Source organism: Adiantum capillus-veneris, chromosome 10, assembly GCF_014529385.1.
Source record: "Adiantum capillus-veneris isolate H3 chromosome 10, ASM1452938v2, whole genome shotgun sequence".
Classification (NCBI taxonomy): domain Eukaryota; kingdom Viridiplantae; phylum Streptophyta; class Polypodiopsida; order Polypodiales; family Pteridaceae; genus Adiantum; species Adiantum capillus-veneris.
The window spans coordinates 106,790,285-106,934,463 of NC_140940.1; the positions used below are offsets into that span (position 1 = coordinate 106,790,285).

Consider the following 144,179-nt stretch of genomic DNA (forward strand, 5'->3'; position numbering starts at 1 on the left):
TATAGTCTTTTTTTTTTATATAAAAGGTGTGTCAATTTTATGAACACTTGAATGGAGTGCACCCTACTCTAAGGGGACTTCAATGTACTATTGGAGTGCATCCTATTGTAAGGGGACTCTGATGTATTGCTAGAGTGCACCCAAATTTTTGGGGACTCATTTTTTATTTGATTGGGGCCTATGTTGGGTCATATAGTAAAAGAAATTCATTTTTTGTCAATTCATATCGAGGTTGCATTTATTTGGAACTATGAAAGAATTGATGTTTGATGTCAAAATAAAACTTGTAAGTGTGGATCAGAGAATTCATGGACTTTAAATATGTGAGAGGGATCTTTTTCTTGGGCACAAATGTTTGCTTCAAGAATTTTGTCATTACATACTTTATGTGAAAGAGTTTTAGAATCTAAAAGACTTTGAAAACAAAACTATGGAATCTAAGTGCATGTATTCTTGAATGGCTTGAAAGTTGATGTATACATGCATGTCGCCTTGATGAAGATTTAGATCTGACAAGATGGAAAGATATAATTCTTGGACGTTACCTTTGTCAATTTGGTAATAACATATTTAACTTTCTTTTAATATGGGTGGAAAATATATTATTATGTGCATTTGGAAAATATATTATTATTTGCATATTTAACTTTCTTTTAATATGGGTGGAAAATATATTATTATGTGCATTTGGAACCTAATTGCTTGACCTTCAAACCAAGATTCCTATGTTATTTTTTCATATACTTTTTTATACTGAATTAAGATTGTGGATGCAAGGTCCACCACTTGTTCAAGCTAGATCTAAGAAAGTATATATACTGAGTCTTCAAACTAGTAAACCAAGGGGAGAGAGAAGCAGGGTCCATCACTTGTCCAAGCTCATCTCTAGACAACATAGAGAGATGTTATGTCTACTAATTGTCCAATATAGTCATGGAGAAATGATAGAAGGTTGATCCACTTGTCCAACCTATCATCTCTAGTAAAATGGGAGGTTTGGCCTTAAGATTCACCATGTAACCAACATATACTTCATTGTATTATGAAGAGTAGAAAAGAAAAGCTCCACCACTTGTCTAAGGTAGTTCCAAAATCAACATGGAGAGAAGAAAGCTTCACCATTTGTCCAAGATAGGCTCCATTAAAACATGGAAAACCTCATATATGTTGTACATGGAAGCTTTTTTCCAAGGTCCACCACTTGTCCAAGCTAGGATCCATTAAAACATGGATAGAAACAAGGCTCCACAACTCGTCCAACCTTTATAGCTGCAAAGTGTACCGGTTGTCTAAACTAGGCATGGGAAAATAATAGAAGGTCCACCACTTATCCAATATATTATCTCTAATAGCATGGGAGGTTTGGTCTCAAGATTTAGGAATTGGCTGACCTGTATTTCATTGTATTATGATGAATTTGGTTTTAAAGTCAACTACTTATCCAAGCTATAAGTTTATATCTTGAATGGTATTCCTTCCCATCACTTAGAAAACCAATGATATGTTGTACATGGGAGGGTTTGTTACAAGGTCCACCACTTGTCCAAGCTAGTTTCATTGAAACATGGATGAAGACAAGCTCCACCATTTGTTAAAGCTAGACTCCATTGAAATCTAGAAAATCCATTCTATGTTGTACATGGGGTTTTTGTTTTAAGGTCCAACACTTGTCCAAGCTAAGATCCATTGAAACATGGAGGAGAGAAACACTCCACCACTTGTCCAAGCTAGGCAACATTGATAGTAGTTGGTTTATTTTGAAGATCCACCACGTGTCTAAGCTAACTCTATTGAAACATAGAGAGAAGCAAAGGTCCACCAACTGTTCAAGCTAGGCTCCATTGAAACATGGACAGAAGCAAGCTCCACCATTTCTCCAAGATAGACTCCATTGAAACATGGAGAGAATCAAAGGTCCACCATTTCTCCAAGCCAAGATCTAGTTGTCCAACCTATAAGGTTATATCTTAAATGGTAATCTTTCTAATCACTTGGAATACCCATGATATGTTTTACATGGGGGTTTTGTTCCAAGATCACCACTTGTCCAAGCTAACTCTATTGAAACATAGAGAGAAGCAAAGGTCCACCACTTGTCCAAGCTAGTCTCCATTGAAACAAGGAGAGAAGAAAGCTCCATCATTTCTCCAAGATAGGCTAGCATGGATAAGTGCACCTTGAAACCAACCTTCCTATGAGGCAATAGAGCATATGCTACATATTTTATGTATGCCCCATGCCTCAAATTAAGAAGTTATAGATTAGAAGTGGACCTTGCTTAAATGTCACATGCAATAAATTAAGGAAAAATAGCCAAGTGGATTGTATTCCTCAATGGATCCTTGCTTTCACAAGTTGTGAACCTTGAGTCACTTTTACATTAACTTGGACAAGTGGTGGACCTAGAAACCAAGCTCTCCATGTTGAGATAAGTTGTAGGTAGGACATTAGAACATAGACAACGATAATGGATGCAATATACTCCTCTCCTAATAATCCAATTGATTGAAACCATGATATTTTAGTTGTTTTCATTGTGTATTGTATGTGCATAAAGTGGAATGAGACCTTAAGAAAACTCAAATTTTTGACAAAATCTCTATATTTTATACATGATATATTGAAAGTTGTCCAACCTGGGAATTGGGATTTTCCCACTTTACCTAATATGGTCTTAATAGACAAGACTCTCACAACCACATGTTGAAGTTCCACTTTTTCTCCACCGTACTCTTTCCACCAAACTAGTGTGCTCATCATCTTGATAACATCTATATGCCAAGGATCCCCAAATATTCCTTCTCTGCTAGTATATGCCGTCTTCTGTGTGTATGCCACCTGTCCATCCACATTGCCTTATAGTTGAGCACACACTTTCTTGAAATCACTGATCACTTCATTGTTTGAAGATTGCTCGTGCATCTGGAACTTAGGATCTAAGACAAAACCTGCTCCATGTAGAGGAGTATGCAGCTGCTCCCATCGTCTTTTGACAAATTACACCATCATAGCTTTCTCTTTTCTTGCATAAGATGTACAGCCTTTAACTTGCAAGTGGATTCATGTATGTACCAGTAAACCCATCCAAAATAGAGGCTTCTTTGTCTACTAATCGTATCAGATGAGTGAAGGGTTCTATGATAGTGACAATTTTGTCTAGATTTCTCCCAAAAACAGGAGAGTTTACAAGCTGATAGCATTTGGAAGCAGCAGGTTCATACTTGGGATATTTATCAAGCCAAATGTCCCATCTTCTATTTGCCATTGTTTCAACAAGGGTTGCTTAACCTGCTGCATTGTAGAGAGAACGTAATATACTGTGGCAAAACGGGTCACACAAAAAATATGTAATTTTTTTGTTGGGGACTTTGTTCTAAACAAAACATAAGAAAATGAATGCTCTCTTATAAACTTCACCAAGTGGTTTGCATCTAAAAGATTTTGCTTAATAGAAGGAACTTTCCCAAAGTCCTTTAAGAGCAGATTCAAAGTGTGAGCAGCACATGGAACCCATGTTATCTCTGGATACTTTGCTTCAATTGCTTTTCCAGCTGCTTTGTAGCTAGATGCATTATCTGTGAAAATGGCTATTACATTTTTAGGTCCTCTGGATCTTCTGATCAAACGTTCATATACACCAACAAGATATCCACTCGTTTTCTCTTTCAAGGATGTATCAATCGCCTAAAGAAAAATGGAACCTCTTTGACAAATCGACATCACATTAATCAATGGTTTCTTCTGACAATTTGTCCAACCATTAGAGCATACTGTGGCACATAATCAAGAGTTGTACACTTTAAAATATTTTTTGATGTAGTTTTCACTTTATCAAAGTATTTTGTATGCATTTTATTATAATCAGGTACCACAAAACCCTTCTTTGTCGTGCTTATTAAAGCATCTTTGAAGATAGGATTTCGAATGACATCAAAAGGAATTCCACATGCAAAAAATGATTGCGTCCACTTAAGATGAAGTTCAAGCAGCCATTGTTTATTAAATGCCTGATGCAAAGTAGAACCACTTGGTGCAGGTCTGCTCCAGTGCATGCTTCACTTTGGCTTAGGTTAGTAGAGATTCCGGTAGGATTAGAGCTACAATCCCCAACAAAGGATGAATGACACCCTCCTTGACCTGAAGCAAGAGTCGAGGGAGGGTTTTGATCATTCTCCAATGTCACCTCGATGTTCCTAGCCATAGATGGAGCCATCATTTTGGGACCTCCCTTTTTTCTGCCCTCAAGATGTGCTCTCTTTGCCCTGAGAGCCCACTTGGGAAATTTGTCTTCAATACCTCTTGGGGGTATTTTCAAGCTAAAACGTTTCCAGGAATTTTGAACACATGTTCTTTTATCTTGTGAGCATTTTCGCTAAAATTATGGCCGCAGGTCTTACAGCTCAACTTTGATGTAGTCTTTCCACTGACCAATTCATCTACGTAGTTCCATTCATATCCTTTCACCATCTTCTTAAGATCTGTAAACTCAAACATAACTAATTACTAAATACATATCTAAAATAAAACTCTAATACCATTTACATTACTTTATTTGTCAATGTTTTCAACCTCTTTAATTAATAAATATCAAAAATAGATCTTTTTTCAAGTGTGAGATCTCACTTTACACTTGAATCATGATAAATAAATCACTTAATCTATCTCAATAACTTCCAAGTGTGAGTAAACTCTACACATGGCAAGATATTTTTAAAAAACCTATTTAAATTACCTCCAAGTGTGAGTGTAGCTCTACACATGGTAAGCAATCAAAATTCATTATTTCTCTAAATCTCTTCTAGGTGTGAGAATACCTCTACACAAAGAGAGAGATTATTATTTAATCTACTTAAATTGTCTATAGTGTGAGTACTACTCTACACATGACAGACAATCATTAGATAAATCTAACCTAAGTTACTTCCAGGTGTGAACATAGTTCAACACACAACAAGTAACTCTTGACTTTAACTATCTCACTTAAGTTACTTCCAAGTGTGAACATAGTTCAACACAAAGCAAATAACTGCTAAATTTAACTTTATTAAATCGCTTCTAAGTGGAGTTTCCTCTACACAAGGCAAGTAATCATTAACTATTGTACTTAATTTACCTCCCAGTGTAAGATATACTTCACAGAGAGCAGATAAAGACTAAACTCAAAACTCCAAACCCTATAAAACACATTTGTCCAAAGCTCTAAATTTGTATTAAACTTTATATAACAAATTTAAACTTTTTTTTTCTTGATAATGAAACTTAGCTGTACATGAGAAAGGGAAAAGAGAGATAATGGGAATGAGAAAAACAGTCCGTCTTCACGATATATAAAGAGCTATATTTTGATCAAAATATTATTTTGATCGAAATGTTATTTGATCAAAATAATATTTCGATCAAAATGCTATTCGATTGAAATTCCAAGAAATTACACAATACGGTGGTTTTGTTGATGTGGCACCGTATAATACGGCCGAATAAAAATTAATATCGTATAATACGTCCGTTTAAAGCGTATTATATGTACTCCATATAACGTACAATGCAATTTAGTTTGTGCATAGAGAACCGTAAGGTCCACCACTCGTCCAAGATATGCTCCATTCAAGAATAGATAGCCACAAGGTCCACCAATTGTCCAAGTTAGGCTGAGGTTCCAACATAGAGAGCCAAACGGTCCACCATTTGTCCAATGTATGCTCTTTTGAAGCATAGAGATCCATAAGGACCACTATTTGTCCAAGCTATGATCCATTCAAGCATAGAGAGCCACAAGGTCCAATGCTTATCCAAACTATGCTCTATTGAAGCATAGAGACCCATAAGATCCACCACTTGTCGAAGCTACAATTCATTCAAGCACAAATATCCATAAGATCCACCACTTGTCCAAACTAAGCTCCATTCAAGCATAGAGAGCCACAAGGTCCACCACTTGTCCAAGCTAAGCTCCATTGAAGCCTAGAGGGTCATAACATCCACTACTTGTACAAGCTAGGAGCTCCACCAAAAGTATCATGGATTAATTTGTCTCAAGCTCCACCGCATCTCCAACCTAAAGTATCATGGATAATTTGGTCTCAAGCTCCACCACGTATCTAACCTATAGTCCATTGTAATATGTATATTGTGGTTTTAAGCTTCAACTTTTTTAACATTCTTTTGTATGTAATTTTTATATAATTTCTTTATGATTTTGCATTTAACAATTTCATATTTTTCATTTGCAAAATGGACTTTCAATTTGGGGAGGAAGTGCACATGATATTTGACAATGAAATTGTTGGGGTTGGTTGTGTGTGTAGAACCGATTAAGATTCCACTTGGTGATATAAAGATAGGCCAAGGAAATAAATCCATACTAGTGGAGGGATGCTTGGAGAATGTGGTCCTTCCTTTTCCTACAATTTATACGACTTCCCTCCAAGGCTCACTCTGGAGTTCCATTCGGCATACAATGAGCTATAAATATGTGGCTAAAATTATCTAGAAGTTTCTTAGAGATGAAGCAAGTAGAAGGGCTGCTAGTTTCTTTATGATCAAGAGAGAATATTTTGAAAGGATAGAGAGTCCCTTAGAATCTAGAATATTTCACTAAGTAAGGGTATGTTCCCTTGTGGCACATATCCACTTTTACCAACATGAAGGTGCCTTGCCCACATATGTTCTTCCTACTTTCCTAATAAGTGACCTAAACTATGTGTTTTTGGAATAATATAGTAGCATTGTTGAGTCTATGGGAGGATTACTACCTAGGAAATTTTGCTCAAAATTTGGATAGATATGATGTCATCATTGACCCTTGAGAGGACAAGTACTTAGTATTGGATTTGCATTTTAATTAAAGTGAGTTTGTTAGTCCAGTCAAGGCTTTAGAAATGATTTATAATGATGTTGTCAAGTATAAAGAAACACTCTCAAGAAGGAGTTCCAAGCACTAAAAAAACCCATGGTAATCTCACAAACAAAAATAGGTCTTGCCTCCATCGTCCACATTGGGATGTTTAGGAAAACTCCATGAATACCAAGAGATACTAGTTGAATGGACAAAAATTAAAAGGTACTATTCCATCTCTCTCCTTCTCTTTGTACAACATGAGAGAAATAGGGGGAAGAGTCTCTTCATACCTTTCTTATGTGAGTGCTATAGTGGCATATCCTTTGTTCAATATGTCTGCTTCATCTAGAATATGTTGTGAGCAACCTTTTTGTTAAGCCAATTACTTTCAACAATATTGGAGCTGTTTGGAAATAATTTTTGTGATAGCACTTGTTGAAATCAAAAAATAAGAGAATACACAGAGAAAATGAGGAGGTTGTGACGCCTTTGATTTCTTCATCAAGGGGAGTATAAGTGAACTTTCTTGATGGATTGCATGCAGTACATAATACCTTTGGAGAAAACTTCCAACTACTTAATGTCATGCATCCTTCTCTCTCTTTGGCGAACACCTAGCATTGTATGCTTAGTTCTTAGAGCCTTGGCTTGCTTCAAAAGACTTTGATGGTTTCCTTGTTTCTTTGGAGCTCTTTAAACATGTTTTCCTATCTTGATGCAAGCACTGATTTTCATTATAGGCTATGTCCTTCTCAAGTTGTAATACATTGTTTTGCATCTCCAAGTGCTTGGTATCACCATACAAGCCAAATTAACCATCTGCCTTGTAGTTCACAAGTGAAGTGATATCTTTGAATGGTGGAGTTTTGTAAAAGCGTCTTTGGGATACATTTTTCATCCACCTAGAGATCGATTGTCTTCCTACCTTGTAACCTAAACATCTCCTTGGTGGATGCAATAATAAAGTCCCTTCTATTTTTGTAACTAACTATCTCATACTCTTGCGAGAGATCTATGTGGAGATGATACAAGTCGCTTCTATTTTTGTAACTAAGTGGCTCATTCTCTTGCAATAAATCTATGTGGATGTGATAGAAGTCCCTTCATCTCTCTTTATCTCTCATAGATTGGTGTTTTATCCCATGACTTGCTAGAATTCATTGAACTCTTTAAGCATCTACTCCCCCTCTGGATCAGAATTGAGGGTGATCAAATTTAAACCAAACACATTTTCAGCCATAAGCAAAAATCATTTAAAGCATATAAACACTTCAAACTTCACCTTAATTACATACATCCATGCATGCATATAGTAATTATCAAGAGAATTCACAAAAGTACAAATAATTCCCAAAAATTGGAGTTTGTATCAAACCAAACATCACTATGGAAAAGCTATAAAATGAGATTAATATATAGGGTACCATCCTTATAAAAATTTGAATGCTAAATTAAAACCGTCATATACTTGTCTCAATGGCACCTCAAGAGGGGGCAATGAAGCAACGATATCACACTCATGGATATGCAACAAACTAGCAAAACTCAATAGATGACCAAAACGTGCATGACAAAGCTTCGCATAAAAAATAGTCTTTAGATGAGAATCCATGCATGCTAAATCTTCCATACATTTCTTGTAAGCATTGAGTGTATCATCCCAGGAACAAAGTGCCAAATACCATAATAGTATCACCAAAACTAATATCATGCATTGTCATCTATCATCCATAAATCGGAATACAAGCAAAGAAATTGGAATTTCAAATACAAATAAAATGTTATTTTTTATCTCAAGTACATATCCAATAGGTACACAACAAGTATGAAATAAATTCTACCTATAGTAGTAAGCACAATCTATCCAACTCCTTAATTAGATAAGATTCCTTATTGGTACACATACTAGCTGTAACATTTAATGGCCTAAAAACTTGTGTGTAGCGGAAATTAGCATGAACATAGTGGGCATTTCATTAGATAAGATTCCTAATGAGAATTACAAGAGTGCTTGGGTGGAGAGAGCAACAAAAAGCATAACACCTAGTTAGATAGCAAGAACAATACTTTCAAAAGAGAGAGAAATTAAGCTATTGACAACAGTTGAGCACGGGATTTTCATGGAGCCGGTCCCCCCTCCAAAAGGCTTTGTATTATGGTTTCTCCCATCAAGAGAGACATTGTACAATACAATTCTTTGTGTTCCTTCAAGACTAGCTAGTGCAATGAAGATGAAAGCTTCATGCACTAAGCAAAACACTTATCAAACACAACATCAATTATCCCCGGTCTCAGGCCCAAGACCTCACACACCTTCGAAGATGGTGAGAGCTAGCAGGGTATGAGAGTAGATTGAGACGAAGTAGGAGTATTCTTACGAGAAAGATGTACAGCTCCTCACATAATCACTCATATTAGCATAGCTTACCATAGTAATTAGCATGGTAGAGGAGATGAGCATGCATTGAAGCTTGGCTCTTGGTTGGATTTGCATCACAAAGCTAAGAGTTGTTGGTATAGGCCTCCCTTCTCACAAGCTTGGAGTAGGTGGTAAGCTTTCCATTAAAGCTTAAGAAGGAGAGAGAGTCTTCTTTACTTCACACATGAGATTGTGTGAGTGGGTGTGTGATAATGCCTTGCAAAAATCAGCCCCCTCTCTCTCTTGGGCGACCCCTCTTGCTATTTTCTCTTGCTACCCTCTCATTGGACCTCCCTAGGGCTAGCCAATGACAATTAAGCAGCATAAGTGATAGCCTTTTGACATGTGTCCCACTTTCCCCTTTTGTGAGAGCTTTAGGTAATTTAATAATTCAACTTAACTCTCATTGGACCCCTTTGCCTCCTGGCCAATAGGAATCAGGCAAGCCATTGGGCTGTTGAATGCTCATTGGACCCCTTGGGAGACTATCCAATAGTTTTCTAGAGGACTTTATTCTCATTGGTTCTTTTATTAAGTGTTTTTAAATTAATTAAACTAGATTTACTCTAGCCTAATTCTCATTGGTCCACCTCCAAGGCCATCCAATAGGAATTGGGTACACCTTGTGGGCATCTGGCCTAGGGAGCTGACATGTGTCCCTCATTCCCTTTGTGTAAAGGGAGCTTGTGTGTGTGTGTGAGTGTGGATTTCTCTCTCATCCCCTACAAGCAAGGCTCGCCCCCTCCTAAGTAGGGATTTGTAAAGACTTTTTTGACACACACAAAGCATCCAATTCCCCCATCGTTGACCTTTGGACACAACCTTTGAATTTTGGAACCTTAGCATTTTGGAAGTCTTAATGGGCTGAACCTTAGGATCTTTTTAGCCCATTGTTGCACATGGCTCTTTTGCAGATGGCCCCCCCTTTGGATCCCTATTTTCCCTCCTTTGGATCCCTACTATGGCCGGTCTGCTAGCTTAACCAATATTCTAGCTTTTTCTCCCCTGGCACTTCCCCATATTAAATGATCAGTTTAACATGAGAAAATCAGTTAGGAGAATTAGATATTGATTATTATGACATTACCTCTCTCTTGAAATCATAGTCATCCTCGACTATGGTGTAGAGAAGATAAAGCATATTCATGAGTCCTTTTCTTAGCGGGTAGAGGATCCCTATGTTACCCTACGACATCATTCCACAATGGATGACTAGTCCATTTGGTGCTTGAGAGCCTGAGGCTGCCGCAAGCATGTCTGCACATTAGCCCTATCAATCTTCCATAGTAGAGTGACAAGCTCTACTTGGTGTTTGGGAGACGTCGTCTCCACAAACTTGATCTAAACATGCATACTACTTCATTTTTGTGCACAATAAAGAAAAGAGAGTCTTATAAGACAAAAACTTTGTTAAGTTTTAACATTTTGTACATTTGCTTACTTTTGGGAAGCATTGTAAGCATTGACAAGGTTTAGGTTATCCTTTAATTGTATGCCTTGCATCCATCTAGCATCTTCAAAAGGATAATTCTTAAACTTAATAAGATATCGTCGGATAGTCTTACCGCCTCTTAGTACCTTGTCTTCATGTCAGAGAATGGACTCGGATTGCAGCACCTCCTCTTGGTCCTCGATCTCCGGTGGGTCTTCAGTAGTTGGTTCTTGAGGTGGCTCTCCTTTGTAAGGATTTAATAGTCGCACATGGAAAGCATTGTGTATGAGCCAATGATTGGGCAACTTGAGTTGATAGGCCATCTCATTGATTGGCCTAAGAATCTGGAAGGGACCATAGTACCTTTTTGCTAGTTTAGCATGGTACTTTTGGTGTCCCATAGGATTCTTGCCCGTCGTGTGCCTTAATCGAGCCTTGGGAAACTTTAATAAGACCCAATCATTTTCTTTAAAGGCTTGGGCTCTTCAGTGCTTGTCAGCAGCATCCTTTTGCCTTTGCTGTGAGATAGAGATAGCATCCTTAATCTTTTGAAAATATTCTTGTAGGTCTCGGCTATACTCATCTACAGCGAAGATCTTCCCATGTACCTTAAGTAGCAAGGGACTTTTTTATCTTCCCTCAATTACCTTGAAAGGTGCTTTTCCCATGGAAGTATGTACAGTGTTAATGTAAGCATATTCCACTAAGGTTAAGTACTTCTCCCATTGGGATCTTTGATCTACTTTCGTTACATAGGCTTTTAGTAGATCGAGAATTGTTAGGTTAGCTATTTCACTTTGGCCATCCGTTTGTGGATGATAGGCCAAAGAGAAGTTTAGCCTTGTCCCTAAATTCTCAAAGAGACCCTTCCAGAAAATACTGGTCATTCTAGGATCTCTATCCGACACTATGGACATTGGCAAGCCATGGTACTTGAAAATTTGTGAAATGAAGAGGGTTGCCATTTGGTGGGCTTTGATAGTCTTTTTGACAGGTATAAAATGAGCTTGTTTACTAAACCTATCTACTATCGTCCATATTCCCATATTCCCATGGATAGACTTAGGCAATCCAAAGATAAAATCCATGGATATGCTCTCCCATGGTGAATTAGGGATTGGCAAGGGTTGAAGCAATCCAAGTTGCTTCCCTCTATCAAATTTTGTCTTTTGGCATACCACACATTTAGAAACATACTCTTGTATGTTCACTTTCATGGTAGGCCAATATAAATATGTTTCAATTCCCTTTAAGGTAGACTGAATCCCTCTATGCCCCGCATAAGGAGGAGCATGAGATTCATACATTACTTTCTCACGTAGTGAGTTAGTAATGCATAGTCTATTGCCATAGAGAAGATAAACATCTTGGAAAGTAAATGGTTCTTCCATGAGTCTAAGGCATGTAGAACTGCAAGAAGTTCCTTTTCATATATGCCTAGAGCTTGCTCAATAGGGTCGAGCCTTCGACTTTCATAGCCTATGGCGTGCCCTTCTTGGAGCAAAACAGCTCCAAGGCAATCACCACAAGCATCACAATGGACCTCAAATGGTTTTGAGAGATCCGGTAGTGTAAGAACAGGTTGAGAGATAAGCTTTTTGAAAGCATTGTTCTCCTTAGCAGACCATGGGTACGTAACGCTTTTCTTTGTTAGGTCATGCAATGGTCCCGCAATCTGTGAGAACTTTTCTATGAAGCGTCTATAGTATGCACACATACCTATAAAGCTTCTTAGTTCATGAAGATTCTTTGGTTTAGGCCATCCTTTTATTACCTCTAACTTTGATGGATCCATTTGGATGCCATCTTGAGAGATAATGTGACCTAAATACTCAATCTCTTGCAAGAAAATTCACTTTTCTTTCGATTAACATAAAGTTTATTCTCTCTTAAAACTTGAAATATTACATGGAGGTGTTGCTTGTGTTCGTCTAATGAATTAGAGTAGATGATAATATCATCAAAGAACACTCCAGTGAAGGTTCGATGAGGCCTGAACACTTCTCCATCAAGCGGTTGAATGTGGCCGGTGCATTGGTCAAGCCAAAAGGCATGACAATGTATTCGTAAAGACCAAATGTGGTGCGAAATGCGGTCTTTACAATGTCTTGATCAACTATCCTTATTTGATGATAGCCACTTTTTAGGTCAATCCTACTGAAGTAGGTCGATCCTTGTAGCTTATCAAATAGGTCTTCTACCCGTGGAACGGGAAACCTATTCTTGATAGTGATCCTATTTAGTGCTCTATAGTCGACACACATACAATATGTGCCGTCTTTCTTTTGCACTAATAGCACAGGTGAGAAAAATGGAGATGAGCTAGGCCTAACCATGCCCTTCTCAACTAACTCATGCACTTGCCGCATAATCTCCTCTTGTTGAGCTTGAGAAACTCTATAAGGAGGTTTGTTAGGCGGTGAACTTCCTGGAAGAAGTTCAATTGCATGGTCATCATTACCTCGTTTAGGAGGTAACTCACAAGGGATGTCGTCAATAAAGAAATCTTGAAACCCCTTGAGAAAATTGGATAACTCTAATTCCTTTTGGTTGCTTTTATTTTCTTTTGCTAAAGCATTAGGTTCATTTTGAGAATCTTTAACAAAAATCATGTACACGGAAATAGAGCTCTTTATTGACTTGTTGAAAGCTGGTGTATGTACAATGGGGATAGTGTTACCCATTTCCTTAGCATCTGTATACATGTCTTTTTCCCTGAACTTAAAGGAGACTCTCCTTTCAGGGAATTTAACATTGGCAGCCAGGCAATCAAACCATGGTGCCCCTAGGATTACATCCTCATGCTTGAGAGGAGAGATAAAGAAGTGCTCTTTGTCCACATAGCTTTGGACATGAAGCCTCAATTTCCCGATTAAGGGAGTGACTGAAGCTTATTGCCCCTTGAAAGCACTGTCTGCGGGTAGAACATCTCCCATCTCATAGGCTTGTATGCCTAGCTTGGTGGCCAACTCTATAGATATAAAATTGTGAGTAGAATGAGGGTCAAAGAGAATAAAAGCAGCATGTTCTCTTACCTTTCCCCAAGCATGGCATAGAGGAGATCCTTTGTGGTGAATTTGGTGAGTCTCCTCCTCTTGGATTTCAGCCAAGGTAGCTCTAGGAGGATCTTGGCGGTTGTTCTTTTGGGAACAAGCGCGGTACGCATGCCCTTGTTTGCCGCACTTGAAACACCAATTATCCTTGCGATAACACTCAAGCTCTTCAGGAGAGAGTTTGTTTTTACCTTTGTATACTCCCTTCTCTTTAGCTTTGTTGGAGTTTCCCTTAGGAGACTTTTGGACATTGTCCTTCCCCTTAGGCTCGTTGGAACCCTTGTTTTCCGTGGGCTTATTATTTCTTTTAGCCCCCGTTTGGAAATTGATTCGAGAGGCCACCATAGTATGGTGTATTACCGCCTATATGGTACGTGGCCTTTGGGAGTTGACATACTCCGCCATTTCTTCAGTTAAGCTCGCACAAAATTGTTGCTTTTTCTCTCCAAAATCCAACTTTTTGAAGACAGTGGCTTTGAGTTGTAGGTCCCAAAACTTGTCTACATATTTGTGGATGGATTCATAGGGAGAGAGCTTTAAGCTTCGCCATTCGGTGAGTACTTTGTGTTTGGCATCGGTGGCCAAAAACTGCTTCATAATGGAAGCCCTTAAAGCTTTCCATGCTCGCGGAGCTTCACCGTTGGCTTGTAGGCTAGACCACCATTGCCTGGAGGACTTTTGAAAGTGCATAGCTACATGGCGTAGCTTAGAGGACTCCGTGAAGCCCTCATCTCCAAACGCCGCATCAAACTGTTGGACAAAGGCCAAGACTTTGTCCATAGCACCAAAGGTGCCATCATAGGTAAGGAAAGAGATGCTCTTCCCTCCCTCTTTGAACTTCTTCAGCTTGGACGACCTCTTCCATGCGGCATAGGATTTCCTATGGCCTCTTCTTTTTGATGGTTCAAAGGTTGCACCATCACTTTCTTCAGAAGGTGGAGAAGAGGGTGACCTCTTTCTCGCCTTTTTCTTGTCTTGATCTTCGTCGTCTTCACCGTCACTTTCATAAGAGGAAGAGGATGAAGAAGATGGAGAAGAGGGTGTCCTCTTTCTCGCCTTTTTCTTCTCTTGCTTTTTATCATCCCTCTTTGAATTATGGTGTAGAGAAGGGTGCGATGGTCTTCTCCGCTTTGGTGGTGATGGAGAGCGTTTAGCCCGCCGTCTTTGTGGAGCCATCTCCGCCGAGGTGGCGGGAGACTCACTTCTTTCTCGTTTCTTTGGTGGAGGCTCTTGAGTTCTCCTTTGGTAAGGAGATGCATCATCAAGAAGTAAATTCTTGAGCCCTTCGTATGGATTCTCTTCTTCTTCCGAATCGGAGAGAGACCTCTTTTGGAAGTCTCACAAGCAGGCTTCCTAGGTGTTCTCTCGTCATGGTGGTGAGCTTGGAGAATCCCGTGAGCACGGAGCTGCCGTTGCACTTCACTTTGGAGAGATGGATTGCCAATGGCTTGTTGAAGCCTAGAAACAAGATAGTTAACAAGCATCGGACCATCATTAGTAGCTTGCTCATTAGCAAAATCAAAGTTATCAACATTAATTTCACTCTCTTTACTATTGTCAGCCGTTCTAACAACTTTTAGGTGTACTTTGGCACTTCAAGCCCTATTTGCTACTCCTCTTTACCCCTTTAGAAAAATCACTCAAGCTACTGTACCCGTGGCTCAAATACCATTAATTGCAAGGAATAGAAGAGAGGGTCATTCAACACCAAAATAGCACCGGCTCCTGTCAAGCTTCTAACAGCTCAATAGTGGTTAAGCCGTAGGCAAGCCCCGTAGGACTCCACTATTAAGACCATAGCTCTCGACGGTGATGCCCCGTTAACTGCACGAAGGCAGGCACACTACAAGGTTGAAAAATCCCTATTCTACTTACTCACAGGAAATTAATAATACCAACCATTTATAGCTAGCTTGAGGACCTCCCTTCTTGAGCAAGAAAAGAGAAACCTTGTGCTGTGATACCAATGTAACATTTAATGGCCTAAAAACTTGTGTGTAGCAAATTAGCATGAACATAGTGGGCATTTCATTAGAATAGATTCCTAATGAGAATTACAAGAGTGCTTGGGTGGAGAGAGCAACAAAAAGCATAACACCTAGTTAGATAGCATGAACAATACTTTTAAAAGAGAGAGAAATTAAGCTATTGACAACATTTGAGGACTGGATTTTCATGGAGCCGGTCCCCCCTCCAAAAGGCTTTGTATTATGGTTTCTCCCATCAAGGGAGACATTGTACAATACAATTCTTTGTGTTCCTTCAAGACTAGCTAGTGCAATGAAGATGAAAGCTTCATGCACTAAGCAAAACACTTATCAAACACAACATCAATTATCCCCAGTCTCAGGCCCAAGACCTCACACACCTTCAAAGATGGTGAGATCTAGCAGGGTATGAGAGTAGATTGAGAGGAAGTAGGAGTATTCTTACGAGAAAGATGTATAGCTCCTCACATAATCACTCATATTAGCATAGCTTAGCTTAGTAATTAGCATGGTAGAGGAGATGAGCATGCATTGAAGCTTGGCTCTTGGTTGGATTTGCATCACAAAGCTAAGAGTTGTTGGTGTAGGCCTCCCTTCTCACAAGCTTGGAGTAGGTGGTAAGCTTTCCATTAAAGCTTAAGAAGGAGAGAGAGTCTTCTTTACTTCACACATGAGATTGTGTGAGTGTGTGTGTGATAATGCCTTGCAAAAATCAGCCCCCTCTCTCTCTTGGGCAACCCCTCTTGCTATTTGTTCTTGCTACCCTCTCATTGGACCTCCCTAGGGCTAGCCAATGACAATTAAGCAGCATAATTGATAGCCTTTTGACATGTGTCCCCCTTTCCCCTTTTGTGAGAGCTTTAGGTAATTTAATAATTCAACTTAACTCTCATTGGACCCCTTTGCCTCCTGGCCAACAGGAATCATGCAAGCCATTGGGCTGCTGAATGCTCATTGGACCCCTTGGGAGACTGTCCAATAGTCTTCTAGACAGCTTAATTCTTATTGGTTCTTTTATTAAGTGTTTTTTTAATTAATTAAACTATATTTACTCTAGCCTAATTCTCATTGGTCCACCTCCATGGTCATCCAATAGGATTTGAGTACACCTTGTGGGCATCTGGCCTAGGGAGCTGACATGTGTCCCTCATTCCCTTTGTGTAAAGGGAGCTTGTGTGTGTGTGTGTGTGTGTGTGTGTGTGTGTGTGTGTGTGTGTGTGTGTGTGTGTGTGTGTGTGTGTGTGGATTTCTCTCTCATCCCCTACAAGCAAGGCTCGCCCCCTCCTAAGTAGGGATTTGTAAAGACTTTTTTGACACACACAAAGCATCCAATTCCCCCATGGTTGACCTTTGGACACAACCTTTGAATTTTGGAACCTTAGCATTTTGGAAGTCTTAATGGGCTGAACCTTAGGGTCTTTTTAGCCCATTGTTGCACATGGCTCTTTTGCAGATGGCCCCCCCTTTGGATCCCTATTTTCCCTCCTTTGGATCCCTACTGTGGCCGGTCTGCTAGCTTAACCAATATTCTAGTTTTTTCTCCCCTGGCACTTCCCCATATTAAATGATCAGTTTAACATGAGAAAATCATTTAGGAGAATTAGATATTGATTATTATGATAGTAGCATTTTCATCAAGGAGAGTCTCTACAAAAGTGAGCAAATCACTATGAGATGTAATGTACTGTTGGATGGAAAATTTTCAAAGTACCACACATGATCCACAAATTTTTCAATACATGCCGCATGAAAAAATGGTTCATATTGACACTATGCATTAGTAGCCCATTTTGCCAATTATATCAATGAGCGAAAGTGAAGACACTTTTCAAAAACCAAAGAACACCTTGAATTCAACTCAAATACTTAAAGCCCTAGACTGGATTAAGATATTTCATGTGCAGTTTGATCCTTTGAGCTTGCTATGAATGGATGTGTGTTAGCATAACCTGGTGAGAGAAATACAGATTTTTTAATCAATCATGTGAACAAGTTGTTGAACACTTTAGAAAAAAAGTTATACAGCTACTAAGAGGGAAGATGTAGGGATGATATATGTAGTAAAAAATTATCTTTTTTATGTATTTGGTAAACATACCATGTAACATTGGACATATAATTAGATGGTTTATAATTCTTTATAGTGTGACTTTACAATGGTGGTCAAGAAGGAAACAACACATATACAAGTAGAGCACTAGTCCAAAACTATGTCGAAAGAGGCCTAGGCACCTTATGGTGTGGAAGATGACCTCCAAAATGCTTACTTTTTCTTTGTGGAGATGGTACCTAGATGGTCCAATGAGATTGTGACCCTTATGACTATTGACTCAGCTTGAGACAACAATACTTGTGTGTTATGTCCATGTTTGGGAGAGAAAACTATTCCTTATCAACTATGGGCTAGTAGATTGTAGAGAAAGTGTCCTAATGGGATCTTTCAATTATGTACAGACCCAAATGAGCCTCATCTTTCATAAAATTTTCTCAACCATGTCAATGTATATAGGTGCCTCTTTTAATTCTGTACAAAACTACGATTCTCCCACACTATGGTTAGAGTTTACACACTTAGGACTCTCCATGCATTTGAGGTCAATACATAAAGTCATATGATCCAATTCCAAATTCCATTGGCCAAGCATAAAACTTTGTATGCAATCCAAGATGGCTTCTAAAAATCACATATAGTCAATCACACTATCATTCCATACCATTTTTAATGAGTATTGTGATGTCTCATGGTATCATTCCATAAAAATACACCATTCTTAATGAGTATTGTGATGGTATTTTACATATGTTAAAGTGGCCTACCATATTGATCCAAGTCTTTTGTATCACTAGAGATTTGCATGTAGATGTGTACATCTCTAGTCTCCTTGAGACATGTGGCATATCAAACTATTGTATCTCATGGTGCAAAGTTCTTGTGTGGGCATTCATACCACCTAAGACAATAACCTCACACTTGTCCTTGAAGTAAACAATGTCTTCCTCTATATTGATAAAAGGTTGATCTCTATTCAAGCAAGCATAAAAGTTGGAGTCACCGTGAGAAATGTAACAACCTACCATAAAATTGGGTATTGGTTGATGTCATTATTTTCATCCATATGTAGTGCTTATGCTTGTCATCTTTTAGAATAGATACATAATTAGTCAATCCGTTTTTTATCATACATGCCACACATCCTTGTCCTCTTTGTTTCCTTGAATTTTTTTGTGCATATCAAAGAGTGTACATTGTATTTATCCAATCCAAGATTCCATTGGGCATCATGCTCCCTTGTTTGAACAATAGAAATATGATATCCGATTCATTGTTAGCTCATATACACCATTCCCAAATTCATGAATACCCATCATAATTCCAAAAGCACACTTACAACCATGAGTTGGTCTCATATTTCATGCATCCCTACTTGTTGGATGGCCTTGCTTCCTGTGAACTTGTTCAATTCAAAAATGCTACTAGAGCAGAGCCTTCTATTTCCCAAATAAATTATATTTATATATCTAGATGTAGTACTTTCCATTCTCTTCAAGTGAAGCTGGATCTTTGTCCCAATTGGGGTTTTTATGAGGAAGGGTTGGCTAAAATAATAGTTTGTTGTCTACTTGGTAAAAAAACAAGCTTTGCAAGTGTGTATGTGTGTGTGTGCATGTGTGTGTGTGTGTGTGTGTGCGCGCGTGTGTGTGTGTGTGTGTGTGTGTGTGTGTGTGTGTGTGTGTGTGTGTGTGTGTGTGTGTGTGTGTGTGTGTGTGTGTGTGTGTGTGTGGGGGGGGGGGGGGGGGGAGAGAGATAGAGAGAGAGAGAGAGAGAGAGAGAGAGAGAGAGAAGGGGGGAGGGAGAAAGGAAGGAAGATTTATGTGTATTTCATTTTTAGTAGTTGTGTCTTGACACCTATTCCAATTCTACTTGCACTTACCATCTTCATCATTTTCTTAAATCTACAAAAAGATGACTTCTTAATGGGATACCAATTAAAAATACATACATCCCAATTCAAATTTATATAGGGGTTACTTGTGCATATGCTTGAAAGGCCTCATGTCTTCCAAAACGGATAGAGCTCATTGCTATTTAGCTCACCACCATCCTCTCACATGACATCTCCCATCACCATCTATTTCACAAGATTTACTTGCAAGTGCCTTGGTCGTGTTGTTGGAACTTCTAAATAACATGAGAAACAAGCTCACATATTCTTTTAATTGTAGATCTTAGTACCCTTAGAAATCAAATGATTGTGTATACCGCGATGAATGAACAAACAAGACGTGTTGTTGTTTGTCAATACATAGTAAAGAAAGCAAGGGAAATCTTGCAAGAGTATTTGGGCCGCAATGTAATGGAAGCAAGGTAGAGATCCATTTGTATAACATCATACCAACTAACAAAATTCCCAACAATAATTCCCTATCCATGCAATCTTGTTTGGTCTACCACTATGGGCTTTCATGGGACATGTGCCATTATTGAACATTAGATGACCTCCACATGTGAGTGCATCTTCTCCAAGATGTGTGTGCATCCCTACAACCCTAATTCCAATAATTGGTATTAGAGCAAGTCATGTCCTCTTGGTACTATTGTCAGCACCCCTCCACTCATGTTCTCAGAGTTTTTGTGATCTTTGGTGAGTGTCAATAGGTCAACTCAGATGTTGACTCAAATTTTTCATTGGTCTCATTTTGGCTTTTGTTTCCACTATAAGTACTCTGTAATTTTGTGCAAAATTTTTATCAATCCTAATTTTTTGTAGAAAATGTCCTTTATAGTTTTCTTCAAGTTGTGCTATATAGCATTTGTTAGTCCTACTTAGTTTTTCCTCTTCTGAGATAGTTTTCACATCAAGTGCAGTCACACACCATGGTTGACAACAACGTAGGTGTTTTCAAGATGTTTGCTCCTAAGGACAAATTGAATGGGGATAACTACCCAATGTGGACTTACATGATGATGCATGTTATTGTGTCAAAGAGCATCTAGAATGTTGGGTAGGGCATTGATGTACATCCACCTTCTATGGATACAAGCCTTTTTGAGGATGTTGCGGGTTGTAGCATATATATTGTAGTTCTTTTGCCTACGAATGGGAAATCTCGTTGCATAAGAGATGTAGAGGCTTATGCATTGATTTCATTTTCTATAAAAGTGCATTGTTACTCCTCACATTTGCTCAACAAAATTAGAAAAACAAGCTTGGGATACTCTAATTGGTCTTTATGCAAATCGCAATGAGGAAAAAAATCCATTGTTGTGTAAAGAGCTAGAGTAAAAGCTTATGCAAGCGGAAGATGACATGGACACTTTTCTTGTTGGTATAAAGGATATCAATGAGCAACTAATTTTTGTATGTAAAGCTATTTTTTATGACTCACTTGTGCAAGTTGTTCTCGATCTAAAACTAGAAGCTTGTCAAATGTTTGCTAGTACTTGGAGACTTATGACCCAAGGAAACCCTCAAGCTATCAAGTTTGATGCATTATATACATTGCTACTATAGGAGTCACTTTCAAGAAAGAACAAGGCTAAACAATGTCCAATTGAAAAGGCTTTTGTTGTTGCTAAAAGAGTAAGTGGTAACAATAATGCAGCCACTTCTTGATGTTGTTGTATGAGTAACACGATGCTTATGTCTACTGCTTTTGCTGGAAGAATATCCTCTAGAAATTATGGTGAAAAAGGCAAGAAGAAGATGTGTTTTCATTATTGCAATGCTAATGATCACTTAATCAAGCAAATGGCTGAAGCTGAAGTCCAAAGAGACCAAGAAGAAAAAGATTGGATCTACTACCATGGTAGCTATTATAGAATCTTCAGTAAATGGAGATTGTGATGTTGAGTAGATGCAAAACGGGCATTTAGTGCAGATTTCACTTATCATCCTTCTCTCCATGATGCATGTATGTCAATTATTACAAAGTCACATGTTTGGTACTTTGATAGTGGTGCTACAAATTAGCACATTACTTTGCATCATGACTTGTTTACCTCTGTCAAGGCTATCCCTCACAGGAATACGGCCACTTGTGTAAACTATGCCTCTTATCTGGTCAAGGGAGTTGGAAAGATTGTGCTAACTACTACAAGTGGAAATTCTTTTGAACTTTTTGGTGCACTTTATGTACCAAGGCTAAAAAAGAACCTTTTGTCTATGTCTGCACTTGCAAGACTTGGTCTTGTTGTCAAATTTGTGGATGATAGATGTGCAATTCATGATCTTAGTTCTGATGATGACATTGTTGCATCTAGCATTTTGTGCAATGGGATGCATAAGCATACTTTGTATGAAAAGTGTGGGTAGAATTTTTCAAATGTAGTTGAGGATTTAGAGTCTGTTTCAGATGCAAAAATTTGGCATGCACATTTTGGGCATCTAGATTTTACAAGTTTTCCACGTTTGGAGAAATTTTATATGGTTGATTCTTTCTCGCCTCTTGAAGCACACTCAAAGCATGTTTGTGAATACTATATTTTGGGTTAGATGCAATGTTCAAAGTTTCTGAATGATGGTTCAGTAAGGACTACATGCAGGTTACAACTTGTGCATAGTGATGTTTGTGGGCCTATGCAAACTCCATCCCTAGGTAATTACCTATACTTCATGACTTTCATTGATGATTAATCCAAGCATGCATGGGTGCATTTTCTTAAAGCTAAGTTGGAAGTGTTTGTTGAAGGAAAGCATAAGGGTGGAATAAGATACATGAGAGAGAGAGAGAGAGAGAGAGAGAGAGAGAGAGAGAGAGATCATGACACATAGATATGGTGAGGGAGAGCCAACCCTCTTCTTTGTAGTAGCAAATGATAGCACATTAGTTTGTGTGTGGATCATAAATTGGATATCTATACAATTAAAGGTTAGCGCACATATGTTAGTGATGGGCAATGGGCACCCACCAACCTGCATGGTCATCAACCCAACATTCTACCACTTGATGAGCAATCTAGGAGGTTGTTAATCTATACAACCGGTACATATAGTGAAGGATACCACATATTCACTTGATGCCCATCAATTGACAACAATGCTAAAATTAATTGTGAGAGATTCCTAGTGAGTGCATGCACTGCATTCTCTAATATATGTATCTTCACCAAGTCAAGCTTCTTATTTTCTAGGAAATTGCTAGATTGAAGTGATAATGCACATCAATGTATTTTTTCCTTACATGAAATACTGGATTCTTAGTCAAGGCAATAGCACTTTTATTGTCAAAGTGAAGAACTAGTATCTTCTGTTCAAGTCAAGGATCTCCCACTAGATGAGTAAGTTGTATAGCTTCTTTGCATGCTTCACTCAAAGTGACATTCTCTACCTCTATAGTGGAGATTGGCATATAGTCTTGAAGAACAGATCTCTAAGAAATAGCAAAACTAACAAAAGTGTAGATCCAACCTATCATTGATTTATGATTGTCAACACAACTTGCATAATCACTGTCAAAATATCTTCTAATGGATAAATCTCCATGACCATAGCACTGACTATCTATCCATTGTGCCACTCAAGTATCTGAGAATCAATTTGATAGCATCCCAATGCTTCTTTCCATTATTGTACATATACCTATTGACAACCCCCACTGCATATGCAATGTCAGGCCTCATAGCCACCATGGCATATATGAGATTGCCACAAGCTGAACCATAAGGAACCTTAGCCATCACGGTGTTTTCCTCATTAGATTTGGGACAATCGTTCTTGCTAATTTTCAAATAGGTAGGCAATGGAGTATTCAATGACTTTCCCTTCTGTATATTGAAATGCTCAAGAATTTTTTGCACATACTCTTTCTAAGACACGTATCACAATTTTATCTTACGATCTCGAGTAATGCGCATACCTAAAATATGACATCACCCAAATCTTTCATGTCAAACTGACTATGTAGCTTCTACTTTAGGTTAGCAATGTCCTTTTTAGAATGACCATTAGTGAGCATGTCATCCACATAAAAAATAAGCACGATAAGCTATCCATTCCATTGTATTTTCACATAAAGACATGGATCCTCAGTACTGCATGTAAATCATTGGGATCGCATAAAAGTATCAAAGTTATATACCACTACCGCAATGCTTACTTTAGACCATCGGTCTCTTCTTTAGTTTTCATACCAAATGTTCCTTGCGTTTTTGTACAAACCCTTCAGGCTGTTGCATACAAATCTCCTCATCAAGATCACCATGTAAGAAATCCATTATTATATGGGTGAAAGCATGTTAACCTGTCATGCTTTTTCATGTCCCGGACAATGCTAACTAGCACAATTTTGACATATGCTAACTAGTACAATAACTTGAGCTACATCTCCAAGATCTATGACATATGATATATCAATAGAAAGCACTTGAAACAAGGAATCCAAATGTACAACCTCCGACAAATTTTGATATTATTTGTAAAAATCTTACCGGACGCCCAACTTTTTGAAGATGTGCTAACTTGAAGCTGCTAACTAGCACAAAAAGCACGACAGGTTAACATGCTTTCACCCATATCCATTTGAACTAGCTCTAGGTCCTCTATATTAAAGTAATCTAAGCAACAATCTCAATGTTGCCATTTTGACCAGTGGAGAAAAGATTTCCTCAAAATCAATGCCATAATCTTGCTTGAATCTCTTAGCTACTAATTGAGCTTTGTATTTCCCAATATTGGATGCAAACTTCCATTTGGAGAACCATCTACAAGGAAATGCTTTCTTACTTTTTGGAAATGGAATCAAATCCAAGTTTTGTTCTTTGTTATGCTAGATGGCTCACTTTTCATTGCAAGTTCCCACTGATTCTTATCCTTGGCTAGCATGGACTCTTTGTAGCAAGAAGTCTCGCCACTTTCTATTAGCAACACAAAATCCGCAAGGAATCGACTACTCTGGTGGATGCAAGGCTCTCTGAGATCTCCTTAGTTGAACTAGTATTAGCATGCTCATTAGCTATAGCATTCACTTGTGGAACAATAAGCTCTTGAGTTGTTTGTATAGGAGGTGATACATCGAAGAATGTGACCTTTTGGAATTCAACCTCTTTTACTGGATCTCTTTGCATCTTAGTCTCATTGAAGACGATTTGGAATATCACTATTATGGATAATGAATCGACTCTTTGGATCCCATAGAGACAATAACCAACAAAGTGACCATCCAATTCATAGCCAATAAAGATGCATTTCCAAGATTTTGGATCTAGCTTAACATGAAGCTCCTTAGGGACATTTCCATGAGATTCATAGCCAATTCCCTAAGTTTAGCATACACCAAATTATGTCATGATCATAACTCCTCAGGCACACAAAACTACAATTATGCATGTGGTGATCTATTGATAAAACAAACTTCTTATGCAAAGCGCTTATGCCCAAAAACCTTGTGTTAGGCTTGTGTGTGATTGCATACACATGTTCTCTCTTGAATCATCTCATTCATTCTTTCAGCAACACTATTTTGGGATGGGATATAAGGAGCACTGAACTCAAGCCTAGTTCCCCTTCCGTGAACAAACTCTTTGGAGATATATTCTCCACAAGTTTTTGAATGTGAATCCTTTACCTTCTTACTACAATGAGTTCAACACTTGACAAGAATCTTTTAAAGCAAGAGAATGTCTCATCCTTCAACTTTAATGCATAAGGCCAAACTTTGCCTATTGTGTCATCTATGAGCATCACAAAATAAGATCTGCCACCAAGAGATTGAGTTGGCATGGGGCCGCATACATCACGATGTACAAGATCTAAGGGCCATCTCTATTTCTCAAACAAAACATGATGAGAAGCATGTGTTTGCTTCCAATACTGATAGTGATCACATAAAGAAATTTTACAAAAAAATATAAAACTGGCAAATGACCCAAACGGGAAAGCTCTTCCATTCCTTTCTTAGACATATGTCCCAATTGGCTATGCCACAAAGCAACGTTTGGCAACTCAGTTACCAAAAGAACACTATTTTTGTAGACACATAAAGAGGATACAAAGAGCCAACTTTAGAATCAGTTCAACAAAATATGCAAAATAGGCTTGGGATATTCTGGCTGGTCTTTATGCAAGTTGCAATGAGGCTAAAATTGCATTGATGCGTAAAGAGCTAGAATCAAAGATTATACATGAGAAAGATGAGATGAACACTTTCCTTGCTGGTGTCAAGGATATTAATGAGATACTTATTTTTGCAGGCGAAGTCATTTCTGACAATTCCCTTCTGTAGATTGTTCTTGATGCTTTGCCAGATTCTTACCAGACTTTTGCTATTTTGGAGACTTAAGGAAATCCAAAAGTTGTCAAGTTTAATGCATGATGCACATTGCTGTTGCAAGAGTCACTTTTAGAGAAAAACGAGGCTAAACAACGTGCAATTGAACGAGCCTTTATTGTTGCTCAAAGAAAAAATGGTAATAGCAATGTAGCCTTTTCTCACAGTTCTTTTGCGAGTGGTAAATCACCTGTTCCTAATGCTTTTTCTCGCAGAAATTTGTCTGGGAATTCTAATGAAAAGGGAAAAAAGAAGATGTATTTCCATTATTGTAAAGCTAATGATCACTTGATCTAGCAGTGTCCTAAGCTGAGGGCAAAAGAGGCTAAGAAGAAAGAGATTGATTCCACTACAAATGCAGCTATTGTTGAGTCTTCTCTGAAAGGAGATTGTGATGGTGATGTTGATGCAAAATGGGCTTTTAGTGCAGAGTGTACTTATGATCCTTTTGTTTATGATGCATGTATCTCAGTTGTGCTGCAGATGCTCATGTGTGGTACTTTGATAGTGGTGCTACAAAGCACATCACCTCTCATAGTGACTTTTTTACCTCTCTTGAGGATGTCCCTCATGGGAATCAAGTCACTTGTGCCAACCATGCCTCTTATTTGATCAAGGGAGTTGAAAAGATTATGCTTACTATTGCGAATGGGAGTTCTTTCACACTTGTTGATGCATTGTATGTACCTGATATCAAGAAGAACCTTTTGTTTATATCTGCACTTGCTACACTTGGTCTGGTTGTCAAATTTGTGGATGATAGATATATTGTTCATGATCTCAATTTGGTGATGAGATTGTTGTATCAAGCATTTTATGCCATGGGCTATATAGGCTCACTTTGTATGACAAGTGTGGGTATAAATTTTCAAATGCAGTTGTGGATTCTAAAGCCATTTCATATGCAAAAATTTAGCATGCACGGTTTGGGCATCTAAATTTTGCTAGCTTGCTGCATTTGCAGAAATCTAATACGGTTGCTTCTTTGCCTCCTCTTGAAGCACCTATTAAGCATGTTTGTGAAGGCTGTATTTTTGGGTAAGATGCAACGTTTGAAGTTTCCAAAGGATGGTTCAGTTAGGGCTACATGCAAGTTGCAGCTTGTGCATAGTGATGTTTGTGGGCCCATGAAAACTCCGTCTTTGGGCAATTACCTTTACTTTGTGACTTTCATTGATGATTATTCCAGGCATGCATGGGTGTATCTGCTTAAAGCAAAGTCCAAAGTGTTTATGTGCTTCAAACAATTTATGGCTATGGCTGAAAATGTCTCAAAATGTATTATGGGCACCCTCCATTCTGATCGAGGGGGGGGAGTATAAGTCTCATGAATTTAATGCATTTTTCGCTAATTGTGAGATAAAACACCAATGTACAATGTCATATACACCTCAGCAAAATGGTGTTGTTGAAAGGAAGAATAGGTCGCTTACAAAAATGGCAAGATGTATGGTCAAGAGTCAAAACTTGCCACATTCGTTTTGGCTTGAGGCCATCATGTGTGCCACTTATGTACTCAACAGTCTATGACTTCATATGAAGCATGGCATGATAAAAAGGCATTTATTGATCACATGCGCATTTTTGGGTGTTTGACTTATGCTTTGATGCCACAAACGTAGCGTGGAAAATTGGACAATAAGGCTGTCAAGTGCATTTTTGTTGGTTATAGTGTTGAAAGCAAAGGTTACAGGTTGTATCATCCACAAAAAAGCGTATCTTGGTTTCACTGGATGTTGTTGTGGAAGATTCTGTTCAACCCTTGTTGTCATGTACTAGAGACAATAATTTCATAATAACTAATATCTAATTCTCTTAAATGATTTTCTCATGTTAAACTGATCATTTAATATGGGGAAGTGCCAGGGGAGAAAAAGCTAGAATATTGGTTAAGCTGGCAGACCGGCCACAGTAAGGATCCAAAGGAGGGAAAATAGGGATCCAAAGGGGGGGCCATCTGCAAAAGAGCAAGGTGCAACAATGGGCTAAAAAGACCCTAAGGTTCAGCTCATTAAGACTTCCAAAATGCTAAGCCCAAAATTCAAAGGTTGTGTCCAAAGACCAAACACTAGGGAAATTGGATGCTTTGCGTGTGTCCCCAAAAATCTTCATAATCCCTACATAGGAGGGGGCGAGCCTTGCAAGTAGGGATGAGAGATAAACACACACACACACACACAAGCTCCCTTTACACAAAGGGAATAAGGGACACATGTCAGGTCCCTAGCCCAGATGCCCACAAGGTGTACTCAAATCCTATTGGATGACCATGGAGGTGGACCAATGAGAATTAGGCTAGAGTAAATATAGTTTAATTAATTTAAAAAACACTTAATAAAAGAACCAATAAGAATTAAGCTCTCTAGAACACTATTGGACAGTCTCCCAAGGGGTCCAATTAGCATTCAGCAGCCCAATGGCTAGCCTGATACCTATTGGCCAGGAGACAAAGGGATCCAATGAGAGTTTATTTACATTAACCAATTACCTAAAGCTCTCACAAAAGGGAAAAGGGAGACACATGTCAGAAGGCTATCACTTATGCTCTTGAAATTCCATTGGCTGGGCTTGGGGAGGTCCAATAGGGTTGCAGCATGAGCAAATAGCAAGAGGGGTAGAGAGAGAGAGGGGCTGATTTTCTCAAGGCATTATTGCATTACAAACTCACACTAGTCTATGTGTTGAGTAAGAAGACTCTCTCTCTCTTCTCAAGCTTTAATATAAAGCTTATCACCTACTCCAAGCTTGTGAGAAGCTGGGAGGCCTACACCAACAAATCTTGGCTTTGTGATGCAAATACAACCAAGAGCCAAGCTTCAATGCATTCTCATCTCCTCTACCATGCTAATTACTAAGCTAAGCTATGCTAATATGAGTGATTATGTGAGGAGATGTACATCTTTCTTGTAACACTACTCCTTCTTCCTCTCAATCTACTCTCATACCCCGCTAGCTCTCACCATCTTCGAAGGTGTGTGACGTCTTAGGTCTGAGACCGTGAGGGAATTGATGTTGTGTTTGATAAGTGTTGCTTAGTGCGTGAAGTTTCCATCTTCATTGCACTAGCTAGTATTGAAGGAACACAAAGAATTGTATTCTAAAATGTCTCTCTTGATGGAAGAAACCATAATACAAAGCCTTTTGGAGGGGGGACCGGCTCCATGCAAATCCGGTCCTCAACTGTTGTCAATTGCTTAATTTCTCTCTCTTTTGAAGTATTGTTCATGCTATGTAACTAGGTGTTATACTTTTTGTTGCTCTCTCCACCCAAGCACTCTTGTAATTCTCATTAGGAATCTATTCTAATGAAATGCTCACTATGTTCATGCTATTTTTCGCTACACACAAGTTACTAGACCATTAAATGTTACAATAATGTAAGCTCACATGACATTTATGACAGTTTATTGCCTCTTTTCAGTTTCTACTCTTCTATGATTTCTAGATTGGCCAAGTGGTGGATCTAAGATGTATACTCGTGTTCCGCAACTTGTTTTGATTTGATACATAGTATACACAACACCATTTAAAACTTCAATAGAATGACCAAGTTTCTATTTAGGATGCATCTTTCTTTGCAGAAACTATATAGAATGCGAAGATGGTGGATTTAGGATGCATTCTCCTTTTTGGACCATGTTTAGAATGGCCAAGTGTTCAGTCTAGGATGGACCAAACGTTCTTAAATTTATTTAGAAAACCCAAGTGTTAAATATAGGATGAACTTCCCCTTCCAAACTTTGCTTAAGGTAGCCTGGTGCTGAATTGAGAATTCGCTTGCTCTCCTCAAGAACTTATTTAGGTTGGCCAAGTGGTGAATCTAAGATGCACCCACCCTTACAAAACTTACTTAATTTTATCTATTGAATGGCTGGTGTCATGGATATCTAGGACTATGGGTCATGTCCTTGATATGTAAGTGGCATACTTAAATACGTAGGTTATGGTCTCTAACTATTTTTTCTCTTGCAAGATAGACATGGAGAAGCAATTTTTGAGAAGAAGTGAGGATTGTGTGGATATCAATAATTATGCCAAAGTCTTGCTTATTAATATATTATCCTCTAGGAGGCTATTGTGTGACTTTTCATTGTTTTTTGCTTAGATCCAGAGTTTGAGGGTGTGATAGATAAGTAATGCTTCAATCCGACAACGGTTAATGAGAGCCTTCCACATGTATCCACAAAGGCCTTAATTGAAGAATTGAATCCAATTATTGATACTGAAATGCAAATACTTGAGGTCTCTTTGTTGCATCTTTCACCAAAAGAAGCCGTGGATGAAAGCTTTCAATATACAAAGCTATGCAAGAGAGTGGTGTTTATGCAACTACTTTGGTTTCATCAAATCCCAATGAATCCATGTTGACAACAATATTAAACTTGAATGGTCTACTGTTAAAACAAGTCAACAACCATCATCAATTCATGAATCTATTCAATATGATTCACGAAGGCATATTTTGTTAAGGCCATCGTGCATACACTTTTTAAAGACCATATTGAAGAGATGCAATGTTGGGATTTGGTCAACAGCTAGAGAAGCTAATGTTTATCAGATTGAGAATGCTCCAAGCATGTAAACAAGATATTGCCATTTTTTGTAGCTTGGTCTTAAGAATCTTACTATGTTCCTGAAGGCATGAAGTTATTTAGACTAGACAATCCTCAAGTTCTAGCTATGTTTAAGCCATTGGTAAAATTATATGCATGCTTTGAATGTGATCCACACAAATCAATTCTTGTTGATGACTCTCCATACAAAAAGGTTATGTTTCACCTACAAATAATTGCATATTTCCTTCAAATTTTGATGAAGAAAATATGGTTGACAATGTACTCATAGAAGAGTTGGTCCGATACTTGTTGCACTTTGATGAGAGCAAAGATGTGTGTGAGTTTATTGGCTCTAATCATTATGGACATCCCCCAATTTCCAACGACAATGAATACAAAGATGTCATGGACTATTGGAAATGTCAAAACCCAAGCTGTTCTCAAAAGGAGATAACCAAAAATAAGCTACCAATTTTGTAGAAGCTAGCAGACCTTTTTGACAAGCAAGAGGAATCAACTAATCCAAGATGAAAGAGGGAGATTAGAAGAAATCAAATAGTAGAATCTCTCTCTCTCTCTCTCTCTCTCTCTCTCTCTCTCTCTCTCTCTCTCTCTCAGCTAGGTAGAGAGTGAATTGGATGAAGTGCACCTTAATGATGTGTTGTACCTGCAAGGCAATGGTAACACCGCCCACAAATGCCCAATTTGGCGGCCGAGCTAATTTTACATGCCATTTTTGGGCATTTAGAGATTTTGGCTATATCGTTTGCTTCTGATTGTCTGCATTTTGCAACTCTTATAGCAATCAATAAGTGTCGTGCAATCATGAGGGGTAGTCTACAAATGCTGGTGCCAAACGGCTGCCTCTTGCAAGGATCACGGGGTCGTGAATGAGAGAGAGAGAGAGAGAGAGAGAGAGAGAGAGAGAACCTATACATGATAGGCCATTAGCCTTTTACGTAGTAGGTGCAGCCCATTATTAGGATTCGAAGGATGCATGCTGGAACCATTCTGCACCAGCGCGGGCTGGTTCTGACATGTTTCACAAGGGCAAAGATACACGAAGGAGGGTGGCGACAGCCCATGTTGCAAAGCAGAGGATAACTTGAGAGTAGTAATATTGTGTGTTTCTCATTACTGTGCAGCCAAGTATCACGCGATCTCTCATTACTCCAGACTTAAGTATTGAATACTATTGATCATTGATAGTGTTACTCTAGTTTGGCTAATAGCGCGCTCTCTCAGTGCGTGCTGTTCAATGTCGAGGGGTGGTCTACAACTGTTGGCACTAGGCAACTGCCCCCTGCAAGGATCACAAGATCATGAATGAGAGAGAGAGAGAGAGAGAGAGAGAGAGAGAGAGACTATACATGATAGGCCATTAGCCTTTTACGTAGTAGGCGCAGCCCATGATTAGGCTTCGGAGAGGATGCATGCTGGAACTAGTCCACCCCGGTGCAGACTGGTTCTGGCATGTTTCACAAGGGTGAAGACACACGAAGGGGGGTGGATGCTACATACGAGAGCGTGGAGAACCCTACAAAATACCAAAAACAATATACTACAAGCCATAAAATGGACAAATCTCCATACCTGGCGAATCCACGAGCACATAATCGACGATATACGCAAACAGAGAGAGACAGAGAGCGAGAAAGATTGAGAGAGCACGTGCAGGCGCACCTCCTAGAGCGGAGTGCTACACCGGCGCGGCGAGAGAGAAGAGGGGAGAGATGAGAAGAGCAGCACAGACACTGGGTGCAATCTCCCCCCGTGCAAGAGTGACCATTTCCCTCTTGCACGTATTTGTTATATAGATTCCTTGAATGGTCAAATTGGTTACAAACTGGCCGGCCGGTCATAATTGGCCAAAATTCATAAATGAGCACTTGAATAATAAAATGTACATGATATACAAATACATTTGCATAGGCCAAGCTAGGTCTAGTCTTTTCCACCTGTCAACTGCAATAAGTAATGAAATGTCAATTCTATAACATACCTCTCCGTTGGAAAGCAACTGTCCTCAATTGCGAAGATAAAAATCTGCAAACAATACTTGTCGAAAACAATGATTAGTATGTTGTGTCAAAAACATCACATAAAAGAAAAATTTATGAAACGAAACAACATTAGCTTATGCCTGCCGTCATCCACATACTACCTATTCTAGTGTCCCATACCACTAGAATAAGTAGTATATGTCATATCCTGATGAATCAGGATATCATTGGTCACACTCATTAATGTATAAATCAATTCTCATCAATCTCAAGTTCACTTCGATAAATACTGTCGCGACAGAAAACCATCATATACCAATTCCAAATCCAATTCCAAGTATCCTTCATTTTCTATACCCGGGTAACAAAATCATACCAGTTGCAGTGGTGGCCAGGCACTGCAGCATGATTTTGTGATCAGTGTTGCCTCAACCGGCGAATCTACACCAATAAGACGTGCTGCCTAGATCGGCGAATATGCACTAATGCTGCCTATATCGGCGGATCTGCATTTACCATTGTGAATTTGCAATTTGTCAGTGTGCTGCCTAAATCGGCGGATCTGTACAGATAACTGGTGTTGCCTAAATCGGCGGATCTGTACAGATAATTGGTGTTGCCTAAATCGGCAAATCTACACCAAGGTGAATATTTACACACAGCCTAAATCGGTGGATCTGTGTGCATGTGACCAATGGACTAGAAAAGACATAAAAAGACAAAACATTTACTACCTGTGTGACACCACGTTGGAGTATAGTTGATTAGCAGAGTACTTACAAATTTTTGTTCACTAACTCAAAGCACCATAGCTCATATGAGTAGCTGCGTAGCTTAATGTCAGATCCTCTCATGTAGTGCAAGCACAAGCCAGTACTTTAGGGATTCTTGATTTCATATGCCATTAAAAAAATGCAAAGAAGTAAAAGATCTTTTTGCTTTCAAAATTGTCCAATGGTATTATCCCTATTACAAACTGCTTGACTTGGTGTCCTTCAATATATGCACAACCAAAATAAACTTCCAAACAAGTAGAGAAAGTGAGTGTTATTGTAGGAGTATGATAAGGGATGTCAGTGCAGTATAGGCAGACAAGATATGTTGCGTAATTGATGAGATCTTAAGAAATATGATAGCCATAGATAAAGAAAATGTAAGAATGAGTAAAGTAAATCTGATAAATGAAGAAAGTTGTACAAATTTGTAAGTATCACAATACTAATTCGTTTTGTAACATTTTATAGTATGAACTTATGAAGGAGTGTTCCAAAAATTATGTAGTGTAAGTCAACATCAATATGCAGTCATGATGAGTGTGTGTCCAACTAGCAAGCCTTCAAATGCTTTAATTGCAATATTTTACCTAGTTATTCAATCCAATGGCTACAAGCCATCTTCTAGGGAGCTTCCTATACTTTTCTTTGTAATGCATGGTCTCAGTCTCACACCGGCCTAAATCAAAAGAGCCTAAAAAAATGGACTAGTGGTGGTCCTTCGCGATAGTTCTTGAAAAGGTCTAAAGTAGTACCCTTGCTCGAATTGACGAATGAGAAAGTTCCATAAAAGAGATTATTGAGAAAAATAAAGAAAATGTCGGGCTCTTGTAAATCCCATAAATTCCTTAGGTTAATGAACTTGAAAGAGTGGTAAAGCCCAAATTAAGAACTTTTCAAGGAGGTAAGGTTTCCATATTCAAAAGCATATAGTTTAAACACCATGCCAAAGATCTTCTTTATAGTGTTACGATGTTGTAAGGCTTTTGTGTAGTTGGTGTAGCAACTTGTTACGTGGCCAAAGGTGGGTACCTTACCGAATATGTGTTGCTACTAATCTAGAAGGCTATGCATAGTGATGAGTCATACAGTCCTATACCTAGTGAGTATGTCATTCCCTAAGGAGGATTTAGATTGCATTATTTGAGACGCTTTGTAAAGTGTACTATGAAGATTTTGTAAAGAGGAAGAGAGAGATGATATCCTTGTGCCCATTATTACCATCACTGCTATGATTCGCATGTTGTGTGGTGATCTTTGATAGGGCTAAAAAAATACATTCTGTGCTAATCACTTGAAAATAAGTGTAGACTTGAAATTCATGCGGTCTTAGGTCAAATATTCTAAAGCTTTGTTGGTAATTTTACTAAACTTGTGGAAATTTGTGACTGTTCATCAAAGCAATCAAAAGAGGTAATGGGAAATTTATAAGTTCAAGAAATTAAAATACACTAAAGGACATCAAGTCTGGGTACAAAACAAAATCATCATTGTCGTCGTCAATGCTAGCGTTGTTGCAAGAAGTATTGCATCAAGAGCGAAGAAACTATATTACGCGTCTTTAAGAATCCATGGGGTCAAACTCGTATAATCCTCATGGATCGAATACAATATCGAGTACAAAATAAGATGAAGTGTAGTGAAAAATCAAATTAAAAGACTTAAAGTAATATCGTGTGAATGAAATCATCATCATCATCATCATCTCAATGCTCGGGATGGTCGGCAACAGGCACCGTTGTCGTAGGAAGCTGGTCACTGAGGAGCTTTGTCGATGTCCCAATATGCTTTGCAGTCCGGTGATGTCCGAAAAGCTAGTGCATGATTATTGAAGAGCTTCGTCTATGTTCGTTCTTGATTTTGTTAAGGTGAGATCATCGTCATCGATGTCTTCATCATTGTCATTGCCGGAGGATGCCCGACAGTGGGTGTATGTCGTTGAAGAGCTTCATCAAGGGCTGCCTCTGCATGAGCTTCATCAAGGTGCACCGGCCGTTGTAGAGCTTTGTCAATGTCCGCTTCGGTAGGTAGGTGTACAAGAACAGAGTGAAGAAGAAGAATAATAACCAATTGGTGTGGGAAACGATCCCCGGAGATTGTGTGAGGGAAAAGTATCGTCGTGCAGATGCAGCGCCACTAGGAGGAGAAGTGGTTTTTCTGGGTGAGGTGAGTTGTGACTGCTAGGGCGGCTATTGAGCCAAGCCCGCATGCACCAGTTGTGAGACATGTGAGTGTTCCTCGATCTATGGGTAAAAGGAAAACAAATTGACGGCTGGTAGATGACGCCAATTTGGGATCGAATTGCATGGCAGCTGGTGTCCCATGAGTATGAGGATGGCTGAAGTGGTTACGGTTGCGAGACCCCAGGTTGCTGCAGTTTAATGAGAAAAAGAGTGATCGTGCAGCTGGAAACTGTAAGAGGACTGCATGGCGGGTAGAGTGAGTGGGAGGAGAGGTAGAGATAGGTGTTGGCCCCAATAGAAAATGAGCGGGGGGAGAATCTCCCACTTTGCATGCTTATGTGATCCTGTCAGTGAGGGAGGGTTTTATTCATGTGTGCAATCGCCAGTTTGACAACGCGATAGAGTGAATGTTGTTGGAGGCTAAACAGTCGAAAGAGAGAGAAAGAGAAAAATCAAACTCTGCATGCCATGCCAAGGGGGTGATTGACGTGCGTAGATGAGTGCTAGCCGCATGGTGAGTGGGTGGCGAGAAGGTATAGCATAGAGCCAAAAAAATAGTGGCCCTCCACCCAAAACGCGTGGCATGCATAGGTCGAGAACTGGTACATGTTGGTGGGTGAAGGTGAGCAGTGGTCGGCGCAGCACAATAGAAAGAGAGAAAGACAGAGAGTTGCACTACAATTCTGTAGATTACCATGGTTGTGTGTGTAGTGTTGGTTGGAAGGTTACTGCACGACTGGCTAAGAGAGAGAGAGAGAGAGAGAGAGAGAGAGAGAGAGAGAGAGAGAGAGAGAGTCTGACTTTGCATAAAGGTGCTTGGCCAGCGAAACGTCGCGACTGTGAGGGAGTGTTGTCACCATGCATGGGACTAAGGGTGAGCGTATGCAACTAGTAGTCATTGCCACTATGCGTCTGAGCGAAGGTGGGTGGTGCTAGTATGCCGAAACAGGTGGGAGGTTGGTGGGAAAACAGGAGGCGCAAAGTAGGGAAGTAGAAGCAGGAGAGAGACTGTCATGCAGAAGTGAAGTGCCGGCCGCCGCAGGTCATCAATAGCCGGTTGGCAGGCTCAAGCATGAGTTGCATGGTAACTGTAGAGAGAGATTGTCATGCAGAAGTGAAGTGCCGGCCGCCGCAGGTCATCAATAGCCGGTTGGCGGGCTCAAGCATGAGTTGCATGGTAATTGTAGAGAGAGATTAGGTTTGGTCGGCCACAAGTAAGAGAGAGAGGGAGAGAGTCAGGTTGTCTGTGGTGGTGCCGCCATTCGGCCAGAGAAGGACAGAGAAGAGACGTTGCGCGTAGTTTGGCCGCGACTGCTCTCGCGGATGATGCCGCGGTGCTATGGATGCACATTGGGAGGTGTCGGAAGCAGCAGTCAAGCGTCGGCGCACAACACGGGTGTGATCAACAATGTGTCACAGCCCGCCTGTGGATGCCTTGTTCACCCTGGGTTTTTTAAAAAGATAGACAATTTACCTTGAATGTTTTGAGCTGCTAAGGGTAGTTTCCTACAAAGGCAATTCTAGTCGACCTCAAGTCTTGGGATTATTCCTACATCTCCAACAACTTCACCTTATTACTTGAGGATCTCTTAGAAAATCAGACGTCTAACATGATTGCTTTCTCTATACAATCCTGCAATCTTCTCTTAGATGTATATTTAGATGAACAATGGGATAATTTTACAAATGTATCCAACAACAAAAAAAAACACAGTTTCTCATACCCTCGTGCCTAAGAAGCTCCAACTAATTGCTTGCAATCACTAGTTAAATTTTAGTTCAATTGTGAAAATCCATAAACCATTAATAATATTAACACACTTATGATCTTCTAAGATTAAAATTCACCTACGTATAAGACAATTTTGAATAGAAAGCGTTATTTTCAAGGAAAGCATGACTTATCTATGATCGGGGTGATATGCATAGCTAAGATTGCTGCAAACTAGAGACCGTAGCCATAGCTCTGATACCACTGCTACAGACGGGAGCGTGGAGAACCCTGCAAAATATCAAAAACAATATACTACAAGCCATAAAATGGACAAATCTCCATACCTGGCGAATCCACGAGCACATAATCGACGATATACGCAAACAGAGAGAGACAGAGAGCGAGAAAAATTGAGAGAGCACGTGCAGGCGCACCTCCTAGAGCGGAGTGCTACGCCGGCGCGGCAAGAGAGAAGAGGGGAGAGATGAGAAGAGCAACGCAGACACTGGGTGCAATCTCCCCCCGTGCAAGGGTGACCATTTCCCTCTTGCACGTATTTGTTATATAGATTTCTTGAATGGTCAAATTGGTTACAAACTGGCCGGCCGGTCATAATTGGCCAAAAGTCATAAATGAGCACTTGAATAATAAAATGTACATGATATACAAATACATTTGCATAGGCCAAGCTAGGTCTAGTCTTTTCCACCTGTCAGCTGCAATAAGTAATGAAATGTCAATTCTATAACAGTGGCCACAGTCAAGTATTGATCACTAATATTTTGACTCCCATCTACCTTGCTCTCTTTGACCCTCTGCCCCAAAATTCATGAGGTATATGATTTTTTTGTGTCCAAACTTCTTTGCTGGTGATGGGCGTGATGATGAAGCTGGTCACCCTAACTCCATGGAAGTAGCTCTCCTTCACAATGTAGCATCCCAGTCATGTGTAGCTCAAGCTTTAGCTCCCTCTCCCCATCTCCAGCTACCCAATACATTTTTCTTCCACCCTAGTCACTAGCATTGTCTTCTTCGCCCAATGACTACATGGGCAGCGGTTTTCTACTAGACATGTAGCTGTCTAAAAAAACCTCACTTTTGGGGCTCAAGCTTTGGATAATGATTGATATCTGCATTGGAGTGTTCATTGTGCTCATGTGCTCATCTCTGTCACTATGGCTCAACTCCAAAAGCAAACCTAGGAAATTTAAAAAAAAACTATATGTCTTGATTCCTATTGTAGGAATACTATCCTTCGTCAAATTAACGGCCTCAGCCATCCCTCCGACGGTGCACTGGTTCATGTCGACAATTTTGACACAAAAAAAGTAGTGGTTCGTGTTAGTCACATTATTCAAAAGGATGTGGAAGATTGGATACTAGAGCAAACCATGCACTTAGTTGGGCTTCAGAGTCTCATTTCTTTGTTAGCTTATTAGTAGAAAGGTAGCAGGACTGCTATGATGGCTTATCTAAACCATCATAGAAAAATCCAGCGAGAAAGTATGAGAGCTCATATACAGGCCATGCTCGTTCAAGATTCAGTTGGTCTCTCCCAATGTCTCACTCTCACATAGAAGAAAAATACACATACACATTAGACACTCTCTCTCTCTCTCTCTCTCTCTCTCTCTCTCTCTCTCTCTCTCTCTCTCTCTCTCTCTATGTGTGTGTGTGTGTGTGGTGTGTGTGTGTGTGTCTGTGCATGCGTGTGTGCGTGCATACGTACGTGTGTGTGTGTGTGTGTGTGTGTGCCTGCATGTACGACATGTACATTAAAGTTGCAATTTGCAAGCCTAGAAATAGTTAAAGAAAGTTGTTTGCTCGTCGAGGCTCCCTCGACATTGACTGTTGTCGCCATCACAAGAAAAATCTCTTGGCCTACATGTTGCAACAAAAAATAACATTCCCATTAGCCTCATAAGAAGGTCCTTCATGTCAACCCCTAAAGACTTTGCACTTCTATAAGGTTCTAACATGCAATAATTTTTGTTGGTCGGTATGGACGTTTTTTCCCCATTTAATGCAAGGAAATAATTTTAAGAGTATCCAAGCTTTGGTTGATGAGGAAAGGAATTTCAAATGAGAGGGCGGGAGACCTTAGCTATCTATGGTAGCACTATTCCATTGGGCCAAAGACTCAAGGTGCATTTGGACACACCTAACCATGTGAGGTCCTATCACTTTGTTAGGAGAGCATGTAAAGCTTTGGCACAGATAAAATATGCTATTGATCATGAGGCTTCTTAGTTCTACAAGGTTGTTCTATCTCTTTCTCCATTATAGAGCAATGTTTGTTCCAAGATCTCACCAAAGGATCTCCAAGTCAACATCCATTACTAAACAAGTGTAGTTGATATCATTAGATGCCTACCATTGCATACCAATGTTACCATCGCGCTTAGTCAATCTCAAAAAGTAAAGCATGTCCATGAGCTTCCATTACAATATGATGGATATATTTCTTTTGAGATTCCACTTCTATATCAGTCTAGGCTGGGTCCAAAGAAGCCAAACCTGAAGATTTCCTGGGCAAGACCATTTGAGGTAGACTGGGTCTTCTCCAATGGTATAGTCAGACTGAAAGATTTATCTGGATTATTGTTGCCAGGAGTATATAATGGTGCAAAGATCAAGCTTTATTATTCAGAGGCTAGAGAGAATGGGCAAGAACAAGGTACTAAGGAACTGGGAACTGATGAGCAAGAGATACCAGAATCAGATATTTTTGGGCTTTTTCATGTGCAACCAGTTCCAATTTCAGAACCAGTACCAGTGGAACCACATTAGACTGATCTTAACATCAGTACCAGTATGATCAAGCCAGACTGAAAACCAGTCCAGTATCAGTGGGAACACACTTTTTGATTTTTAAGCGCCCAACGATCAGATGGCAAGCCAGTAGTAATCATTTTAAGGATGGGTCGCAGTCTTGTCCAATGCATGTCTGCCACGATAGCAACGACGCACACAAGTCTAGGAACGGCGAGTGGTGGAGCTTTTATGGCGCGAACACGTATAACAGTCAGGAGAGTTGGCATTTTTCCTCACAAATCCCCTGCGCAACGCTTTCCTCCTGTTAATCATTCGCCATCACCGAGCTCCGATGTTTCTTCGCTACAGCCACAGACCTGGACCTCTGAAGAGACAGTTGATTGTTAGCTAGCCTTGCCAGCGACACCAGGGTACGGCTTTGACACATCAAGTAAGTCTTCTTCTCCTTCGCCTGTTTCATCGTCTTCACAGTGTATGGGTCAGTGTATGGGTAGAAGGAAACGCTCAGACAAGATGCAGAGTCTCTTGAGGAAACCCAAGCCATAGTTGCTACTGCAAAGGCAAGCCTTCCCATCATACCGTACAGTAAAATTCAGCGTTATGTATTCACCGACCAAGCAATGACTCTGCTACAACTATGGGATCTCAGAGTTGTGTTGCAAGCTACAAGAATTGCTTTTGACGCAGACATCATAAAGCAAGTTCTTAATTCTTTCGATGTTGAAGATGGTAGTGCCATGGTGAATGGTAGAAAGTTGTCGGTTACATCAGAGAAAATAGCTTTTGCATTCCGGATGCCCAATGAGCCCAAACCATCTGTGGCAACGCCACAGCAGATATGTATAGCCCTTAAGGAGGATGAAGCGGCTAAGCGTAAGCGCAAGGCAAGTGGTCAAGGTGTTCCAGTAGCAGGACTGGAAGCTTCCACTACTTACAGGTTTGTGGCTGAAGCAGTAAGCCTTAAGAACAATCCAACGTATGTATCTGAGAAACTTTTTGCTATGCTCTTGGCCAAGATATTGGATCCAAAGTTTCCTATTGACCTTTGTCAAATCCTGTCACACAATGTGCTCCAGCAAACTGCCAAGCTAAGATCCCATAATGTTTTTAAAGCATGGTATGTTTGGCAATTCTGTATTGGGCCACTGCTGCAGATCCTCATGAGCAGGTAAAAAAGGTTTGGAGTGAGAAGTCAGTTTATGAGCCCAAGAACATTGAGCTATCCTCACATGATGAAGCAGCGGACAGTCAGATACTTCGATAGATCTGAAAAGGAAAGCCACTGAAGAATAGGCTAGCAGTTCGAAGAACCAAAAACTACACTGACGAAGAGCAGTGCGTTTTTGAGGCAGATAGAAAGCCAGGTCAAGACTGTAAATACTGAGAAAGCTATAGTGAGCCAAACAGAGAAGCAACCTTCTCAGAAGACTGTGCCTAGCCGGTCAGTAGGACAAAGTGCAGTTGCTACTGGTTCTAGAAAAGATCAGGCCAAGGCAGTAACTTTTGAGAAAGTGGAAGAGCAGTTGGTGGATAAAGGCAAAGGCCCAGTTTCTTCAACTTTGCCAGGTGGAGTCTCTATTCCAAATATTGAACACATTCTGCACCTGGTGAAAAAGGACAAGTTGCAGCAAATGCAGACCCATCCACTAAAAGGGCATCTTCTGCTACGAAAAGCTGATTATGCAACTTTACCTTACATGGCTCCAATAAAAATATATGAGCCTACTGATTCTAATCCAGCTAGAGTAAAGGACCAATGCTCAGTCCTCATACAGTCTTCTTGGAATACTATTGTCAGTTGTATGGGACAACTGGTGGAGGCTGCTGGGTCAGAAGATGAAGTGAAAAAGGTTCAAGCTGACTTGAAGGAGGCTGAAGATCAGATTTAGAAACTCTAGAAAGCACGAGAAGAGCAGAATATACAACATAAGGTACTGGAAGCTCATTCAGAGAGGGTTAATGAGCTATTAAACAAGAAGCTAGCTAAGGCTTAATCTGAGATAATGATCATAAAGAATCAAAGGAATGAAGCACTGAGAGCTGCAGAACGGGCTGAAACAATGCTCAAAATGAAGCGGGTGGAATTCAACTCCCTGTTGATTTGCCATACAGATCTGAAGGCTTCTCTTACTGAAAGATACATTTATAACAGTTTGGCTGAAATTCTAAATCCAGCCGGCAATGTTGTTTTTTATTTAGAAAATTTGAAGTTTTTGATGGAAAGTATGCAGAGTGATTTGCAGGACAAAGTGACCGAGTAATACTGCTCTGATGAATCAAGCCATATTGGATTATATTGAGCAACAGACTTCCCCGGATGATGTAGAAGAGGACACGGAAGATGAAGACAAGGATGACGGAGTTGATAAGGAGGAGGATGACCAAGAAGAAGGGCATACAAATGATGATGATGATGATGCCCCACCACCATCTCCACCTCCAGGACCTGGTACTGGTGGTACAGGGCCAAGTGAAGGAGGCCAGTCACAGCCAGACCAGCCAGGCTAGAATGAGGGCCAGCAAGAAGGCCAGAATGAAGGGCACCAGTCGGGTAATCAGCAGTCTGAAGAACAGCAACCCAATCACACTGGGAATCAGCCAGCTGATCAGTCCCAGCTCAGTAGGGAGGCTAAAGGGAAAATGAAAGTGCAGGATGAGGGATCAGTTGCTGATCATCAGCATTCCTTGTAACTTATTACCCTGAACAGGCAATTGAGACATCAACAGGCCTTCATAACCAGACAGTATCTGGAGGATGATGATCTCCTGTCTGATTTGGAACGGTTTTAGAGGCTGTATGTTGGAGCCAGGGAAATGGTGGAGCATTGGAAATCAGCGGCTTTCGATGATCAAGAGGCTTGCCGTTTGCCTGCGCATCCCAGCACAGTCCAGCTGTTGGAAAGATTTCCTGAATGGATACTCACTGCTGAAGAGAGAGTGACCAACACACACTTGCAAAGACAGTCTACTGCAGATTGTCGCTCTCTTGCCCTAGAATTATGACTTCTGCTGGGAAACAAACCAACTTACAGATGTATGAAGGATGTTAGGGAACAGTTAAAGGAGGTTTTGGTGCAGATGCAAACTGCCAGAGGAGTTTTGGATCAGAGAGTCAGAGCCATTCTTGAGGATCAGACAACCACTAGCAAAGGACCTCAGACTAGAATGCCAGTCGGGGCACAGGCAACTGCTCTCCGAAAATTGTTCCAGCTAGTGAGAATCACCAGAAAGATGATGCAGCAAGAGAACCAGGCTTTTCTCAATTTTTTAGAATTTGTGCATGATTCTCCAGTTCTCTTGTATGCCTTTCCAGCAAGAGAGATGGAGCTACCAAGATTCTTTCCAGCATTGTATCCTCAACATCCAGAAGCAGTTGATCGCCTTACATACTTCAAGATCATTGATGAGCTTCAAGATTGGTATGAGCGATCGACTGTGGAATGGAAGACTTGGCAAACGCTGTTCAATGATGCTCTCCAACTCAATGATATTCAGGCACTGAAAGAGGAGATGCATAGGATCCGGATGTGTATGGGTCAATGGAAGATTCAGATCAGAGGCCTGACCAAGACTAATCAGCTGCTGCAACTTACTGTCGAATCTTCTAAATTGCCTGAAAAGGATATTGCAGCTAAGGCGGGCCTGGCACCACAGTATAGGGAGATGGTTGAGATTCTTTTCGAAGCTTGAGTCAAAACTAATCAGCCTCTTCCAGAAGGATGGATCCATATTGCTTCGCATTGTCATAAGCTGGCCAGAACCAGGATTACCAAGGGCAGGCGTACACTCTATGATCCTGACACCAAAACCTATCATTACCTCACGCCTTATGAAGTAGAGATGACCACAGAATGGCCGGATTAGCTTGAGCAAGAGGCCATTTACCGACTGATTCAGAAGAAGAATGCTAGTACTGGGACTTCTCAGGCACCCTCCAGGTCAAAGAGCAAATGGAAGATGGTCCAATGGAAGGATACTGGGTAGTTCCATCTCAGAATTCATAGGCGATTTTTCTTCCTCAGCTAGAAGGTAGAGATGAGAGCTCTACCTTGGCCTTTTCAGCTGCCTCTTGCAATCTTTGTATGGCCACTCTGTCAGTGGTCAAGCCCGATTCCCAACAAGCTTTGTAGCTCATGTAGACTCCTTGGATTAGGCCATGCTTTTATTACCTCCAGCTTTGATGGATCCATACGGATACCATCTTAAGAGATAATATGACCTAAGTATTGAATCTCTTGAAGGAAAAATTCCCTCTTCTTTTGTTTGATAATGTCATAAAATCTAATATCTAACCAACCCAAATGATTTTCTCATATTAAATTGATCACTTAATGTGGGAGAGTAAACGGGAACAAGTGTTAAGATATAGATATGCGCTTATAGATCTATCTCAACACGGGGCCAATGGTAAAGGGGCCCAAATGAGAGATGGTCTATCAAAGAGCAAGGCTAACCAATGGAGCATAAAGACCTTAGGGTTAGCTTCATTGAAGACCTCCAATAATGTGTGTAAAAGTCCTTTGACCTTAGGTAAGCTAGGGCTGAGCTTGAGGTGGGAACCCGGCCCAAGCTCGAGGTGCTTGTCCTGCTTGAGGTGCTTGTCATGCTTGAGGTGCTTGTCCTGCTTGAGGTGCTTGTCATGCTTGAGGTGCTTGATTAAGGTGCTTGAGGTGCTTGACTTACTCCATGCTTGAGGTGCTTGACTTGCCGCTTGATTAAGGTGCTTGAGGTGCCTTGACATGCTTGCCTGAGATGCTTGTGGGAATACCCCCTAGTTCAAGTGCTTTGCCATGCTTGGTGAGTAAGGTGCTTGAACACCTAAAGTCAAAATCATCCCTACAAGAGGGGGGGCGAGCCCTTTCCCTAGGGATTAGATAGAGAACACACACTCACGCACACAAGGGAAGCCCCAACTTGAAGAGGTAGTAAGGACACATGTCAGGTCCCTACCCATGTTACCTTCATGTGTTGCTTGAAGCCTATTGGCTAAGCTTCAAAGGGGTCCAATGATAAATTACTTGAATTATCTAATCGTTTTTGGCATTTATCAAGTCCTCTCTCTCAAAGGGGAAAGGGGGACACTTGTCCCAAGCCTACACCTAATGCTAGTAATGGCCCAAGCTTGTGATTGGCTAGACTTGGCAAGAGCCAATGAGCTTCAATTATGAGCTAGAAGGGGGGGTCGACCTAGCAAGGAGGGGGCTTGCTTGAGGGGTATACTCACCCACACACACTCACAAGCACTCTCATTGTGTACTATGCAAAGTGCAAGAGCTCCCTCTCCTTCTCCAAGCAAGTAGAGGTTGAGAGCCTACACCAACACTCTTGGCTATGGAGTGCAAATCCAACCAAGATCCATGCTTCAATGCTTAAGCTTGCCATCTCCTTCTTCTTCATTACTATGCTATTATGTATGCTAGCACAAGAGTTATGATAAGTGAGGAATTAGTTCTTTCTCCTATGAAATGTTTCTTCTTCCTCTTCCCTATCCTCATTCCTTGCTAGCTCTCTCCACCTTCGAAGGTGTTTGAGGTCTTGGGACTGAGGCTTGGTATAGTTAAAGCTTTCTTCAAGTTTATGCTATGTTTGTGATGCATGAAGCTTTCCATCTTCATTGCATCACCTAGGTCACAAGGAACACAAAGATTGTATTGTAACAAGTCTCTCTCTTAATGGGAGAAATCATAATACAAATGCCTATTGGAGGGGGGACCGGCTCCACATAAATTCGGTCCTCAACTGTTGTCATGTTCTCTAAATTATCTCTCTTGCAGAAGTATTGTTCATGCCAAGTTAACTAATTGCTATGATTATGTTGCCATCTTCAAATATGTTCACCCGTTATGCTCACAAAGTTATTTCTCAAAAGTACTCTCATTAATTTCTGCTACTCTCAAGTTAAATAGGCCAATTCCATTACATTGGTATCAGAGAATTTTGTTTCTCTTTTCTTGCTTAAGAAGAGAGGTCCTTAAGTAGCCTATAAATGGTTGATGTTGTTAATTATAATAGGGTAAGTGGAACTGGGATCTATTATCGGTTTTGTTGAGCCCACTATGTGGGGGATGGTGCACACCTCGGGAGCTTTGGACTTAATAATGGAGTCTTTCTAGACTTGCCTACGTCTTTACCATTATTGAGCCATAGGAAGTCCGAAAGGAGCTAACCCTTGGCAGCTCTGCTATGTTAGACCTACTCCTCTACTCTCTATAATTAACCACTTTGAGCCGTGGGTGTAGATACTTAAGAGCCAATTTTCAAAGGCTAAGAGGAGTGGCAACTAACGTTTTGAATTGCCAAAGCATACACTAAGTACATACATAAAATTTTGTTAACATGGCTGACAATAATCAAGAGAGTAGAATGAACATTGATAGCTTTGATTTTGCACATGAAGGTGCTAATGATGATGCTCCCATGTTTGTGAATTATCTCGTCACTAGGTTGCAGCAAGCTATGGTCAACCCTGCTTTGCAAGCCGAAGTTACTCAACAACTTCGTGCTTATGGAATTTCCCTTCCTCTCCAAGAGGAGAGAGAGCTTAGGAGGCCTCTTGAAGAGACCCCCAAAAGAAGACTCTCTCCCATTCGAGAGGAGGAATCCAAAGAGAAAGAAAGCAATGAAAGTCTAAGTTCTTCTAAAGATGTGGCTCCACGAAGACGGCGGTCTAGACGATCGCCTACTCCTTCCAAGAGGAAAAGAGCAACCCATAGTCCTCCTCCTCATCACTCTGAAAAAGCAAGAGAGGAAACAAAGGAAGAAAAGGGCTAGGAAGAGGTCACCCTCTTCTCCTTCTTCTTCACCTTCCTTCTCTTCCGATGAAAGTTATGGCTATTCTCCTAGAGAATACAAGAGGGGAGGACATCGCAAATCATTTCCTGCATGGCGAAGGTCACAAAAGTTAAAGAAGTTCAAGGAGGGAGGAAAGAGTATCTCTTTTCTCACCTACGATGGCACCTTTGGTGCTACCGACAAAGTGTTGGCCTTCATCCAGCAATTTGATGCGGCCTTTGGGGACGAGGGCTTCACAGAGTCCTCCAAGCTACGCCATGTAGCTATGCACTTCCAAAAATCAGCTCGTCAATGGTGGGCTAGCCTTCGTGGCAATGGAGAAGCCCCAAAGACATGGAAAACTCTACGAGTTTCCATCATGAAGCAATTTCTTCCAAGCGATACTAAAGATAAAGTTCTTACCGAATGGCACATCTTGAAGCTTCTGTCTCATGAGTCTATCAACAAGTATGTAGACAAGTTTTGGGATTTACATCTCAAAGCTACTGTCTTTCAAAAGCCGTGACCTACAAGAATCTTTTCAAAAGATTAGGGAGGCTATATCCATCTCTCAACAAAGGCAAAAAGCTGCTGCTGATAAGCACAGGAGAGCCTTAATGTTCAAAGAAAATGATTGGGTCTTACTCAAGTTTCCTAAGGCTCGATTAAGGCAAACAACGGGCAAAAATCCTACGGGCCATCAAAAGTATTATGCTAAACTAGCAAAAAGATACTATGGTCCTTTCCAAATCTTGAAACCCATCAATGAGACGGCTTATCAACTCAAGTTGCCCAACCATTGGCTTATACACAATGCCTTTCATGTAAGCCTACTTAAGCCCTACAAAGGAGAGCCACCAACTGAACCAATTATTGAAGACCCTCCTAAAGTTGAAGACCAAGAAGAGGTGCTACAACCCGAAGCTGTCCTTCGGCATGAAGACAAGGTACTACGACATGGTAAGATTATCCGACGGTATCTTATTAAGTTCAAAAATTATCCTTTTGAAGATGCTAGATGGATGCAAGGAGTACAGCTTAAGGATAGTATGAACCTTGTCAATGCTTACAATGCTACATTAGAGTAAGCAAATATAAAAATTTCTTTTAAATGACTCATGTTTTTGTCTTATAAGACTAGTCCTCTTCTTACTTGTGCACAAATTTAACTAGTATGCATGCTTAGAATCATGTTTGTGATGACGACGTCTCTCAAACACCAAGTAGAATTTGTCACTCTACTTTGGGAGAATGAAATGGACTAAAGAGCAGACATGCTTGCGGCAGCTATGTCTCCCAAGCACCAAATGGATTAGTCATCCATCTTGGAAAGATGTCGTAGGGTAAAAAGGGATCCTCTACCCGCTAAGTAAGATTGACTAATGACTAAGGCTTTATCTCTTCTACCTCATAGTCGAGGACGACTATGATTTCAAGAGAGAGGTAATGTCATAAAATCTAATATCTAACCAACCCAAATGATTTTCTCATATTAAATTGATCACTTAATGTGGGAGAGTAAACGGGAACAAGTGTTAAGATATAGATATGTGCTTATAGATCTATCTCAACACGGGGCCAATGGTAAAGGGGCCCAAATGGGAGATGGTCTATCAAAGAGCAAGGCTAAACAATGGAGCATAAAGACCTTAGGGTTAGCTTCATTGAAGACCTCCAATAATGTGTGTAAAAGTCCTTTGACCTTAGGTAAGCTAGGGCTGAGCTTGAGGTGGGAACCCGGCCCAAGCTCGAGGTGCTTGTCCCGCTTAAGGTGCTTATCGTGCTTGAGGTGCTTGTCCTGCTTGAGATGCTTGATTAAGGTGCTTGAGGTGCTTGACTTACTCCATGCTTGAGGTGCTTGACTTGCCGCTTGATTAAGGTGATTGAGGTGCCTTGACATGCTTGCCTGAGATGCTTGTGGGAATACCCCCTAGTTCAAGTGCTTTGTCATGCTTGGTGAGTAAGGTGCTTGAACACCTAAAGTCAAAAGCATCCCTACAAGAGGGGGGGGCGAGCCCTTTTCCTAGGGATTAGATAGAGAACACACACTCACACACACAAGGGAAGCCCCAGCTTGAAGAGGCAGCAAGGACACATGTCAGGTCCCTACCCATGTTACCTTCATGTGTTGCTTGAAGCCTATTGGATAAGCTTCAAAGGGGTCCAATGATAAATTACTTGAATTATCTAATCGTTTTTGGCATTTATCAAGTCCTCTCTCTCAAAGGGGAAAGGGGGACACTTGTCCCAAGCCTACACCTAATGCTAGTAATGGCCCAAGATTGTGATTGGCTAGGCTTGGCAAGAGCCAATGAGCTTCAATTATGAACTAGAAGGGGGGGTCGACCTAGCAAGGAGGGGGCTTGCTTGAGGGGTATACTCACCCACACACACTCACAAGCACTCTCATTGTGTACTATGCAAAGTGCAAGAGCTCCCTCTCCTTCTCCAAGCAAGTAGAGGTTGAGAGCCTACACCAACACTCTTGGCTATGGAGTGCAAATTCAACCAAGATCCATGCTTCAATGCTTAAGCTTGCCATCTCCTTCTTCTTCATTACTATGCTATTATGTATGCTAGCACAAGAGTTATGATAAGTGAGGAATTAGTTCTTTCTCCTATGAAATGTTTCTTCTTCCTCTTCCCTATCCTCATTCCTTGCTAGCTCTCTCCACCTTCGAAGGTGTTTGAGGTCTTGGGACTGAGGCTTGGTATAGTTAAAGCTTTCTTCAAGTTTATGCTATGTTTGTGATGCATGAAGCTTTCCATCTTCATTGCATCACCTAGGTCACAAGGAACACAAAGACTGTATTGTAACAAGTCTCTCTCTTAATGGGAGAAATCATAATACAAATGCCTATTGGAGGGGGGACCGGCTCCACATAAATCCGGTCCTCAACTATTGTCATGTTCTCTAAATTCTCTCTCTTACAAAAGTATTGTTCATGCCAAGTTAACTAATTGCTATGATTATGTTGCCATCTTCAAATATGTTCACCCGTTATGCTCACAAAGTTATTTCTCAAAAGTACTTTCATTAATTTCCGCTACTCTCAAGTTAAATAGGCCAATTCCATTACAGATAAAAAGCTTGTTATCCCTCAAAGCTTGAAAAATTACCTGGAGATGTTGCTTGTGCTCCTCCAAGGACTTGGAGTATATGATGATATCACCAAAGAACATTCGAGTGAACTTGCGGTAGGGTCTAAAGATTTTCTCCATCAATTGATTGAATGTGGCCGGTACATTAGTCAAGTCAAAAGGCATGACTAGATATTTATAAAGACCAAACGTTGTACGGAACGCGGTCTTTAGAATATCTTCATTCACTATCCTTATTTGATGACAACCACTTTTAAGGTCAATCATTGAAGTAGGTCGAACCTTATAGCTTATCAGACAGATTTTCTATGAGCGGTACGTGATATATGTTTTTAATAGTGATATGGTTTAGTGCTCGATAGTCCACACACATGCGGTATGTACCATCTTTTTTTTGCAATAAAAGGATTGGAGAACAAAAGGGAGAAGAGCTAGGCCTCACCATACCTTTGTCTACCAATTATTGTACTTGCCTCATGATTTTCTCTTGTTGAGCTTGGGAATCTCGATAAGGAGGCTTGCTAGGCGGTGAGCTTCCTGGTAGGAGCTCAATTCGACGGTCATCATTCCCTCATTTTGGAGGTAAGTCCAAAGGGATATCATTAAAAAAAAAACTTGGAATCCATTTAGAAAATTAGACAATTATAATTCTTCTTGATTCCTAACACTTTGCTTTGTTAAAACATTAGCATCATTTAGAGACTCTTTGACAAAAATCATGTATATAGAAACTGAGCTTTTCATTGACTTGTCAGGTGAATTTACAAGTGGTATAGTATGACCACACTCACTAGCATCTATATACATGCTCTTTTCCATGTAGGTGAAGTATATTCTCCTTTCAGGGAACTTCATGCTGGCAGCCATGCGGTTGAACCATGGTGCCCCTATGATAACATCCTCATGTTGGAGAGGAGAGATGAAAAAGTCCTTTTTGTTGACGTAGCTTTGGAAATGAAGCCTCAACTTCCCAATCAAGGGAGTAACGGAGCGCTAGATTAATTTGTGCTTTGGTCCCCTCAAAAACCTTAGTCACTACTCTTCTTTACCTTTGAAAATTAGTTCTCAAGCTCGATAGTCCAGACACATGCGGTATGTACCATCTTTCTTTTGCACTAAAAGGACTGGAGAAAAAAAGGGAGACGATCTAGGCCTCACCATCCCTTTGTCTACCAATTCTTGTACTTGCCTCATGATCTCCTATTGCTGAGCTTGGGAAACTCGATAAGGAGGCTTGTTAGGCGGTCAACTTCTTGGTAGGAGCTCAATTCGATGGTCATCATCCCCTCACTTTGGAGGTAAGTCCATAGGAATATCATCAATAAAAACATATTGGAATCCATTTAGAAAATTAGACAACTCTTCTTGATTCCTACCATTTTCATTTGATAAAACATTAGGACCTTTTATGCATCGTTTGACAAAAATCATATACGCAAAACTGAGATTTTCATTGATTTGTCAAAAGCAGGAGAATTTACAAGGGGTATGGTACGACCAGGCTCATTAGCATCTATGTACATGTCCTTTTCCTTGTACTTGAAATACAACCTTCTTTCAGGGAACTTTACATTAACAGCCATACAATCAAACCATGGTGCCCCTAGGATGACATCTTCATGCTTGAAAGGAGCGATGAAGAAATCTTCTTTGTCAACATAGCCTTGGATATGAAACCTCAATTTCCCAATCAAGGGAGTAATTGCGGCTTCCGGCCCTTGAAGGCTCCATCGGCTACAACAACATCTCCCATCTCAAGGGCTTGAATGCCTAACTTGGTGGCCAACTCCACGGTTATGAAATTGTGAGTAGAGCCAGGGTCAAACAGGATGAAGGCATCATGCTCCCTTATCTTTCCCCAAGCATAGGAGAGAGGTGATCCTTTGCAATGAGCATCCTCTTTTGGAGCTTCAATCGTGGAAGCTCTAGGAGTCTTATTGCGGGCATTTCTTTTGGGGCAAGAACGATAACCATGTCCTTACTCCCCACACTTAAAGAATTTGTGGTCCTTACAAAAAAGCTTCTAGCTCTTCAGGAGATAATTTATTTTTACCTTTGTAAACTCCCTTCTCCTTGGACTGATTGTTGTTGTTATTGTTATTGGAATTGCCTTGGGAAGAGTTTTGGGCATTGTTGTTCCCTCTTGATTCATTTTTTTCTTTGTTTTCCATGGGCTTGACATTTCTTTTAGCCCCTTATTGGAAATTGATGCACAAAGCAACCATAGTGTGGTGAATTACTTCGATGATAGAACCAAGCCGTTGGGAGTTGACATACTCGGCCATTTCTTCGGGTAATCTTGCACAGAATTGTCGCTTTTTCTCGACAAAGTCTTTTTTTTTGAAAGACAGTAGCCTTGAGATGTAAATCCCAAAACTTGTCCACATAATTGTGGATAGACCCATTGGAGAGCAGCTTCAAACTCCACCATTTGGTAAGCACTTTTTCCTTTGCATCGCTTACAAGGAATTGCTTCATGATGGAAACTCGTAGAGTTTTCCATGTCTTTGGGGCTTTGCCATTGCCACGAAGGCTAGACCACCATTGACAAGCAGATTACTGAAAGTGCATAGCTACATGGCATAGATTGGAGAACTCTGTAAAGCCCTCATCTCCAAAGGCCATGTCGAATTGTTGGATGAAGGCCAATACTTTGTCAGTAGCACCAAAGGTGCCATCATAGGTAAGAAAAGAGATACTCTTTCCTCCCTTTTTGAATTTCTTGAGCTTTTGAGACCTCTCCAAGCAGGGTAGGATTTGCAATGTTCTCTCCTCTTGTATTCTCTAGGAGAATAGCTGTTGCTTTTGTCGGAAGAGGAGGAAGGTGAAGAAGAAGGAGAAGAGGGTGACCTCTTTCTTGCCTTTTTCTTCCTTTTTTTCCTCTCTTCCCTGGGACTATGGGTTGGCCGTTTCCTCTTGGGAGGAGTTGACGATCATCTAGACCACCGTCTTCACGAGCCACATCTTCATAGGAACTTAGTGACTCATTTCTTTCTCGTTCTTTGGATTCTTCCTCTCTTATGGGAGAGAGTCTTGTTCTGGGAGTCTCATGAAGAGGCTCCTAAGCTCTCTCTCCTCTTGGAGAGGAAGGGAAATCCCATAAGCACGAAGTTGTTGAGTAACTTCGGCTTGCAAAGTAGGGTTGCCCATAGCTTGTTGCAACCTAGTAACAAGATAATTAACAAACATGGGGACATCATCATTAAAACCTTCATGTGCAAAATCAAAGTTGTCAATATTCATTCTACTCTCTTGATTATTGTCAGCCATGCTAATTAAACTTATGTATAAATTACTTTGTGCTTTGGTATCCTTAAAAACCTTCATCACTACTCTTCTTTAACTTTAAAAAATAGTTCTCAAGCAGCCACACCCGTGGTTTAGAGATTGTTGATTGCAAAGACTGGTGGAGAGGGTCTAACATTTCTCGGTTGATCATGGTTCCTGTTGAGCTTTTTAGTAGCTCAATAATGGTTAAGCCAAAGGCAAGCCCCAAGAGACTCCATTATTAAGACTATAGTTCCCAACGGTGTACCTCAAACTAAGTCCTTTTCAACCAAGATAATAGATCCCTGTCCCACTTACCGTATTGCAATTAACAGGTCCAATCTTTCATGGACAACTTAAGGACGTCTCTTCTTAAGCAAGAAAAGAGAAACCAATAGCTCTGTACCAATGTAATGGAAATGGCCTATGAACCTTGAGAATAGCAGAATTAAGAGAACTAGAATGAGGTTTTTATGAAACTACTTTGAGAACATAGAGGGTGAACTTAATTAGCGGTAGCAACATAACCATTATACTTAATTAGCTTGGAATGAACAATACTTTTGCAACAGAGAGAATTAGAGAACTTGACAACGATTGAGGACCAGATTTATGTGGAGCCGGTCCCCCCTCCAATAGGCTTTTTTATTATAGATTCTCCCATAAAGAGAGACTTGATACAATACAATCTTTGGTTTCCTTGAGACCTAGGTGATGCAATGAAGATGGAAAACTTCATGCATCACAATAACATAACCTTTGTAAAAGCAATAACCATCCCCGGCCTTAGTCCCAAGGCCTCAAAAACCTTCGAAGGTGGAGAGAGCTAGCGGGGAATGAGGGTAGGGAAGAGGAAGAAGAAACATTCATATGAGAAAGAAATAGTTCCTAAGCTATCATCACTCTTCTTGCTTAGCATAGCATAATAGCATACTAATGAAGATGGAGAAGATGACAAGCTTAAGCTTTGAAGCATGGCTCTTGGTTGGATTTGCATTCCATAGCCGAGAGTGTTGGTGTAGGCTCTCAACTTCTCAACAAGCTTAGAGAAGGAAATGGAGTTCTTGCACTTGGCACTTCACTCAATGAGAGTGTGTGTGTGGGGGGGCGGGGGGGGGGGAGAGAGTATACCCCTCAAGCAAGCCCTCTACTTGCATGGTCGACCCCCTCTTCTAGCTCATGCTTGTGGCTCATTGGCTCTCTCAAGCCTAGCCAATCACAAGCCTTGGTCACAACTAGCAATAGAGGTAGCCTTTGGACAAGTGTCCTCCTTTTTCCTTTGAGAGAGAGGAATTTATAAATGCTTAAACAATTAAGTTAATTAGCTAAATTATCATTGGACCCCTCTAGGGATCAACCAATAGGCTTTAGGCACACTATGAGGGCAACATAGCTAGGGGCTTGACATGTGTCCCATTTGCCTCTTTGAGCAAGGGGTGTCCTTTGGGTGAAGAAGGAGCCATTCAACACCCCCCCTTACTCTTGGGGCTTGCCCCCGCCTTTGTAGGCATATGCTTGACTTCTTGGAACACTTAATCCCCTCTAGCACCTTAGTCATGAAGCACCTTAAGCACCTTAGTCATTAAGCACCTTAGTCAGCAAGCACGACAAGCACCTCAAGCTTGGGTCGGGTTCCCACCTCAAGCAGAACCCTAGCTTGCCTAAGGTCCTAGGTCTAAGGACTTTATAACACTAACCTTTGGAGGTCTTTAATGAATGTAACCGTAAGGTCTTTAAACTCCATTAGCTAACATTGCTCTTTGACAAACCATCTCTCATTTGGACCCATTGACTTTGGCCCCGTGCTGAGATAGATCCATAAGCACATGTCTATATTCTAACTCTTGTTCCTGTTTATTCTCCCACATTAAATGATCAGTTTAATACGAGAAAATCATTTGGGTTAGTTAGATATTAGATTTTATGACAGGAAATGGCTTTAGGATTGACCTATGCTGATAATTTTCCCCTTCATCAAATAGTACGTGAGAAAAATCACTCAGAAAAGAGGTATCAAGCACTAAAATGAGGTAAAAGAATTTGAGAGGTTTCACGATGGTCCAATGTGACTTAGAGGGAATATTGCATGTCTTAGAGGCTAAACAAAAGCCTGCATGGCTCAAAGTCAATGGGCCCATGGCTCATAGTTGGAAGGCACATGACCTCTGAAAGGACCTACATTCCTCCCTCCTAATAGAGAGAGTGATGGTTATGCCCCTCCAAGGTAAATAGACGTAAGTATGAAGGGCCTTGTTAGAGAACAATGCATAGGGTTATCTTACCACATATCAAATAGCACAGGACGTTGTCTAAAAACCCTTCACAACTATATGCATTTCCAAACGGTTAAAGAAAATCCTTTGTGGGAAATGAAGTTTAGCTTATTCGTGCAATGCAATGGGAGTCGGCATGCGATGCTCACCACTGGACACTGCATACTCTCGACCTCGGGCAGCCTGCACAACACACAAGAAGCATCGTTGCTATTCAGCTTCACACGGTGTCCCTACTCATATTCACCATGTTGTGTGCACTGTCATTTAGCTTCAAATGGAAGCCCCCCCCCCCCCCCTCTCTCTCAGTCTTCGTTGCTATTCACTGCTTTGTTCGCTGGTTCATTGCTCTTTCCCCGTCACAATGTTCATTGTGAACAATGTCATCCTCCACCTTCACTTGCCGATAACATATGTGTCGATTTCAATTTAATCAAAGGACCAACTATAGATTTTGTCTCCTACGTGCGCACGCACCTGAAGAGGGAAATTAAGACAACGAGGTCTGTCATTTCTTATGCCAATCACCATGTAACTGGGAATAGCCGGTGCAAATGCCAATTCTAAAATGAGGGGGTTGGTTGAGCACCCCAAAGAAAAAGTAGTGGTAACCGCTTTTCTCCAAGTTGTAAAATTTGACAACATTGCACGCACCTGAAGAGGGAAATAAAGACAACGAGGTCTATCATTTCTTATGCCAATCACCATGTAACTGGAGTAGCTGGTGCAAATGCCAATTCTAAAATGTGGGGGGTGGTCGAGCCCAAGTTGTAAATTTTGACAAGATTGCCAACACCCATAGTGCATATGAAGGGCCCTCCTATTGTGCCTTTAAGGGGCTTAAGGGGGAGCTCTCTTAGCTGGGCAGCCTGGTAAATTTTAAAGGCTGTTCTGTCCTGAGCCTTGTAAATTTTAAAGTGCTGTGAACACGTGTAGGAGGAAGTGCTTCTAGGCCTCTCGCATGCTCCCCCTTTCTTCCATTTGCTCCTGAAGAGAGCCATGGCAGATGACGGCCCCGCAAAGGAAAGCAGAGGTTTCATCCTCAAGTGGATAAACGAGCATCGGCTAGGCGCTGTTGGTAGGTCGTTGCATTCTTCATATCATGAGTATGAACTTCGTAGTGGGAGGCAGGGGTGACATGTTGCTATGCTGCGGTTATATGCTGAAATACAAATCAGCGCACATGCAAAGTAGATTTTGTGAGTGCACAAAAGCACTGCTCTTTTTGGGTTCATTTTTCAATATATAATATGAGAGAGAGAGAGAGAGAGAGAGAGAGAGAGAGAGAGAGAGAGAGATGTGCGCAAACAACCTTGACAACAAGGACAAGGTGGGCCAAATGGAATGAAGCAAACAACTTGCGGGCATCGATAAGCCACATATTCATCAAAGCACAAGCTATACCAATAACATGTTGGATGCAAGAGAGGCCATAAAATGGTTATAGACTTCAGAAACATGGTAAAGTATGTGGGACCAAAAGCCTTGTTGGAGGTATCACCATCTTAACTGGGTTCAGGCGAGGGTGCCAGCATGGTACTTTGCTTTCTAGTGTGTCCACTTCCCCTTTTCCCAAGAGATTCCGGCACACTCGCTTTCTAGTGCATCCACGCCTGGCAAAGGTCTTTACAAAACTGTAGCACTCAGCGAGTCAGTGGGATAACAGTGAAAAGGGAGCTGCTTTTGAAGGAGGGGAGTGAGGGTGGAGGTCGCCCATTTCTTGGTGGGTCTATGAATAGCATATCCACTCATTCACTCCCCCTCTTCCCAAGAGATGGCGGTGGAGGTCCTTATAAAACTGCCAACACCCAACGAACCGGTGAAATAACAGAGAAAAGGAGCTGTTTTTGAGGGAGGGGGTGGGGATGGAGGTGGCTCATTTTCTTGATGGGTGTGGGATAAGCATTTCCTTTGAGTACAATGGATAAATGCTACCACTTGTTCACATCCGTGCAACTTAGGCTTCCTCTGCCTTGGGTGACCGAGCCTTACCTTCTATAAGTTTCTTCCTTTCTCGGTACGACTACAGTCCTACCTTGCTCTTGGTATCGGATCCTCTTGCGACCACCCTCACACGATTCATGATTTAATGACTTCATTGGAGCCTAGTTGTTTGCTCTGTAAGGTGGATGGTTATAGGCTGGCGATGGGCTAGCTTAAAGATTACCTTAAGGCTTCTTGCATCAGTATGCCTCATATTAGGATTGGGGACATCTCCCTAATGGGAAGAAGTTGTCAATCTCTCAAAGCTTAGCTAGAGACATTGGACTGGACAGATGAGATCCTATCATACAATCCTTTGAATTGGAGTAGAGTTTTTTGCTATCTTTATAGATAGGATGTGGATTTATTTGGCTTCGGCAAGGGTCTTGTAGTTACAGTGAGGTTTGTCTCCTCCTAGAGTTTTGGCAACATCTTTTAGAGATCGGGAGGAGTCTTGGAGTGCTTTTAGGTGCGGGTAAGGCCTTGTTCGATGGAGGCGACTCGTGAGACCTCCACCATGAGAGTTATCCTTCACCCCTCTCTCATAAGGGTTCTCATTAGTATATCTCTCTCCCAACTATATAGGAGGTAAGACTTTGCAGAGGTTGTTCTTTGTCACAAACGGGAGTGCACACGATTAATCAACAAGCTGAAAATAAATAATCTTTCAACTAAAAAGAGTTGAAGGAGAAGGTAGACACAGTATTTGGGACCAGAAGATGGGCTGGATCCCCCCCTTAAAGAGAATCTTTATCAGGGAGAATCTTTTTACAAGCACAAGAAGTGGAGTGACCCCTCCGTTCTAGATCTTTCGACTCGATGGTCAATTTCCTTCCCGTGCAGGAATTTCGCGAGAGATGAGCTCTCAATTCTTTTTCTGCTTGTTCCTAGAGCGTGTAGCGCTACAAACTATTCTCGATTCCGTCCCCGGAATCTCTGAGCATAGGTAGAGGCCTCCATGCTCCTTCTCTGTGATGGAGTACCTGCAAATACACAAACACGAGACCGATTTGTATGGCGAATTCACAATTGATAGCTGTCGCTCCTTGCACAGAAAAAACGACCTCCGTGCTGCGTAGCCCCGCGGTCACTTGCGTCTCCTTCCTAAGGATAGCGTTGGCAAAATCTCTCCTAGAGAGTGGGGCAAGTGTTGCTTTTATAGGCTATGAGGACCGACAGGAATAGCCGGTCCTGAACCCGGCCAAGGATTGGGGGGGGGGGGGGGGGGGGGAGAGAGAGAGAGAGAGAGAGAGAGAGAGAGAGAGAGAGAGAGAGAGAGAGAGAGGGTTGGCGGCCAAGAATTAGAGAGAGGAGAGAGAGTGGAGATTGGCGTTGGCAGCTAGAGAGAGGAGAGAGAGTTTGCGTTGGCTATTTTTTTTTCAGCCGAATAGGGTGTTCACTGGTGTTTGTTTTTATGAACTCCTACTTCAGTTTAAGTGGACTGCCCACTTATTAAGTGGTCGGCCGGTCACTTTTAAAAAAAAGTATGAACCTGGACAAAACGCAATAAAACTGAGTGAGTTGAAAATTGATGCTATGCAATCACATTCCAAGCGTCCTTGGGTGCAGTTCTCAGCGGGAAAGCATCTGCTTTTTCCGGTATAGGCTCTGAGGACCGGCAGAAATAGCCGGTCCTAGCCTAGCCAAGGACAGGGGAGAGAGAGAGAGAGAGAGAGAGAGAGAGAGAGAGAGAGAGAGAGAGAGAGAGAGTGAGTGAGTTGGCGGCCAACAATTAGAGAGAGGAGAGAGAGTGGAGATTGGCGTTGGCAACTAGAGAGAGGAGAGAGAGTTTGCGTTGGCTGTTTTTTTTCAGCCGAATAGGATATTCGCTAGTGTTTGTTTTTATGAACTCCTGCCTTAGTTTAAGTGGGCTGCCCACTTATTAAGTGGGCGGCCGGTCACTTTTAAAAAAAAGTATGAACCTCGACAAAACTCAATAAAACTGAGTGAGTTGAAAATTGTTGCTATGCAATCACATTCCAAGCGTCCTTGGGTGCAGTTCTTAGCAAGAAAGCATTTGCTTTTCTAGGAAAACACTTAAAAATTATTCCGCTTTTTAGAAAAAGCTTCTCAAAACCCATCTTTATTCTTGTGCGTGCGTCTTTATGCGTATTCCTTTTTCCAGTTTGGGTTTCCTGCCAGACCAACGGAATATTCCCTTTCCGATGCTCCCGTCATGCCATCACGTGACGCATCAGGAATATCCGTTTCCTGGCCTTTCCTACCGAATGAACGGTACAACCCATCAGCCATCATATGACGCATCAGAGTTGGCCGTTCCTTATGGCTTTTAATAATTCCCGTAAATCTACAGTTCCTAACATTTCGGTTCAAGTGCACACATTTAACTATCCTAATTTCAATAAAAAGAAATTACTCAAAAAAATAAGAAAATAGTCCAATTAGCAACATTCTTTATCAGGCTTCTTGGTCATTGCTTTTGCTTGCGGGAGGCTATGTCATATGGCAGGTGGATGCACATGCAGAGGAGCACATGAACAGAGAAAGCAGGGAGAGAGAAGAGTCTCCACAAGAGTCTTTAGGTACGCGAACTTTTAGAAGGATTAGAAATTAGAAAAGATGAAGAAAGAGCTAGAAGAAGAGAGGTAAAGGAAAGAAGATGAGAATGATTGAAGGAATCAGAGACGCCCTAGCTCTTAGCAATAATAGTACCTCCCCTACCTCCTTCAAGGCTTGGTGGCATACCCCTTGTTTGTACCCCTATCAATAGTCCTAAGAGAGATTAGATTCCTTTTGCTGTGCTTATGGCACAATATTCCTCTTGCTTTCCTCTTGCTTTCCTCTTGTACTTATGGCACATAATTAGGAGGTGAATTTGGGCTTATCCTGGATTCATCTAGGTATATATGTTAGATTATATATGTTAGGAGATTTGAGAGGCTAAAATACAAGAACTAGCTTTGTTTTGTGCCCTTGAGGTGTTTAATTAATAGAATATGTGTTAGGTGCAGCGGAATGAATGTTTGCGCTTTGCTCAAGATGAGTGCTCCGAACTGTGCTCAAGGTTCCTTATGTTCTTATGGAAGGGAGAGCCTTCCGTTCTTAATGAGAGAATGCTATGATCACAAACAAAGTGAATGTACACTGTGCGTGCAAGTGTATGAGACTGAGAGATAGAGAGAGAAGAGAGATACGACACCAGAGACGTTGTAAAACCCTCCTCCGAAGGTCCCACTCTCATCGGCGAGAGTGGTCTACTTATGATTGCACAAATTGGTACAAACGGTATGCATGAGATTGATGCAAGTCTAGGCTATGTCGGCGATGACGATGACGATGACCTAAGGGCTGAAATCTGCGACCTTCTAACTGCTGTCCAAAAACGCTATGGGCTGAAATCTGCGACTGAGTAACAATGCTGTTTTTGGGGCTGTTTTCGGTGGTTCCTTAATGCTGAAAATCTGCAGTTTAATGGCTGAAAACTGAGGTCCTTCTGGAGCTGAATCTGCTACCTTTAGGGGCTGGTCTTGATGGCCCTTTATGGCTGCAATCATTGCATGTACAGAGTCTGTAAAGCTGAGGCTGAAATCCAAAAACGCTATGGGATTTGATGACCAAAAATGCTAGCAAAGCTGGTGTTTGCAAACGCTAGGTGAGGGGTACTGTTGGTGATGAGAGGATTGCTGAAAACGCCAAGGTGTAGGGGATGCTGTGCAAAAACGCTAGGTGATGCTGGATCTGCAAAACGCTAGGGCTGGTGCTTGCAGAAATCGCCAAGGCTTGGGATCTTGCTTGGAGGGAAGTATCGCCAAGGTTCTTGTGAGAAGTTGCTTGCTGAGCTTGGCTCATGTTGCCTCTTCTGTCATTGAGTGCTAACTTGGGTTTGCTTATATATTTTCTTACCCAAATTGCCCCACGTACTTTTGTTGGAAAGTCACTTAAATTAATAAGTGAAATGTCAAAAATAGGGAAAATAGGCTAAAATCACTGGAAAATTCCTCTGACTGATTATGATGGATTCTGATGGGAATGCTTATGATCATGCTCTGTGCAACCAGAGGATATGCATCTACACTAAGTGACTGGGCATGCACGGTCTACGAATAGACTCACAAAAGTGCCAGATCACTGCTAAATCTAGACTGACTGAACCCTGATCATGCTGTAGCTTGTCCACGGAGACATAGGGTTGGATGTGTCACGTGACAATATGAGAGAGAGAGAGAGAGAGAGAGAGAGAGAGAGAGAGAGAGAGAGAGAGAGAGAGAGAGAGAGAGTTTGTTTTACAGCAGCAGATTCGTGACTTATGGTCCACAGGTGCTTCTTATTGTGGTCCCCCTGGAGAGTTCCTTGCTCATTGCATTACTCAGTCTAGTATTTACTGCCGTGATCAGACTGCTATTATTCATCGTCAGTTGAGAGTACGCGAGTCTGATCTTCACATTCCTCTTGGTTCCACTCAGCGCTTGCTTGAGGAGTGGCCCAGGATGCTTATCTCGTTGCTAGACAGACAGAGCTCACAGAGGAGATTCGTCGCATACAGGAGGCTAGGTCTGAGTTCACTCATCATGCTTCAGTATCTCATTGGATAGCTAAAGCTGATCGAATGAATAAAGACTTCTTCGCTGCGCATAAAGGGCGCCCTCCTGGCACCACCCTTCGGACTTTGTGCGATGCTCAGGGGACACTACATATGCATCCTAATGTTATTCTTGATATGTCTGCCGATTATTTTGAGACATTGTTCACTGCTGATGTATGCACTACTGAGGTTTACTTGCCCGTGAACAGATCTAGCATCACACCCGACATCGTTGTACAGACACTATGGCAGAGATCTTGTTGGCACCATTCACACTTGCAGAGCTCCATGTTGCTATCGAGAGTCTTGATCCATCCTCCTGTCCAGGAGAGGATGGCCTCACTAGAGCTTTCTTTTTGACTTATTGGGATGTATTGCATATACCACTGCTTCGCGGTTGTCAGGACATCTTTGCATCAGGATATATGCATCCGGATCTTTGTTCAGGTCTCATATCTCTTATTCCGAAAGGGGGTGACACCACTCAGCTCCGCCAGTGGAGACCTATTACCCTACTCCCTTCGGTCTATAAGATATTAGCGTTACTGATCAGCCATCGCTTGTGACCGTTCTTATCAGATATTATTCATACTTCTCAGATAGGCTTTGTCATGGATCGATGCATACTGGATAATATCTTCACTTTTTATGAGGCAGTAGAGTGGGCCAGATCATCTTCTGAACCTCTCGCTTTTTTCATCCTTGACTTCGAGAAAGCATACGATCGTGTTGCGTGGGACTTTCTCGAAGGATCATTAGCCAGGATGGGTTTCCCTTCGAGATGGATCTTAGGCATTTCCGCTCTCTTCAGGACTGCAAGCAGTGCTATTACTATTGGTGGCCGTGTCAGTCGCAGTTTTGAGCTTTCTCGATCTGTCCGTCAGGGATGTCCTTTAGCAGCATATCTGTATCTGTTTGTATGAGAGACTATGTTCGACTTTCTTCGTGCTCAGAGTCATGCATTTCGTGGCTTGACCATGCCAGTACCTTCAGCTCCGGACCTTATCGATCAGGAGTTTGCTGATGACACTATGCTGATGTTGCGCTATTTTCTAGCTGCTCTTGATGCCATGCGGGAGGCCCTCGAGGTTTTTTGCATTGCCAGTGGTGCACGCATCAACTGGCATAAATCCTATGGGTTACTGGTTGGCAGTGATGACATACCTACTTGGGGGGTAGCTGATGGTTTCACATGGCTGAAGCCTGGTCAGACATGCAGATATCTGGGCTTTCAGATTGGATTTGACGTTTCCTCACAGCAGCAGTTTGCACCTGTACTGCAGTCTATTCGCAGGAAGCTATGTCATTGGTCTTCACGTCATCTGTCGTTGGCTGGCCGTGCATTGGTCGCCAACCAGATCAATCTAGCTACAGTATGGTATACGGCCTCTTGTTGGATGCTACATTCAGGTGTGATAGCTCAGCTCCGCCGACTAGTGCGGAACTTTTTATGGAGTGGTACAGATGGGACTACTGATACTCGTGCTTGAGTTCGCTGGTCCACGATTATTCGTCTTAGGTCAGAGGGAGGCCTTGGCATTATTGATCCAGAATTACAGAGCCGCGCCCTTCTTACCAAGCTTATTGTTCGGGGTCTTTTTCCCGGCCAAGAACCTTGGAAGATGCTTCTTCAGGCCGCTCTTTGCACCGCGACTCCACGCCTCGGCACTAGAGATGGTCATACTTGGCATATAGGGTATCGTTTTCTCTTTATGGATGCTCCCTTGTTCACCAGCACTCTCTCACCCTTCATCCGATCGCTCCTTCAGATTTGGGTTTCCATGCGACGGGCTATCATACGCTTACCTCCCTCATGTCGTGAGGAGATTGAGCGCCAGCCTCTCATTTGGAATGATGCAGTTCTTGATTCTTCGGTTAATCCACCTCGTCAGCTTGGAGAGAGGACTCACATTGATTGGGCTGCTTGGGACACTAGCCCTGCTGCCTCTACGCGGTTGTTTCATGAGATGTTGTCAGGAGTTTTTTGGAGCAAGGAATTGTGCATATGTACATATACATGCATTGGTCATCAAATAAAGGATTGCCCATTTTCCAGAGCCAGGTGGTTACGTGGGGCCCACATGTGTACAGGTAGGACAGGGTGTACATAGTGCAGCGATTTTCACTATTATCAGTACTAATGTGTTTTTTCTACAATAAAGTGAAGTTGGTAGCGCGTAAAACTTCTCGAGGAAGCTATCCGCGGGCCGACGACGTGAGGTCAACAGGTGCGTCAGATGGCATCTAGTGGCGTCAGGAGGGCGAACGAGGTCAATATTTGCACGCGGATGAGGACGGACACAACGTGGGTGTTTTCTGGTGAGAGTTATGCAGAAAGGTCATCATTAGGACCACTTTTTGGGGCCACTTCACGTGGTGGCGAGATGCATTATTGGAAAAAAGCTGAGTGCCAGGTGTGCGAATGATGCAAAAAGGTGACAACTATGCACTGCGAGGTCAGTTTTTGGCCTGTTCGGGGTCCGTTTGAGGTCATCTAAAAGGCCAAGGGTGCCCAACTAATAAGCTAAGTGTGGGAACTGAAAAAAAACAGAGAGAAGACTAGAAAAAACGTGGAGAAGAGAGGAGGAACAGCCGCAGGTGTGTTTTTGCCCATTTTGGAGCCTGTTTTGGCCGTAAACTGCTCTTCCGAGGTCGGATTTGAGCACTTTGACATTGTAGACTGGGGTTTTGGGCCGTTCCGGACGCGATGGCGCTGTCCATTTTGCCAAATTCCTCACTCTTTTCCTGCTGTTTTTCTGTGTAAGTTTCTCCTATGAGCGAAGTTTCTTCTCCAATTTGTGATTGTATCTGGTATCTTTTATCCATATTGTGTGAGCTGTTTGCCCCATTGGTGTTGGCCCAAGCTCACTTGTATCTAAACATCAGAAGTTCTCCTTTTTTGAGCTGAGTTTTTGTGTGTGTGTGTGTGTGTCTGTGTGGAGTGGGCAAGTGGATAGTCTCTCTCCTCTCACTCCAGAGGTGTGTTCCCTGTCTCGGCCAGGTGTGTTGTGTAAGCCGAGTGGTGCCCCATAGTGTGTGTGTATCTTCCCAAGAGTGTGTGTCGGGTCGTTATAGAGGCGCTGTGTGTGTTTTCATCCCGCTCACATTCTTTTGGCGCCCCCACGGAGGATCTTCTTCGAGTACCTTTTGCTTCGAGCTCCAAGCTTCGAGATTCGGGATTACAGGTTGCAGATTACAGGTTACAGGTTATAGGTTACAGGTACAGGTGATTCACACAGGTACAGGTAGCTGGAGTACAGTGATATTGTAGTAGTGATGTCACTTGCAGTTGTTGTGGGAATGCATCACTTGGCGCCTGTTTGAGCGCATTGTCTGCTGGATTGTACGTTACTTGTGGAAACTGCCATTGTATGCATTTGTGGAGCCATACTTGGTTGTATTTGGCAGTCCCAGCCATTTCTGAGACTTGGTCTGGAAGATAGTCATTTCTGAGACTTGACTATACGAAATTTTCTGAAACTCTGTCGAAATTTTCCCAAGTTATGATGGCTGGTTTTTTGGTATTTTGAGCCATTTATGCTGTTATGTTGCTGAAATTTTGGCAAAATCAGAGGTTGAGTCAGGTGTGCCTTCTTGGGAGCTTCATGGTTGGCTTTAATGGATGATCAAAATGGCCCTCAGTTCACTCCTTTTCATTTAACTCAAAGAATTCAGATTAATGTTCATGTGTCCAGGAAGATCTTTTTCCAGCAGCGCATAGTCTTTATGTTTGGGCCAAGAAGATTGAGAGAGATCCTGGAATGTCCTTTGCCTGTTGTCATTCCGATGATCAACTATGAAAACTCATTTGATGTGCATGTGTTTGTTCTCCTCTAAAGCTGAGCTCCATTGAAGTTTCTGGGGATTGGGTAGTGAAAAGTTTTGGGTTCTTGCACGTGTGTTTGAAGGGTTCTCTAACCATGGCTTTCTCTTATCCGGAGTTTCATGGAAGAAGTGATGAAGATGTGGAGGACTTTCTGGAAAAGATGGAGGTTGCCTGCATTAGCAACCAGATTCATGACCCTACGCAAATGTTACGCCTTCTCCAAATTTGTTTGAAGAGTGATGCACGAGCTTGGTCCAAAGCATTTGAAGAGGAGTTGCGTATGGCTGATCCACCTATAAGATTGAGTTGGGACAATCTAAGGCATGGATTGGAAGTGGAGTTTGTGAAGATAGAAGATCCTGACAAAGTGTGGCAAGAAGTACAGGCTTTGGTACAAAAGGAAGGTGAGCCAGTAGATGTGTACATACGAAAGTTTTCATTGGCATGGGAGCGAATGTGCAAGGCTTTAGCACCACAGGTACCCCGCCTGACATGATGAAGAAGGACAGGTTCTTGGCTGGTCTTTGGGAGAATATACGTTGGAGAGTAGAGCTAAAGAAGCCTAGGACATATGAAGATGCACTAGAGGTAGCAAGGAACAAAGAGTGGAAGCTGAGAAAAATGAGCCAGTTAGGGGTGGAGTCTTTGCCCATGAGGTCTGAATTTCAGCCTATGGACTCTTTACAAGGTCGTATGTCAGGGGTTCATCATGAACCAGTGGTTCCTGTTACTACTCAGGTTATGCCAGCTGTGGTCACTACAGCAGTGCAAGATGATGGCCTAAGGCAAGACATGAGGCAAGTGGTTGATTTGATGAAGAATCTCAGCCTAAACATGCTAGGTCAAGTGGGAAATAATTGAGGTCGAGGGCGTTTGCAAATCATCCAGGAGGTGAAGAAAGACCTAGGAATGGTGCTGGACAAAGTAATAGTAGGTTTTGGAGGCAGACGCCCACATGTTATAATTGTGGAGAGTTGGGTCACATCAGCCCGCAATGTGATAAGCCACCAAGGATGGGGGGAGACATGTATCCATTGCCAAGACAGGTGCTAATTAGGTCGCACGATTATGGCATCGAAATTAAGGGAGACGAAGGAACCAGTGGACTTACCCAGGAGGAAAAGGGAAAGACAAAAGTGCTAAGTGTAGTCCCCTTGGAGAGGCATCAAAGCTAGAGGATACATTAGTGATGCCTATTGGGAGAGGACCACAGAGGATAAGGAAGGAAGAAGTGCCCCAGGTCCTAGTAAGAAGAAAGGAAAGAGCCATGAAGGCGAGGATGTCAAGGCCAAGAGAAAAGGAGAGCTCGTCGAAAGTTTCATGTTTCAGATTTTCCACTAGGGGATGGGCAATTAAGCTATGACTTAAAGGAGGATCTGACGAGCAGGAAGGCAGATGTTACTTTTGGGCAGCTTATAGAGATGGTGCCTAAGCTAAAGCGACAGTGGAAGAGGATGGTTAAACCAATGGAGAAAGAGCCAGAGAGAGGTTCAGTGAAGGTGTTGGCAATGGACGAGCTACCAGACATTTGTCCAATAGTAGATGTGTGGCATAAAAGGAAAAATTTGGGACAAGGTTATGTGGATGGCGGAGCCCAAATATGCGTCATAACACACTCATGCGTTGAGAAGATGGGTCTCACAGTGGCTGGGGTGTCAGGTTTTCGGATCAGATTGGCAAACCATCAAAAAGTAAAATGCTTGGGTGTTGTAAAGAGCTTAGAAGTGGAGGCATATGATGCAAAGGCAGTGGTTGATTTTCATGTGATGCCAGCAGGGTTGGGAGCATATCCTATTATACTGGGAAGACCATGGTTACGTGCAGTGGGAGCTGTTCAAGATTGGCGACATGGTACGATTAGCCTCTATGGAAAGACAGGTACCAAGAAGCTTTATAATATGGACACAAGGAAACGATTAGAGGAGCTTTATGAAGATGAGGATGAGTCTAGTGATGAAGACTCTTCCACGGTGACAGATGAGGACAGTGATAGCACTACCAACAGTGATGAGGATGCTGATGTTGCATTTCTTTTGATGGATAAAGAAATCCAGGAGTGTGGTTTAGTCGCATTTGTGAATGAAGTTGAAGATGAAAGTGAAGGGCCTTATGAAGTGATTGAAGGGCTGATGCAAACCAAGGTTGAGTTGTCAAAAAAGCAGGAATTAATGACGCAAATGATTAGTGGAGACCTCTCAGCTATGGAGAAGGATATATTTTTGCATATGCTGGCTAGTTTTCCTGATTTGTTCATTACTTCATATGAAGAGATCAGAGGGTTCAAGGGCGAAGAGATGCATATAGAGCTGAAAGAAGGTGCTAAGCCAGTGCGGCAAAGGCTAAGAAGGATGGGTCAAGAGCAAATGGAAGCCTTGCGGGTAGAGGTAGACAAGTTATTGAAGGCAGGGTTCATAGTCCCTGTGGAGACCACAGAATGGGTGAGTCCAGTAGTAGTCAGTCGAAAGAAGGATGGGAAGTGGAGGATTTGTGTAGATTTTAAACCCTTAAACGCAACCACTAAGAAGAACCCATATCCTCTTCCATTCATCGATCAGATCTTGGATTCAGTGGCAGGTTATGAGAGGTACAGTGTGTGATGGTTTTTCAGGCTATTTTCAATTGAAGATTGCTCTTAAAGACCGCACAAAGACAACTTTTATTACGCCATGGGGCTGCTATTGCTACACAGTATTGCCATTTGGGTTGTCAAATGGACCTTCCTTTTATCAAGAGAGAGCAAATTGGGTGTTGGAACCATTCATTGGTAGTTGTGTTAAAGCTTTTATGGATGACTTCTGTGTTTATAGCAGTAGGGCTGAACACCATGAGAAGTTGCAGATGGTATTGGCTCGATATGATGAATGTGGAGGACAACTAAATCCAAAGAAATGTCATCTAGCACAGCCAAGGGTGAAGTTATTGGGCCATATAGTGTCAGAAAATGGCATTGAGGCTGATCCAGATAAGGTGAAATCTATTATTCTTCTTCCATCACCTATGAGTACGAAGCAATTGGCAACCTTTATACACAAAGTGAAGTACATGGCACGGTTTATTCCATTGTCTTCGCAGCTTCTTTATCCATTACAGCAAGTGGCAAGGCATGATCCATTGCAATGGGATGACAAGTGTGAAGAAGTGTTTCAAGAGGTAAAAGAGGTGTTAGGGGGTTTGTCAGCCATGCAGGCTCCTGATTGGGAGAAAGTTTTTTATGTAAATCCATCAGTAGGGGATGATGCCATTGGAGCCATGCTATTGCAAAAGGGGAAGGGCAGCCATTATATGAGGCCAGTGTATTGTGCAAGCCGAGTGAAGTTGGTAGCGGAGAGAAAGTTATCGGAAGTAGAGCTAGTGATGGCCAGTGTAATATTTGCTTGTCGACGATTTCGTCATTACTTGCTACCACGGCCTTTTGTTTTCTTGACGAGTTATGCCTTTTTGCCACAGTTAATTAATGGTATTAACATGTCAAATGTGGTGAAGAAATGGGTAATTGAGCTGCAAGAGTTTGAGTTCTCTTTTCTAGTGGAAGATAGTACAAGGGCTACCCTAGCTGATTTGTTTGACCTACAAGGAGAATCCCCTTATTGTTAAGGAAGAGGTGGTGAGAAAGGTAGTTGAAGAAGTGCCACAGATCAACAATGCACATGTGTTGTTCTTTGATGGTTCATACAGAAAGAGCCACGATGCAGCTTCAGGGGGTATAGCACTTTGTGATCCAGAGGGGAAGCTAGTATGCAAGAGAGGTTCAAATTGGATGCGCATAGTAACAATGAGGCTGAATATGCTACATTGGAAGCCGGATTACACATTTGTTTGAAGCATGGGGTTCGAAGGTTGAGCATAAAAGGTGATGCCTTGTTAGTGGTGAAGCAAGTGCTGGGTGTGTGGAAGAGCAAGAACACCTCATTGAAGGAAATGTGCTTTAGAATTAAAGGCCTGTTAAAAAAGTTTGAAGCATGGAGCATCAAACACATTGAACGTGCTCTAAATGGAGAGGCACATGAAGCAGCTCAAGGCATGATTGGGGAGCTATTCGTGTTAAGGACCAATTTACCTCTTTATCATGGTCGGGAAAGTTTGGCTCAAGAAGAGAAGTTTTTGCTAACAGGAATCATTCCAAAGGAGATTCAGAAGTCTAAGAAGTATGGCTTTGTGCGTAGAGCATACAGGTACACATTGATTGGCGATGTCTTATACATGAAAGGAGCTGATCTCGTGTTGAGGCGTGTACCTTGGCGGGAGGAGCTTTACAGAGTGTTGGAAGAGAATCATGAAGGCGCATGTGGTGGCCATTTTGCTCTAAAGATCACCTTGCATAAGATTTTGCAAGAGGGATATGTATGGCCTAGTTTGCACAAGGATGTTCACCATTGGTGTAGGTCTTGCAATAGGTGTCAAGCATTTGGGAGAGAGTGTTGAAGCCAGAGCTACGAAAAAACCATTATGGCGTTTGATGTGTTTGAAAAGTGGGGGATTGATGCAATAGGCCCGTTACCTATCACAAGCAGGGCAAAAAAAGCTATATTTTGACGGCAGTGGACTATCTTTTAGATGGGCAGAGGCTATAGCAGTAAAACAGATCACTGCAAAGGATGTGGCAAAATTTGTGTATGATGAAATATGTTGCAAGTTTGGGGTGCCATTAGAGCTACTTTCAGATAAGGGGCCAGGATTTAGAGCTAAACTGCTAGACTTCTTATGCACAAAGATGAAGATTAGACACCAGCATACCACTCCTTATTACCCACAGTGTAATGGCTTAAATGAAAGATTCAATGGTGAGTTGGTACAGATTCTTTCGAAAGTGACAGAGCACCAAGGAAAGAATTGGGATTTGGAATTGCCTAGTGCATTATGGGATTACCGTACTTCGGTGAAGACAGGTACAGGGTTTACTCCATTTCATTTGGTGTATGGAAAAGAAGCACTATTGCCTGTGGAAGTAGAGTTGCCTGCGATCAAAATGTTGGAGAAGTTGCTTGGGCCGCCTAGTGATGCATTCAAAGAGAGGTCTTTGCAGTTACAAGAGGTCCAGTTGGATAGGATGAGCGCATTGGAGCATTATGGGCAGATGCAGGATAAGGCTTTGGCAAAGATAAATGAAAAGGTCAAAAGTAAGGGTATCAAGAAGCATGACTTGGTTTTGCGCTACAACAGCAAAGGACAACACCTTCCAAAGAAGTTTCAAATTAAGTGGGAAGGCCCTTTCAAGGTAGTGGAGTGTTTCCCGAATGGTACATATCAGTTGGCTAACCTAGATGGGATTTTACATACGTCAAGGGTAAATGGATTGCGTCTTAAGTTGTATCATGCTAGGTTGATGATGGTGGAGCAAGATGAGTTTTCTGAAGAGCGAGTGATGTCTGTGAGGGATGAGGAGACCTGTGATGCGGCGAGTCTCATATCTCTCTTTGCTGCTGCTGATCATGAATGATCTAGTAGGCTAGGGGATGGGCAAATTATGTCAGGAGTTTTTTGGAGCAAGGAATTGCGCATATGTACATATACATGCATGGTGCATCAAATAAAGGATTGCCCATTTTCCAGAGCCAGGTGGTTACGTGGGGCCCACATGTGTACAGGTAGGACAGGGTGTACATAGTGCAGCGATTTTCACTATTATCAGTACTAATGTGTTTTTTCTACAATAAAGTGAAGTTGGTAGCGCGTAAAACTTCTCGAGGAAGCTATCCGCGGGCCGACGACGTGAGGTCAGCAGGTGCGTCAGATGGCATCTAGTGGCGTCAGGAGGGCGAACGAGGTCAATATTTGCACGCGGATGAGGACGGACACAACGTGGGTGTTTTCTGGTGAGAGTTATGCAGAAAGGTCATCATTAGGACCACTTTTTGGGGCCACTTCACGTGGTGGCGAGATGCATTATTGGAAAAAAGCTGAGTGCCAGGTGTGCGAATGATGCAAAAAGGTGTGACAACTATGCACTGCGAGGTCAGTTTTTGGCCTGTTCGGGGCGTTTGAGGTCATCTAAAAGGCCAAGGGTGCCCAACTAATAAAGCTAAGTGTGGGAACTGAAAAAACAGAGAGAAGACTAGAAAAACGTGGAGAAGAGAGGAGGAACAGCCGCAGGTGTGTTTTTGCCCATTTTGGAGCCTTTTTTGGCCGTAAACTGCTCATCCGAGGTCGGATTTGAGCACTTTGACATTGTAGACTGGGGTTTTTGGGCCGTTCCGGACGCGATGGCGCTGTCCATTTTGCCAAATTCCTCACTCTTTTCCTGCTGTTTTTCTGTGTAAGTTTTCCTATGAGCGAAGTTTCTTCTCCAATTTGTGATTGTATCTGGTATTTTTTATCCATATTGTGTGAGCTGTTTGCCCCATTGGTGTTGGCCCAAGCTCACTTGTATCTAAACATCAGAAGTTCTCCTTTTTTGAGCTGAGTTTTTGTGTGTGTGTGTGTGTGTCTGTGTGGAGTGGGCAAGTGGATAGTCTCTCTCCTCTCACTCCAGAGGTGTGTTCCCTGTCTCGGCCAGGTGTGTTGTGTAAGCCGAGTGGTGCCCCATAGTGTGTGTGTATCTTCCCAAGAGTGTGTGTCGGGTCGTTATAGAGGCGTTGTGTGTGTTTTCATCCCGCTCACAACGTATGCTGGATGGATATTTTGTGGCAGAACATTATGACATTGGTCGTGGGGTGACAGACAGACTGCTTGAGATTGACTCCGCCGTTCCTTCACAGTGGGATGCAGTCATGTGAGGCACGATTCAGATGCCTCCACATTGTGGCTGGGAAGGCCTCTTTGCTCAGAGCACTCTCTTATTAGTTCGTTTAGACACCATGCTGTTCACAGTTGATACTGACTACTCTCAGGGGATTAATCCTAGATTGACATATGATAACCACCTCTCCTCCACCTTGTCTACCCGGCGCTCGATGGGAGGCCATACGAGAGTTAGTTGGCAGCGGGAAGCGTCGTTGTGTTGACCCCGTTTCGCTTCCGCTGATGCCGCTCTTTGGAGGCTTGGGTGTGGGAGGGTCGTGCCCTATCTCAGCTTTATTGGGACCCAGGAGAGTGGCATTGGCCTCACTCTAACCCCACCGGTGCACTTGTATCATTCTTGGAGTACACTGTCAGAATTGGAAGATTAGCATTGATGAGACAACACCCAGAGCAGCCCACTCGTATGCGTTTCTGGTTACATTCAGGTCTCTCCCATGTCTATCTACAACAGTTTTGGTCAGCCATATGGGATTTACATGCGGCTCGTCGTATTTCTTTTTTCATGTGGATGATTGCACACGCAGGACTTCCAGTTGGGACTTGGCTAGCTACTATGGGTCATGATCCGTTATGTACTCGCTGTCCTTTGCGACTACTTGAGTCACCTGCACACTGTCTTTGGTCATGCTCAACTTCTCATGTAGTGTGGCTAGCAGTTTGCTTTTTACTCAGCAGAGCGGGTGTTCAACATGGATTTCTCACTTGTGGATCTGTCTCATGGTTGATGCCGATGCCAGGACCGCATCTTTTCTACGAGGGCTCAGACACAGATCCAACTCTTATACTTACCTCGACTGGTTATCGGCGAGGGACTTTGGCTATGTTACCACAGATTGCTTGGCAGGGGGATCCTCAGACACGTGATGAAGTTTTTTCAGTCATCACTAGCATTACACTATGGAATGTTTGGCGAGCTCGTTGTCTTCACATTCTCAGTGCGGCTCCATAGCTCCTTCAGGATACCCTCACTACCATTTGGCTGGACATCATTCACACCCTGATTTGGCAGTGGGATTCTTCCTCAGGTACATCTCGAGCAGCCGAGGCTCGTCGCTTTGCCTTCCTTCGGCGTTGGGCCCGATCCCCACTCTTCTTCACACTTACAGGTAGCCAGATTACATGGAATTATGCCCCCCCTCGGTGGTTTCTCCTCCACTCATCACACAGACCACCATGAGATTGTTCTAGGCGAGTTGTCACTATAGTGGCTCTCACCCATACATTCAGCTTGTACACCCCACGTGATAGGCTATTTTGGCATCCGCTGGGGATTATATTGTACTCAGTAATATACAGCCCTGACTTTTCCCAAAAAAGAAAGAGAGAGAGAGAGAGAGAGAGAGAGAGAGAGAGAGAGAGAGAGAGAGAGAGAGAGAGAGAGAGAGAGAGAGAGAGAGAGAGAGAGAGAGAGAGAGAGAGGGAGGCAAGGCAAGGCAGGTGGGCACTTGGAAGGGCCATGCATGGTAGGTAGCAGTCCATGCAAGTCAATTGGAGTCCATGCATTGCATGTAGCCGTCTATGCAAGTTAATTGGAGTCCATGCAAGTCAACTAGAGTCCATGCATGGCAGGTGGCAATTCACGCGAAGCAACTAGAGTCCTTCCATGGGAGGTTGAAGTTCAAGCATGGCAAGTACCAACCGACCCCAATAAAGGGCAGTCAAGCATGGTATGTATCAAGCAACCCTAGTGAAGGGCAGTTGAAGCATGACAGGTGCATGACACACAAGAGCTGCCATTTTCAGCCGAGGCAACCACACATACAGATGAGGAACCAGCCACTTGTCCAAAACAGTTCATTAGAGGCTTAGACAAAAGGAGAAAGTGCAAACACTCGGCACTTGGGTTTATGTGTAAACTCCTACACACACACACGTCTATTTTAAGGGCTACTTTAGCCAATTGTAAGCTCTTCTTTTGGCACTCTCTCTGTCACAAAGTGATGACGTGGCATGACCAAATGGAAGAGAAATGGTCGAGTGGACAAGAGAAACTAAACTGACCAACTTAAAGAACTTATGGAGCATTGGCCGAGGAGCCAAAACCTTAAAAGAGAGAAGCTTGAACTCTGAGAGAGATTTTCGTAAATGGTGCTGACATGTTGACGTGGTAGGCCGTACGGATTTTCGTAATTTGCACTGTTGTTGATGATGTGGCAGACTGTATGGATTTTCGCGTTTTGCAATGCTGACAGCTTTTGTGTGAGATTTTTGGAGCAAATGCTTGGGGTTTAGCGTTTTTGGGAGAAGTGCTTTTGGGGCTCTTCTTTTAGGCATCCCTTGTAAGTTTAAAAGGACCTCAGGGCCTCACTCTGCAGAGCATTTGGCTAAATTGTTTTTCACAGATATTTCGACTCAGTGTTACGGATGTGGGGAACAAGGTATATGCTTGCCAAGTGCCCCAACAAAGCATCTAATGACCAGGTAGAGGACAAGCGAGAGTTCCAAAGCAGCGTAGGAACGAGCAAAGAAAGACAAGACAAAAGCAGGATTGGTAGCGGATTTTGTGGGGATTGACACGTCACAATTTAATGAAAGTATGGAGCTTTGCAGAGCGTGGGGCAAAGTACGAGATCAAGAAGCCCTCATCTTCATCGACGGAGGAGCCAAGGCCAACTTCATCCTAATTGAATTGGCGACTCGACTTGGAATTACGCCAAAGAAATGGGAATTACGCCAAAAGAAATGGGACTAACGGGCGACGCAATTTTAGCAGCACCAAGACGGGATGTTGCCATTATATCTGTCATAGGCAAACTTTGGTTGCATTGTTGGGGGTATCTAGGGCACAGGGACTTTTACATCATGCCTTTGGAAGGATGTGACGTCCTTTTGGGAATCCCCGGATCCACAAGAATGGCGTTGTGGTTGACTACAGGGTGAGAAAAGCGACATTGAAGAATGAGAAGGGTAGAGATATAGTGCTTGATGTAAAATTAAAGGGCGAGTTTTTCCCACTTGTATCGGCTTCCGCCATTTTGAAATTAATGAAATCCAATCTGTTTGTTTACTCGATCTACTTGCATGAGTTAAATGAGAATAAAACATCAAAGTTGTCCAATGTTGAGAAGGAACGACAAATTTTCTGCAAGCTCAAGCTGATTGCTTCTCTGAAGGCTTATTGGGAGAGTTACCTCCTTAGCGACTTGAATATCACACCATTGATCTGATTTGTAGCAGCACGCCACCGAACCGGCCACCTTACCAAGTTAGCAGAGCCCAAAATGAGAAAATTATGAACCAAGTGAAAGAGCTTCTAGAGAAGGGTCTAATTCAGCCTAGTACATCACCTTACTGATTGTACTTTGCACAAAGATTAATATAAAAATAAATACCGACAGGGGCGCCAATCTTTGGGGCCAATATCTCTTGGCACGGAACTACGCCGGGCCGTGCCGACTTTGTTGTTTTGTGAGTTAATTTGAAGTGAATCTCTGTTGTGTCGTGGCAGAATCGTGACTTGGGGGTGTTCAAGTTTGTTACAACGTACATGTAGGGGATTAGCAATTAGCTAACCCGGTTCCTGTACAGAAGGCTCTTGCCTTGACAAATGCGCATAAAACCCCCAGAACTGTACATGGTCATCTGGGAAGCCCAACTAGTGGGTCATTACCATATGTGCAAAGGGAAGAGAAATGCACGACAACAGATAATCGCGCTACATGAGACAAGGGAGAAGGCAAGCTTTCCATTAAAGCTATGATCACTTGCACCCACTACTCACACAGTGTAGCGCACACAGTGAAAATGAAGCCCCTTCTCAAATTTGGGTGCCCTCTCTTGGATGAGGCTTTTGGAAGGTGTGTTGGCCTGCATGCTACTCCCCTACTGCCTTGTGTCCATTTGACTCCCTTTGGTTTAATTTCCTAGTACCCACCAACTTATAAAGTCTTGCCAGGGGGCCTAAATGACTTTGAACCGAGCCTAGTGTCACAAACTGATGACATGGCAGCTTTGCCCGATGACGTGGACAACTGTACGGACCCGGAAAATGCACTGACATGCTGACATGGTAAGACGTGCAGATTTTTGCGAAATGCGTTGGCAGGTGCTGACGTGGCACAAGGTATGGATTTTTCGCGTTTTTTGCTTGCAGTTTTTAGGACCTAAAGCTTTTGAGTTTGGAGATTTTCATGTATTGCTTTTGAGAGCCCAAGGGGCCTTTAGATATAAACCCAGAGCCACTCTCTTGCTCAGTTTTGCTAATGAGCAACAAAGCAGAGAGGACCCTCAGGCCTCGTAACTTTGCTCAAGCATTAACATAAAATAAATACCTAAAGGGGCGCCAGACCCTGGGGCCAATATCTCTGGTCACGGAACTACAGCGGGCCATGTCGACTCAAGTGAATTGTGATTAAGTTGTGAAGTGTTTTTAAGTGATTCTCTCATGTGTCGTGCCAGATTTTCGACTTGGGGTGCCCGAGTTTGTTACAGTGGTATCAGAGCTCAAGCGATTCCTCTTCTCCTACCCTTGTCCCTCAGGCTTTGGAGGAGATTGCACCTATTCTTGATGATGCTGATGATTGTGGTTCTCATCATAGTGCTGAGGTAGAACCAGATATACCAATAGCTCCTCCCACGGGGAGCAAGTAAGACAAGTTCCTGAAGTGGCTATTGGAGACTTTGCGAGATTCAGTAAATTTAGATTTTCCACCTGATTGGCGTGAAGCCGGTACTACACAACGCTCTCAGGGACTTCGGATTGTTGAGGTGGATGGGACTTTGTTACATGTGAACCATGCTTTGATGTCTACAGTGATCAAGGACAAAGATCTTCTTACAGTTGAGGAAGCACTTTCACAACCAAAGTGGAAGTTGGCTATGCAGAAAGAACTTGATTCCATCAAGAAGAACAACACTCGGGTGTTGGTTCTGCGGCCTGCCAAGCGAAAAGTGATTGGCATCAAATGGGTCTACAAGACCAAGTACAAATCTTATGGTTCTTTGGACAAGCACAAGGCAAGACTAGTTGCCAAAGGCTTTTCTCAAAAACCCGGTGTAGACTATGAGGAGACCTTTGCTCCGACCGCCCGGATGGCGACCATTTGGATTGTTTTGCCCTTGCTACCTTTTTCGGGTGGTCGGTTTTTCAGATGGTTGTTGTTTCGGATTTCCTCAATGGTGATTTAGAGGAGGAGGTGTATGTGGAGCGAGTTTGAGGATCCAGACTTCGCAGACATGGTTAGTAGGTTGCTAAAGGCTCTCTACGGCCTAAAGAAATCCTTCTAGCGTGATACTAGAAGATAGACTAGTGGCCAGTTTTTCAGATTGATGTTGTTTCGGCTTTCCTCAATTGTGATTTAGAGGAGGAGGTGTACATGGAGCGACCTCCAGGGTTTGAGGATCCAGACTTCAGACATGGTTAGTCGGTTGCTAAAGGCTCTCTACGGCCTAAGGCAATCCCCTCGAGCGTGGTACCAGAAGATAGACTCTTTCTTCCTAAGACGCTCCTTTCAATGATCTTCTACTGACCCAGACTTAAACATTTATCGTGAGGGAGGATTGGTGTCACTTGTTATCCTCTATGTGGACGATCTTGTGATTACAGGTACCCATGTTGAGCACATCCGCAATATTATGGAGACCTTGGCTAAGGAGTTTGAGATGATAGATCTTGGCTTGCTTCATCACTTTCTTTGATTGGAGATATGGCAGACAGAGGGGGTATCTTCCTCTCTCAAGAGCGGTATATCCAGGAATTGTTGGAAGCATTTGGTATGACCGAGTGCAAACCTATCTCAATTCCCATGGATCCCAATCAGGAGCTGTCACAGTTTGATCTCCCCATTGTAGCAGACGCTACATAGTATCGGAAGCTGGTTGGTTCCCTCATTTGGGTACTCAACACTCGATTTGATGTCAGTTTCCCAGTGGGACTTCTCAGTTCTTTCACACAGAAGCCCGCCAAGTTACATTTGGAGCAGGCTCTTCGGACCCTGCGATATTTGAAGGCAACCAAGTCCTTAGGCATACACTATGCGGCTGGAGGTATAGACTCCTAGATCATTCTACGAGGATGGAGTGATTCGGATTGGGGTGGAGATCCAGATAGACGACAGTCAACTACAAGTTATACCTTTTCTTTGGATCATGAGCAGTTTCATGGAGCAGCAAGAAACAGCCAACAATTGCCTTGTCATCCACAAAGGCAGAGTACCGTGCTGTTTGTAGTGCTACATGTGAGTCAGTCTGGATACGGAGGTTACTTTTGGAGATAGGCTTTTTGCAACAGACGACCATTATGTACTCAGACAAACATAGTTGTATAGCCATTCCGAGGAACCCGGTGTTCCATGCCCGGACCAAGCATATAAAGATACAATATCATTTTGTTAGTGAGAAAACCTAGGATGGCTCTATGGCGGCTCGATTTGGAATTTTACGCCCGGCAGAATGGGGCCACAGGTGGAGTCAGCTCTAGCAGCACCCGGATGGGATGTTGCCATTACACCCGTCATTGGCAAACTCCGTTTGCATTGTCAGGGGTATTTAGGACACGAGTACTTTTACATCATGCCTTTGGAAGGGTGTGACGTCCTCCTAGGAATCCCTTGGTTCCACAAGAACAATACTGTGGTTGATTATTAGGCCAGGAAAGCTACTTTGAAGAATGAAAAGGGCAGGAAAATTGTACTCAAATGTAAAATTTGAAGGGCGAGTCCGTCCCACTTGTATTGGCTTCGGCCATTTTCAAATTAATGAAATCGAGTCTTTTTGTTTACTCGATCTTCTTGAAAGAAGTGAATGATGAACACCAATCAAACATGTATAAATTGGAAAAGGAATGACAAGACTTTCTACACACACAGACTGACTGTTTTTTTGAGGGCCTACTAGGCAAGTTACCTTCTTCTCATTCGGAAGATCATACGATCCATTTGATTCCAGGAAGTACACCATCGAACCGGCCACCTTATTGTGTTAGCCGAGCCCAAAATGAAGAAATAATGAATCAGGTAAAAGAACTCCTAGAAAAGGGTCTCATACAACCTAGCACTTCACCATTCTGTTCTCCAGTGCTGCTAGTGTTAAAAAAAGATGGATCGTGGAGAATGTGCATTGACTACAGAGCTCTCAATAAAATCACCATCAAGAACAAATTCCCTACCCCTAGGATCGATGATATACTAGACAGACTTCAGGGATCCACTTGTTTCAGTAGAATTGATTTGAAGAGTGGATATCATTTAAATCCGAATTGCTCCCGGGGACGTCTACAAGACAGCTTTTAGGACGACTTTTGGCTTGTACAATATTTTTGGTCTTACAAACGCTCCAGCGACATTCAACTGCATGATGGATAGGATTTTTAAAGAGTACTGATCAATTGTGGGCACTTTCTTTGACGACATTATCGTCTTCTTTAAGAACGAGGCAGAACATCGACAACATTTGCCACAGGTTTTTCAAGCACTACAAGCACATAGGTTGGTTATCAATGCAAAGAAGAGCGAGTTCTTGCCAGAGATACACTTTTTGGGACACATTGTCAAATTGGAAGGTGTAATGATGGACCCGATGAAAATAGAGACTATCCGTGATTGGCCTGGCCTTAAAATGTTCATGAAGTTCGAAGTTTTCTAGGCTTGTGTTCTTATTATCGGCGGTTTATGCGAAAATTTGTAAAAATTGCTTCTCCCTTGCATATCTTGACTTGGAAAGGAGTTCCTTTTACTTGGGGACTGTAACAAACTGTTGACGTGTCAAAGCCCTAAAGAATGGAGCCAACTTGGAGATATTGGCCGAGGGGCCTAAACCCTAAGAAGAACAAGTAACAGAAGAAGAAGTCCTACCAACTTATGGGGACCCCGTCCGATGGGCCCCCAAGTGACATAAAGACTAAAATAAAGCAGGACCCGCAATTGACGACGTGGCAATTTCTGAAAATTGCGCTGGCTGATGACGTGGGAGGCTGTACGGATTTCCGTGATTTACGCTGGCAGCTTTTTGGCTTTGCTTTTGGACTAGATGCTTTTGAGTTTGAAGGCTTTTTACTGTAAACTGCTTTTGGGGCCTAGGGCCTTTAAATATGAGGTTAGGGCTCATTCTCTAACATGCTTCTTGGAGAAGGTGTAGAGTCTGGAGTACTGGCTTGTACTTTGATGATGCAATATAAAGAAATATCGAAAGGGGCGCCAAGGTTTGTGGCCAATACTCTCTGGGGTGGAATTTCGCCACTCCGTGTCACGTGTCGTCTCTCTCTTTCAGTTCAGTTGTTTTTGAAGCGCTAAAAGTCTGTTCAGTCTGTTCTTTTCTATTGGCATGTGGTGCTTGTCTTGTGACAATGGTATCAGAGCATCAGGCGTGTGCTTTTCTGAAAGCATACTGGTCCCACAAAAGAGCAGACAGAGCAAACCAGAGACTTCTCGAATTTATTCGAGCTATCTTCGCCCTCCAACCCGGACTTATTAGCCACTCCCACCCGATGCGTGCTCCCGTCTTCACCGCTCATGTCTTACAGGGCATAAGCCATTAAGATCACTTGCAAGAGAAGGATCCATATTTGTTTCAAGTCACTGTTTTTCTTAGAAGCAGTGCCATGCAGGTGTTGATGTCTATAGCTACCAAGCCGCACGCTTCCAAGGACTTGGCAAGCTTTCAAGAAAATTTTTGCCCGGAGTTATATGATTTTTGACATCTTCCTTCGGAGTGCAACTTCTGGCAGAGTAGGGTATCCTGAAATGCTTGCCATGGAAACCCTAGCAGATTATAACTTGAAGTTTCTCGACATCTCCCAGTAGATGTCTCTTCACGAGCAGATGACCTTGGAGATCGAGTGCGATTGCTATCTTGGAACTACCATCGCCGCCAATGAAAACACTGTTTGTCCAAGAGTTGATGGACCACGCTGTGCTTGGCTACAACCCATTTTTTGATGCAGGTTTCAGGATGGAAAGGCAGTCGACTTTTCGAGCTCGGCTGATGTCGAGATTGCTTTTTAAGTTTGAGTTTTGTTTGAACTTGTTTTGTGATCCTGTTTGGAATGTGTTTGAAATGGATGGTATTCGTTTTGAACCTGTCTTGGTGCCGATTTGAAATGTTTGATTGTGGTTTTAATACTGGTTTCATTGATTGGTGATTTTACTCCCGGGTGGAGAAGTTAGAAATACTGTTTTGGTATTGTTTGAACCTCCGAACGATCAAGGCCGATGCCTAGGGAGCGTTTGGTTGCATGCTTGGAAAATAATTGTTGTTGTGACTCTTGGCTTGGACCTGGATGGTTATGCGGGAGGAGTATTAAGAAGTCTGAGCAGTGGTTACTCTCAGCACCTCCAAACGACGTAGGCTGCGGTTTGGGGGGACGTGTGGTTGTAAAAGGCCTCTATATCTCCCGGCCCGGACCTTTTTAGGTTATGCGGGAGGAATGATGAGGGAGTCGTTGAATATCTCCCGGCCCGGACCTTGTTAGGTTATGCGGGAGGAGTGTTCATCGTCGGCTTTACGTTTCTATGTCTTGTAACATGCATATGTGAGCATTTGTGTTGCATTGTGATGTGCCAACCACTGAATATTCTTGTTTGGATGAGATTGCCTGGGTATGTAATTTTAGTGCATCAAGACACCCGTGGAAGATCAGTACGGTCTGGGTGTGATGGCTAATTTTACTACGCTGGAATATCAAGAGTTCCGATTTGGACGAAAGGAGAAGCTAACTCCTTGATCAAAAGAGTTGAAAGGAGAAGCTAACTCCTTCATCAAAAGAGCGGAAAGGAGAAGCTAACTCCTTAACACAAAAAGAGCAAACTGATTGTCCCTCGGAATGTCCCTATGAATTTTTTTTGAGCTAACTTGAGTTGTTTTGTAGATATGCTGTAATCGAGGACGATTACTCCCTTTCTAGAAGGGGAGATGAAACAAACTGTTGACATGTCAAAGCCCTAAAGAATGGAGCCAACTTGCAGATGTTGGCCGAGGGGCCTAAACCCTAAGAAGAACAAGTAACAGAAGAAGAAGTCCTACCAACTTATGGGGACCCTGTCCGATGGGGCCACAAGTGACATAAAGATTAAACTAAAGCAGAACTTGCAATTGACGACGTGGCAATTTTTGAAAATTGCGTTGGTTGATGACGTGGCAGGTTGTATGGATTTCGGTGATTTACACTGACAGCTTTTGAAAGCGCGAAGCAGAGGGTATTGGTAGGTGCGCGTCGCGATGTAGTGCAGGATTGGGGCAAGAAGCAGGAGGCGGAGTGCAGCAGAGAGGAAGCGCTAGGGATTGAAGCAGGGAGAGAGAGGGAGCTCACGTTTTTGGGGAAAACTCAATAAGCGAGTTTTTGGTTTTCCCACTTCTATTATAAGTGACTTAAAAAAAATGTGTGCAGGTTCACACATTGAACCTGGACAAAGTATAAAAATGTACAAAACGGGGTTATTTAGGCCTTTAACCCAAGAACCTCCCACTTAAAGGCATAAATGACGCCTTTAAGTTAACCAACTCCCACCAGCTGTATGCAATGCTCATGTTGAGCCTTAGCAAGACTCTTGGTGAGAACATCTGCAGGGTTATCCTGTGTATGGATCTTAGTCAAGGTGACTAGACCATCCTAAAATACTTGACGTATGAAGTGGTACCGCACATCTATGTGTTTGGTACGCGCATGAAACATGGCATTTTTGGCTAAATAGACAGCACTCTGGCTATCACAACCCACACAGGTGTATGAGCAGGCATGCCAAGTTCTTTTGCAAGTTTGCCCAACCAAATGGCCTCCTTTGAAGCCTCTGTGGCTGAAATATATTTAGCCTCACTAGTACTGAATGCCACAATTTTTTGCAACCTAGAACACCAAGAGACTGCACCACCGGCAATGGCAAATACATATCCAGTGGTAGATTTCCTGGTATCCATGTCACCTACCGTCTCTGCATCACAATATCCTTGCAACTTTAAGTCACTTTTTCCATAACAAATACACTTTGATTGTGTACCTTTCAAATATCTCAAAATGCATTTGACAGCTTCCCAATGCGCTTTGCGAGGATTCGACATGTATCGACTAACAACTCCCACTGCATAAGCAATGTCGGGACGAGTGGCAACCAACAACAATTTCAGCTCTCTATCTCTTTTAATACGCATGCCCAAAATATGCTCTACATCACCCAAATCCTTCATAGCAAATGCTGAATTTAGCTTACGTTTCAGAGCATCAAGACTAGTCTTATGTTTCCCGGCAAGCAGCATGTCATCAACATAGAGAACAAGTATGATGGGACTACCATCTTCATCCCTTTTAGTATACAAACAATGATTTGCATGGCTGCGTTTAAAGCCTTGAGACAACATAAAAGTGTCAAACTTCTTATACCACTGGCGTGATGATTGTCTCAAACCATACACAGCCCTTTTCAGTTTGCATACAAGGAACTACAAAACCTTCAGGTTGTTCATGTATATGTCCTCTTCAATGTCACCATGCAAAAACACTGTCTTTACATCCATTTGATTCAATTCCAAATCAAGCACCGCAATAAGAGAAAAAGGACACGTAAAGTTGTAAGCTTTACAACAGGAGAAAAGATTTCTTGAAAATCAATTCCTTCTTTGTGTGCATATCCTTTTGCAACCAATCTTGCCTTGTACTTGGGTTTTCCATCCACAATCTTAATCTTGTATACCCATTTGTTAGGAAGAACCTTTCTCCCTTTAGGCAATGGCACAAGATCCCAAGTATCATTTGCATACAAGGATTTCATTTCCTCTTGCATTGCAAGCTCCCACTTACTGCTTGACTCACATGTCTTAGCCTCTTTATAAATGAGAGGCTCCCTTTCATCTGTCAGCATAATATAATGCAAAGAGGGATCATATCTACTCACATTCCGCCTTGGACGAGTAGAACGCCTCACCCAATGATCCACATTATCTGGAAATGGGTCTACATCAGGTGGAACAATGATATCATCAACAAAGGGCTGCTGTACATCATTTTCAGACCTGTTTTCAGCATTGTTATGTGGTTGCACATGCCCTTCAGGAGCCTCATTTTGCTGTCCAACATCATTTGGCTCAAACACCACTTGTTCATCAACATTTTTAGCCATATATGGTGCATCCCGAGGGTCAAAATTAGGCCTAATAGGTGGCTGTACATGCTGAAATTTGACCTTCTGAGGCACAATTGTTTTTAAGTAGCCTTGCCTCATTAAAAACAACACCCCGACTGCGTACAATCTTTTTGAGTTGAGGTAACCAAATTCTGTAGCCCATTTCACCTTCTTCACCATATCCCATGAAGAGGCCTTTAATGGACTTAGCATCCAACTTACTCCTCAACTCAGGTCTTACATGCACAAACGCTTCGCAACCAAAGACGCTTAAGTGATCATATGAAGCAGGTTTACCAGACCAAACCTCTTCAAGGATGTCACCTTTCAAAGACATGTGAGGGGATCGATTATATATATGCATTGCGGTTTTTATAGCTTCTCCCCAAAATCCATGAGGAAGATTAGCTGTGGACAGCCTGCATCTCACCCTCTCACATAAAGTCCTATTGTATCTTTCAGCCACACCATTAGAAGAGGGGCTGTATGAACAATAAGATCCCTCTTAATGCCCAAAATTTCACAAAATTTGTTAAATTCACCATTTGTGAACTCACCCCCATTATCCGTACGCAAGCATTTTAGCTTTTTACCTGTCTCGGTGGTCACAAATGCATGAAATTTCTTAAACGCAGCAAAGGCTTCATCCTTAGATTTGAGAAAATGAACCCAGATTTTTCTAGAATGATTATCAACGAAAGAGACAAAATAATGTGCACCCCCCATAGATTTAGTGGGCATGCTACAAACATCAGAATGTACAAGATCAAGCACATTAGATTTGCGAGAGACACGGGAGTAATAAGAACTTTTCACTTGCTCGCCATATTGACATTCATTACAAAAATCAAGCTTTGTGCCTTTAGCATCAAGCTTGTTTAAATTACAAAGCTTAGTAAGGCCTTTTTGGCTCACATGGCCAAGCCTCTTATGCCACAACTCCATATGTGAGTTAATTTCAACCAAAGCAATAAATTTGCCCAACAAGGCCTTTCCATGCAAGCAGTAAAGTGTCCCTTTCTTTGTACCTTTTACAATCAGCCTTGAGCCTTTTGTCATCTTCCATGATCCTCTCTCAAACAAAATGCTGTAACCATGCATATCCATCTGACCAACAGAAAGCAGACTCTTCTTGATTCCTGGCACATATCTAACATCATGCAACACAAGCTCATTTGTGCCATCTATAGAAAGATGCACAGTGCCAATATCCTCAATGGAACATGCATGATTGTTTCCAAGGTAAACATGGCCATGGCTGCCTGCAACAAAAGTAGAAAAGCATTCCTTGATAGGAGTCACATGAAATGAAGCATCGGAATCAACTATCCAAGTCTGTATAATGCATCATTAACAGTCAATAAAGCATCAATTAGATCACTCTTGGTAATCTATATATCCTGTGTATGAACATTGAGAGAGGCATCAGACTTATGAGCATCATTAGCTGACAAAGTGGCACATAAGATGTCTTCAACATCTGACAGCTCCTCAATAACAACACTAGAGACCACATTGGCCTTCTCTTTGTCCTTTGGACTGTCTTGTGCATCTGTCTTGATCTCCTTCTTCTCTTTCTTTTTGTCTCCACCGTTCTTCTTCCTTTCCAATTATGCCTTATAGTACCTGCAGTCGGGTTTCTGAGTCCTGTAACTGAGATAGAGTGCCTGTAACAATGACAAATGCTGTGCAGCGCTCTTGGACTCATCTAACTGCATGCCAACAAGTTTCCGCATCAAATGCACCTGATTAACTGGGGTCGTATTCTCATACGTTACCTTCAATTTCAAACGCATTGACAAGACCCTTGAGATCTACCAAGATCTCGTCAGAGACGGCCATTTTAATGTAGGTAATGGCCTTCTTGTTCAATGTAAGCCATGTTGCATCTGACATATCTTCTGGCTTCTCTGCTTCAAATGCCTTGCCACAATCTTTAAGAAAGAGGATTCCTTGAATCCTATCCTTCCAAAGATCAAAACCTGTTCCCTCAAACCGCTTGATCTCGAAAGATTCTTAATGTTAGAGGAAGTCGATGCCATAGTTGCACAAACAAGAGGGCTTAAATGCTGAAATTTTTGGGCAAAATGCACCAAAAACAGAATATAACCTCACCACAATGTGCACAACAGCTCCAAAGTGTCACAAAAGCAATTTGAGCCAAAAATATGCAAGTTTAGCAATTTCTGAATTTTTTGTGCAGAAAATTCAGCAAGAAAATTCAACAAATGTTGTTGTTTTTAACCTCAAAGAGTGTACATAATGCAAAAACACAGCCTTTGGGAGCATGTATGGACAAAAGTCCCAATTTTTAGCATAAAAGTGCAGAAAATTGACTCGAAAAGGGCATTTTGCATCCAAAACTTGCTTAATGCTCGAGAATTACAGCATTTAATACTTTCCCCAATCCAAATACATCAAATGTACATTTGCATAAACCTGCGTAAATCTGTAATTTGCTGTAAAAACCTGTTTTAGAACCTTTTTTTCAGCAAATTTGGTTGATTTAGGATAGTAGGGACCAAGTACAAGTGTTCCCACAACTTAATACATCATGAGAGAACCTATACTTTGCTGTAATAACCTGTTTTTGACGTGTTTTCGATCTAAAAATAGCCTGTTTTGGCACTCTAGGTATCCCCGGTGACCCCGGAAGCAAGGGGGTTCGCGATAGAAGTGGAGATTGTTGCAAGAAAACACCTTTTGCTTGCTGTCCAGCCACCTGTGTAGGTCCTTGTGAAACCTTAAGGCTCTAATACCAGTTGAAAGCGCGAAGCAGAGGGTACCGGTAGGTGCGCGTCGCGATGTAGTGCAGGGTTGGGGCAAGAAGCAGGAGGCGGAGCGCAGCAGAGAGGAAGCGCTAGGGATTGGAGCAGGGAGAGAGAGAGAGCTCACGTTTTTGGGGAAAATTCAATAAGTGAGTTTTGGGTTTTCCCACTTTTATTATAAGTGACTTTAAAAAAATGTTTCCAGGTTCAATGTGAACCGGGACAAAGTATAAAAATGTACAAAACGGGGTTATTTAGGCCTTTAACCCAACAGCTTTTTGGCTTTGCTTTTGGACCAGATGCTTTTGAGTTTGAAGGCTTTTTACTGTAAACTGCTCTTGGGGCCTAGGGCCTTTAAATATGAGGTTAGGGCTCATTCTTTGGCATGCTTCCTGGAAAAGGTGCAGAGTCTGGAGTACCGGCTTGTACTTTGAAGATGCAATATAAAGAAATACCGAAAGGGGCGCCAAGGTTTGTGCCAATACTCTATAGAGTGGAATTTCGCCACTCCGTGTTGCGTGTTGTCTCTTTTTTTCAGTTCAGTTGTTTTTGAAGCGCTAAAAGTCCGTTCAGTCTGTTCTTTTCTATTGGCACATGGTGCTCGTCTTGTGACAGGGACCAAAAGAAATTGCGGCCTTTCAGACTCTTAAAGAAAAACTAACAACAGGACCAATGTTGGCCTTGCCAGACTTGCAAAAATCATTTGAAGTTTACTGTGATGCTTGTGGTCGCAGTTTGGGCGCAGTTTTGATGCAGGAAGGCCATGTCATTGCTTACGAGAGTAGGATGTTTTCACATCGAGAGATGGTAGCACAGATCTGAGAAAGAGCTATTGGCAGTTATCCATGCTCTTACGCAGTGGCGACACTATTTACTTGGAGCTGATTTCACAGTCTTTACGGATCATTAGAGTTTACACTACTTCTTGTCACAGAAGAAGCTTTCGGAAAAACAGATGCTGTGGGCTAACATCTTGTCACAATTTCACTTCCAGATCGTCTATGTTGAGGGATAGAAGAACTTAGTGGCAGATGCATTGTCTCGGAAGCCGTTTTTTCTGGCTATTTTTGCGATACATCACCGAAGCTTCGAGGATATGGTCGACCAGCATGCCACAGATCTTGATTTTGTTGACATTTTTACATGGATGCAGAGTGGGGAGATAGTTTTAGGCTATTCCATACGAGACGGCTATTTGCTGCGGAAAACGATGTTGTGTTACACAGCCTTTGAGAGAAAAGGTTTTGACAGAGTGCCATTGTCCACCTTTTACGGGCCACCGTGGCATAGATACCACCTTGAAGGGTGTTGAGCGTTACTTCTATTGGTCGAGGCTCAAAAAGGATGTGGATGACTTTGTTCGCAGTTGTTTAGTATGCCAAAAGGTCAAGCTTGACAGGCATAAGGCACGATGACTTCTATAGCCTTTACCCATTCCCTCCCGCTCTGGGAAAGTATTGCTATGGATTTCATTTTTGATGGGCACGATGACATTTGGAGAGTTATTGACAGATTTAGCAAGCAAGCTCACTTTATTCTGGTAAAGAAGACAGTCAAGCCTGATCATTATCCATGATTCATGAGTTTGTTTTGGAGGGCAATCTGGGAGAACATTTGCACGCGGTTGCAATTCTCATCCTCATTCCACCCATAGACAGATGGACAATTTGAGATAGCCAATTCAGTGGTTTTGGATTTATTGAAGTCTTACATTTCGGATCAGAAAACTCAATGGGAAAGTACTTGCCTTTGATGGAATTTGCCTACAATAACACGGTTCGCTCTTCGACGGGGAAGGTGCCATTTGAGGTAATTGAAGGTGCTAAGAAGGTCCCTCCATTTCTAAGCACCAAGGACCAGATTTTTGAAGCAGATCAATACACGAGGGATTTGGACATTGCTTTTGCCAAGGTTCGTGAGGCTCTAGAGAAGTCTCAAGCACGGCATAAGAAAGCAACAGATAAACATCGATGCGACTTGAAGTTGAAGGAGGATGACTAGGCGCCCTTACGTTTTGAGAGGACACGCCTAAGGAAACGGAAGGGAAAGGAGCGGTTGTTTCCAAAGCTCAACATGAGGTATTATGGCCCTTTCCAGATCCAAGAAAAGATAAATGATTTATCCTTCAGACTCAAGTTGCTAGACACTTGGAAGATTCACAATGCTTTTCATGTGAGTCTCTTGAAACCTTTTAAGGCTGAGTTGCCAGTTGACAGGGAGCCTGATGAGCAACCTGCAGTGGAAGAGAATGAGGAGATACTTGTTCCAGAACAATTACTGACTCGTAAAGAAAGGAAAGTGAAAGGTAAAATGATTCAGCGGTTCTTAGTGAAATTCAAGAACTATCCGGCATTGGATACAAAGTGGATGGAGGAGGACCTGGCAAATACTTCTCAAATATTGGAACTTTACCTTGAGTCTTTCGGCTTAACTGCGTCTATTTCGAAAGATCCCGCAGATGAGCAGGGTTGAATCTGGTGCAGACGGGACTGCACGAGAGGGGAGTCACAGATTACCTAGACTGAATAAAGTCACTGATTTTTTTTCCGAGAAAGAGATCCTTCTATTAGTTAATGAAAACTGCCCATAGGGCTACATCCACCTCTGCAAGAGAGGGCTACAACAAGCATGATGGGGAGACTCTCCCAATGAAAAAACAGCATATATACAATGAGGCTAAATCAAGAGATGGGAGGAGGGAAGAGCCACACAGGTGGACAGTAGTGCCATCTGAGCACCCCCTGGACTATGGTGTAGAAAGGCCCAAGGCGCCAGAGTCGAAGGAAAGCCTCGCGGCGCTCCCTCATGCGGTCGGAGCTACCCTGTAGTCCCTCAAGCTCTCCTCTGAGAGTACAGATCAGCTCTAGCCAAAAGTCACGAACAGTCTCTGCTAGTGGCACAGGGCGAGCCTCAAAGATGCGGAAACAGCGGGCCCGCCAGATGAACCAAAGTGTCAGGCCACTGATGAGCTCCTAGCACTCCTCTCTCTCACTGCACCACTCCTGTGGAGTAAGCTCTGTAGCAGGCTGGAGTGTAGGTCGCCCCCCCTGCATCACTATCATCCTGCTGGTGGAAGATAGCTCAAACTGAAATGCCGGGCCGGTGAATAAAGTCACTGATTTTCCTTTGGATTTTAGGGATACTGTTGTGTTGATAGTATTTTGCTGTATGACTTTACGAATAAGGAAATTGGACATTGATTGATGGTACTCTCTCATGTGATTTTGTTTGAGTGCAAAATGACTGCAACATTTCTGTCTTGAGATTCTATAGACATGATCGCAATAAGAATTAGTTAATCTGACATCAGTGACGTCCGATGTGGATCTAAATGCGATTGCTAAATACGTTGCTAGGAATCATGATCTAAGATTTGGATGGAATTTTATGAGATTTGATCTAATAAATATGATCTGAATGTGCACTAATTGAGTCGTCTTTGTGCAAGTGCTAGATTTGTGTTGTCTAGTGCGTCGGTACTTAGAGTCGGTGTCTATTGAACTGGTTTATAGCCTCTGTTTGTTTTTGCACGCGTAATCGAGGGCAATTACAATTCTTTCAAGAGGGGGGTATGTCACAAACTGATGACGTGGCATGCCAAATGGATCCGACCCAAGGTTATACGTTGTTCCAACTTATAGGGGCGAGCGTTTGATAGGGCCCTAGGGACATTAAGAATTAAAAAGGCTGAACTGGTGGCAGGTTGTATGGATCGCTGTGAATTGTGCTGACAGGCTGTGCGTTCAGTGCTGACGTGGCAGCGTACGGATTTTCGTAAATTGCATTGGCTGCCAGATTTTGGGGGAGATTGCTTTTGAGTTTGAAAGTTTTTTATGTAACTGCTTTTCCTTGGCCAATGGCCTTCAAATAAGACCCGTGGGCTACTCTCTGGCACAGTGTGTTGACGAGCCTTTGAGTAGAGAGGACCCGCGGGCAATTGTACTCTGCTCAAGCATTAATATAAAAAGAAATACCGAAAGGGGCATCAGTCTTTGGGGCCAATCTCTCTAGGCATGGAACTATGCTGGGCCGTGTCGACTCAATTGAAATGTAATTTAAGTGTGAAGTATTTCGAAGTAATTTTCTCTCATGTGTCATGCCAGATTCTCGACTTGGGGTGCCTAAGTTTGTTACAGTTGACCACCCACTGCCTATGCATTTAGGCTTGTGTCACACTGGGACGGGGGAGGGATGGCCGTGCTGATTTGACGCGCTCTCATTGGTGCTCCAAAAAGTGAAAGATGACCGCTGGGGTTTGTCAGAGGGGCGGCCTTCCCACCTCGGCCAACTTTCAGCATGGGAGGCCATCTGCCAAAAGCTATGGTGCTAGCGCACAGGATTGGGTTTGAACTCTGACGAGCAGCGAGGAAACTGGTTGTCACCAGTGTGTGACTACTATCTATCCTTTTTGTTGATTCCTTTCTTATTATTTATTTACTTTCACTTTTTGGAAACACCCCTCGGGAAATCTAACTGCCCTGCATTGCATAGCTAGTGTGGAACTGTCCAGGCCTGAGGGCAAGAGAGCACTAAGGTTGGACAAGGACTATGGTTAGCCAAAGTGGGGTCATTGACTAGCCAAAGCGAATCCTTTGCTACAGAGGCTACATTTCAGTTCTGGATGTGGCCACAGTGTACAAAGAGGGTCGGATGACCTAGAAAGATACAATGGCAGTATCTCCTAAAATTTAGGGAACTGCTATTTTGGGACCCGAAAATGTGTTTGCGTCATTACCTCCGGAATGACAAGCGGAACATTTTCTTACTCTGCCGTGAAGTCATCTGGGCAACCGGTTGGGAGATTTTTAGGCGGCAACCCCGAAACGAGAAAATGCTTCTAAATGTGCCAAGTGGCACCTTCTGGTGCACTTTCCTCATGCAAGAGAAGGGGGCACTGAATTTGAAGAGCAAAGAGGCTCATTTTCAGTTTCCGTCACAGGTTAAGAGCTATGGAGTGCTTGCTTTCCCTCCTATGTACAGTGTGGTGCCAGGAGTGATGCTTTGCACGCTACGCACTGCCCTCTCTCTCCTCTATCGTAGTATGTTATGCCCCTCTAGTGGGCTTTTCATTTGACCAATGTACAGTTGTGTGGGTTCATGCGCGATTGCCGAGGCAAGAGCCTCTTGCACAGGTACTGGATTAGCTAGCGGCTAATCCTCTGCAGGTACAGGTGAATTCTGAGAGGTTTTACGCCAGAAATCTCGTCCGATTCAAAGGGCAAGTAGCCCTACAGGTGCGGGAGCTGGAGGACTTGCTACGGATGCGACCGGCACGCGAAACGGAGCCCGAAACAGTAAATTACAGCCTGCTGTGTATTTTTGCAGGTTTAGGGTTTTGGCCCTAAACGGTCCCTAATACCCCCAGGAGGTTCGGGGACGCGAGGGGACAGCTGTACAGGTGATCTGGCACATTTTCGGGGCTGAAAACAGAGAATTCAGCGTGCTGCAGATTCTCGCCAGGTTTTGCAAAGTGCCCGTATGCGTCGGGAAAGTCAGTCAATGCGTGGGAATACTGACTGTGAAGTGTCCTAGTATAGTTATGCTGCCGAAATCAGACCGGAACAGTGGAAATTCAGCCGAGTTTGTGCGGGGCAGCTTGTAGGGAGCGCTCCCACAACGTTTATTCCCTCTTTTGAACAATAAAGAAATACTGAAAGGGGCGCCTAAGTTAGGGGCCAATCTGGTGTCGGTCTACGCATACAGGTGCAATCTAGCAGCCTGTATCCCTCTCCCCTTTGTTGTGTCTTGAAAGTACAGGTTAAGTGGACGACAAATGAAATGGGTGAAAGCTAAATCAAGGTTTAAAGTAAAGTCTACCGCCCTTTTTGGAATGAACAGGCCGGTTTCATGGTTCTATCGACGGGATTAAATCGCTTTTTCCCATAGAAGTGAGCCTTGGTTAGTTTGGGCTTGAAGACACAGGGGATCATAGACCAGACATAGGGAATTGCAATTATGGCTGACAGACCAGATGATGTGACTGAAGAGGTTTCCTCTTCACAAGGTCAACAGACACATGAAGTGGGTGAATCCTCAAGACCACCACAGACGGATGATGATATATTCAGGACCCAGTTGGCTACTGCTGTGGCTATGTTCACACAAGTAATGCAGAACCCGAGGTTTTTAGCCTTTTTGCAACCTCCTGATCCGTCTCAGCAAGTTGGGTCACTGGATCATATTCAAAAGCCTGTTAAGGCTCGAGCACAGGTGATTCATACTGCACAGTCAATGGAAACACCTGTACTCTTGACGGAGAACATGCAGTCTCCACAACCTGTGCCTAAGGTGCAAGAACAGGTGGCTGAGATTCCAGTCTTTCAAGCTGTACCAGTTCAGCCCGCCACCTTTCAGCAGCCTATAGTTGGTTCTAATGGGCAGGGAAGCAACCTACAGGCTATGCAACAGGTCTTCCCACCACCTTCAGTACATCCTGGCTATTTTGGAGGTGGATCGGTATTCCAGAGCATGGCTGGTCATGCACCTGGAAATCAGTTTTACACGCCAGGAACAGTGTTCGGGGGTGCTCAAACGATGATGCCTAACCCCATGTATGGTGTCACGGGCATGCTACCAGGGTTTCAGAGCACTCAGGGCCAATTTGGGATGCCACAGGCAAATTTTGGTATGGCTGGAATTACAAATCAGCAGCCAAATATGGCATTTCCAGGTCAACTTAATTGCGGTCAGGGAACACAAATGAACCCTAACAGTGTTCCCATGTTTGAGTCACTTCCATATGACAATTTAACGCCACTGGAGAGGCCAACTCCGTACAAAGAAGGTGGCAAAGGTGTGACATTCACGACCTTTACAGGGTTTGATGACAGGAAGAAGGCTCTCTCATTCCTCCAGCAGTTTGACAAGGCCTATGCAGGGGGAAACTTTACAGAGGCTTCAAAGGTCCGCAAGGCAGCCACTTTCTTGATAGGGAATGCGGGACAATGGTGGACAACTTTATTGCTTCAAGGGCAAGCTCTGTCCACATGGATTTACTTCAAGCAGATTTTTGGAGCAGCATGGTTATCTGATGATTTTGAAGCAGATGTCATGACAGAATGGCACCAGCTTAATGCTGCCACTTGCAGAAATCTGGATGATTACAATCGGAAGTTTTGGAAAGCTCTACTTCCAGTAACTTCCTATAGGTTTGTGCCATTGACAGAACAGATTGAAAAATACTGTTGTGGCCTACCCAAAGGATTGAGAAAATACTGCACGAAGACCAAAGTCACTACTTTGACGCAGCTCATCGAGGTAGCAAACACTGGCAATGGTTTGCTCAAGGGAGAAGATTGTGAATTCAATACTGGCGTCAAGGAAGGATTAGCCAAGAAAAATTCAGCGAAGAAGTATGTTTCCAAGGAGGTTCCTAGAGTGACTCAAGAGCCAGCCAACGCAGGGAAAGGCAAAGCTTCGACTGAATCAGAAAAGGGACCAACGAAGAAATGGAAAAGACGTTTTCCTCGCAAGTCGGAAGAGCAAAAGAAGGTCCTGAGGACAGAGAACAAATGCTTTATATGTGAGCAGCCTGGCCACATTGCTTACAATTGTCCTACAAAGAAAAGGCCAGCTGATTCTGAAGACAAGGAAGACAAGAAAGGAAAGAAGCCCATGGCTGGTCTAGTGCCAGATATGGTGGGCGACAAGCCAAATTCAGATGCAAGTGAGCTTTGCAGAGCATGGGGAAAGGTCAGGGATCAAACAGTGCTTATCTTCTTTGATCTAGGTGCCAAAGCCAACTTCATTTCCCCAGAATTGGCTTCAAAGTTGGGAATCAGACCTGAAGAGATGGGGTATACAGCAGAGGCAGGTTTGGCATGTCCTGGCCATAAGAGGCTGTGACACCCATCATTGGAAAGTTGCGCCTACATATCCAGTCCTATGTAGATGCTGAAGAATTTTACATCATGCCACTGGACGGATGTGATGTGTTGTTAGGTATTCCTTGGTTATTTCGTGTACAGGGAATCATGGATGCCTACAATAAAAAGATCACTGTACAGAGCAGGGGAAAGACTCACATTCTGGATGTAAAGCTTAAAGGGGAGTCTATTCCCACTGTATCAGCTTCTGCTATTACTTCTGTAATGAAAAAGCATCTTTCTGCGTACTTGGTTTTTGCACGAGAAGTGTCAGATTGTGATGAATCAAATTTATCTATGCTAGATAAAGAAAGGTCAATGTTTTTACAACAGTATAGTGACTGTTTTTCCGATTCATTACCGTCTCAATTACCGCCAGAGAGACCCGAGGACCATGCGATAGATTTGGTGCCAGGCAGTAGCCCACCAAATAAGCCTCCGTACAGGGTTAGTGCGGCTCAACAGAAAGAGATAATGGGCCAAGTACAGGAGCTGTTAGAAAAGGGGCTGATTCAGCCTAGTTCATCTCCATTCTGTTCTCTAGTGTTGTTGGTGCAAAAAAAGGATGGCTCATGGCGTATGTGCATAGACTACCGTGCACTGAACAAGAATACCATCAAGAATAGGTTCCCTATAGCTAGAATTGATGATATTATGGACAAATTAGAAGGAGCAGCTATGTTTAGCAGGATAGATCTTAAGAGTGGGTACCATCAGATCCGCATTAGATCAGAGGATGTGCACAAGACTGCTTTTAGAACAACGTTTGGCCTTTACGAATTTTTAGTGATGCCCTTTGGTCTCACAAATGCTCCTGCTACGTTCAATAGGTAAATGGACAGAATTTTCCGTCGACACCAGCAGTTTGTTGGTACATTCTTTGATGACATGATAGTCTACTCAAAGAATGAAGAGGAGCATAGGCATCACTTGGCCATTGTGTTCAAAGAGTTACGCAGTCATAGGTTGCTCATCAATGCAAAGAAAAGTGAATTTTTTCTGGAAGAGATTCACTTTCTGGGACACATTGTCTCAAAGGATGGTGTCAGAATGGATCCTGCAAACGTTGAAGCGATCAAGTCATGGCCAGATTTGAAGACAGTGCATGATGTCCGAAGCTTCTTGGGACTATGCTCCTATTACAGAAGGTTTATCCGAAATTTCGCTGAGATTGCTTCACCTTTACATGCTCTTCAAAAGAAGGCAGTCACCTGTAGATGGACACAAAAAGAGATTTCAGCTTTTAATCTCTTAAAGGAAAAGATGACTTCGGATCCAGTCATTGTGTTGCCAGATCTTAGGAAGTCATTTGTGGTCCAGTGTGATGCCTGTGGTAGTAGCATTGGTGCAGTGCTAATGCAAGATGGCAGGGTAGTAGCCTATTGAGAGCAAAATTTTGCAAGGGCCAGAGATGACTATGCAGGTCTATGAGAAAGAGTTACTGGCTTTGATTCATGCGCTCTTAAGTTGGAAACACTACCTGCTAGGTGCAGATTTCGTTGTCCAAATGGACCATCAGACCTTGCGATACTTCTTGACACAAACAAAGTTATCTGAGAAGCATATGCGATGGGCAAATATTTTGTCCATGTTCCATTTTCAGATTGTGCATGTGGAAGGCAAGAAGAACGTTGTGGCTGATGCCTTGTCAAGGAAGCCACAAATTTCAGCTGTGTCAATTCCTTATCATCATGAACTTGATGATATGAGAGAACAGTATGCAAATGATGAAGATTTTGCAAGGGTCTTCGAGCAGCTAATGGATGGACAACGTCATGAACACTATCTTCTCAAAGATGGGTTCATGATGATGCATGGCAGATTGTGTGTCACAAAGCCATTGCGACGCAAAGTTATAGAAGAGAGTCATGTCCCACCGTATGCAGGGCATCGTGGTATCGATGCTACAGTTAAAGCGGTTGAGACATTCTTCTATTGGCCTACATTGAGAAGGGATGTGGATGCCTTTGTGCGAGAATGCCTAATTTGCCAGAAGGTCAAGTTTGACAGGCAAAAGGCACCAGGGTTATTGCAACCACTACCTATTCCAGACAAACCATGGGAAAGTATTGCTATGGATTTTATCTTTGATCTTTCGAGAACGCAGACGGGAAACGATGGTATTTGGACTATTATTTGCAGATTCAACAAGCAGGCCCATTTTATTCCTGTCAGGAAGAAGATAAAGCCAGATCAGATGGCACGCTTGTTTATGAGCAATATTTTCAAGTATCATGGCATGCCATAGTCGATTGTTAGCGACCGTGATCCACGCTTGACAAGTTTGTTGTGGAGAGGCTTGTTTGAGAATATGGGCAGCACGCTCAAATTCTCTTCGTCATTTCATCTTCAAACAGATGGGCAGTCAGAAGAGGCAAATTCTACTGTCCTAGATCTGCTGAAGTGTTATGTGTCAGAGCATAAAGGAAAGTGGGAGCAGTATTTGTCATTGGTGGAGTATGCATATAATAATACAGTGCATTCATCAACTGGCAAGGCACCTTTTGAGATAGTTGAAGGTGGCAAGAAAGTTCCTCCCATATTGCATACAAAGGACAAGATATTTGAAGCAGATAAGTATGTTCAAGACATGGATGAAATGTACAAGAAGGTCAAAGTGGCCTTAGAAAAGACTCAGGCAAAGCAAAAGAAAGCAGCTGATCGTCACCATCGTGAAGTGGTATATTCACTTGGTGATTGGGTGCTTTTGCGCTTTGAAAAGGCAAGGTTAAAGAAGATGAAGGGCAAGGAAAGACTGTTTCCAAAGCTCAGCATGCGTTACTATGGGCCTTTTCAAGTGTGCGACATAATCACTGATGTTGCATATAGGCTGAAATTGCCTGACAGTTGGAAGATTCACAATGTGTTTCATGTGAGTCTTCTCAGACCCTATGTGGGTGATGTGCTAGAGGATATGCTAGCTGAAGATCAGCCGGAAGTCGAGGAACTTGACGAGATCTTGGTCCCTGAACAGATTTTGGCACACAAAGAAAGGAAAGTGAAAGGCAAGGTTGCTAGGCGTTACTTGGTAAAGTTCAGAAACTATCCACCAATGGATGCTAAGTGGATGGAAGAAGGTGAACTTGTAGAGTCACCAACTGTGTTATCACTTTACCTTGAAGCCTTCGGTTTGCAACCTACCTTGACCCCTTGAGTTTCAAAGCTACATGGATTGTCAGTGTGACAATGGCTTCTGAAACAAATGATGTACATGGTATTTAAAGTGAGCTCAAATGAAATACCTGTTACATGAATGTTAGAGCTGTACAGATTGTCAGTTTGGCAATTGCTCTTATGGAATGTCCAAAAGTTTGGTTAGTGCTATAGAAGTGAGTATTTCTTGTCAGTTTGTCAAGGATACAGTAATTGCTTCTATTAAAGAGTACATGTGTAACTGCATTCTGAAACTGTCGGTTTGGGTATGCTTGAAAGTGTTACGGGATCCAATGTGTACTATAAGACAGTGGCAAAATGTGCAACTACCATTTTGTCATTGGAAAGTTAGTGACTCAAAAGCAATGGCAGAGTGCGAAGCTACGACTATGTCATTGGGACAGGGTTCACACGCAGACAATACTTGTGTCGACGAGGTGTTGAATACACCAGGGTTGACAATGAGCATGTATGTGTCGTATATGTGTCGAGAGGTGTTGAACACATCAGTGTTGACCGTGAGCATGTACGACATAGATGCAAACGAGGACGTTTGAGATTTCAAGAGGGGGGTATGTCACCAGCGTGTGACTACTATCTATCCTTTTTGTTGATTCCTTTCTTATTATTTATTTACTTTCACTTTTTGGAAACACCCCTTGGGAAATCTAACTGCCCTGCATTGCATAGCTAGTGTGGAACTGTCTAGGCCTGAGGGCAAGAGAGCACTAAGATTGGACAAGGACTATGGTTAGCCAAAGTGGGGTCATTGACTAGCCAAAGCGAATCCTTTGCTACAGAGGCTACATTTCAGTTCTGGATGTGGCCACAGTGTACAAAGAGGGTCGGATGACCTAGAAAGATACAATGGCAGTATCTCCTAAAATTTAGGGAACTGCTATTTTGGGACCCGAAAATGTGTTTGCGTCATTACCTCCGGAATGACAAGCGGAACATTTTCTTACTCTGCCGTGAAGTCAACTGGGCAACCGGTTGGGAGATTTTTAGGCGGCAACCCCGAAACGGGAAAATGCTTATAAATGTGCCAAGTGGCACCTTCTGGTGCACTTTCCTCATGCAAGAGAAGGGGGCGCTGAATTTGAAGAGCAAAGAGGCTCATTTTCAGTTTCTGTCACAGGTTAAGAGCTATGGAGTGCTTGCTTTCCCTCCTATGTACAGTGTGGTGCCAGGAGTGATGCCCTGCACGTTACGTAGTGCCCTCTCTCCTCTATGGCAGTATGTTATGCCCCTCTAGTGGGCTTTTCATTTGACCAATGTACGGTTGTGTGGGTTCATGCGCGATTGCCGAGGCAAGAGCCTCTTGCACAGGTACTGGATTAGCTAGCGGCTAATCCCCCGCAGGTACAGGTGAATTCGGAGAGGTTTCATGCCAGAAATCTCGTCCGATTCAAAGGGCAAGTAGCCCTACAGGTGTGGGAGCTCGAGGACTTGCTACGGATGCGACCGGCACGCAAAACGGAGCCCGAAACAGTAAATTACAGCCTGCTGTGTATTTTTGCAGGTTTAGGGTTTTGACCCTAAACGGTCCTTAATACCCCCAGGAGGTTCGGGGACGCGAGGGGACAGCTGTACAGGTGATCTGGCGCATTTTCGGGGCTGAAAACAGAGAATTCAGCGTGCTGCAGATTCTCGCCATGCTTTGCAAAGTGCCCGTATGCGTCGGGAAAGTCAATCAATGCGTGGGAATACTGACTGTGAAGTGTCCTAGTACAGTTATGTTGCCGAAATCAGGCCGGAACAGTGGAAATTCAGCCGAGTTTGTGCGGGGCAGCTTGTAGGGAGCCACAGCGTTTATTCCCTCTTTGAACAATAAAGAAATACCGAAAGGGGCGCCTAAGTTAGGGGCCAATCTGGTGTCGGTCTACGCATACAGGTGCAATCTACCAGCCTGTATCCCTCTCCCCTTTGTTGTGTCTTGAAAGTACAGGTAAAGTGGATGACAAATGAAATGGGTGAAAGCTAAATCAAGGTTTAAAGTAAAGTCTACCGTCCTTTTTGGATTGAACAGGCCGGTTTCACCGGTGGTCGAATCACTTGGCCAAGGCAGATAGGCTGCTGCCTCTGCGTAGGTTTTTGGAAAAGGTCCAGTGTGACAGCAGCCACGAGCGGCACCCTGCAAAAAGTGAGGGACGCCCGTCCCAATGTGACACAGGCCTTAGGCTTGCATCATCTCGGGCTGGACACTTTTGGTCTGGCCGCCCAGTTTTTGGTCTTGCGCCTTCATATCTTTACAGGTTTTCCTTATTTTGGGTTGTTGGGTTTATCGATGGACATTGGATGACCCAACCCTCATCTGCCATGTAGGCAGGGGCTTGGGGCACTTGTACCACAGGTGCTGTATCTGTTGAGCACCCCCTTGTGGGGGTTGCCTCCTATGGTCATGCATTTAGGCTGATTTCTATTACTTGAAAAATCCTCAGAATGCCCAAATGGTGCGGCTTATGAGGGCAAGTACATCATTGATTACAAAGTAGCCCAAAAGTGACAATCTGGAAACTGCAAAAACTGGATATAACTAGCCACATGGCAAACTGTAGAAAAACTGAAATCCAGGGTCTTTGGCACTACTACTGCCATATCTCACAAAGCAGTAATGCATTTGACCTGGAACTTCAACTGACGCGTTCCCTTAGACCTAATATAGATGCTCCTGTTGCCAGATGGCAGATTCACAACCACCCTGCTGGATCAGAGTGACTGAAGGACTTTTTTATTTGATCATGGTTTTCATATATGTAGCTATGCTTTCAACCCCCAAATTCTTCTTGGATGCATTGCACTATGATCACCTCTATGCAACTTTGAGGACATAGTTTTTTTTTTTTGGAGGAAAGAATGTGATAGGACATATATTACCGATTGTAAGAGCTTTATAATTCCGATTTAGGCTTGAAGAACAGGAGACTCATTAAACCCAAACGTGTGGTACACAAGCTTGAAAAGCACTGATGGTTGGAATAATTTCTTTTTAATTCAGGGACATTTTGATTAGAGTTGCGGACCGTTTTTTCTGGACCCATCCAAGTCTGGGTTTTTCTGACTTCCCCAGTGATTAAAAAAACCAATATCTACGTTGAGACTTAGTCATGATTGTCATTGGTATGTACTGTGATAAGTGATCTTGGATCGAGCTAGATTGTAAAGTTTCTATTATGTTTCACTGCGTTCTAAGGGTCATATCTAGATTGTTTTTAGAGTGCCGTATGGAATCCTTGGAGGGGCTGATCCGTACTTATTCTGTACTTTTGTACCTGCGGATATGATCAGACCATTAACAGAAAAAGCTTTAAGCATTCAGAATCTGGGTTACCACAACTTAGTTTAACAGCTTGAATGCTATCTAGTTGTCGATGCTTTGACAGAACCATTACCACTTTGTTCACACGTGAATTATATCTGAAGTTGGTGATATCACACTTGAACCTACATATGCTAGTACTATCTTGCATTCCTGAATTTCAATTCTGATTGGTTATTAGTGACTTAGTTTCTCCCTTTCTGGTTATGTCGGTGTTTGTATGTAGGCATTCTCTGGATGTCTGGATTGGCAGCTTCCTTGGCTTATGAATCGTCGAAGCCTCTACCCACTAGTGTAAAGATACTTCATGCCAGGTAAGCCTTTATATTTTTAGTAGCACTCATTCGATTGTTAAGTTGGTCTAATTCACCCTTAAAGAGGAAGGTGGAGGGTTCAAGGACAGCAGGATTTTAAAGCTAGGGGGACTGATTATCTTGTTTATTGGCACTGCCTTTTGAGAGAAAGGGACTGTTAATGCTGAGGTTTTTTGAGCTTGTGTAAAACGGGTTTTCTTTTTCTATCTATGGCATGTGGTGGTGCGTAGCAAGATTCTCTCTCTCTCTCTCTCTCTCTCTCTCTCTCTCTCTCTCTCAAGTGTGGTAGATGGTTATGCCATGTCCCTCTTGAATTACAGGTATTGTGTTCAAATCTCTTCGTCGGCTAGATCTTTAAGGTCTCTTGGGATAGTTTCCTACAACGTTAAAACTCTCTTCTTCTTCTTCTTCTCTCTCTTCTCAAGGCAGTGCCACCGTCTGTTGCAGTATACAAATGCCATGCACGCCTCATGCAGGCCAATTCTTTTACTCATCAAAAACTTCTCACATAGACTTACGGTCTCATGTTATGATACTTAAGAAAATTCCAATTGCCAAAATTTTTACTGCATTAAACCCTATTATCCTTTTGCAGGGTGCATGCACAAGCGATTACTCTAGCAGCTTTGGCAGGAGCATCTGCTGTGGAATATTATGAACACCGATCTGGTCAAAAAGCTAAGCGCTATGAAAAGCACTTTTGAGGGTATGTAGAAGTCAAATTGTGTGGGTGGCAGCAATTCCATTGCTATAGGCTCCATGTCAATTGTAGGCTATGGAGTTGGCATACACTTTACCTATGTCAAGTTCCTGAGCTATGCTTGTGCACAACACTAGAAGGGTTAATTCAGTCCTCTGTTGTAAATAAGTTGTAATAGCTTTTTTTTGCCAAAAATGCTTTCAAGGCCAAGCTTTTTGATAGGACCACGACGTCAAAAATGTAAAATGTGTTGTTTTTGCTCCATAACTAGTAATGTTAAATGATTGAGACCAGTCAAATTTTGAAAAAGTCCTGTTCCACATGTAGTGCCTTAGAGTCGTGTCCCCCTATATGCTCTTGTGGGATTAAGGCCTCTATAAGTACTTTCTAAGGAGAGCTTTCTAAATATGAAAAAGTGATGAACTTGCACTTGTGGCTAGAATCAAGGAAACTTGAAAGCTTTGAGTTCTCATTTGTTATTAAGGCCCAAATATTTGGCTCAAAACACCTTGCAGAAGGTTACGTGGAATGATTGAATCGAGAAGCCCATTATCAAATAAAGATTCAGCTGCTTGAATACGGTGGGGAGACAAGTTATGAGGGGTAGAGCCAGTAAAGGCAATGTTTGGTAGAGATTGAAGGTCTCAGCACAAAGCTTGTTTTTAGTGATCTCTCTTGTAGAGGAGCTTTGTTGGTATGAAGGCTGCCCTTACAAATGCAAGTTTGCATGTACACCCACCCAACTGTAATGCGGGTGTCTTTTGAGGCAATATTGGTACAGGACGGGTTAAGAGCACAAGTCTCCAACATCGAATAGATAATGACCCTGTGTGAGTGCCAGAATGATAGGTTTCTAAAAGGTAGCACTCTCTCCCGCAAGGCTCTTAAGGTTACAAAGCTTGTTTGATGATTCCATGTTCAATCCTACTGGTTTGTGATTCGCGGGTTCAAGTCTTTAAGTCCCTCTAGAGAATTGTTGCAGTTCTTGATCGCTGACATCTTAAAGAAACTTCTATATACCATGGATTCAAGGTAGCAAGGTGTATCATAGCTATACACGTTATCATATTCTAGTCTCTTGTAAACCTCGATTTTTTGAAGAGGATAAGATTTGATCGGTTCTATCTTTGATACTGTCATGCCCATGACCGAATGGCTCCCAATGCTAAAAGAGTTCATGATTATGAAGCAAGATCAAGCACTACTTTGTCTCCATAGAAATTTTCCTAGAATGCCAAGGAAAATTTCTATGGAGCCTGATTTCACTAATCCCAGAAAAGTTTACAGCTTATAAGGTAGTTCAATATTTCCAAAAACTTTCAATGAATACTCCTATGGGGCTAGAGTTTTGCATCAATAGCAACATGCAATGGTACTATATGACCTATTATTTTTGTGACATGCAAAGCATAGACATAGAATATAATTTCATTGCCTTCTGTTCCAAAAGGTGCAGCCTTCAGTTTAAGGACAAGATAGAAGGCAATGCACATTTTGGGTCATAAGCATTCAAACCTAATGATGATTCAATGTGGTTTCAATTTAGTGTTTGTTGAACTCTACAACAATATCCCTTCAACAAATAAATTGCTCTCAATATTAGACAAAGATATGGTTTTTTGTATGCTTAGGAAGTCGTTGAGGTTAGTTTTGCAAAGCATGAAATGAGTCCTTTAATAGCCATAAGAAGGCCTCGTAATGCTCAAGTGATTCCTGATTAGTCTATAGTAGTAATCGCGCAGCACTTCAAGCCTCCCTAGAGGTAGCATATATTGTGCACTCCAAAGTAGAATTATTTGATGTTACACTTGCCAACATTGAACAACACGTGCATGTGGGGACAATACTTTCAAGTGTTGATATTTCTATACCATTGCATTTAACACCTATAGTTAATTTCCAAGTTTGTTCATAACAATTGGCCCAACCTGAGTTTCAAAAAGAATGTAAATTAAATTGTGGCAATGATTCCCCTTTGAGATGAAACAACCCAAGATGTATAGTGCCACACAAGCGATGAAAGATCTTCTTAACTGCCTTGCAATGCCTAGATGCTAGGCTATGTATTAACCTCCTTACATGCACACTAAACATCTAGCCTCATAATGCATATATAGATCAAGCAACCAACTGTTACCATATACATGTGGTAGTGATGTGTGTGAACACACTAGGATCGCCGGGGCATTTTTTTCCTCTTTAGGAGGGATCCTCCCCGTGCATTGTATATACGCCTATCACTCTAGGGCTATCTATCTTTCCATTGCACACTAAGTAATATACTCTCTGTTGTGTGCCTTGAGCTTCCTTCGTCTTCTCCAAGCCGTGCGCGTTTCCTTGCAATCCTAACTCCAACAATTGGTATCAGAGCAAGTCATCTCCTCTCGAGCTTAGTCGCCAGCGTTGCCAGAACACCCCTGCTCGTTTTCTCAGATTTCAACGAGCTTTGGCAAGCGTCAGAGCAGGTCGACAAAAAATTTGGGAGAGCGTCAGCAAGCAATTTTGTCATTTTATGCAGAATTTTTGTCAGTACCAATTATTGCATAAGGTCCAATACAGTCTACTGCGGGTTGTGCTATATAGCACGTGCTGGTCACACTTAGTTTCTCCTCATTTCGGACAGTTTCACATCAAGTGCACGTATTTTCCATGGCTGACAACAACACAGATGTGTTCAAGATGTTTGTTGCTGAGAACAGATTGGATGGGGACAATTACCCTATGTGGGCTTACATGATGCAACATGTACTTGTATCAAAGGGAGTTTGGAACATTGTGCAGGGCATGTGGATGCAGGCGATGTTGAGGATGCTCCAGGTTTTGCTGCCAGGGTTGTTGTTGGCAGAGTTGTTTTGCCTATGACCGAGCAGGCTCGTTGGGATGTAAGAGATGCACAGACTCATGCATTGATTGCATTTTTTGTGAAGCGCACTATCACTCTTCACATCCGTTCAGCAAAATAGGCTTGGGATATTCTAGCAGGTCTTTATGCAACCGGCAATGAGGCTAAAATTGTTTTACTGCGTAAAGAGCTGGAATCGAAGATTATGCATGAGGAATATGAAATGGACACTTTCCTTGCTGGTATCAAGGATGTTAATGAGCAACTAATTTCTGCAGGAGAAGTCATTTTTGACAGTTCACTTGTGCAGATTGTTCTTGATGCTTTGCCAGATTCTTACCAGACTTCTGCTAGTACTTGAAGACTTATGACCCAAGGAAATCCTAAAGTTGTCCAAGTTTGATGCGCTATGCACATTTCTGCAAGAGTCACTTTCCAGAAAAAACAAGACTAGGTAGCATGCAATTGAACAGGCTTTTATTGCAGCTCAAAGAAAAGGTGGGAACATCAATGTAACCACTTCTTATTCTTATGGTTCTGCTATGAGTGGCAAAACTTATGTTCTTAATGCTTATGCTGGCAGCAATTCGTCTGGCAATTCTGCTGATAGGGGCTAAAAGAAGATGCGTTGCCATTATTGTAAAGCTAATGATCACTTGATCAAGCAGTGTCCAAATTTGAAGGCAAAAGAGGCTAAGAAGAAAGAGGCTGGATCCACTACAGGGTCCAATGTAAGTGCAGCGATTGTAGAGTCTTCTATCAAAGGAGATTGTGATGTTGATGTTGATGCAGAATGGGCATTTATTGTAGAGTGCACTTATGATCCTATTGTCCATGGTGTATGTATGTCAGTTGCTGCAGATACACATGTGTGGTATTTTGACGGTGGTGCTACAAAGCACATTACTTCACATCATGATCTGTTTACCTCTATTGAGTCTGTCCCTCATGGGAATACGGTGACTTGTGCCAACAATGCCTTTATCCTGTTCAAGGAGTTGGAAAGATTGTGCTTACTGTTGCAAATGAAAGTTCTTTCACTCTTGTTGATGCATTGTATGTATCTAGGATAAAAAAGAACCTTTTGTATGTATCTGCATTTGCTAGACTTGGTCTTGTAGTCAATTTTTGGATGATATATGTACAATTCATGATCTCAGTTTTGGTGATGAAATTGTTGCATCTGGCCTTATGTGTCGTGGGCTGTATAAGCTCACTTTGTATGACAAGTGCGGACAAAATTTTGCAAATGCAATTGCAGATTCAAGGGCTGTTTCAGATGCAAAACTGTGGCATGCACGTTTTGGGCATCTGAATTTTGCCAGTTTGTTGCGTTTGCAAAAATTCGATATGGTTGCTTCTTTGCCGCCTCTTGAAGCACCTGTCAAATATGTTTGTGAAGGCTGTATTTTGGGTAAAATAAAATGTAGCATGCTAAGTTTCGAAAGGATGGGTTAGTTCGTGCTACATGCAGATTGCAACTTGTGTATAGTGATGTTTGTGGGCCTATGCAAACTCCGTCCTTGGGAAATTACTTGTACTTTGTGACTTTCATTGATGACTACTCCAAGCATGCATGGGTATATCCGTTGAAAGCTAAGTCCGAAGTGTTTATGTGCTTCAAGCAATTTCTTGCTATGGTTGAAAATGTCTCGAAATGTACTATGGACACCCTCCCGATCGAGGGGGGAGTATATGTATCATGAATTTAATGCATTTCTGGCTAGTCGTGGGATAAAACACAATGTACAGTGCCGTATACACCTCAACAAAATGGTGTTGCTGAGAAGAAAAACATGTCTCTTACGGAAATGGCATGATGTATGGTCAAGAGTCAAGCTTTACCACATTCGTTTTGGCTCGAGGCTGTCATGTGTGCCACTTATGTACTCAACAGGTGTCCTACCGAAGCGTTGTAGTCTATGACTCCATATGAAGCATGGCATGATAGAAAGCCATCTATTGAGCACATGCGTGTTTTTGGCCGTTTGGCTTATAGTTTAGTGCCACAAGCATAGCACAGAAAATTGGATGATAAGGTTGTCAAATGTATTTTTGTTGGTTATAGTGCTGAAAGCAAAGGTTACAGGTTGTACCATCCGCAAACAAAGCGTATTTTGGTCTCACGTGATGTTGTGTTTGTGGAAGATTCTGTTCAGCCTTTGCTGTCATGTACTAGAGATAATAATGTAAGCTCACAAGACATTCATGACAGTTTATTGCCTCTTTTCAGTGGAGGAAGTTCGAATGTAAATTCAAATGAGGCAAATGTATAGCCTATGGGGGTTTTTGAAAATGTTACAGATCAGCCTATTACTGATGCAGATGTACATGATGTACTTGAGGAAAAGGCTGAAAATGAGCGGCTAGAGGTATGCCAAAATGGTTGGTGTACACTTTGCGTGACAGTAAATTGAATGTACCTTTGTCTAGTCGTACTCGTTCAAGTTCTCGCCATGCCTCTTATGCATCAGATTGTTATGCTTTGGCTATGTATACCTTATGTGATATAGATGAAACTCTATCTTTTGATCAAGCACATAATTCAGAAAATTGGATGGCTACCATGCAATCAGAATATGATGCACTTATAGAAAATGACACATGGATTTTATGTGATTTGCCTCCTGGAAAAAAGGCCATTGGTACAAAGTGGGTTTACAAGTTGAAACACAAGTCAGATGGTGAGGTTGATCACCATAAGGCTCGACTTGTTGCAAAAGGCTATGTGCAACAGAAAGGCATAGATTATGAAGAAACTTGTTCTCCCACTTTTCGTATGATTATTGTTCGTTTTCTATGTGAATTGGCAACTCATTTTGGTTGGGATGTACATCAATCCGATATTGTTACTGCTTTCTTCAATGGTGACATTTTTGAGGAAGTCTATGTCATACAGCCTCGCGGTTTTGTCAATAAAGAACAAGAGGACAAAGTGTGCAGATGTAAGAAGGCTTTGTATGGGTTGAAGCAATCTCCTCGTGCTTGGTATGAAAGCTTACACTCATTTGATCAAACGAGGCTTTCGTAATAGTCCAACAAAAAGCACATTGTATGTCAAGCGTGAGGGCAATGTACTTTTCATTGTTGTTCTTTATGTTGATGATTTGCTGATCACAGGTCCCAATGAGGCACATATTGCTAAATTTAAGGCTGATTTGAATGCTATTTTCAAGATGAAAGATTTGGGACTGTTGCATCATTACTTGGGCATACAGTTTAAGCAGTGTGATGGTGGTATTGCCTTGTGTCAGAAAAGTTACATAGAGACATTGCTATGTAAGTTTGGACTTGAGGATTGCAAACCTATTGCCACTCCCATGGAAACAGGTTTGAATTTGAGTCTACACGATGTTGGTGATGCTGCTGATGTCACTCTTTACCAAACTACTGTTGGCTGCCTCGTTTATGTATGCAGCACAAGGCCGAATATTCAGTTTGCAGTCTCACAGTTCAACAAATTTATGCATAGCCCAGGGTCTAAGCATTGGTAGGCAGTCAAGAGGAGTTTTTGCTGCTTGAGTGGCACTTTGCATCTTGGCTTGTTTCATCCCAAGAGGGGGATCATTGCCACCAGATTTACATGCTTTTTTAGACTCAGATTGGGCTAGTTGTTATGATACACGAGTGTCCACAATTCATGCTTGGCAGTTCATGTATTTCATGGTTGAGCAAGAAGCAACCTATTGTGGCCACTTCCAGTTGTGAGGCTGAGTACAGGGCAGTCTTCATAGTTACGGTTGAGTGTGTATGACTCAGACGCCTTATGGCTGATTTGGGTGTTGGACAAGACATTGCCAACATCATCTACACTGACAGTTAGAGCGCATTGGCAGTTGTGATGAGCCCAGTTTTTCATGCTCACACAAAGCACATTGAGGTGCATTACCACTATATCAGGGAGAGGCTCTCAGCAGGAGAGATCAGCTTGGCTTATGTGCCAACACAGGAAAACCTTGCAGATCTTTTCACAAAGGCATTGTGTGTCTCGTGAAAGTTCGAAGCTTTCTGCAAAGCTTTGGGCTTGCTCCCCTTTTTTGGACTGATCCTGTCCTCAGGGTATGGCACTTCCCTTTACTCTTCGTGCCAGCCCTCGTTCACAACATCACTCCCAGGGGGGATTTGTTACCTTATACATGTGGTAGTGATGTGTGTGAACACACTAGGACCGCCGGGGCATTTTTCCCTCTTTAGGAGGTTTTTCCCCCCGTGCATTGTATATATGCCCATCACTCTAGGGCTATCTATCTTTCCATTGCACACTAAGTAATATACTCTCTGTTGTGTGCCTTGAGCTTCCTTTGTCTTCTCCAAGGTGTGTGCAATTCCCTGAAACCCTAATTCCAACACCAACAACTTGCTAATAGAGAATGATATCAAAGTAGTCTCTGAAGTCAAAGATTCAAACTTCTCTCTATAGGAGTAGCAATAAATTTGTAGTCTTCAAGGTTGAATCTATGCATCAATGTCTTATCTGACATTTCAAAAGAGGTTTCAAATCAATTGTAAAATCAACATTATGTCCCTCATTTGGTCCAATGAGAAACATGTCATCATCATAGAGCACAATGATAAATTAATACATCATCCCCAACTTGACCTACAAAGTACTCAATTGGAGTATTTCTGAAATCATGTGAAACCAAATAAGCATGTATCTTTTCATACAAATCACGCTGAGCTTGATTCAAACCATATAAACCCTACTTAAGCGTACACACCTTGTTGTTCTGCCCTTTTTGGACAAAACCATGAGGTTGTGCTACATACACTCTCTGATGAAAATCACCATTCAAAAAAGTAGACTTTATGTCCACTTGATGTACATTCCAATCATTGTGAGAGCTACCATTGCACAAATGCTACAAATGGTAGTCATACAACAAGTGGGAGTAAAAGTCTCATCAAAATCAACACTTTTCTCTTTGGAATCACCCTTTTGCCATACGTCTAGCTTTATAGCAATCAACACTATATCCTCATTAATTACATCTGATACATCTGCATCAAAAAATGGTTAATCTAGAATATCATCTAAAACATGCATATGCTATACATATGCCTCATTAGGACTTATCAATCATACTCCGCCCTTGAAACATAGGCAACAACATATCATAAGTATTTAGTGAGCTCAAACCTGTCTTGTTGGCATGGTAATAAAGGTTGAAATGTTTCTCTTCAAAAACATCAAATCAAGATACGCTTCATTTGTAGAAGGTAAAACTATAGCCATTGTACATTTTATAGTCTTATCATCCAATTTTTTATGCTATTGCTCATGCACCAAGGCATAAGCCTAGTAACTAATAAAATGTAAGTGACCAATAGATGGTTTCATGTCTTGCCGAGCTTGATATGGAGTGATAGGTTGTATTGCTTTAATGAGATACCTATTTAGGATATACGGGGTAGACATGATAACCTAAATCCAAAATGCATGTGGCATTTCTTTGACCATACATTGTCTATCTTAATGAGTGACGTATTTTTCCTTTCAATGATATACGCCATTGTGCATTGGTATTTTGTGCCATCACTCGCTAGAAATGCATTGCATTCTTTAGATTTATATGCTTTCTCTCGATCAAAATGGAGGGTGCCCATGGTACCAACAAATACATTTTGAGTCATGATCAAGAATGTAAATACTTTGGACTCTTTGATTTCCAAAAGATGGAGTATGGATCACACCACAAATGTCACTATTATGGACAAGTTGCAATTTGTGAGTAGCCTGCTTATGACCATCTTTCAAAATTTTAGAACATTACATTTTTCCTAATATAAAGCCTTCACATATATGTTTCCATGGTTCCTCAAGAGGGGACAACAATGAAATCATTTTATTTTCTTGCCACCTCTCATCCCCTTGCAAAACAAGGGTTACTCTCCTCGATTGAGCAACCGACTGGCTTGATTTTTCCTAGTTGTAAGTATTACTGTAACATTTAATGGTCTAAAAACTTATGTGTAGCGGAAATTAGCATGAACATAGTGGGCATTTCATTAGAATAGATTCCTAATGAGAATTACAAGAGTGCTTGGGTGGAGAGAGCAACAAAAAGCATAACACCTAGTTAGATAGCATTAACAATACTTTCAAAAGAGAGAGAAATTAAGCTATTGACAACAGTTGAGGACCGGATTTGCATGGAGCCGGTCCCCCCTCCAAAAGGCTTTGTATTATGGTTTCTCCCATCAAGAGAGACATTGTACAATACAATTCTTTGTGTTCCTTCAAGACTAGCTAGTGCAATGAAGATGAAAGCTTCATGCACTAAACAAAACACTTAACAAACACAACTTTAATTATCCCCGTTCTCAGACCCAAGACCTCACACACCTTCGAAGATGGTGAGAGCTAGAAGGGTATGAGAGTAGATTGAGAGGAAGAAGGAGTATCTTACGAGAAAGATGTACATCTCCTCACATAATCACTCATATTAGCATAGATTAGCTTAGTAATTAGCTTGGTAGAGGAGATGTGCATGCATTGAAGCTTGGCTCTTGGTTGGATTTGCATCCACATGCCAAGAGAGCGTTGATGTAGGCTTCTATCTCACAAGCTTGGAGTAGGTGATGAGTTCTCCATTAAAGCTTGGGAAGAGATAGTCTTCTCTTTCTTCACACATGAGCTTGTGTGAGTGTGTGTTTGATAATGCCTTGCAAAAATCAGCCACCTCTCTCTCTTGGGCGAGCCCTCTTGCTATTTGCTCTTGCTGAGCCCTCATTGGCTCTCCCCAAGTCAAGCCAATGACAATTAAGCAGCATAAGTGATAGCCTTCTGACATGTGTCCCCCTTTCCCATTTTGTGAGAGCTTTAGGTAATTAAATAATTAAACTAAACTCTCATTGGACCCCTTTGCCTCCTGGCCAATAGGAATCAGGCAAGCCATTGGGCTCCTGAATGCTCATTGGACCCCTTGGGAGACTGCCCAATAGTCTTCTAGGAGACTTAATTCTCATTGGTTTCGTTTATTAAATGTTTTTAAATTAATTAAACTAGATTTACTCTAGCTTAATTCTCATTGGTCCACTTCAAGGGTCATCCAATAGAAACTGGGCACACCTTGTGGGCATCTGGCCTAGGGAGCTGACATGTGTCCCTCATTCCCTTTGTGTAAAGGGAGCCTGTGTGTGTGTGTGTGTGTGTGTGTGTGTGGCTTTCTCTCTCATCCCCTAGAAGAAGGGCTTGCCCCCTCCCATGTAGGGATATGCATTGACTTTGGAGAGCACACAAAGCATCCAATTCCCCCTAAGCTTTAACCCTTTGGACACAACCTTTGAATTTTGGAACCTTAGCATTTTGGAAGTCTTAATGGGCTGAACCCTAGGGTCTTTTTAGCCCATTGTTGCACATGGCTCTTTTGCAGATGGCCCCCCCTTTGGATCCCTATTTTCCCTCCTTTGGATCCCTACTGTGGCCGGTCTGCTAGCTTAACCAATATTCTAGCTTTTTCTCCCCTGGCACTTCCCCACATTAAATGATCAATTTAATATGAGAAAATCATTTAGGAGAATTAGATATTGATTATTATGACAATTACAACACTTTGTTCTTCTGTGGATTGATTGATCTCTGCCCCTTATGATATTTCACTATCACCTAGAAGATTCATTACATCCTCGCTCTTATTTTTTGCACATGGTTGCATACTATTGTAGACCCATATCTATTTTGATACATGGCTCTAATCATGCCCTCTTCCCTTGATGGACATCATAAGGACTAATGATATGGGGGATGATGCTATCATAGTTGACGCTTGGTTAGTTTGATGCATAAGGAATTGGATGGTGCACTAAAGTTTCTCTCTTTGAAAATGGCTATTCTAAGCTCTAATGGTAGATCATGATGTATTCTTGCTACTATGAAGGTAGGCCATTCAGGTTTGGACTCCAAAATGCTTCTTGTTCATACTCAAAGCTTACATTTGTTGTGTCTTATCTAACCGGTACCTCTCTGGTGGCTTTACTTACTCTTTTTTTACTTATAGCTGGAAAAATAGTTAGACATGCTCAAGGCTATGCATGGTCAGGAGGTGGTTGCCAATTCATTCCAAGTCCTCACTTCTATATATGGTGAGGGATCTCCATTCCTTGGATTTTTTTTGTTGTTCTTGCCCTTCAATTTCCAGTTTAGAGAGAGAGTGTGAGAGGAGAGTGCCCTTTGATTGTGTGAATTTGATGATTTCCGGATTGTGTCACCCTTTTCATCATATGGAGATTGTGGATGGAGCTTCTTCTCTAGAGGTCTTTTACCTAAAAATTGATCTGCTTTGGTATATACTTGGGTCTCTTTTTCCACTCTTGACTTTGGCAATACTCAGTAAATGTCTTTAAGCTATGGTTTTTGGTAAAAACAAGGGGTAGTGCAAGGCTTGGATGGTTTTGGGATTACTAAATCTTCTACTTCACATATTGGTTTGATTCCTTATCTTGGTATAGCTTGACGGGTTTTTTTTTTAATAAAAAAAAGTATGTGTTAATCTAACTAGTGGTCTCTTGTTTCTAAGAAGTGAGATGGCATATGATATTTGGTCCCTGTATGAAAAGGGTTCTTACCTGGGGTTTACTTGATGATGATTTATTAATCTTGATCTAATTTTTTAAAATTAAAATCCATATAATGAAAGACCTAACCCTTTATGCACTTATTTGGGTACTGAAATTGAGTATACTTTTGGCATTTATGGCAAGATAGATTGATTGGTTCCTCTCAAAAAAATCATGGAATAATAATTATATATTTTACTGTGAAATGGATTAACTAAATCTTCTAGAGGCTGATGTTTTCTTGTAAGGTCTTTATACTAAAAGATTTTTGATACACCAATTAGGTTATCTTCTGGAGGCTCTGATCATCCTCTGAGAGCTTGTCTACGTAATGGATATCAATAAGTTCTTAGTTGAGAATTCTTAGTATGCCCCAATAACTAGTTTTAATAACTGGTTTTGATTGGAAGAAAGAGTTGTTAAAAACAAAGAGGGGTGTTATTGTCTTGCTGAAATTTTGGCTTCACTACTCACTAACCTGCATACAAAATGTCAAGGATTCGTGTTTCTAATCTGAGATATATAAATGGTTCTTTTTGGTTGGGGGTTGATCACTTTTGAAAAGAGTTTCAATTGGAAACTGCTTGTGTAAAAGAAATTATTGTCTTTGTTTTGAGAACTTTTGCATTTGAAACTACTAAGCAAATCTAGAGCTAACCTTACCTAGCATATATTTTGAACTTTGGAAAGGTTTCACCCTATTTCACTAAGCAGATGACACCATTGGGTTACTTCTTTTTTGAAAAGTTAAAACTGTCATTCTAAATCCTATGGCATTTGATGTTGTTCCTATCCTAACTCATATGGGAGTATGCATTGGTTGATTTTTTTGAACCCATAGATACACTTAGGGCTCTTTTTAACAAGTTGATAACCTTGTATTGAGATACTGGCATGAACTGGCATGATGGGTTGTAGCTTTTGTCTTTTAACTCATGAATCTAGTTTTGGTAAAAACACATCACGGACCTATAAGTGGTCTAGTTTAGTTAGCTTCTCTGTGTCACATTAAGCCTTGTTATCCTTTACTTGTCCACTATTCTTTTCTTGTTTTGAGGAACTCTTACTCTAAGGCATACTACCTTGGGGTTCTTTCTCCACCCAATAGATTTAAGTTGTACCTTGATTTTCCTTTAAACATCTATGATTTGACCTACTTGCTTTGTTATATATTTATAAGATCTTGTGCTTTTTGTCTCGACTTTTTTACTGGTTGTTGGCCACTTGATCCCTTCTTCTCCCCCTTTTGTTTCCTTAATCCTTCATTTATCTAAATGGTTCATATACATACTTTCTAACTTTTGATACACACCTGATGCTACCTCATAACCAAACCTTTTGGATTTTTGATTTGGACCTAGTGATGGTTTTATACCTTATTTAAACCTGTGATTTCAATACATGAATTCTCTCTTGTGGATTAAAATTCCATTGAACATAGCTTTTGGTTCTTGTGTTGTTGATATCTTCCCCGATTTTTTTTATTTTTCCTAAAAGTGTAGATGTGTTCACTCATTCTCATTGACTGATGCATTGCTATATCTTGTTTGGTATGTAATAGAATTATTATGCTTGCATGATTATGCATTCTTTCAAACATATGTTGATCTTTCTTTTTCTTTTTGGTCTACTACTTTCCTAGTGTTAGATCTATAGAATTCCATAATTGATCTTGCTTCAAATACATTTTAATTTGATTGACCTTGTTGTAAAAAAAAAGACTTTAATGAAGATGTCTTGGATTTATGAATGGATGAACAACATCAGTTCTATTTGAAATGAAAGATACTTTGATGCTTCTTATTCTTATGATTGTTGGGTATTACTCTTAGAGTGCATAAAGATGTCTTAGTCTAATGGTTTATGGAATTAATCAAAAGAAGAACTTAGAATATCTTTGAATATGATAATGATTCATTGTTTGAACAATGCTGCCATGTATCAAAGTGACTATTGGTGATAGTCGCAAAAAATAACAAAAAATCATTTAAGAATTAAAAAAGAAAGTTAAAAAAACATTAAAATATTCCAACGTAAATAAGAAGGTAGTTACGAAAAGCTTTCTTACACATCACAAGGGGCATGATGACCTTTTGATGAAAAGACACAATCTCAGTTAACTTGTTTTTGTTTTTTTTTCAAAAAAGAAGAAGAAAATCTGTAAAATTTTTGGATGGTAGCCAATATGATTTTTTAAAGTACTGACATGGAACACAACTGGAAAGTTCTTTGACACATGGAAAATGTATCCAAACCTGACAAATTTGTTGTCTTGTTTATGTGGATATAAGTGAAAAAATTATCTTTTCTTGAAGAGGTTTAGCCACGACCTTGGAGATAAAGACCTAATTCATCCTTAGAAACACTTGGAGTTCTGGTTTATAAAACAATTGGAATGGTTCCTCACTCTTGCCACTTTGTAAAAAAATGAGTCGAATATAGAAATATTTTTGTGCAAACACCTTCCCGTTGTCTAAAGTCATTTGTTTTTTGACATGGTGTTCTTTTGTGTGTAAGTATTATTGTTAATACATCAACACACACATCCTAAACATAAGGTTAAAAGACAACAAATTGTATAATTACAATAACTATGACTTTGTAGTACCTAATCTACTACTTTTGGATATGTGATAGGCTTTGGCTCTCTCCCAATGTGTGGAATTATCTTTCTCAGCTCTTATATGGATGCCTCACAACTAATTTATGAATCCTCTTTATCTCCAAATATATGGATGCCTCACAACTAATTTATGAATCCTCTCTATCTCCAAAGCATAGAGTTGAGGAGGGTAGATTAGTGTGCCATTCATGGGTAATGGCATGCTTGGATAGGTTAGTGTAGAGCTTGAGATAGAGAGACAATTTCACAATAAAGCAGATGCAAAATGAAGTTGATTATTGCACACAAAAGAGATTTCAAAGAGCTACTTATATGCTAGCTTGTCACATGCACCTTGCCTCTTGCACATGCTACACACACACACACACACACACACACACACACACACACACACACACACACACACACACACACACACACACACACACACACACACACACACACATTGCTAGGGATTGTGTGTTAATATCCTTTTGGTGTTTTTTAACTGGGGACTATTCAACCTAAGGAGCCTTGGGTAAATTAATGGAGTAAAATGAGTAGGGATATTTTAGAGGTGCCTTTAATAAACACCTAACCATTAGTAGCTAATTAAAGTGCTATGAAGGAAGGCACGCTCTATCATTTTTTGCCCTCTTCTATGACCTAATGCAAGTCTGCAATACTGCACATTACCTTCCTCTTTGACCTTCTCTCTTGCCCTTCTCTTATCTCCCTATCTCTCCCGTCCCCCATTCTCTGTACAAGATGATGTTGCTCTAGAAATTGGGCCCGCCTCACTAACTTAGAAGGAATGCGGCCACTTAATGATGTGGTGCTGCTGTATCATCTTCGTCTTGAAACTGGCCTGCCACAATACTGTAAAAGGAAATGGCCATGAGATCCCATCACTATAAAGGTGAGTGTTTTTTGCTCACTTAGCATTGGTATTGTGTGGCTTCTGTGAGCGTGTGAATACTTGTGTGCTTTGAGAGTGAGGTTTTTTTCTGCAAGGGTGTCGGGTTTAATAATTGGCTATATGGCTAAAGGCAAGGATAAGCATGCTATTGTAGGGTTGGCCACTCTGACTCAATCTCAGGTGAGTTATGGACTGTTGTCCGATTGATGTGGTATGATTCATTTGATGCTATGGTACCATCCCTCATACTTGTACTGTAATGTGACTTCTACTGAGCTCCCCCCCCCCCCCCCCCCTCCTTTTTTGTGTGGCTATGGTTGGTTGGTTTATTTTCCTATAGGGAATGCTTTCCTTTTATTGGTAAATCTTAAAGCCTAAGTCCAATAGTGTGTATCGGCGGCCTTGGTTTGGGATTGCCTGTCAAAATGTAGGGCTTGTTCTATCGATGCTTATAGATGGTCCTGTCATTAGCTCGGACTATTCCACATGGAAGGAAAGTAGCCTCCTACAATAATGGATGAATGGTGTCTTAAAAAGATTCAAACTTGGTGAAAGACACTATATGGTAATGTTGATCTACCTAGTGGGAATAATCATTGGCCTGGCATGGGTATGAACCGGTCATAGGCATGGTTTTTTTAAATAAAAATCATTGAATAAAGCTTTCCTCTTACAGTACTGGTTGATTGTTAACTTGAACCTTTGTTTTTATTAAAATAAGATGATTGAAGTCCTTCCTATTACTTGGTGATAGAACCTTTAAAGTTAACCAGATGGTAGGCAATAAACCATGACCTGGTAAATTTGGTTGATTTTTATAAATTACCGCAGCAGGTATGCTTCTATTGGGTGATTCTGGGTTGGATACTGAGCTTACTACTCTTGCTCAAATCTGGTCTATACCGTCTGTGTAGAGGGTGATTCTAGGTTGGAAACCGAGCTTAACACTCATACTCAATTCTGGTCTATACTGTCAAATTCTGTTCACTTAGCCATGATTGGGTGGTTGTGATTGATGGTGGCCCACAATGGTTATTCTACTGTACCTATATAGAGGGTTGACTGGTGTATGACCCTTAATAGTGGGGTAACCTACTTGTGGGGTGATAGACATCGACCTGTATGGTTTGGTAATTCTACTGGTGGTTATACTAAGGTAATGTGACTCTAGTTGGTTATTGAGGGTTCCACTCTTGTTCAGTTAAGGTCCATGCTATTGCATCTATGGTTCTTGGGAATAACTGATTAAATGTGCCGAATGACTGATTGGTTATAATGGATGGTGGCTGAATATGGTTATGGTTAGGATGGGTTGTGAATCATGGTAATTTTGCTTGTAAATTAAGTTGATAATAAGGTTGTATATGGCCGCATATTACATAGAGGATATGGGAAATTGTGCCACACATCCCTGGCTTGTCTTGAACAAATAATGAATATAGGGTTTAACACTTACTACCCTACATATGGTCTCTAACTCCGACTAAATGGTGTTGCAATTATTTATTAATGTCTTTTATGTTACAGGTGACTCCAAGGTATAGATTGACCACACGTATAAGTAGTGTCACTGACCCTGAAAAAATAGCGGCAATTAATGCCAAACTATGTAAAGACAAGAATCAGGTATATGTGGCCCACTTCGAGGCTAAATTGCCTAGAAAACTTGTCCGGCCTTATCTCATGAGAGCTTGTAAAGCACAATGGGCTCCAATTGGTTGTCCACCTTGTAATTTAAACCATCTCTAAATATATAACTAGATTTATCTTTCTTATTATTTTTCTTTTAAAGCAGTTTTAAGATGGGTGACATCTATAACATGTGGGATACCCATGCATCACCTGCATATGTTGCCAATGCTAACTGAAATTTGTGTTGTTTCCATGGATGCAGGTGAGGGTTACCTTCTCAACTATGGTTTTCAAAGTTCCTTGGCTTGAAGATGGTGGACTTATATATCTTCAGGCTCTTGATCTCAGTACTACTGAATAAAGACTATTCTGTATTATGAATGGGAATTATACCACCTTTTCATTGACATAGTTTCTAGTGTCTTTTGTAATTTGGAAGGATTCTTTGGTGTATATATTATATTGTTGTTGGAACACACATGCACACATGCACACACACACACACACGCATGCATGCATGCGCGTGCGCGCGTGCACACACACACACACACACACACACACACACACACACACACACACACACACACACACACACACACACACACACACACACACACACACACACAAAGAGGTACATGTACCACTGCTTGTTGTTTGTACATTGGGATTGTGTTACCCGCAAGAGGTGTAGTGTTAAAGTTGTCGGCTCTATGGAAAAGGCAAGGACAAGCAAGCTATTGTGGAGCTGGTTGCTCCGACTCAATCTCAGGTGACCTATGGCATTAATATGGACTACTGTCTGAATTTTTCGGATGTGATATGATTCACTTGTTGTGATGGTTATATTCTTCATACATATGCCGGAATATATATGAATGGAAACTTCTACTGTATCATTTACAACATTGGTTTTTTTCACGTTATGAGTTTAGGAAATGATTTCAGTTTATGATTAACTTATCATTGGCATATATATGTGCATCCTTTTGTCTGCAGCTTTGAAATTACTTTTGAGGTTAGGGATACCTAGCAATGCATATCTACTACTGGTTTTTTCATAGGCATGCTTTAATAATAGCTTTAAAAGGTGGTATCCTCTTGAATACACTAGATAAATGTTGCCTTGATTTGCTGTTGTAGCTAAAGTATAATGATAGAAGCTCTTGGTGAATGTCCCTATATGATAGGGTTGCCCCCTTTTTTTGGGACTAAACATACATCCTGGTATACTTTGTTATGTGGCTGGCGCGGCTAGTATGATACTTATGTTGTGCCTCTGAGTTTGTTATCGAGCTTACCATTACCGCTCGATTTTGGTCTATACTATTTTAGTGTTATAGAGCTTTAACATTTGCTCACTTAGCCATGAATGGGTGGTTGTGTATAGGGTTATGATTGATTGTGGCCACATTGGTTATTCTGCTGATCCTATATAGTGGGGTTGACCCACTTGTCGGGTGTAAGACAACGGCCTGTATGGTATGGTAAGGCTGATGTGGTGGTTATACTAAGGTTGATGTGACTCTAATTGGTTATCGAGTGTTCCACTCTTGTTCATATATGGTCCATGCTGTTGTGGTTATGGATCTTGGGCAAAATTTGCTTAAATGAGCAGAATGAATGGTTGGTTATGATGGATGGTGGCCAAATATGGTTATGGTTATGATGGGTTGTGAATTATGGTAAATTGGGATGCTGATAAAGCCATATGTGGTCGCTTATTACATTGATGTTATGGGAATTTGTGGCACATGTCCTTGCTTTTTGAACAAATAATGAAATATGAAATACCCCATCTATATGGGGTTAAACACTTATACTTACTACCTTACATATGGTCTTCGACTCCGACTAAATGGGTGTAGGGCTTATTTACTAATGTCTCTTTATGTTACAGGTGACTCCAAAGTATAGATTGACTGTATATATGAGTACTGTCACTGACCCAAAAAAATAGCGGCAATTAATGCCAAACTCTGTAAAGGCCAGAAACAGAAATTTGTGGCCCACTTCGAGGCTAAATTGCCTCATAAAACTCGTCTTTGACCTTATCTCATGAGAGCTTGTAAAGCACAAGGGGCTCCATATGGTTTTACACCTTGTAAAAAAAACCATCTCTGAATATATAATTAGCTCTACTTTTCTTATTATTTATCTTTGAAAGCAATTAAGTTGGGTGACATCTATAACATGTGGGATATCCATGCATCACCTACATACGGTGCCAATGCTAATTGAAAGTTGTGTTGTTTTCGTGGATGTAGGTTAGGGTTACCTTCTCAACTATGGTTTTCAAAGTTCCTTGGCTTGAAGATGGCAGACTTATATATCTTCAGGCTCTTGATTCTTGTACTTGTGTATAAAGTCTGTTCTGTATTATAAATGGGAATTATACCACCTTTTCATTGACATAGTTTCTAGTGTCTTTTGTAATTTGAAAGAATTTGTTGGTGTTTATGCTATATTGTTATTGGAACACACACACACACACACACACACACACACACACACACACACACACACACACACACACCACCACCACCACCACCACCACATATACCCCCCCCCCCCTCTCCCCTCTTGGGTTAATGTGGACCGCTGCCTTGGAGTATACTCTCATGATAACGCACTGGTCACTAATCGTTGTGAATATGACTCCTCAAAACATGTACCAGATCCGGTTTATATAAACCAAGTGAGGGTTTACCCCTCACTTAGCCTTAATGCTTGTTTTTTTTTTGTGTGAGTACATAAAAGAGAGCTCTTTTGAGTGCTTGAACATCTGCTTTTCTGTGTTGCAATGGAGATGATGGAACACAAGGACGCATCTCAGGTTGGTTAAAAGGTTTTTTTTTTTTGCAATACTTTGCAAAGCATTCTTGGGCTTGGTAGTTAATGGTGGTTACATCTGTATGGTGTTTGAATTAGCAGTTTCTTTTTTTGTCCGCGTCATCTCTCTGACATACGATTGCACCACTAATTATTGTCTCACTTTTAGATTTTTTCACCTTCTAGCTTGATAAAAATCCTACATTAATGAGGTTTTAGCTCATGGTTAAAGCTATTTTTTCATACAAGCCATCATGGTGTTGTCTTTTTTGGTTTTTTGACGAACATTCTTTGTCCATACTGTACGCTACCGTAAAATTGGTGGATCTAACAATTTAGGGTGGTGTAGTTTACCCTTGAAAAGTAGATGGTGGTCTTTGTACCACTTAGCACCAAGGGGTGACCAATGGTTTGTTGTCTGCATACCGTGGTGTTACTCTTGTTTTTTCTAAAAGCCAAGCTCTCAGCAAGCTACTAGTGTGGTAATGGGGTTACCGTTGATGTTGTAGTTTTTTAACAGGTGTTAAGGATAACTTGACTCGATTGGCATACTAACGGTGGTATGGTAGATTCCGTATAGGATTTGGTTTTGCCTAGCCAAGTTGGCCACCTTGAAGCTATCAATGGTAATGTTTGGTTCCAAGCTGTAAATTTGAGCACGTTTTAATACTAATGGTACTTGGAAAAACAAGACAAAAGTTAGATTTAATAAATCTGGCAATATAATTTGGAAAGTGTAAAAAATTGATCTATGGATTGCTTGGGGAATAATGACACCTAGATCAGAAGGGGTAGTGGCCTTCTAATAAAAAATCATATGTATGCTATTATCTAAATAAATAAATGGGGCCAATACCCAATGAAGGTTTGGATTGTTTCTATCCTAAATCTATCTTTTGTGGACTTTTTGATTCACTTTTTGGTCACAATGATCTCTTTAACAATGTAGTGATTGATTGGTTCTATCATCATGCTAGTAAAAATCTAGTCTACAACACCAACTTCCTTAGAAAGGATCTGATTTCTAAATGCAATTGTACACATTATAGTAAGTTTTGTAGAATGTTTGAAGGTTTTGGTAAATATGTTTGCACTTGCGATTTGAAGATTGTGGATACACTTCAACTTTTCTTCCGTCCTTAATCATTGCCATGGTATTGATTACTCTCTTAATACCACTAAACTGGCATTTTCTTCCCTACATATAAAATGCATAAACATAAGTTTAAATGGAATTTTAATGGTGTCTACACTAAAGCTACAAAGAATATCACATGTCTTAGTCTCATTCTCTTTGAGTTTGAACTCATTTGTGCAAATATTTATTTTTGGTAAAAATTTCTTTAATATTACCTCCAATCCTTTCTTACTAAGCAAAAACTTTATGGAAGTTACTTTAAATGTCCAAGAATGGTTTTTTTATATGTTCATGACTTATATTATCCAATACTATGAAAATATTCCCTTTAATGGAGAATCCATCAAAAATGGATTTTGATAGGGTCAAAATTCAAGGTTACTTCAATATATCACTAATAAGTAAACCCACATGGATCAAAAAATCAAATCAAAAACTACCTAAAGGAATTCCATAACAGTATCTCTTTGTTTTAGGCAATTGCTTTGTTTTAGGCAACTGCTTTGTTTGATTTGGACATTGTTTCAAACAATGTGAAGGAATTCCAATGGCTACCTATTTTGAGTATAAATGGTTCTTATAAAACATGGTTGACAATAGGCTCATTACAAAAACTTAGCCTCTTCTCACATACATACAAATACATGCATTAACAATAGATCCTTTCAAAAGCTTCCTTTTAATTACCCCAAGATTGTAAAAATGGAATCCACATCTATCTCGTGTCTTGAATTACAAACTAGAAACTTTTGTACTTCAGTTTAATTTTTGAACTTCTTTATCACGGTACTTAGTCCTTTTATTGGTAACTTCAACCTTAGATTGATATGAAAAAGAGATAAATTAAACATTAGTCCTATGAAATTTTGTTCAAAACAGAAGCAATGGACTAGCTTAATTGGGTATTGTTACTTGTCTTCGTATGCTTTATCTAATCCTTTATTTCTCGTCTTCACCCTTTGAGGAAAGCAATTGCTTGATCAACAAGTACTATCATAATGGTTTTAAAGAACATATTGCAATATCATCTCTGCTATCAAGTATAACTAGCATCGTGTTGGGCTGGGTTGTACTACTCTCATCAACTTCATGAGGAAGTAGGTCCATACTCAATAGGCCTACTACCAAAACATTGAGCATCGTGCCTAGGAAAGGGTGCACACACACACACACACACACACACACACACACACACACACACACACACACACATACACATTCTCTATTGCTTAGGTGCGTGCATGCACATGCGCATGCGCGCTCGTGCACGTGCACTCTCTCTCTCTCTCTCTCTCTCTCTATTGATCAGGTGCAAAAAGCTACATATCATAGACTCCTTACTTCTTTTTCTTACTTTTTTCACATGTTTTCCCCAAAATGGGCTAGAGATTTGCTTCTATAACATCAAGGTTTCTCTTTTGTGTTTGTACTGGCAATGATCTATTTTGGGACTAAAGTGGAACCTTGTCCTAAGCTAGCTTATTAATCAAAATATGTGCTACTCTGATAAGCGCTTCATTTTGCTCCTCTGATCACACACATATTGAACTATGGAAACTTGTTTTTAGTACTTCAAGCATTATCATTGGCACAATAAATTGAATTAAACATTCTGTTGAATCTTATTGACCATATTTGTTCTATGTTTTGAGAAAAATCTTGCTAAATTATGTCTTCTGGGATATTCTTTCCACCCATCCTTTGTAAATTCTCCACTTAAATAAATACACTTTCACAAGACTTGTTGATGAATCTTACCCATTGGAAAGGGATCTTTTTAGTATATTGTTAAACCCCTACTATGGACTAGGGTAGTGAAAGGCGACTAGCATTGTAGGGGGGTGGCTTATCCTATCAACCATCCTCTCTCTACTTATAGCCCCTTGACCTAGAGAGAGCCCCGTGCATGTTGTCCATGTGGATGTGCCATTGGGCCTTGCTCACTTAGCCTTTATAATGTCTTAGAACCCTTTTGTCCTAGCACTAATTCCCTCTTAGAGAAGAGTTTTTGTTTTTCAAAAACAAAAGTTGGAAATCCCCTTCTATAGTTACACTAACGTTTTCCCCAATGGTTCCTTCCTTAGGTCTATCTTTCCTTGTGATGATGGCTTACTTAGATGAATATGATTTTGTGTTTGTATGCTGTGATGATTCAAAGTATTTTTTGACTCATGAGGTTGAACGGATGGCTCAGTTATGTCAACTAGAATATCATAATCAATAACATTGTCCTAACCGCTTACGTAAACGGCTAACATGAAAGACATGATGAGTTTTTGAATTTATTGGCTAATCTAATTTGTGAGCACACTCACCAATATTCTTAAAAATCTAGAATGGACCACAACTCCCTAGTGAAAGCTTAGGTGCAAAGCCAATTTTTATACTTTTTGAATGCTCTAGAACCTTTCGAAACACCCACTCTCCCTCTCCAAACAAGACTTGTTTGGTGTTTCTCATTTGCAAATTTTTTGTAATGGTCATGCATTCCTTAACATTGCTCTTAGAATTTTGTAACATATCAAAAAAGTTCTTTTAAAGAACCCTTAGCCAGATGTATGCGCTCATTGGATAAACCTACAATAATGGGTATACATGCATGCACAATTACTCTGGTGCACACCTGTTCTTTCAATGTGTACACTCTTCATCAATGTTACTTGCGACATAATCGCACCTAGGCCACTTCAAGTGTGCGATTGTTACATACCCCCATACATGTTGGCGGCCTCTCAAAACACCTTTCCAGCTTTATGGATCCGAGCGTGAACATGAGCACATTGACCTAAGTCCATACGATCTCTCTTTGTGATTCCTAGATGACAAAGAGCATTTTGTAAGCCCTTCTTTGCCTCCTATGGACCTTGGGACAGGGTTATGTGATGCTTTGTTTCACCTACATAGAGAACCCTATTGCCCTAAGTCCATAGGACATATATATACTCATGTGAAACACCTATGTATAGTACCCTATGAAACTAAGTCCAAAAGGATGTAAATATACTCATCGTGAAACACCTGTATATAGCACCTTATGGCCTAAAGGTCATAGGATGTATATATACTCATAGTGAAACACCTATATATAGCACCCTATGACCCAAATTTTGTAGGATGTATATATACTCATCATGAAACACCTATATATATCACCCTATGGTCCAAAGTTCGTAGGATGTATATGTACTCATTATGAAACACCTATATATAGCACCCTCTGGCCCAAAGTTGGTAGTATGTCTATGTACTCACCATGAAACATCAATATATAGCACCCTATGGACCAAAGTCCATAGGATGTATATGTACTCATCATGAAACACCTATATATAGCACCCTATGGCCATGAGTCTATAGGATGTTTATGTATTCATCATGAAGCACCTATATATATAACCCTATGGACTAAAGTCCGTAGGATATATATGTACTCATCAAGAAACACCTATATATAGTACCCTATGGCCCAAAGTCTGTAGGATAGATATATACTCATCATGAAACACCAAACACCTCTATATAGCACCCTATGGCCCTAAGTCCATAGGATCTACATATACTTATTATGAAACACCTACACATAACATCTTATGGCCTTAAGTCCATAGGATGTATATATAATCATCATGAACACCTACATATAACATTTATGGCCTTAAGTATGGGATGTATATATATTCGTCACAAAACACCTACGTATAGTACCCTGTGGCCCTTAGGCCATATAATGTAGAGATACTCATTACAAAACACCTACATATAGAATCTCAAGGCCATAGGTTGTATAAATACTTATCATGAAACACCTACATATAATACCCTATGGACCTAAGTCCATAGGATGTATATACTCTCATTATGAAACACCTACATATAGCATCCTATAAGGCCATACGATGTATACATACTCATCACAAAATACCTACATATAGAATTCTATGACCCTAAGGCCATAGGATGTATACATAGTCATCATAAAACACCTACATATAACATCCTATGGCCCTAAGGCCATATGATGTATACATACTCATCATGAAACACCTACATAGAACATACTATGGCCCTAAGGCCATATGATGTATTCATACGCATCATGAAATACCTACATATAGTTTCCTATGGCCCTAAGGTCATAAAGTTTTTATATACTCAACACAAAACACTTGCATAAATAATCATATGGCCCTAAGGCCATAGGATGTATACATACTCATCATGAAACACCTACATATAGCACCCTATGGCTCTAGGGACATATGATTCCCTATGGACCTAAGGCCATAGAATATATATATATATATTCAACACAAAGCACATGCATAAAGCATCATATGCTCATAAGGCCATATGATGTATACATACTCATCATAAAACACCTACATATAGCCCCCTATGTCCCTAGGGACATAAGATGTATATATATCATGAAACACCTATATATAGTGACCTATGGACCTAAGACCAAAGGATGTATATATACTCAACACAAGACACCTACATAAATCATCATATGACCCTAAGACTATAGGATGCATACATACTCATCATGAAACATCTACATATAGCACCCTATGGCCTTAGAGCCATAGGATGTTTACATACTCATCATGAAACACCTACATATATTCTCACAAAGAGGTGACCTTGAGGAATCTATATGTACTCTTCATGAAACACCTACAAAAATCAACCTATGGCCCTAGGACCATAAGCCGTCCCTCTGTCATGCTTGTTGGCTTTAAAGGTACCTTTTCACAAAATGACATAGAGAAGCCTATAGCCTTTAGGCCATAGGATATCCTTTTTTCTCACCTTTTGGGCTACATGGGGCACACTTCACACCTGCATGTAGAACTCTTTGGCCCTAGGGCCATAGGATGCATATATAATCTCCATGAATCATCTACAAAGCTTGAAAATTTTACCCTCCTAAGGCAATAGGGTGTCCTTTGTTGCATCTACATAGAGCACACTATGGCTCTAGGGAAATAGGATGTCCTTTTTCTAAGTATTTTATCCAATGACATAAACAACAAAGCATCCTATGGCCATAAAATGGTCAATGTACAAGTACAAAGCTTTGTACTGACACAGTTGCCACGTAAATGTCCAAATACTTTGTGAAGGTTGTTTAACTAATATTTGTTGAAACTTCTTGCAGGTATGGGTTTCGATCATGGTGATAGAGTATGCATGTTTGTAGCCACATAAAAGGTTGCCATTGGGAGTGTATGTGAAATAGACCCAAATGCATATTGTTTGAAATTCTTATTGGGGAAGGCAATGTATCGGTGTTTTGAAAAGAAAGCTCTCATTCCATTTCCAGCAATGGATGCATTAATACTGGGAGATTCTTTTCACAGTATTGTGAAATGGAGTATTGGGTTGCTACAACATATGAATGAGATGCAATACAATGGGATTTCTATTCTTGAGGCTGACAATGCAATGTGAGCATTGGTGGCACAATATGATGGAATGAGCTAGAGGGAGGTTTTGAAGGATAAGAGGGTTCAACTATGGGATGAAACCAAAACACATGTAGTAGCCAAAGGGATTGTCGTGTATGTGTGTCCATTTGATTCTATAAACTTTGGCAAGCTAGGTGAAGATAACATTGGTATTGGTGTTGAAACATCCTATGGTGGTGAGGCTATTATTTCCAAAATCTGATGTATGCATGATCAATCTTGGCGAGCTAGGTGAAGATAACATCGGTATTGTGCTGAGGAGACTACTATTTTCAATCTGATATATGTAACATCAATCTTGTTTGTTGTCCTATCAAGAGAGTGACAATTATGGATGGAAAAGCATTGTTATGGTACGAGGATTTACATGCTATATATGCATTACAAGACACATACCTTGAATCAACTCATTTGGTAGAGCCTTTAAGTTTTTTTAAAAACAAAAGTATTGCTTTATAAATAGGAAGCCAAAAATGTCTATGTATTTCCATTTAATGGCAATGAGGTTTGCAGTAGAGCTTGGTACAAAATTCATGGCCTTCCAAAAACTTCATTTTATTATTACCGTGAACAATTTGAAAATGGGATTCGACGTTCAGTGCATGGTAATGATGGCGTTATAAAAAAAAGAAGAGACCATACAAAAATGAAAAGGGCATTGTTGCACTCTTTTGTAGAGGAAACTCAGAGAGAATGTCACGTAAAAGTAGAACTATGGAAGATGGTACTAGGGAAACCTTGCTTGCAATACCAAACACATACAAGCAAATAGACATTTTACATGATGTCAATAAAACACTCGAGAGTATGAGTCTCAAGCCAATGTCTAGCACTATATTCAATAGGATTTGGAATACAAAGTTTTTCTAAGGTGATCTTGTAAAAAACAAGTGAGTTCTCCAAATGTGTTGTGCGTAGTTGAATAAAGTCTTAACTAGAGTCAACAAAGGATGATGAGCTGATTGCATGCTCAAAGGGTGAATGTAGAATTCACATGATGCAACAAAAAAGTTGTAGGAATGTGTACAACACTTGGTGTGAGTTCTCACAATTGCAAAATGATAAGTATTTATGCATTATACATGACAAAATGGACCAAAAAAATATAGCAATACCTAGATTGCTTGTGAATTCAAAAGACTATGTGAATACATTTCAAATGAAAATATCATTAACATGTATGATAGCACATGGACATGGTCATGGGATGTATGGTCAATTCTTGATTAATGGTCTATGGCCTTCAGATCCCAATGCTACAATTGGTTCCCTTGCATTATGCTTATAGAGTTTGGAAAGACAAGAAAACCATGGATTAGGAGATTTATGCCATGAGGGTATGCAATGTTATTCAATGCATTAAACTCAAGGAAGGCTCTAGACCCCCAAAACAGAACGAAGCAAGAGCGTGAAAGGAATGCATCAACAATAACACCACCTGAAGGATGTAATGAAGAAATTGCTAACTTGTAATCAGCCTCCTCTCAATGTGTTGTGGATACCATGTCCACTCTTGTATTTAAAAAATTGCATGAGAATATTTTGCTACAGCTAGATAATAGTGCAAGAGAGAATAAAAATTGATATTTATTTGGATACTTATCCTTGCTAGTAGCAAAAGGTGTTTTCAAAACTGTGTATTTGGGATTCTTAATGGTGGGTCATACACGTGAGGACATAAATGCAATTTTTAGTAGGTTCTTAGAGAGATTGCAAGCAAGAATGACATTCACTTTTCCACATTTGATGGAACATTTCCAAAAATGTGAAAGCTCAGCTTTGACACCTTATCTTATGACACAGGTTCTTGATTTCAAATATCTTGTTAAAGGGTACATGAGTGATGGACAAGATGCTCTAGTTGGACACTCTAAGCCACTTCGATTTTCTTCTATATGCAAGGTGAAATCTCAGTAATGCAGTACAAAATTCACCCCAAATCACATGATTGGATACCAAAGGAGTCAAAAATTGAGTTGTGGAAGAAAGATGATCAAGGAAAACCAAAATTGCCAACAAGCTGTCAAGACGTGATCCTTATAGTAGACTATGTGAGGGATAGTCCACTTGTTATGCAAGAAATTAAGACATATCTTGAATTCTGGTGTTGACTAGAGAAACACCCATTTTTTGTAATATTAAATTTTGATGGAGAAGCATAACCTTTTGTTTTAGATGAGAAATTATTTTTGATTAGAATGTAACTCCCAAGAGTGAGGTATAAAAGCCAAAGTATTGTAACCATAATAGAGACTTTTTAATCAATCAATCTTTTGCGTCTACTCTGAGAGAGAGATAGATAGAATTATCATCCGTGGAGGTCAGATATGATCCATGGGACCAAAATCAAAACATTACAAATGGGTTCTTTTAAACAAGAGGATCATGCGATACATCTCAATTAAGGACTGAGGGTCGAGGTGTCAAAAGGAAGAGCTAAAATGAACAAAACTAAGAAGGGGAAGGTGAGGAGAGAGCCGGTTTGGGAGTTCAAAATTCCTGGATAATGGCTTTACCTCTTCGATAGACTGCCCATTTCCCTGCTATGCGTGCTTCTCACATCTTCTGGAGTTCTACCTTTTTTTGTTTGATATGGGCGGGTGTGAGATCTTTTGCAAACCAAATTTTAGTATCCTTGAGAAGCCTTGATTGCTCAAGGAGTTTGATTTGATCTGCCTTGGTCTTGAAAGTGAGGAGAGAGAGAGAGAGAGAGAGAGAGAGAGAGAGAGAGAGAGAGAGAGAGAGAGAAAGAGAGGTCTTATCTCTTCTTTGAGTGCACTATAGAGAATCTACTACTGAGATGACACCACCAACAAGTTAGCAGCGGTGAGGGCTATGAACCAACACTAAGCTTGCGAGTTTTTGGTTCTCTTGCATGACAAGCTCCCATGAGCTTCTGAGCGAGTTATCTTTGCAAACCGTGTGTTTGTTTAAAGATTTCTTCAAATCAGTAGGTCCACAACGAGAAGAGCTACACATTAGGATCATGCATGTTGAGAATTGGTGACATGTAATAGATTGTCTATCTTCATACACCTTTGCTGCGTCGAGTGGTTACAAGTGGGATATTGGGTCAGTGTCCATGAGTGACCTCTTGGTAAGAAGAGGATTCCCTATGAGTTTCGAGGCAATTCAAGGACATTTGTTCTTGATACTGATAGTGTGAGTGTTGTAGGTTTTGTTGCAATTTTAAGCACAAAGGATGTCTGGATTGATTTTCTTGAGTAGTGATTTTCATTAGAAGGTCGAGTAGGTGATTGACAACCCTCTGCTTGCTTCCACATGTCTGCGGGTTGAGCTACGTCCTTGGCCAACAATGAGAATATTTGACTAAAATTTAGAAAATTGCTTTGTTTGAGTTTCAGGGGATATGAAGACTCTTGATAAGGCATAAAATCAAGTAATGAAACTCTAGAGACCAATTTGGACCAGCTTGGAGTGGAAAAGACACAGCCAACATCATACATGTATGATGTCCCCAGGACAAAACTGGAGGTGCAACTGATCAACTGACCACATAGGAGGGTTTTACATATTGTTTTGCCCTTATTGGCAAAATTTCACCACATTGAAGAATTTATAATTGAATTTCAAAGGGATTTTACAATTTCAGAGAAGGAAAAGGTAAAAAGCGGTGATTTTATGCAAGTTTGACTTCTAAGATTTGTTGCGAGCACATGTGCATGTTGTACACATCAAGAGGCACATGGGGTAGAAACATAACTTCATTTTTACCAGCTAGACATCATACACGTATGAAGACTTAGAGGCCAAATTTAAGGTCAAAAGACACATTTGAGTACATCCTTGTATTCTAGAGCATTTAAGAAGCAAATAAGAAAAAATCATTGAATTTGGAGCATTTTTGGGCTTGTAAAGACCACTTGATCCACTTTAATACTTCTACTCACTTTTTGGGCTATGAATCTTCTACTTCTGTTTGAAGAGAGATGCTAGGGAATGGTTGGAAGGCTAAAAAAAAGAGCTACAAATAGTGCAACCTCCTCAAGTTATGACTTATGAAATGGTAAGATATGATTTTCTTACACACTTTCAATAGGTGGAAGACCCACAAAAGGGTCTATTCAAGGCTTGGTACAAGGTGAAGGCCAGACCATAGAAGACTTTGTGAAGGCATTCAATGCATTATGGACAAAGTGGTGTACATCTTTGGGGACTAAAATTCCTCCAACCTTGTTGAAGAAGGATAGGTTTCTTGCAAGTTTGGGGAGTAGTCTATGCTTGAAGGTGGAGCTTAAGCAACCAAGGACCTTTGAGGAGACAATTGAAATTGCAAAGAATAAAGAGTGGAAAGTGGAGCGTCTTCATCAACTTGGAATTAATGTCAAGTCAAAGATTGAAGTGAAAGCTGTAGAGCAACCAAGGGTCCTCAGTAGGGAGCCAGGTTATGATTAACAAGCTTCTCATGATGTGAATGCTTTTTGCAAGGAGATGCAAAGAGGTTGTAGGTCTTATGAAGAATCTTAGTGTGCATAAGGCATCTGAGCCATACACACTCAATCATAGCTGTGAAGAGTGCCATGTACTCAGCCTCACAACTAGAATTGGCCACAGTAGGTTTCTTCTTGCTCAACCATGAGATATATGAACTATCAAGCATGAAACAAAAACCACTTGTGGACACTCGCATGAAAAAACAACCAGCCCAATTTGAGTCCAAAAAAGCATGTAAATCTAGTGGCAATGATCCCCCCTTGGGATAAAACAAGCCAAGATGTAAAGTGTCACTCAAGTAGCAAAAAATCCTCTTGATAGCCTACTAATGTTTAAACCCTGGCTATGCATAAATATGCTGACCTGTGAGACTGCAAACTAAATATCTGGCCTTGTGTTGTATACATAAATAAGGCAGCCAACAACAATTTGGTAAAGAGTGACATCCATAGGATCACTATCATCATGAAGAATCAAGTTTAAACCTATTTTCATGGGAGTGGCAATATGTTTGCAATCCTCAAGTCCAAACTTACATAGAAATATCTCTATATAACTTGTCTAACACAAGGCAATACCACCATCACACTGCTTAAACAGTATGCCCAAGTAATGATGCAATAGCCCCAAATCTTTCATCTTGAAAGTAGCATTCAAATCATCCTGCATTTCAGCAATATGTCTCTCATTTGGTCCAGTGATCAGCAAATCATTCACATAGAGAACCACAATGAGAAGTACATCACCCTCATGCTTTACATACAATGTGCTTTTTGTTGGACTCTTATGAAAGCCTCATTTGACCAAATGAGTGTGAGCCTTGACAGAGGCTCTTCAACATCACATAAGCTAGACACAGCCAAAGCATAACAATCTGATGCGTAAGATGCATGGCGAGAACCTAAACGAGTATGACTAGAAAAAGGTGCATCCAATTTACTGTCACGGAAAGTATGCACCAGGCATTTTGGCATACCTCTAGCCTGCTCATTCTCAACCTTTTCCTCATCATGTACATCATCTACATCTGCATCAATAATAGGCTGGTCAATAACATTTTCAGAAACCCCCCTAGGATGTACATTTGACTCATTGGAATTTACATTCAAACCTCTACCATTGAAAAGAGGCAACAAAGTGTCATAAATGTCATGTGAGCTTATTATTATTGTTTCTAATACATGACATCAAGGGATAAATAGAATCTTCCACAAACACAACATCTTGTAAAACCAAGATATGCTTTGTTTGCATATGATACAACCTATAACCTTTGATTTCAGCACTATAACCAACAAAAATACATTTGACAGCCTTATCATCCAAATTTTTGTGCTTCTTTTGTGGAACCCAAGCATATGCCAAACAACAAAAAACATACATGTGCTCAATAGAAGGCTTTCTATCATGCCATGCTTCATATGGAGTCATAGCCTGCAAAGATTTCGTAGGACACTTCTTAAGTACATAAGTGGCACACATGATGGCCTCAAGCAAAAAAAAATGCAGCAAGTCGTGCCATTTTTATAAAAGTGACCTGTTTTTCCTCTCAGCAACACGATTTTTTTTGAGGTGTATACAACACTGTACATTGGTGTTCTACCCATGACTAGCCAAAAATGCATTAAATTCATAAGACATATACTCCCCTCCTCAATTAGAACGGAGGGTGCCCATAGTATATTTAAGACATTTTTAGCCATAGCCAAAAATTTCTTGAAGCACAAAAACACTTTGGACTTTTCCTTAAGCGGATACACCCATGCATGCCTGGAGTAATCTTCAATGAAACTCACAAAGTAAAGGTAATTGCCCAAGGACGGAGTTTGCATGGGCCCACAAACATCACTATGCACAAGTTGCAAACGCAGCAAATTGGTAAAATTCAGATGCCCAAAACGTGCATGCCAAAGTTTTGCATATGTAAAAGCCTTTGAATCCACAAGAGCATTTGAAAAATTCTACCCACACTTGTCTTACAAAGTGAGCTTATATAGCCCATGGCATAAAATGCCAGATGCAACAATTTCATCACCAAAACTGAGATCATGTATTGTACATCTATCATCCACAAATTTGACTACAAGACCAAGTCTAGCAAGTGTAGATACAAACAAAAGGTTCGTCTTGATCCCAGGTACATAAAGTGCATCAATAAGTGTGAAAGAATTTTATAGTAGCTAGAACAATCTTTCCAACTCCCTTAACTGGATAAGAGGTATTGTTGGCACAAGTGACTGAATTTCCATGAGGGACATTCTCGAGTGAGGAAAACAAGTCACGATGAGAGGTAATGTGCTTTATAGCACCATTATCAAAGTACCACACATGAGTATTTGCACCAATTGACAAAAATGAATCATGGACAGAAGGATCATAAGTGCACTCTACACTAAAAGCCCATTCTCCATCAACATAAGTATCACACTCTCCTTTGACAAAAGACTCAACAATAGCTGCATTTGTAGTGGAACCAACATTAGTAGTGGAACAACCTCTTTCTTCTTAGCCTCTTTGGCATTCAACTTAGGACATTGCTTAATCAAGTGATCATTATCTTTACAATAATGGCAACACTTCTCCTTTTTTCCCTTATCACCAGAATTCCCAGAAGAATTTTTTCCAGTACAAGCATTAGGAACAAGTGATTCATCACTCATAGAAGAACCATGAGATGTGGCTACATTGTTGTTATCACCTTTTCTTTGAGCAACAATAAAGGCCTGCTCAATTGCATGCTGTCTAGACCTGTTTTTTTTGGAAAGTGACTCTTGCAACATCAATGTGCATAATGCAACAAACTTGAAAGTTTTTGGATTTCCTTGGGTCATAAGTCTCAAAGTACTAGCAAAAGCCTGGTAAGAATCTAGTAAGGCATATAAAATAGTCTGCACAAGGGAATTGTTTGAAATGACTTCGCCTGCAGAAATAAGTTGCTCAGTGATATGCTTGATACCAACAAGGAAAGTGTCCATGTCATCTTCCTCATGCATAATGTTCGACTCCAGCTCTTTAGGCAGCAATGCAATTTTTAGCCTCATTGTGACTTGCATAAAGACCAGCCAAAATATCCCAAGCCTACTTTGCAAATTTTGCTGAATGAATGTGAGGAGTAAAAGTGCGTTCATATACAATGCAATCAGTGCATGAGGGTGTGCATCTTTTACATCCCAACAAGATTCTTAGCCGTAGGCAAAACAAATCTAGCAACAACAATCCTACCACCAAAACCTGCTACATCCTCAACATCGCCTACATCCTCAGAACCAGGATGTACACACAATGTTCCAAATTCCCTTTGACACAAGGACATGTTGCATCATGTAAGCCCACATAGGGTAATTGTCCCCATGCAATGTGTCCTCAGTAGTAGCAAACATCTTAAACACACATGTGTTGTTGTTAGTCAATGTGAATGTTGTACCTAATGTGAAAATTGCCCAAAAATAGGAGAAACAAGGTGGGAACGACACGTTCTATATAGCACAAACCGTAGGACTTGTTATGCAAAAAGTGACATTGAATTTTTTTGCACAAAATGACGAAATAGCTTGTGCAGCACTACCTATAGCAGAAACAGAGGTTGAAATGATCCCGAATAAAAAATATGGGCAGACTGAGCTCTATGAGCACACCCAAAGTATTTGTTGACCTACTGACGCTTGCCAAAGCTCACAAATATCGGAGAAAGCAAGTAGGCGTGTACTCGAGCTGCTGGCAACTAACCATGGGAGGATGCAACCTGCTCTGATACTAATTATTGGAATTAGGGTCGTAGGAAAACACACACAAATTGGAGAAGACAAGGGAAGCTCAAGGCACACAACAAAGAGTGTATTTCTTAGTGTGCAATGGAAAGATGAGATAGCCCTAGAGTGATGGGCGTATATACAATGCACGGGGGAAAAAATCTCCTAGTAAGAGAAAAAATGCAATGGTAGTCCTAAGTGTGTTCACACACATCACTACCACATGTATATGGTAACAATTCCTTCTTATGGGTTCTTCGCCTACAACCAGCTTGCAATTGCGCTTGAAGATTGATATAAGACGGCATTTTCCACAGAGTGGTATGTGTATAGAGTCATGCCATTTGGATTGACTAATGCCCTGACAACATTCCAAGGATTAATGTCACATGATTTTAATGAATACTTGAGGATATTCTTGGAAATTTATATGGATGATCTATGTGTACACTCTCTCTTAAGAGATGAACATACGGAACACCTCAATAAGGAATTGGAGAAGTGCACACGTATCGGATCTTTCTTATCCAAAAAAGTGTGTATTCATTGTTAGACAAGGAAAAATATTGGGACATATTGTCTCAAAAAATGGCATATCTACAAATTTGGATAAAATAAAAGTGATTGTAAAAATGCCTAGACCAAACAACACAAAGCAGGTACAATGCTTTATGGGACACTGTGGTTATTACAAGAGGTTTATACACATGTATAGAGTCATTGCTCAACCCCTATATAGACTTATAGTAGTCTTTGAATGGACGGATGAGTGTGAGGAATCATTAGAAAGTTAAAGAGAGCACTTATATTTGCTCCAATATTAAAAGCACAAAATTGGGAAAAGATCTTTCATGTTCATATTGATGCTTCAATATATTTGCTATAGGATGCATCTTGGCTTAGCCAAGAGAAGGAATTATGGATTTTCCAGTTTGTTATGCAAGCAGACAACTTAGTACTGTTGAAAAGAATTACACTACCAATGAGAGAGAAGGAATAGGGATGATATATACTGTTAAGAAATTTTGGCATTATCTCCTTGCAAATTAGTTTGTGTTTTTCACTGATCATCAAGCCCTCTTTTACCTTGTAAACAAACCATGCAATACCGAAAGAATTGTACGATGGTTTATCATAATGTTGGAGTTTGATTTTATAGTAGTGGTGAAAAATGGAAAGACACATCTTCTAGCATATCATCTTTCCAGATTGCCTAATGGAAAAGTTCTAGAAGGGGTAGACGATGACATCCCTAATGCATATCTTTTCAATGTCGAAATGATACCCAAATGGTCTTAGGAGATAGTCAGTTTATTATCCTATGAAGGAGAGTTTGATAGGACTAAGTAGGAATTTAAGCGACAAACAATTTGGTAAACCAACAATTTTCAATTAATTGGCGAACGTTTATATCATTTAGGCTCAGACAACATTTTACAGTTATGCATTAGTCCGGAAGAGTATGATTGCTATCTTTTAGAAGCACATGTTCTGGATTTGGCATTTCATTTCTCACAAACAAAAACATATCAGCACTTGAAACAATTAGGAGTTGATTGGCCAAATATGCATGCTGATGTTCATGAGTATGTTACTAACTGTGCTACATGTAGATCTAAACCACCAATAGAACATGCAACACTGCTTTAGGTAACAATTGCACTAGAATGGAGTCAATATATAATTGATAACCTAACAACAAGAATGTTTCTTGAAAATACCTCTAGAGCACGTCAAAGGGCCATAGAAATAGAGGCCCAAGACTTCACATTGATTTAAAATAAACTCTATATGAGAGGAAAGGATAATCATATGAGGATATGTGCAACACAAAAAGCATGTATTTGCCAATCTTAGAACAGGCACATGGAGGAATAAGTGGAGGCCATTTCTCAGGGGATAAGACAACAAAAATTTTCTTAACCACTGGAATATAGTGGCCTACTTTACATATGGGCACTGAAGAATATGTTAAAAGATGTGATTCTTTCCAACATACCAAAGTGCCAATAAAGAGGGATGATATTTCTTTAAGGCCAATGATGGGAGCTAGGGAATTTGCTAAGTGAGGTATAGACTTTGTAGGACCAATTTTGCCTCCCGCTTACATGACTCATGTCCAATATATCATTGTTGCCATGGATTATCTCACTAAATGGGCTAAAGATAAATACACATAGAAAGATGATGCAAGGACCACTGTACAACTTCTATATGAACACGTCTTTGTTAGATATGGTCTACCAATAAAACTTGTTTAGTGATCATGGCACACATTTTGTTAATGAAGTTATTGAAAATCTTTTAGATGAATTCATGGTAATTCACAAGATTTTTTCTCCATACCATCCATAGGCTAATGGACAAGTTGAAGCTACAAATAAAACCCTATGCAATGTATTGACTAAAGGAGTATCTGATTCCAGGGGAGATTGAGATCAAAAGTTACACTCTACATTGTGGGCTTATAGGATAGCTTATAAGAAATCTATTGGAACAACACCGTATAACATGGTGTTTGGTCTTAACGCTATCTTGCCCATGGAGTTTTTAATCTCAATGCTAAGGGTAGCTAAGCAACTAGAATTGATAGAACATTAATTTTCTTCAAGAATAGATGACCTTGAAAAGCTAGATGAGCTCCACTTGAAATCCGTAGCTTCTATCTACACTCAAAAAACAAGGCAAAAGGATTTTTTTGATAAGCACGTACGCTTGAAAGAATCTAAAACAAGAGATTATGTCCTGGTGTATACATTAAAACAACATGCAAAGAAACTCAAAAGGCAAGGGATGGGACCCTTTGTGATAAAAAATTTATCACCAAGTGGGGTTGTCAAGATTGCTAATTAGATGGTGAAGAAATTCCCAACTGGGTTAGTGGATGTTGGCTTAAAAACTATCATTTGCCACTAACCGAGGACATGCTTCCAAAAAAAGAAAATAACTCAAGAAAAACAATGAATAGTCAAAGAAGCTCAAGTGGAAGCAAAGAAACAATTGGAAAGAGATAGCTCCTACAATAACGGCAACAACAGGGACCACCACTACAGATCTATGCACTCAAAGTAACCGAATTTGATGAAGTGGATCCAACAATTAAAGTCAAGGTTGAAAGTAATCAAGTGGAAGCAAATGTGTTTCTAGATTCAAGAGCTTAAGGAAATCTTATTTCATACAGCTTATACAAGCAGTTGCACTTGAGAAAAATCTTCAATCCACACAATAGGACATGCAAAGATATTTGGAGCATTCAATCAACGCAATGGGATGGACAATTATACTTGTGCAAATTAACCAATATGTCTATCTGCATAAGTTTTATGTGGTAGAAAATAAGCCAATGCGGCATCCATTATTGATCGGTCAACCGTGGCAAAAAATGTACAATGTACAGATTGATTGTAGCTCTGATAAAGTCAACATTCAACATGCTATGGAAAGTGATTCCATTTTCTTCCCACAAAGATGACAAACCATCAGTAGTGGAGTCAAGAGAGATAAGGGCAAACAACCCTTCATTACAACAATTCAACAATGGATACCAAAGAGCAATTCAAAAGAGAACACTTATGCACACATCCTACCCAAGTAAGTTACGACCAACAAAGAGAAAATGCCAATGAATATGTTGGAAAAACCCACAAAGCAAAGGCAGCTATCACAGCCTACAACAACACATAAGCAGGTCTAGATCAAGAAGGATGAAGTTGCAAAGTTTAGGAAGAGAATGCTCAAAGCTACCTCTCCACCAACATATGGTAAACCGAGGAGACCGAAGCCACTAGATATCACAAAATTATGGGTGCCAAAGAAGTTGATTATAGTCCAAAGAAATCAAGAACAGCTCTGGATTCCAAGGAGACAGGGCAAGGAACCCCCTTCAGTACAAACACCTCAAATCCAACCAGAACCAAAGCCCAGACAACCAAAACAAAATGCTAAGAAGATTTGGGTACCCAAGAGCTTATGGAAAGATCAAAAGAGTCAACCTCAGATTTGGATTCTTAAACAAAAGACCAAGCATAGGACATATTCGGTCTTTGGATTCAAACAAGCATGCAACCACACAATGCATCCATTGTCAATTAAACAAAGAGCGGTACAATTAGAATGATTATTATATCACTACTCTAATACAAGTAATTTCAAACCAGGAAACCTCAGCATCAAATGCCAATAAGCATATTGCTTATACCCTCCTCTCACACAATATTAATTTTTTTCATGCATTGACTGAGTATGCATATAGTGTTAAGTATGGAGCCTGATTTACCCCTTGTAATTTTTGGTATTAACAATGCACATTTATAAGGCCCACATTATAAGGAGAAGCCATCGTGCGTGAAGAAAAATCACTCGTTGAAACCAAATTTTTGCAAGAATATTCCTTTTTGTCAAAATAATATGGCCGGACAGCCGCCGAAAAGTAATCCAAAAATGACCGGTCTTTTGGCTATTTCGCCAGTGGTGGCCGGTAGCCAATGGCGAAATAGCCAAAAGACCGGTCCTGCCGATTTCAAAGGCTGACTTGTCTTCTCAAGGGCGGCCACACATGGGTGGATTGGAGAGTCTAATTTGGACTTATCTACACAAGGGCGGCCACACATGGGCGGATTGGAGAGTCTAATTTGGACTTATCTACACAAGGGCAGCTACACACGGCTCCCTCTCATGAGAGAGGGCAGCCCTTTTGGTCTATAAAAGGAGGCCATTTCTACACACATTTTGGAGTGTAAAGTTGATGCAACAAGGTGGGTGTGAGGTGGTGAGAGTGAAGCAAGGCAGGAGCTCTATTAAGGGTATAATCCCTTTGTAACCTACTTCTTGTTGGAAGTACTAAAGCCATTGAGTGGCTCATTTTCCATGGATGTAGCCCACATTGGGTGAACCATGTATATTGTGCTCTCTCTCTCTCTCTCTCTACTATATAATCTCTCATATGTGAAGATTTGTCTCTCTCCATTAAGTAAGCTACTCAAATATCTATTTAGCTACACCTTATTTCCTAACATATAGGGTCTCAGAGCAAGGTTTTCTCGTAGCTAAAGTATCTCAAGGAAAGGATTCCTTGAATTGAGTGGGAATAATGACGGAGGAAGGGAAGCTCAAGATCAAGAAGTTCAACGACAAACACTGGAAGATGTTGATTGAAGACTATCTCTACTAGAAGGAGCTTTATTTGCCACTAGGCGGTCTTGGAAAGAATCCCGCAACAATGGCAGATGAAGCATGTATTGTCCTTGAATGAAAGGCATTAGGAACAATCCGGCTAAGCTTGGAGTTGACAAGTGCAAGCACAAGACGGACCCCAGTGGCCTCTACGCCAGGATTGTGCATGCAGAACTCATCACAGGGGATAAACAGGGGGCACCACCTAGCTTTGAGCGGCTAGGACATAGACAAAAACGATTAAAATATCACTAATACAACACACCGGAGAGGGAGAGAGAGAGAGAGAGAGAGAGAGAGAGAGAGAGAGAGAGAGAGAGAGAGAGAGAGAGAGAGAGAGAGAGAGCCTATAGTGCATTCTCTAGGAAAAATTTCATATGCACTGAGATCCTACTCTTGTGTGTGGTGACCCTTGGAGTCAGTGTGTGTGCATAGCTTCCTTCTCAAGTGCTGACTTCTTGATAGTGACCTCTCAGTGTTCTTTTATAGGTGCAGGCTTGCTTAGTTTAGTATAATATGATTAGGTTTAGTCCCTAATCAAGAGAGACAAAGAGCAAGGAGATGGGTCCCAGATGGTCGACCCTTGCTTTGTTTTAGGAGAATTTAAAAATGATATCTCCTACGTGGGCCTTTGTGGCCATCACCTAGAGAGAGGTCGCAATATACAAATATTTTTATACAAGGTTTTGGCTTGAAACGGAAAAAAAGATTTTTTACCCTATGGATGTTTACTGTGGAGATGCGTCATGGATAAGATGTTGGTCAATTGCCAACTTTGCTGGTGCGTTAGTGTAGCACGCTTGTCACTTTCGGGGCCCGCCGGCCGGGGCATGCCTTCGACGTCATTTCTTGATTTGTTGTCGCCATCACATGATCTTCGTTTGCCTTCTTTGGTTCTTTGGGCGTCGATGTCGAACTTCTTTGGTTTTCCTTCTTGTGCGTGCGTATGGTGTGTGTGTGTTTGTTTGAATGTGTGCGTGCACTCATGCGTACAATGTCTGTATGTGTGTGTATGTGCACGTGCTTGTGAGTGTGTGTAAATGTGTGGGTGCATGTAACTATGTGTATGTGCTTGTAAGTGTGTGAGTGTGTATTAAAAGAGAGAGAGATACTTCTTAACACAGAACGGGGGGGGGGGGAGAGAGAGAGAGAGAGAGAGAGAGAGAGAGACTATGGGAGAGATAGAGATGGAGAGAGAGTGTGTGTGTGTGTATGTGAGTGTGTGTGTATGGAGAGTGTGTGATGGAGAGAGAGTGTGTGAGGGAGTGTGTGTGTGTGTGTGTGTGTATGTGAGTGTGTGTGTGTATGTGAGTGTGAGTGTGTGTGTATGGAGAGTGTGGGAACGAGAGAGAGAGAGAGAGAGAGAGAGAGAGAGAGAGAGAGAGAGAGAGAGAGAGAGAGAGAGAGAGAGAGAGAGAGAGATACTTTTATCATGTTGTTGGCACAGGAAAGGAGAGAGAGAGAGAGAGCAAGAGTGAACGAGGGTGAGAGAGAGATGGAGAGAGAGCGGGTGAGGGAGTGTGTGTGGGTGTATGTGAGAGTGAGTGTGTGTGTGTGTGTGTAAGTAATGAGAGGGAGAGAGACTTTTCTTGATGCTACCGACAGGAACAAGGGAGAGAGAGAGAGAGGCTGTGTGCTAGAGAGAGAGAGAACGAGAGAGAGCGGGTGAGGGATTGTGTGTGGATGTGTGTGAGAGTGTGTGTGTGGTGTGTGTTGAGAGAGAGGGTGAGATGGATGGCAGCCCTTTTAGATAATGGAGGAGAGAGAGAGAGACTATAGTCAAGCAAGAGGGAGAGAGATATGGAGGTGGCCCCCTTTTGTTAATGAGAGAGAGAGAGAGAGAGAGAGAGAGAGAGAGAGAGAGAGAGAGAGAGAGAGAGAGAGAGAGAGAGAGAGAGAGCTTGGCCACTTGTGGTGATCATGGAGGAGAGAGAGAGGAAGGGTGATAATGGAGGAGAGGGGGAGAGTGGTGCCAAGGGGGGAGACCCTCTGTTGACGAACGAGTATGGGAGGTTGGCGGCGGTAGCCTGCGATCAGAAGGAAAGAAAAAAATGTTTTTTTTAAAATTTATTATAAGCTCCCCAAATGGGGTTTATTCCCATGACCATGGCTTTGAAAGCAGGCCGTCATTAGCCCTCC

At 41.3% G+C, this 144,179-nt stretch overlaps 1 protein-coding gene and 1 pseudogene across 1 annotated transcript; one reads left to right on the top strand and one right to left on the bottom strand.

Annotated features, from left to right (window-relative positions):
* Positions 1-56,311: 56,311 nt before the first annotated feature.
* Positions 56,312-102,978, top strand: LOC147449423 (uncharacterized). Its single transcript, XM_086521871.1, has 3 exons — positions 56,312-56,491; positions 101,882-101,969; positions 102,565-102,978. Exons 1-3 carry the CDS (start codon positions 56,413-56,415, stop codon positions 102,671-102,673), a joined length of 276 nt encoding a protein of 91 aa, XP_086377997.1. The 5' UTR covers positions 56,312-56,412; the 3' UTR covers positions 102,674-102,978.
* Positions 78,564-84,730, bottom strand: LOC147449424 (uncharacterized; annotated as a pseudogene).
* Positions 102,979-144,179: the final 41,201 nt, after the last annotated feature.

Bases quoted from the DNA above. Each gene is read 5' to 3' on its own strand.
- LOC147449423 (XM_086521871.1), top strand. From the start codon at position 56,413: ATGGCAGATGACGGCCCCGCAAAGGAAAGCAGAGGTTTCATCCTCAAG. The intron at 56,492-101,881 runs GTAGGTCGTTGC...GTTTGTATGTAG, and splicing joins GCATCGGCTAGGCGCTGTTG to GCATTCTCTGGATGTCTGGA. The intron at 101,970-102,564 runs GTAAGCCTTTAT...ATCCTTTTGCAG, and splicing joins GTAAAGATACTTCATGCCAG to GGTGCATGCACAAGCGATTA.